Source organism: Triticum aestivum, chromosome 4A (assembly GCF_018294505.1).
Source record: "Triticum aestivum cultivar Chinese Spring chromosome 4A, IWGSC CS RefSeq v2.1, whole genome shotgun sequence".
NCBI classification, from domain to species: domain Eukaryota; kingdom Viridiplantae; phylum Streptophyta; class Magnoliopsida; order Poales; family Poaceae; genus Triticum; species Triticum aestivum.
In genome coordinates, this window is record NC_057803.1 from 747,632,989 (window position 1) to 747,776,158 (window position 143,170).

The window sequence follows — 143,170 nt, forward strand, 5'->3', positions numbered from 1 at the left end:
GTGCTTCCCGCCGCTTGGCCTGGCCAAAACAGACCTTTAGTACCGGTTGGTGGCTCCAACCGGTACTAAAGGTGCCTTCTATATAAGAAAACACTTCAAAATTTCATCAGTTTCTCATCTCTCCCTCTGCTTCTTCTCCTCTGCACCGTCGCCCGCCGCCCCCGCCATCTCCATATCCCTCGATGCCGCCCCGGCCCGTCGCCGCCCCGTCCCCGTCGTCGCCGCCCCCGTCGCCGCCCCGTCCCCGTCGTCGCCGCCCCGTCGCCGCCCCGGCCCGTACGTCCCCGTCCCCGTCGTCGCCGCCCCGTCGTCGCCGCGCCCGTCGCCGTCCCCGTCGCCGCGCGCCCCCCGTCGCCTCTCGCCTAGCCGGCCGGTGAGCGCGAACACACACACACATACATTTTTAGTTATAGATTTTTCTGTTTTTAAGAAATTGTTAGACATTTTTCTGTTTTTTAGAAATAGTTAGAAATGTTAGAATTGTTAGAATTGTTAGAAATGTTTGAAATTGTTAGAAATTTTTCTGTTTTTTAGTTATAGAAATAGTTATAAAAAAGTTAGAATTGTTAGAAATTTTTCTGTTTTTTAGTTATAGAAATAGTTATAAAAATGTTAGTTATATATATAGAAATGTTATAATTTTTTTCTGTTTTTTAGTTATAGAAATATTAGAAATGTTATAGAAATGTTAGTTATATATAGCATTGTTAGAAATGTTATAGAAATGTTAGTTATATAGAAATGTTAGAAATTTTAGTTATCAAAATCCAATCATTAAAAAAATGTTACTTTTTGCGGGCATATAGCTAGTATTTGTTCTCGATGATGCCCGGCCCGCATCCTCGCCGTCGACCCGTCCGCGACGCTGTCCAGCCGACCCATGTCCGGGACTGGGCTCCGCCGGGCTGGCACTGGGAGGTGCTGCTTGGAGGGGCGCGCCGCTTGACGAGGAACCCGGCCGCGGGTCCAGTCATCGACCCTGATCTCGTTTGGTGGCGTTCGCGTGGGCCAGTTTCGGTGCGGAGGGACCCAGCCCCGCCGGAGGTGGTACGTCGCCGTGTCAGGGAGGAGGACGAGCACGTCCATCGCTACATGGTTGCGTTAGAGGGCGGCAGGTTCTCCAATACGTGGCAGTATCTTCGGGGATCTCACTTCAGCTATGATCCTGTGAGGGTTCCTTCTCTTTGGGTGTCCACTGCCCGCGCCGGAGGAACCGCGAGTGTCCTAGATTCTTCTGTAGTATTCGATCTTTATTAGCTAATAGCCAGTGATGTACTATTCAATATTATATATTATTCGAGACGATGTATTCGAGATTATATCTATTATTCTGGACGATGTATTCGAGATTATATCTATTATTCGAGATTTGAATACTAAATTGTTTTATATTTCTTTTGGATTAGTTAAACAAAAGCTATGGCAGACAATACCGACAGAGAGGGAGAACAGGCCATGTTCGATATGATACGCGGGGCAGATGACAATCAAAATGAAGAAGATTATGACGGCTCCGAATTTCTAAACAACACCGGAGAGGGTGATATGATATTCGATCACGACGAAGTCATGAATGATTATAACGATGACGAAGAACATGATCCTGAAACAACAAACACCGACGAGGTATATATATTTATATAAGTAGGCATCTGGTGATCATCACATGTTTTAAATGACTTGAAGATATATTAGTGAATCGATCTTTGTTCTTTCAGCCATCCGGATCGAGCAAATCTTCAGGCAAAAGGACGAAACGAGGCCCGAACAAAAAGTTGAAGCCGGGCGTAAAGTACAATATCGAGGCATGCGGCCCTACTGGCAAACCAGTAGCGCCTAAGAAGATTGCGGACAAGTTCGTTCGTCAGTGCGGAGTTCTTGTGAAGGACCAACTCCCGATCAAACTTCAAGAATGGAGAGCGCCAGCAAAGCCACGTCCAGATGTTACTTATGTCGACAAGAATCAAAAAGATCTGCTTTGGGACACTCTCATGGAACATTTCACCCTACCAGATCATTTCACAGAAGCAGATGTGCAGAAAGTCAAAGAGGCTGCTCTTAAGATGATGGCGACTGCATTCAAGAACTACAAGAATGGTGAATGGAACAAGTACGTCAACGGAGGAAGGAAGACTCCAGTATTCAAGGGAACACTGGAGAACCAACGTGATCATTGGGACGATTTCGTGAAATTCAAGGATTCGGAATTAGCTAAGGAACGGTCGAGAATAAACAAGAAGAATGCTGAAAAAAAGGATAAGTTCCATAAGCTGGGGCCAGGTGGCTATGCGGTGGCAATGCCTAAGTGGGATAAGTCTGAGAAAGAGATGGAGGATGCAGGTGTCACTCCGTCTACTAAGAGCTGGCCCCCCAGGGTCAGGACTTGGTTCTATGCGCATGGGGGGGAGTTGGACCGGGAGACAGGCAATGTTTCGACGAGGGCAAGTCTGAAGGGAGCCGACGATGCGATACTTGTTGCAATAGAAGAGGCACGAGCGGGGGTGTTCTAGCCCAACAGAGAGAACGACGAGCTTACGCGTGCCCTGGGAAATCCTGAACACCCGGGAAGAACACGAGGCAAGGGCGCTCTGCCGTGGTATGAGGGGTTTTCAGAATGGAACAACGACTACAGAACCCGTGCGAGAAAGAAGATTGCGGAGGAGAAGAAGAGGAAGATGGAGGAGGAGCAGAGGAAGCGGGACTATGAACGCCTTCAAGGCCTAGAAGCAAGTCAAGCGGAATTGGCAGTCAAATTCCAGCGGCAGCAGGAGCAGATCGACTCACTTACCCATCAAAGGGGGTCTCAGCAGCTGCAGCAGCTAGCGGATGATCCAGCATTGGATAGCACCGGCCCATCCATGCCGAGAAGCAGCATGGGTTCCGTCCCGGACGACCCAATGCTGGGTAGATACCCCGTGGATGACATCACGGAGAACACTAACTGCGAGCTACACGTCAAAATGAAGAACATATCCATGAAGGTGGCGGACGGCTGTGCTTTCACAAATCCCCCCGAGGCAACCTTCCATTGCAACCCGATTCCAGCGGGCTTTGCTTGTGTCATGGTTGATGAGGTGGACCCACCATATTCGGGGCTACAGCTTGACATTGCTGGAGGTGACAGCGAGCGCTTTCTCGGAGAGGCCAAACATCGTATCATCCTATGGAAAAAGGATTGCATCATCTTTCCAAGGCCACCGCCACCGCCGCCAAGGGAGAAAGTGCCTGAGGAAACGATTGACCACTTCATTCGTATGGCTCAACCACCAGCTTCCAAGCCTGTTGACACAGACTATGAGCGCCACATCAGGAAGTTAAATCGAGCACGTCTACAAAGGGAGGCGAGCACGTCTACATCGGGATCGAGCAAACAAGAAGCAGCTGCCAAAAAATGCGGGAAAACCATTCCCCAGCTGGGAGAACAGGCGGCGCAATCGATCCCCTCGCTTGTTGTGCCAACAACAGGTGACAGTACGCGCCCCCAATATTATTGTGGACAAACAGTGCATGTTCCCGAGGTGGGCAATGTGGTAATAACGGAGGAGCATATAATGCAGGCTGAAGTTCTCAACATCACTGTTGGACAACTCCTCGAGATTGAGCCCATGCCTTTGCTTAGAGAGGATGAAGTAAAACGGAAATATGTCCGCGGCCAACCTTTGGTCGTGCCAGACAAGGTCAAGAAGCTCCCAACGAGAATGTATGAATTGCATCAATGGTACATGAACATTACCAAGATTTCAGATCGAGTGTCCCTCATGGTGAATGTCAAGAAGGACCATTACTACCATGAGAAAGCTGGGTCTGTTGAGTATTTAGAACTGTTTCAGTTATACAATCAGGACGCACTCGACAAATCTATCGTCAGTTGTTATTGTCTGTAAGTGATCTCTTTCTATAATTTAAGTCTCAAGCTAGCTGTAGTGATCCTTTTGATCAATCATTACCTGTAATTATCCTCACTATATTCTTCTCTGTGGTATTATGCAGGATGAAGATATATGAAATGAGAAAAGGTGGACGCTATGGCATTGGGTTCATTGACCCAAACACCGTTAATGAATTCGCATGGAAGATAAATGAACATCATGCAAAGGAAGTAGAGGACAGCATGCTAGAGTTCTTGAAGCGCCTCAAATACAATGAAGATATACTACTTCCTTACCACTTTGGGTGAGTCACACTGTCTTGTACTACAAATTCTCTGTTTTTGCCTACTAGCTAGCTACATGTTTTTACTTACATATGCCTGCTTAATTAAGACATGTAAACGTGTGTGCATGCAGATTTCACTGGGTCTTGTGTATCATTAAAGTTGACGACGGAACAGTTGAAATACTGGACTCATTAATCTCAAAAAACACTGACTTTAACATCTTGTATCGGATAGTCAACAGGTAATTTCAATCATTATTAACTATATATCTCGGCCTATTTAGTTCATCATTTCATGATATGAACTATTTAATAACCCCTTTATTCATTTTCTTTATCGCCGGGCAGGGCTTGGGCAAGATTCATCAGCGTCACGGAAGGTGAATGGAAACAAAAGCTTCAATGGTTTCGACCCAAGGTAATTAGTAATTAAGTAGTACTAGCTAGCTAGCTAGCTGCCATCTCTTTAATTATCATGCTTGATTAATTTTTATCTGATCAAATTCCATTCTTGTAAAGGCCCTGAAGCAGGCGCAGGGGACTGATCTGTGTGCATTCTGCGTTTGCGAGAACATTCGTATGATGGCATCCGAAAGGAGCAGATCTCAAAGACAACAATGGGTACGCTTGTCAGAACACTATTCACAATTTTTACACCATTATCGATATCTAGTCACACAACTAATACACATGCATATTGATCTCCTTCTTAACAGTTCAAAGAGGTGCGGGAGAAGCTCATAGAAACGGAGCGCGTAGAAGCACTTCAAGAGGAAATAGCGGGATTTTTGCTCGACCAGGTCATAAATCCGAATGGAGAATTCTATTACCCGCTACCGCCCCCATGAAAACCACTTTCAATTGTCATCGTGCTCCGAAGGCACCAATTAGACTGGCTCCGAAGGCAACATTCATATGTAGGAGAAATTGTATATAGCTATACATGTGTGTATGTGTGAATTAATTAATATGGTGGTTTAATTTGTGAGACATTGATGTGATATATATATGCATGATTGGTTCTACTAGAAATTATATATATATATATATATATATATATGCATGACGTGTACAATGTGTAGTATCGTAAAATACCAGCAAACGAAAAAGAATTAAAATGGAAACACAAAATTAAATGAAAAAGAAATCATAAAACTAAAAACCCTCCAAACCTTATAGTACCGGTTGGTCTTACAAACCGGTACTAAAGGGCTCCAGGTCCACGGAGCTGGCTCGTGCCACGTGGTTGCCCTTTAGCACCGGTTCGTGCTGAACCGGTACTAAGGGGGGGGGGCTTTAGTGACCACAAATTAGTGCCGGTTATGTAACCGGCACTATAGGGCCTTACGAACCGGTGCTAATGCCCGGTTCTGCACTAGTGACATTGGTTCCTACATATTCTACGAAGATCTTTATCGTTCGAACCGTTATGACAACATACGTAATTCCCTTTTTCTGATGGTATGTTACTTGCCCGAGATTCGATCTTCGATATCTCCATACCTAGTTCAATCTCATTACCGGCAAGTCTCTTTACTCGTTCCGTAATACATCATCTCGTAACTAACTCTTTAGTCATTTTGCTTGCAAGCTTCTTGTGATGTGTATTACCGAGAGGGCCTAGAGATACCTCTCCGATACACAGAGTGACAAATCATAATCTCGATCCATGCCAACTCAACAGATACCTTCGGAGATATCTGTAGAGCATCTTTATGATCACTCAGTTCGTTGTGACGTTTGATAGCACACAAGGTATTCTCTCGGTTTCCGGGAGTTGCATGATCTCATAGTCAAAGGAATATGTATTTGACATTAAGAAAGCAGTAGCAATAAACTGAACGATCATATGCTAAGCTAACGAATGGGTCTTGTCCATCATATCATTCTCCTAATGATGTGATCATGTTATCAAATAACAACACATGTCTATGGTTAGGAAACCTTAACCATCTTTGATCAACGAGCTAGTCTAGCAGAGGCTCACCAGGTACACGGTATTTATTTATTTATCCACACATGTATTTAAGTTTCCGATCAGTACAATTCTAGCATGAATAATAAATCTTTATTATGAATAAGAAAATTTAATAATAATAATAATAACTTTATTATTGCCTCTAGGGCATATTTCCATCAAATAGGTGCACATATAGCTACTCAGTGATCTCGTGGAGCATATGTGGACCTACAATGAAAACGAAAGAGCTAATTTCTCGCCAAAAAAAAGAACCAATGAGCTAATGTTTGAATTATGCACTTCAAATAAATTTTATGTTCTAACTATATATTTTTGCTACCAACAAATATTTATTTACATGTGATATTTCACATGTATAATTAACGTGTATAGATTTGCATGAATTTGATGGTTTGCATTTGATCGAGATCCAGATCGAGACGACCCTGACCGAAACCCCGCCACCAGCGCCGCCGCGGGGACGCACCACCACCTCCCAGCCCTGCAGCCACCGGGAGCCCCGCCAGACCTGGGTAGGGTACGAGGGGGAGAATATCAGGTGCCCCCGGAGCACCTAACCTTAGGTGCTCCGATGCAACCTCGGCCGCTGGATTGTGATCCAGTCGGCAGCATCATGGGGATGTGGACCAAAGCATCATTTCAGGAATGTTCGGGGCGTTTTCTGCAAGATATTCATGCTAGATTTGTCTTTTTTGTTTCTCAATGTGTATTTTGAATTTCGATTCGAATTTTTTATAGATTGTACACTCATGTGATGTAAATATCCACAAATTTTTTTGAATTTTTTTAAAACATTTGGATGCGCATTTTGAAATTTTGAATCATGAGAGCCCTAGATATTCTCCCGGGTACGAGAGACTTGGGTTGCCTGATACTATAACTAGATCCATAGAATGAAACTTGGCCGGTAAGGAATCACACCACGCGCGCGCGGCGTGCTAATTGCTAAACGGCGAGAGAATTGCGTAGCACGACGGTTCTCGGCTCCAAACTGGGCGAGGTGGCTAGCTGCTCCCTCCCGTTTGATTATGTTGAACGCGGAGCCGGAAGGAAAGTCGCGGGAAGCTTCCACTTGATTATGTCCACGTCAATTTAGTGATATGTACGCGGATTCGACGCTTACCAAACTTTTTTTTCCGAAACATAGTACTCCGCGCGCGGATTCGACGCTTACTTTCAGAATTCAGAAAGAACAAGAAAATAACAGAAATAGTACTAATAATATAGGTAAGCGTCGAATTCTTTCTGAATTCTGAAAGTAAGCGCACTGCACAATTGGTATTGAACAGTGCTGAGTGCTGACACTATTCATAGCCGGTTCGTCTTTTATTTTCGTTTCATGAAATGTGGATTGTGTTCGACGCCAAATTCACAGTCGTTATTTTCCGCCTCGCCGGTGCTGCACCCTGCAAACTCGCCGCTCAATTTCTGCCAGAGTTGCGCCGGCCGACGGCAGAGATGCTGTAGGAAGGTCGAGCCCAAGCCATACCCGGCGGACGTCGCCGAAATCGGAGAAGTAGCTGGTCGTTCCAGTCGTCGTCGTTGCCTTCCTTCCCGGCGTCATTCGCCCCGCCCACGAACCGCGGCAGGACCGCAGCACCGGTGCTCTACTCTGTCGACTCTAATCCAGGTGGGTGTGCGTGCGAGGGACCAATATCGCCGATATTCCTTTGCTTTCGTTCGCGGCTATATAAGTACGTTCTTTTCGTTTAAGTGCTCCCTCACACAATCAATCACATTGTACCAACTCTCTTCTTCAGGCTAGGGCCCCAGTGTACTGCCCACCTGGATACTACTGTCCGTCTGGAGCTTCTTCTTTTTTCTGATCCTACTAATCCAGGTACGCAGCCTGCATGCCTCGTTCGTTCCATTTATGTACGTGTAAGAAGAAGAGTATACTTTGCATCAGTTTTGTGGTTCAATCGTTTGATATGGTGCCCTTTTTTTGTGCGGGGCTCGTCACCAAGATCATCTCGTAAAAAATAAAGAACATTCGTCTTCTTTTTCCTCATCCTCATCCATATGATGACTAGTCAGCCCTCCTCCTCCTCCTCCAACTCAGATCTTAAGTCCGCGTCCGGTCCTCCATACACCCGTCTCTCTCTCTCTCTCTCTCTCTCTCTCTCTTCCATTCCCCAATCTCGACTGTCCCTGTTTCGATCCGGAGATGACGATCAGGGGACGCCGGCGACCTGGCCGTGCTCCAGGCCCAAGGCCGCGCCTCCCAAACAGCACCACGACGCGCTCACGCGATACCAAGTGGGTCGCCCACGGACCGCCAGGAAATTCGGCTTCTCAACGTCGACGTCGACCCCAAGGCGCACCGCAGATCGACGTTTAGAAGCCGAATTCCTCAACGCCGCCGCCGTCACTCCACCACCATAGCTGGTGATCCACCGTCAAACCTCTTTCCAATCACTAGCTCTTGTCTGTGCACAGGATCCTCTCCTCCCCTCTACGTTTCCCCTCAACCAATTTGATTGATGATGCCGCAGACGCAGACGCAGACGCCGCCGCTCGATCTACACCGCCGACCCCGCCTGCCTTGTGCCCTTCCCCTTACGAGCGGGCAAACTCGTCTATGCTCTATAACCACTCAACTGAGCAGCAGCAGCAGCAGCAGCAGCAGGTGAGAATGAGATACATGCATGCAGCTGGGTTATGAATGTTATCATCTCACTTGCACTAGGAACTTGCTGGATCCTATGCAAAATAAACTGCAATGATGCAGGCTGGCTAACATGTGTTGTATATATATACAACTATATATATCAGTAAAAGTTATATATCATCATCTCAGTTGTTTCGCCCTTCTATCATGTTGATGTATGAAGAACCATGCAAAATAAACTCTGCACCACCAAAATTAGCATATTCTGTTGGTCTTAACTGAAAGTGCATCCTCAACTATTTCAAAAGCCACAACAATTCTTCAGATTCACCATTCCCTTGTCGTTTGCTGTCAACATCTGTCGCAAACTATATTACAAACATGTATCTCTCTGTATCTTTCCAAAGTTATTGTACTGAATACTACTCATAAACAGAGCATCTGCAGGTTGATACACACACACTCCTGACACGGACGCGCCGAGAGAATGCAGTTCTGGAGCCGTGTTGCGGCCATGCTGCCCATTGAGCTCAACAATCAAGGCATAGTCGACAACCTCACCGAAAATAATAAGACCAGGGTGTGGGTTAGCAGACGGATAGGGGAGGACCAACTCTACTTGGTGCATGTTCAGCGCACTCCAGGCATTGGTCTCCCGACCTCACTGGTCGTCAAGTATTTCCAGAACATGAACCCAACACCGCTACTGGATGACAGTGTTAAGAATCGATGCAAGTCAGAGATGATCCTGTTAGCTAGCATCTCACACAACAACATCATCAACGTCCTAGATGTCATCGAGAGGGATGAGGCCGTCATGCTAGCCTACAAGTATGAGGTGAATGGCAACCTTGGCTACTGGCTGCACCAGCCCAAGGATGCCGGTCGTCCATTGTCCTGGCCGGAGAGGAGGACCATCGCCATCGGCGTCGCCAAAGGGCTCTGCCACTTGCACCATGGATGCAACAAGCCGATTGTCCACCACAACATCAGCTCCCACAACATCTTGCTTGATCAGAATTTCAAGGCCGTGATAGCCAGTTTTGGCGCTGCACAGATGAACATGGTCGGCCTCAACCAACCGTTGCCGATCGCGGAGATTCCGGTTGGTAACTTTGGGTATGCAGCTCCAGGTATGGCAGGGGATCGTTGCACACAATGGTTTTTGTTTCTTAACTAGCTTGGTCTTTTAACGACTTATTACTTATAGGCAATTGATTATTTGCAGAATATGGTACAGCGCCAGGCCAGCTGACGGAGAAAGTAGACATTTACAGTTTTGGTGTGGTGCTGCTAGAGCTCGTCACAGGGCGGGTGGCGAACGGAGCTGGAGCGGATGGTCATTTGGCGATTTGGGCACAGGATAATTGCAATGAGCTGATGGCAAATCATCGGGAAATGTTCATGATGGTCGTCGACAGAGAGATCCCAGATCGTGCACGATACATGGAGGAGATGGTGATGGTGTTCAGGCTGGGTGTGGATTGCACCGCCAGGGGTCCGCATCTAAGGCCGTCCATGCAGATGGTTCTCAAACGTCTCCGCCGGGGCCGATTCCGTGCCCCCCTCAGCTGCTACCTACTGTGAAGCCACCGGCCAAACAAACAATTTTGCTATTCCACAATCACCTGAAATCTTGCAATGTTTCAGTTGATCTTTTTCCCTTGGATTGTGGTTGTGATCATCTGTTGTGTTTTGTGTGGACTCCTGGTTGGGGAAAACACTACCAGAGAGAGAGAGAGAGAAGCGAAGTCCTAATTGACCACAGCTTCTGCAGCCCTGTTTGTTTTGTTTCAGCAGCTGCTAGCCGGAGCCTAGTAAGCTTAAGCAGATGATAGCTGGAGTACGTAGTATGTCGGTTTGGTATTGAGTCTAGTGAATTCAGTGAATTCAGTACTTATGTCGGTTCCAGCATGTAGCCTATATAAAGGCAGGTCTTTATAATACTTCAGCAAGCAATGAATTTTCTACTTCCTACATGTGCTTCTCTTCTGCACCTTTGATTATCTAATCTTACCCCACTTCTCTCCCACTGAACCATGGCGTCTGGCAAGTATCCCACCCCACAACATGTTTATTATCTTTATTATGTGATATTGCCCAGTACATAATTGTCTTTATTATGTGATACTGCCAAGTACTTACTACCTTTATTATGTGATATGAACTGATGATTTGAAACTATATTTAAAAAAATGCAAGTGCGATAATGTGTTTTGTGATTTCTAAAATCTTGCCAACAATGAAATCTAGTATTGCGTAGGTGTCTATGCTTTATCTGGTTCCCTCTGGTTTCATTCATCCTGTCTTGTTAATATTCTCCCTAACAAATTTACTACATGTTTTGTTCCCTTCCCTAATATTTTATAAGAATTTAACATTACACTTATTAAATTTAACTTAACAATTATTAGAAAGTTCTAAACACTGTTATATTATGTTGAACCGACACTTAGCCTTACATTGTGTTGGAGAGAGTAGGAAAAGAAATAAGGGCAACTTTTTTTTTTGCAGAGAGATGTAAAAGATGTTACTCCACACATTCAATGTCATACAATTACAGAGATGTTACTCCAACACACATAACAGCACCACATTCAGTGTCATACAATTACAGAGATGTAGAGTTGTCAGTATTAAATCATTCAATTTTTCCTGAATAGACTTTTAAGCTCAGGCAGTAGCTCTAGGCAACACTATAATACATAATTTGGCAGGCCTCAAGTAAGAACTGCAGAATTATTTTGTCACCAAACTTAAATAAAATTTGGCTCCATATAAAATTTAAATAAAAGAACACTTTGGCTCCATATGATAGGAGTATGTAGTCCAAATAATCATCTTCTTAGTTGAAAGTCTTTAATTCACATAGTCCTAAAATTTCTAACTTGACACATAAATTAAATTTGACATCAATAAAATTTAGACAGTGAATACAGTTTGGACAGTACTCCACTGTCAAATTTTCAGTGAGCGAAATTCAGTTTTGACAGTTTGGAGACAGATGGAGTAAAATTCAGTCTTGACAGTTTTGACAGTGATTAGGCCACAATGGCAGGCACCAACTTTGAAGCACCACCGCCTGATCATTCCTCGTCAGCAGCTAGCTAGACGCTGAAATTACATATTCTAACCTCAGCATCAGCAGCAGCTACACACTAGATCGAAATGCACTAAGCTAACTGCTGAACCCTCATGTACCAGAGAAAATATTAATTCGTCACATGGGCATCCCAAAGCCCCCAGAGATCTAAAAGGTCTCAAATTTTTAAATCCTAGAAACAGTTTCAGTTAACTGTTTTTCAGTTTTCAGTTAATTGCAAATTTAGAGTACACCACATCCTGCAGGTTTGAGGTTTGAGGTTTTACAGTAACAAATCTTACTAAAGTTTCCTTTACTCCAAAAAGAAGCTACACTACTGTAACTTGGGTAATTTCAGATTCAGCAATCTACAGCACACGCAAATTCAGATTCAGTAATCAAGAGCAATCTACAGCACAAGCAAATTCAGATCCAGTAATCAAGAGCAATCTACTGTAATCCACAGATTATTTTGTTAAAGATCAACAACATCTACACCATTTCACCCTAGAGCAATCTAGAGCCTACACGGTGAAACAGGAGAGCAAGTAGGAGAAAAACTGGCGTACATGGTGCGAACAGGGCGGCCGATGCCGACGGTGAAGACGTGGTCGGCGAAGTGGCTGGAGGCGAGCGGCGGCGTGCGCTTGCAGAAGTCCCCGGCGGCGCGCGCTTGGAGAAGTCCCCGGTGGCGCACGCTTGAAGAAGGCTGAGTTTAGCCAAGACCGATTCTTGGTGTGACTGTGGAGTCGATCTGAGCAGATGTAGTCGGGACCGGCTTCGTAGTCGACGCCGTCCAGCCAGCGAGGAGGTTGTCGATGACGCGCAGGGCCAGCTCCGGCTTGCCGCCCTCGGGGAAGGATGCCGCCGTTAGAGAGCAGATCGAAAAAAAAATCAAGCCTCTCCTAGCCGTGGTCTGCCATGGGGAACGAGGAGAGGAGCGAGGAGGGGGAAGCAACGCGGCGGCGGTGTGGGGCGGGGGCGCTCCGGCGAGACACGGGAGAGCTGCGCGGGGGAGCAGAGGATGGGAGCTCCGGCGTGGGGGAGACGAGCAGGGGAGCTCGAGCTCGGGGGTGACGAACGGGGAGTGCGGGTTGTGTCGGGACTTTGCGGAGGTTTTTTTTTGTAAAATGATCACAACTTTTTCCGAACGGAGGGAATAGTAAGGTTGTGCTCTCTCCGTTCCATAATTCTTGTCGTGGTCTTGTCATGGATTTAGTTCAAATTATAGAAGGGAGGGAGTACATGATTGATTGATGTGAACTGAAACTGGATCTGAAGAATTATCTGAAGCCCAGCCCTGCCCTGTACATAGCTAGCTGCAGTACCCTTAATCTCCCTGTATTTGTGCCGCATGCAGTGCTGAGCAGCTAACCGCGAGCTGATACTTAATGGTGAAATCGTTTGCATTTGAGTTCGGTTTCTAGAAACTAGAGATGCACTAGCTAGTAAGTAGTATCGAGATCGAGAAGCGCGTGTCAGAAGAGGCTCATGGCAGCTTGTGATTTGACACTCTGAACCAGTTCCCTGTTTCTTCTGTCTTCAGTAAGCAAAATGCACTGTTGTTGTAGAATAATGCTACACCCACGAAAAATTACGTGGAAATTTTACATAACGGCTGACGTGGAAATAATACATTATACTAGTATAAGAAACCAGACACCCGAGATTTCTCCACTTTGTTTTCTAATCCAAATATTAATCAGCAATTGCACCATGTCAAAGATGAGGTGCCCAACTGACGACTGAAAGTTCAGTCTCTGAAAATGGGACCCACACGGTCCAGTGCATACTCGTATTTCCTTTTTGTACTGGCCTTGACCTCTCCCCTTGACTGAGCCACTCTCCCCTGTCAAGAAGCAGAGCTTCCATTCTTTTAAGAGACGGCATCACTACAATTTAAGCTGAGTGGCCAAGCACCAGGAAGCTCCATTAGTTTAAGAAAACCACACGAGTACTAGTAGGAACCAGATGATTTCTCCACTTAGTTTTCTAATCCCAGGATTAAGCAGGGTTAGACTATGCCAAAGATGAGGTGCCCAGCTGGCTGAACACAATATCACACGTACATGTCAAATACAGTATAATAAATAGTTCCAAATCATAAGTTTATATCACATGATAAGACAGTAAATACTTGAGAGAATTAGACATCTCAATTTCTTTCAATTCAAATTTGACAAATGCTATTGTTCATAGAAGCCTGGGATTACGAAAATATAAAAATTTGACAATGCCTTGGTTCGTTACATGTTCTCCTGATTGCTTTGGTCGTCTAGCAGGAGAAGGGAAGCGCAAATATAAAAAGTGATCCTGCAGAATGTAACAATCCCCAGAATGATGTTATTTCAAATACCAGTTGCTCAACTCGCAACAAGAATTCTGCATACAGAGAAGAAAAACAAGCAGCAGAATTCTGCAGAGGTGATATACCACAACTAGCAGCCGTCAATAGGACAACAAAAATGTCCAGGGAAAGAAAGACAGAGCGGCCCGCAATGTTACTTGTACTTGAGATTTATCTAAAAAGTTTACCATGTCATCATATGGACCATTCGTGAGTGACGTGATCCTTCCAAAAAATATAACGAGCACCAGCCCAAAACAATTGTGCAAACTCCTAGATCAATTTATATGGGTTGCAGTTAAGGTTGCAGATCTGGGGCATAAACTGTACACAATCTTCCTAATGAGCTATTCCTAACATGAATGAAATCATAGCAAAATGACAGTCAAAAGCTCAACATGAGAGAAACTAGGTTGGGAAAAAGGGACTGAAGTTCCAATGCACTGCAAATATTTAAAGTCCCTGGTAACTAGGCTTGGTTGCTGATAGCGCAGGCTGTGACTTGTGGATTGCAAGAAATGGAACCCAATTAACCTGAATTATGCTAATACAGTTGCAGCCCTACCTCTCTTACAGCAGATCAACGTATCAATCTAACCAATTTCAAATACAGACAGAGAGGATCTGCCCTGGCCTATGTCAATGTCTACCTACTCTTACTTAATTTATATTGCCTTCTTTTTCTAAGTATCTCCCTTTTTACATTTCTAAGTATTGCCCTGGCCTACGATTTTCTTAGTCATTTATAATATTTGGTCATAAAACAGATAGACCCACAAACTGGCCAAATATTTGCCCTTTCTGCAGATTTGATCCCAAGTTGAGAGAGTGAAAGGTAAAAAAAAAAATGACTAGCACAAATATTGAATTTAAGTACTTCGGCCCTTAGCCCTCTATGCTTGTATTCCTGGGAGGAATAGCTCTCTCCTATACCTCCCCCGCTCCAGCCATCCCATCGGGCATACCCTCCCCCTACCCCTGCCCCACTGTCCAGCGGGGCATTGCCCCCCACACCCCGCCCTCCATATTGCCCCCCGCCGCGGGCTCGGTCCGTGCGCTTCATCGCTTCGACGTGTCGCCGGTCGTCGGCAACAACTCCCCTGCGAGCTTCGTCCTTCTCTGCTGCTGGTGGCTTTGGAAACGCCGCAATGCATGTGTCTTCCGGGGAGACGAGATGTCCCTGGTCGCTACGCTCAAGGCCTGTCGAGATGACGCGGTGCTCCGGCGTGGCCGGATGAAGGCCGATGATCAGTCCCACATCGACGTTTGGTTGTCTGTCCTTAGCTGAGCCGCGTGACTCGCGAACTATGAGAGTTGCGCTACGCTCTCGCCCCCTCTTGTACTGAATATACTATCGGGTGGTTTTGCCCTTTTACGCAATATATACAGGTGGTGGAAGGGCTCCCCTTCCCCCCCGGTGAAAATTCAAAAAAAAGAAGTACAATACAATAGCAACAATCCTAGAGGCATCCATCATCTGTTCCTTTTGTGTGAAAACAAGAGCTTTTCTTTTGGAGTGAAGGAGCCAACCAGTTCCCAATTTCATCAAGAAATCAGTGTGTTTAGAACACTAAACCCAGACCCCAGCATAGGCCAGACACTGAAACCAAGAACTACAACTTCACCTTTTAAGGCACGCAGTTTTAGCTTCAAGCAAGAAGGGAACATTAATAGAATAACTGTCTAAATGTTATTCCTCCAAAGACAAAGCTAGGCTGAGTATTGGTACAGTACCACACTTCAAACAATATGCTAGTTTTGAGGCGAGGAAATAGCGACAGACCAATAAGCCATGTAACCAATAAAATTTGCTAACCTTGATGATGTCTGTTCACTTCAAGTACAACCTCATTGGTGATGTATCTGAAAGAAAAAGGACACACGCCCAATAAGAATTCACTAAAAGAAATGGAGATTAACACAACAGATAAATTATTCAGGCACAAACAACATGATGTTTCATATAATCACCAATTTACAATCAGTATGTGCACATATAGCCCTGCTCCCAGCCATTCCGTGGGGCATAGCTCCCCTTATCCTGCTACACTCAAGATTCATCAATCCTGCTGCCCCCCCCCCCCCCCCCCCTCCCCATCAATAACAACACATAGATCTCACTACTTTCAGATACAGAGGGAGAGGAGTTCCCCCAGTTGTGCTTTTCTGAAATTACACCTTGTGGAAATTGCACAACAGCGCATAATTTCAAACCAATACAATCACGAAATAAATACACACATGAAGAGAAGAAATGGTCTCCACTTCTCCTTTGAGAACAAACCAACAAACGCGTGATACAACTAGAACAACAAACATGGCTCAAACACAGCAAACATCGACAACAACTATCCAAGGAAAAAAATTGACTGAAACTTTGCAAGATTTCAGGTGACCTCACATTAGATATCAGGTGAGAAGGCCACGGAATGGGCCACGCCCACAGCTGTGGCGGAGTCGTTTGAGAGCCATCCGCATCGATGGTCTTTTCTTCGGATCCACAACGGTGCAATCCACGCCCAGCCTAAACACAATTGCCATCTCCTCCATGTACCGCGCTTGATCTGGGATGCCCTTCTCCATGGCACTCTGGAACATTTCCTGTTGGTTTGCCATCAGTTCAGTGAAGTTGCTCCGTGCCCAGGTCGCCAAATGACCATCCGCTCCAGCTTCATTGGCCACCCGCCCTGTGACGAGCTCCAGCATCAGCACACCAAAGCTATAAGTGTCTACCTTCTCTGTCAGTTGGCTTGCTGCGGTCGCATATTCTGCAGTTAATCATTTGTTGGCACTAGTTAACAGATAAAGCTAGTTAAGACAAGAGTTTCCAGTAATTAAGAAAAAGGTAAGACATAATTGCATTGCATACATAAACCGCCCAACATACCTGGAGCTGCGTACCCAAAGTTACCAAGAGGCAGGTTCGCGATTGGCAACGGTTGGTCGAGCCCGGCCAGGTTCATCTGTGCAGCATCAAAACTAGCTATCACAGCTTTGAAATTTTGATCAAGCAAGATGTTCTTAGAGTTGATGTTGTGGTGGACAATCGGCTTATTGCCTCCATGGTGCAAGTGGCAGAGCCCTTTGGCCACGCCCATGGCAATGGCCCTCCTCTGCGGCCAGCTCAGCAGCCGATCGGCCCCCTCCCGTTGGTGCAGCCAGTAGTCAAGGCTGCCATTCACCGGGTACTTGTAGACGAGCATGATCGCTTCGCTTCATCCCTCTCAATGACCATCTATGATCCCGATGATGTTATCGTGACGGTCTCTGGCTAACAGGATCACCTCTGACTTGCAGCGGTCCTTGACATTGTCATCCACCTGTAGTGCTTGGTTCACATTCCGAAATTTCTTGACGACCAGCGTAGCAGGGAGACCAATGCCAGCAGCACGCTGAACGTGTATTAAGTACAGTTCGTCCGCCCCTATCATTCTGCTAACCCACACATCTTTCTTGTTGCTTTCAGTAAGTTTGTCGACTATGTCTTGACCATTGTACTCAACCAGCAGCGGCGCTGCAGGATGGGTCCAGAGCTGCATTTCCTTAGCAGCGGGGTAGCCCCTGAAGAGGTATCAGCCTGCAAACATATTATATATTAGTATTCAAGTATTAGTGTCTCCTTCTCCAAAGATGTAAGCATGTACATGTAATTACTAAATAAAGAAATGTAAAGAGAGGTGTATGTCTGTAATCATTAAGTTTGACAGCAGGATGTTGATAGGAAACACCACGGTTACCATACGTGGAACACGTAAGGGTCAAACTACTGAAATTATAATCTACTCCCTCCGTCCCATAATACTTTGTGCGGAGAAATTATAATCTACTCCAAATATTAAGATATAAATAAAAATATTAAGATATACAATACCAAATCAACAACATTAGATTTATTATTGAATGTACTTTCACATCATATAGATTTATTATGATAAATGTCTATATTTTTTTCTACAAACTTGGTCAAACTTCACGAAGTTTGACTTCAGTCAACTCTAATATGCTGAGTAAATAAAAACGAAGGGAGTAGTAGAGTACAGTAGATATCCTGAGGTTACGTACAGACCTAGGATTTCGCGTTGACGTGGAACCGTGGACCGTATAAACATCCGGTTGTATCCTGAGAAAGTGACGTTCATGTTAACTGTTTTCTTCTACTTTGTCAATGAAAATCAGCAATCTGCTGTTTTTTCGTCAAAAAAAAATTAATGCTTCTCTCGTGAGTGCCGCCAGTTGGTCACGTACAGAGGCGTGGACTGAACCAACCCGGATCCGAGTAGTAGGTAGTACGTTTTCACGGGAGCTCCAGAAAACTAAGAGCATCTCTAGCAGACCCCGCAAAATTCATGCATTTAACAAAAAAAAAGAATGAAAAGTGGGTAATTAATCACATCAAATTGGGGTGGCTGAGTGGTTACTGCAGCATGTTTTGAATCAGGAAGTCCTTGGTTTGAATCCTCCACCACACTCCCAGTTCAAAAAACCCACAATTTCGTTTTCGTTTTTCGCGGGTTAAATATCAGAAGAAAAACAAAAGGATACATGGGCCTACCCAACTCGCAGCGGGTAGGTGAACGATGGGCCAGCCCAATTATATGTGCACAAGTGGTTTTGCCAAGGTTCTGCGTCGGTTCGTGCAATCTTTCATCAGTTTTGGAAAGGTTTGACGTATTTATTTATTTATTTTTATATTTTTTTCTCACAGATTTATTTATCTTTTCGAGTTTTTTCGCTTCATTTTTTCAAATACATGTCGACTTTTCAATACACGTTGTGTGTTTTCCGTATAAGCACCCAGCATTTTTAATATGCATTGAATAATTATCAAATGCACCGTCCATTGATATCTACTACTTTCGTCCTTGTTTATTGGTCCCAATTGTCATATGTGCCAAATTTTGACCATAAATTTAATTAACAAAATATTTATACATGTCACAAAAAAATATATTATTGCAAACTATGTTTAAATACGAATCGAACGGTATAATTTTTGTTGACATGCACCAATATTTTGTCAGCTAAATTTTTATCAAAATTTAGCAGAAATTACAAATGAAACTAATAAACAAGGACAGAGGTAGTACGTCGTACCTCGGTTCAGACGTTGACTTTTGAGATTTATAACCGCACCCGATTGTAATATGTGCCGGTTAGCCCGGACGTTCGAGACCTGTTCGAGGCGTCCGCCTGGGTCAAAATATTGTGACCGATTAGTGATCGGACGGGCCGTCTAAAGCGTTTGAGGGCGGTTTGGGACGTCCGGGTGTAGATGCTCTGAATTCACCGCATGACCATCCAACGAGGTAGTGTGATCGAATTCTTTATCCACCAAGTTTTTTGTTCTTTTAACTGTGAACGGGCCACGGAGCAGAGACAAACAAATATCATGGGCGAGTGAGAGATTTCGACCTCACAATGTGTTGAGGCGCAGGTTAAAAAAAGGGCACCGGCGCAACAATTCGGCCTGTTCACCTAGGGCCCTATGATTCCACGTGTGCGAGCGCACAAGATCTGCTTTGCGTGTTGATTCCTCGTGTCGTCTAGCATCGTCTCCACAGACGGAAAATCCCCCCTCCCCATCCCTTCCACACCTCCTGCGCGCCGCCATGGCTCGCCATAAACAAGCTGCTACCCCCCGGCGTCCTTCATGTCCATTGTCGAACGCAGCTCGCTGCACCCCTCGCTGCAGCTCGCCGCAGCCGTTGGCGTCGCCGGATGCCCTGCCAATCACGCAGCTGATTTCCAGCGCCACCCACTTGTTGGATGCAACTCAATCGAGTCTAATGCAGCTTGCGATTAATTCGGTTCCAACATACTCACGCACCCATCGAACCACGGCGTCGTCGTCCTCCCGGCCGGCTCAACGTCGTCAACAAATCGTAGCACTGCGTTCCAGCAGAAAAACAAATCTGTGCACTAAGAAATTTGAGAAAAAACAGTTGAAGCAAAAACATAAGCAGGTTCCAGCAAAAACATGGATCTTCGTCTTCAGGTCGTAGCAAAATTTCTGGCCGGTCGTAGCAAAACCAAAAGTCGGTTCCAGCAAATGGCCACCATGGTTGCAGCAGCCTCAGATGCATGGTTCATCGTTGGCAGCTGCGGGCTTCCAGCATCTTGCCGCCAAGGTTCCAGCATCTGACACCATGGTTTCAGCTTCCAGCAATTACGGTTGCAACACCCGCAGCGCGAGTTCACTGATAGATGATTCTGATGAGTGAGTCGCAATAAAAATCATGGGATGCCGGTTCCAGCATCAAGACGTGCTGGTTCCAACATCTTTCATTTGCTGGTTCCAGCTCCTTCTACCGTTCTACGGGAGGTTCCGGCTTTTCCTCTTGTTGGTCGCAGCTTTGATGCTGATGGGTTGCAGCTCCTTGTGCATCGCCGGTTGGGAGGTGACGGTTGCTGGCGGTGTATCATGATGGCGGTGGTCCTCTGCGCAACAGGGGTCAGGTGTGGAGGAAAACAGAGGATGAAGGAGGACGAGCTCGAGCAGAAAAAGACCCGCGGAATAGGATAAGGAAGAGGGAGTGGGCTGTGTGGGCCAACAACTCTGCACGTTGTACGTGGGTGAAGGGAGGAGCGATCGCCTCAGATCGAACGAGTCGCGTGCAGCCGGCCGAAGTTTCGGCCGGTGCGCTGGTTCTAAACGTTTCCATTGCAGGTTGGATGAAACACGCGTTAGATTGAGTCAGGATCACGTCTTTCTCTAGTTTTCTTTCTTTTCGTATCGGCACAGTAGATAAATCGTCAAGTTGAGGTGGGCCAGAGAAAAGCTACTGGTTGTTGGCCTGGGACGAAGTTACGTGCAGGTGCATAATTGCTGGAAAATTCGGGCTCCATCGATCCCGTACTCGGTTAGAACGAGATCGAGGTATTTCAGTTGGGACGCGTCTAGCGGCCGGCTGGCTGCCCGCTAGCGCTCCTGGGCGGCCGGCTTTGTTGTCAAATAGTATGCGTAATTATCCTTGTGGTTAAAATGACATTGTTAATTAATCATTTTATATATGGTCTGTTCTTACGTGATGGGTGTCTGCATGCTGCTACATTAATGTTCCTCATGTTCAGTTGTGCATTAATTTTTAGTTTTTCAAAACTATAAAAAACATATATTCTAAACCGTGTGTCGAAATTCAGATCCGCTTTCACCGTTGAAACCCTCGCGACGTGCTCTTCAAAAGCAGATCCTGCATGGAGATGTTTCGACCAACTAATCTTCCTGCCAACTAAACATCAGTTTGTGTGCAACTAGACTAGATTGCCGCGCCAACTGAGCATATGTATGTGCCAAATAGTCCTGTCAAACTAAACATCAATGTGTGTGCAACTAGATTACATTGTCGCGCCAACTGAGTATATGTGTGTGCAACTAGTGTCCTGCCAACTAAACATCAATATGTGTGCAACTAGACTAAATTACAAGCCAACTGAGCATATGTGTGTATAACTAGTCTTTCTGCCAACTAAACATCAATGTGTGTGCAGCTAGACTACATTACAAGCCAACTAAACATATGTGCAACTAGACTATATTACAAGAGGAGGTTGCACATCAACTTTCATCAAGGCAATAGACTATTTGCACATCAAAGTTGTCGTGGTTGCTAGGTTGCAACCTCATATGAAGGTGCAGCTCCAAACACTAGTTTTCGAAAAAAGTTGCACGGTGAAGACGGATCTGAATTCCGACACGTGGTTTGAAAAATATGACTTTTTAAAAATTGAAGAACCGGAATAAATGCACGTGAATCTGCTTTGTTGTCCATCGGATATAATAAGTTTGAGTGCATTTAATGATCAATCACATGCACTAGCAGACAAATCCTACGCATGCATGTGTGTAGTAGAGCCGGCCACTCGTTCTCTCCGTTTAGGGCGCGTGCACTTTGGAGGTTTTAGGTTTCAGTTGTGGTAGAAAAAAGCGGGCGCGTCATTAAAGGAGGAGCGGGGAATGGCAGTTCATGAACTTGGCGAGGCGCAGAATGGACGCGATGCGGAGCCTGGACGCTGGCACCAGGCGCATATGCCCATCATTAAAATTGAGCTCCTCGAGTTGATCTAGGGTGAAGGATCGAAACCACTCGTCAAGCTTGGCTCGGTCCTAACCCGGTAGTACATTGTGGCTCAGTATGTTGTGGCTCACGTTTCTCGGTAGTACGGTAGTACAAGTTACAACGATGGGTTCTGCACCATGCATGACATGCATGGCCGGGCGCGCAATGCTGCACGCACGAAGCTTCGTCCCGACAGAGACCGATCGACTGCCGGGCGCGCAATGCGCAACCGTGCAAGTTGCCGACCGCCCGCTGCTTCTGCAAATCCTGCACGTCACCATACGGGCGGCCAGGTAGCTTTCCTTGGCGATTCCGTGGCTCATGCCGACACTGATCCGCCGCGCCGGACCTGAGGTCAGCGCGATACTGGGACCTTTTCGTTTTCTTTCCTTGATTGATTTCTTCTACTCCGTGTGGAATCAATCCTTCCATCCAAAGCCAAATCGAAAAAAAAATCGGCTACTGGTTCATTGAACTTGGACGAGGTCCTTGTAAAATACTCCCTCCGTCTCAAAATTTTTGTCTTAGATTTGTCTAAATACGGATGTATCAAATCACATTTTAGTATTAGATACGTCTGTATCTAGACAAATTTAAGACAAAAATTTTGGGACGGAGTATTTATTTTTCTTTTTGAGCTAGCTGTTGTAAAATACTATTAGTACTGATGTGATGTGATCAATGAAGCGTGTTCAAATTACTACTCTTTGCAAAACTATTACTCCGTCTGTAAATTAATATAAGAGTGTTTACATCACTAAAATAGTTATCTAAATGCTCTTACGTTAGCTTACGGAGGGAGTATAAGCTAAATACCACTCGTTTCGTGCCGCGAAAACAGAATTAATATAACTCAGGTACCGTGTTCTTATTGGAGTGAATTCCAATTTTTCTTTACCTTTTAGATAGCTAGCTAGATTGACCTTGGTAACATCTTTTACCTCATTTAGCAGAAACTCAATTCTTACTTAATATCTTGAAGAGCCCAGCTTCCGGGGTCAAACTCCTAATCTCGCCATGCATTCTAGCAATGTTAGCCAGCCGAGCTAACGACTGAGCACGGCTTAAAGTATTAATTAAAGCGGCATATCCTTCTTTTCACTTTTCAATATTTCTTCGAGAAAATGTGAACAAAGTTATTTGAAAAGGTTATTTATTAAAAATGTTTCAAAATCAAAAACAAATTTCTAATACTCTTTTCTTAAATGTGAACAAATTTTGACATATGAACAATCTTTAAAAGGGGAATTTAAAATACACACTAAACATTTTCTTAGTATACAGTCAACTTTATTCAAATACACACTGAACACTTTTTATAATATACATCAAACTTTTGTTGAACAAAATTTCTATACACAATGAACATTTATGTCAATGACGCTAAACATTTTTCGTGAATACGGGTGATTTCTGGGCATTCGTTGGAAATATTAAAATTCTGGGCATTCGTTGGAAATATTGAATTTATGGAAAATAAAAAGCTCAAAAAAACAAGTAAATCTTTTTTAACAATTTTTAAAAATGAAATGAAAGTTTGCACTAAACATTTTCTTTGCACTAAACAATTTTTAAAATATAAGGCGAACTTTTGCTGAATTAAGCTCTATACACAATTAATATTTTTTATACACAGTGAACATTTTTGTCAATGTACAGTGAACATGTTTCTTCAATACGATGGTTTTCTTTGAACATGAATTTTTTTTGAAAACTGAACAAAAGTAGAATTTCAAACTTTTATTAGAATCTGGAATTCCGAACTTTTTTTGAAACATGAATATTTTTCGAAAATGTGAACAAAATTTGGAATTTTCAAACATTTTTCAAAAATTCAAACAAAATTTGAAAATTCTGAACATTTATGGAAATCTTAAATTTATGGATAAAAAGGAAACGAAATAAGGGAAAAAATAAAGAAACAAAAGAAAAAATGAAGAAATAAGCAAAAAAAATAAATACTAAAACAAAAATAAAAACATGAAAAAAAAAAGGAAAAACCTAAGAAAGAAAGCAAATCAATAGAAGAACTCAGGGAAGCTTCTAAAATGTTCCCAAAACCGGTTGCTCACTTGAAGTGGGACGGCCCTTGTTACGTCTATCGCTCGCTTCACTTTAGCAAAGCCGCGACGGTTTGACACTTAGGGCAACTCCAACGCACGACCTCAAATGGACGGTCGTTTTGTCCGGATTTTGTCCATTTGCATCGGCAAAATAAAGGTGCGTGTCCGGTTTTCGCTGCCCGCCTATGGGTGCACCCAACGGGCTGGCGCATCGCAAACATGTGCCCGTTTCGAACTTAAATAAAAATGAAAAAAGGGCTCCTAGTGGGGGGCGCCCAAGTGTGTGTGTGTGGGTGGGGGGGGGGGGGACCGACTAGGACTCCTAGTCCTAGTCGGGCCCCCTTCCTTTCTTTCGGAGGAGAAAAATGGAAGGAAAGGGAGAGGGAAAGGGAAAGGGGGCCGCGCCCCTCCCCTTGTCCAATTCGGACTCCAATGAGGGGGGAGGGGGTGTACGCCACTCCTTGTGGGCTGCCCTCTCTTCTCCCCTATGGCCCATGTTGGCCCATAACTTTCCCCGGGGGGTTCCGGTAACCCCTCGGTACTCCGATAAATATCCGGACCACTCCGAAACCATTCTGGTGTCTGAATACTATCGTCCAATATATCAATCTTTATCTCTTCATGATTTTGAAACTCCTCGTTATGTCCGTGATCTCATCCGGGACTCCGAACAATCTTTGGTCACCAAAAACACATGACTCATAATACAAATCGTCATCGAACGTTAAGCGTGCGGACCCTATGGGTTCGAGAACTATGTAGACATGACCGAGACACATCTCCAGTCAATAACCAACAGCGGAACATGGATGCTCATATTGGTTCCTACATATTCTATGAAGATCTTTATCGGTCAAACCGTAATGACAACTTACGTCATTCCCATACTCTAGATTCCGACAGGGAAAGCCAATATCCGCCTAGAACTTGTTAGCCAGCTCCTCATCATTCTTCTTCTGGCGAGCCATGTGCGCATCACGAGAAAACCGTCGAGCGGAGACTCCATCGCAATGGCCTCCGACGCTGCACCCAGGGATGGCACTACCGCCGGTGAACCCGCACAAAGTCGTCATCCGCAAGGCAAGGCATAGAAAATGAGACCCATTGGACAGAGGCGCCGGCGATCAGCATGGTCCCAAGGTTAGCCGTGTCGCCTAGGAGCGACCCTTGTGTTTTGGAAAGCGTATTTGGATAGGTTACTGATTCGCAAAAAACAAAAAAGAGAAGCTTTTGTTTGACATGACTGTTATTTGTCGGCGTGATTTTTATGTGTGTGTTGGTGTTAACTGTGTGCATTATAAGTATGCAAAGGCCAGATGTATACTTGTTGTGTTTGTATTTTTTTATGCTTTATTTTGATCTAATAAATTCACCTTTATCGCAAACCAACATGTGGTTGGATGGTTACGAGGACAGTGGTTACCCCAACCCACTAAAGTTTGAATCCTAGATTTGACATTGCTGCTTGCATTATTCCTGGATTTATTTCACGCTTTCGGCGATGTTCGTTTAGTGGGAGGAGACGTTCATGTCGACTGCAAAGCGCCATGGTGACTTCATTAAATCACAAGATGCAATGGCAGCTCCTTCTCTCGGAGGCGCGCCGATAAGGGTAGGGTATCACGTGCATGCGTTCATAGATTCTTGTGTGTGTGAGCAACTTTGATTGTACTGTTTTGAGAGGAAAAGATCACCTTTGTCAAAAAATAATTTCCCTGGTCCTATCAGTTTCTTAATGAAATGGCAAACGGAGAGCGACAGAGGGAAGAGATAAGCTTTGGGTGGGTCCATGTGAAGTAATGGTGGGATGGCAAGGGAAAACAACAGCGTGGGCGGTCACCTCTCAGCGTTGGATTGGTTTCTCATTTGAGGTTGGATACAATTAGTGCCGCGGGACCGCGGGGCCATGACTAATTAGAGCATGTACAATGGTTGAAAGATAATGTTATCTTAAGTCTTGCATGTAATTTAAAGATAACAAAAAAATATGTTTATAATGGATCATCTTTTAGCCTTTATTTTTAATAACTAGTTGTTCCAAAAAACATGATGAGACATACTCCCTCCGTCCCGATTTACTCGTCGTGGTTTTAGTTCAAATTTGAACTAAAACCACAACGAGTAAATCGGAACGGAGGGAGTATATTGTACATCATCTTTTGTCTTCTCTTATGATTTCTCTCTTCTCGATATCATCATTTATCCTACGTGACATTACTAAAATAGAACCATTCTACCTACCCTTAGCGCTCGCCTATCAAATATCAATGCGGACAGTGATACACTATCTGTTGACAGCTTCACAGAAACAGCTAGGACTTGGCACTGCTGCTCCAGGAAAAATCAACAACGCGGTCTTTTAAAATTTGGGTTGACTCTTCTCCTTTTCCGTCGGGAAAGACGATGTTTCGAGGAAACGCTCATCCCGTTCTGTCTCCGGCTGCTCATATATAGTAGAGCTTTGCAGCTTGGTGAGCTCAGAATTCTCTCCATTTCTCCAACACCAAGTCTCTCTCTCTCTCCTCCGCCCCCTCCATCAACAATTGTGCTTCCTGTGCTCCAGCTCCCGCTGGGCTCACAGTCGGGCGCGCTTTGTGTGCTCGAGCTCCACCGTACAAGGTCAGCACCTTCTTCCCCGAAGCACAGATTGTCCATCCCAACTACGGCTGAATTTACAACTTGTCATCTATCTTTCCTACCAACTTTCATCCTCTATTTTTTTTAAGTTCTCATTGGCAAATAGAAAACTTTTTAAAAGTTCTCAAATTATTTCAAAGATTCCCCACAAAAAATTGGTTCACAAAAATATTGTTTTTGGAAAAGAAATGCTCCACATGTCACAAAGACTGAAAAAACAACTATGACATGTACATGTCATACATTTATGCACATATGTAATTCTCATGTAAAATATATGTATTTATGCAACCTATGGGGAAAAAATATCTTCTCATACTTACTATCTGGTCACACATGAAATCATTTTAAATATTAGCTATCACAATGATTAACTCTCACATGTATGGGTAATAATTGTTTCCAATTTTCTTGAAAATTTCACACGACAAATTTTCAGTGTTTCTACATATCAATAAACCTTTACTCACAATATGTCCAATTCTCAACAGAAATATGAAAACTAACCATGTTTTACACTTACATATGGGAGAATATTATTCCGCTGAAAGTTACTCATAATCAAAATAGGTTTGCTCTTAGTCTTGCTAATGTGGGGAGATCTGGAGGTAGCACCGGTTGTTGGTTGCACCAAGCTCCAGACTGTGCAAAAAGTTTTGTATTAGCAGACTGTAACACTATTTCTAAGGAATAAAATACCCACTATTTTACCGCAAAAATAACATATGGGGGAATATTATTATCTAGAGTTTGTTTTCTTAGAGAGAATAATATCGTGGGTGATATGTATCAATAACAGAATGAGAGAGGATGATTTTTTTTCTTTTTTACTTGGCCTGTAGAAGTATATATTTTTTTTGAATGCAGATGTGCATAAAAATACAACATGCACATAATTTCTTTTTTTTTCAAATGCGTAAAATCTATATTTGTTTCTTGAAAACAGTTTCTAGTAATTTGAGGGACGAAATCTGCATGCTCTTATAAGTTGAGCGATGTAAGTTAGTATAAAATTGAGGGACAGAAGTTGCATTTCAGAAATAGTTGTGACAAAAAGCACTTTTTCATATTTGCATACTAACAAAATTGGCACATTTGATTTATATAACTGAAATTTCTATATCTGGATTACCTTTGTTGCTCACTAGCTCCTACTTCCGGCCTGGTTTATTAGCCCCACTCATATTTAGGGTCATATTTTGACCATGAATTTAACTAATAAAATATATATTTTCCATATCAAATATAATATGAAGGGGACCAATAAACCATGACGGTGGTAGTAGTTTTCATGGAAGAAATATTTCTTACTTTTATACCTTGCTTGCTCTCTTTTTTGCGAATGACCTTGCTTGCTCTTATTACCATTTGATATATGTCAATGAAAACATGCCAACGAATACTGGAGGAACGATATTCAGAGACTAATCTCCAACTATCCCGTCTGTAAAGCTTCTGCAAGACTGCAACCCTGTAGCTCCATCGACTGGATTGTTTCACAAGATCCGACTCAATTTAGAAAGAGTTGCCACCCATACTCTAAAGCCAATGGATAAATAATCATACAAAGCATGTGACTACAATGTACCACATGCAGCAATAAATCTTTAGTTTCGATGTGTCATTTGCTTTACCTGCAGTTGGACCGCTTTTCTTATGTGTCGATATTCTAAAGAAATTACAGGGAGGATATTCTTAAATATTGTTTGGGAAAATTTTGTTGTACTCATGAAGTCCCAAAATATACAATGTATTTCATCATTAAGATAAACCTCTTTAATCAGCAATTACTTTATTATTAATATGGAATTTACATAATATAAGATCATATAAATCATAGGTACTTTTGAATGTAATAAAAGTAAATAAAATACTAAAAAATTAATATTATTTCAAAAAACTAAATATTAATAGAAATGAAATGAGGAAACCTCACAATTTATATTGCTAGTCTAGTTTGGTCCGACCATTCTATATCTTTATGTGTTACGGGTGGTCAAACTGTCAATGATCTCTTCTTGTATATAGGCACGGTGAAAAAATGGTCGCTGGTGAGAAGCTGCCTGCTTCTAATTTTATTTCAATAATCTCCCTCAGTTCTTGTTGTTTTTCTGATATGAAAATATTTCTGAAGTCTTAAGAGAGGTACAAAGTCGACGTTCTTCAGAGACAAATTGACATGGCGAACAATTTACATCATGTTGTAAGTGCAATGCCAGAGGCCATTTCGTATACATTGTTAAAAGAAATTACAAAGAACTTTTCAGATGAGCTAAAAATTGGTGAAGGTGGCTTTGGAAAAGTCTACAAGGTATGCGCAATAATTAGATTTTCTTTTCTATTTTTCCTTCTTCTCTGGTGCAACACTATCTGCTGATGGTTGCGCTGCCCTTCCCTTTGCCTCTTTGACATACAGCTACTCTATGTACCCTGATATGCTTTATTAACAAAACTCCCCCACCGTTGTTGTTTGAAAAGATTTTCTGTTTTTCAGATGATAACACTACAAGAAACACAATTAATAGAATTTTTGTTTTGACAGGCAATATATAATGAAGAAGAAATTGCTGTGAAAAGGCTTTTTCTGATATCGGGCCTTGTTGATGAGACAAAATTTAACAATGAACTTCTTAATCTTGTGTGTGTCCAACATCAAAATATTGTCAAGTTAGTTGGCTACTGTTATGCAATACAACGTCAAGTTACTGAATACAATGGAAAACAAACTTTTGCTGATGTGGATGAGAGAGTTCTTTGCTTTGAGTAATTTCCCAGTGGGAGCCTCAAGAAGCATCTCTCTGGTATGATCGTGCTTTACACAGAGTAAATATTTCCAAAGTCTAAATACACATCTTGGTAATACAGCTTTATGTTAACCTCTTCAGATGAATCACGTGAACTTAATTGGTACAGACGTTACAAAATAATTGTCGGGATTTGTGAGGGTCTAAATTTCCTTCACAATGGATCTGAAAGAGAAATTTACCATCTTGATTTAAAGCCTGCAAACATATTGTTGGATGAGAACTGGATGCCGAAAATTTGTGACTTTGGTCTGTCAAGACTCATTAATGATTCAATAAGAAGCTTTAACACAGAACATCTTTGTGGATCACAGTAAGTTCATACCTCATGACTCATGTGATCAGCTTCTTTCATCAATACTGTTAAGAAAATATATAACATTTTTGTACCTTGCAGTCCCTTCATGCCACCAGAATACATAGAGACTGGCGGAATCTCTAAGAAGCATGATGTATTCAGCTTAGGCGTCACAATCATACAAATAATTGCAGGACCTAACGGCTATGGCGAATATGTAGACATGCCTTTCAATAGATTTGCAGAACTTGTACGGACATAATCATCTTATCAAGAATAATGTAGTTGCTTCAATTAGTAATAACATCCTCAGTTGTGTCGTGTTTAAATCCAATTTTGTAGGCACTCTTGAACTGGAGGGGAAGGATAGAGGGAACATCAAAGCACGTGGAAGAATACTGCCAGCAAGTCAAGAAATGTATCACAATTGCATCAGCTTGCGTGGGACATGACAAAGACAAAAGGCCAACTATAGGGTCTACGTTGGAACAACTACAAGCCATAACTCATAGAACAGTAGAAGAAGAAGAAAGAGAAGGAGAACAGGAGCAGTTGGAACAGATAGAAACCACGATTGACAGAACAATAGAAGAAGAAGAAAGAGAAGGAGAACAGGAGCAAAAGAATGTAATTACTATTCTTAGTCTCTTAATTATTTATTCTTCATTCTTTTCACCTTCCAATTTATTTCTTGATTGGTTTACAGTTTCAAGTTGTTAAGTATGGGCCTTGGGGTGGAAATGGCGGAACTGCCCATGACATCGGGGCAGCATCTTCCCTCCGTCTCAAAAGTGTGACAATTCGTTATGGCGATATCATTGATTCACTTACGTTTTCATATAGCGATCACAGTGGGTATGTGCACACCGTTGGCCCATGGGGTGGTACTGGTGGTGCGAACAAATATACGGTGAGTGAGCAAAACTTTTGTTTTAAAAAATTGTATGCACTCAAACTAATAACGAAAACTGAATGTGCATGATTTATTTTTCCTGAGTTATGCAATACATGACTCTTTTAAGTTATACATTGCTGCTTATATATATATATAAAGTAGCTGACTTGGTACTGTTTTCTATTCTCTTATAGATCAATCTTGATCCAACAGATTTTGTGAAAGAAATTTCTGGCAAATTTGGTCCATATCCCTTATCACATTCCAATGTCATAACATCTCTCAAGCTGGTAACCCATGAGGATACATATGGCCCTTTTGGATTTGTAGAAGGAACTCCTTTTTGCGGCACATTGGAAAGCGGATGGGCTATAGTTGGCTTCTTTGCACGTGCGGAGAGGTATGTTCATAAAATTGGTGTGTATGCCAGACCTTTGACGCTTGATGCAGAAGGACTGACAGTGGCCACAACACCCGGCACCTCCGGTGCAACCACAAGTAAATTATTCTCTCCATTATTGCATATTGTCAGCCGTTCACAACTTCATAGAACCCCACCAATGCATGCATCATTTTTTTTCTAGAACTACCCCTACATGACACATAGTTTTTATTCAAGTAGCTATTTTTTGGCACATACCCAATAGTACTTTTTTTTATTTTGTTTCAGAAGAAGAAAATGGTCAAGAAGGTGATTCAACAGTGTATGTTCCAAGGCATTTCTCCATTTTCGATAAAGCGTGTTTTTATTGAATCATAATGTAGCATTAAGGCAATACATTCATGATAATGCACAATCTACGATATGTTAGTACTAACTTCTTCACAGTGATACAACCTATTAGTTCATCATCATCAATCTCCTTGCTAATCTAAATTATGCTCAATCTAATTTCATTGGAGATATATTCCTAAAAAAACACATTCCTTTATGCAAAGAATCTTAGCAATACATACCAATCTCGACTATCTTGCTAGATCCACCCATTATATGATCCACCTATTATAGATCTATGACTCTGACATTCACCATGTACAATGGCCATATGCTTGAGTGTTTCCATCGTGAAATTTCATTTTATATAATAAACTTGCTATATTTTCCAAGTTGATGCATATGATGTTTATTTTACGCACATGTTTTGAGGTGGTTTAATCTGTCCCTTGAAGCAGAGACTGTGACATGGCTAGCAAATTGCAAAATATAACAAGTCTAACGCTCCGAGTATTACAAGAAATCACAGATAATTTCTCCGAGAAGAGGAAAATTGGTCAAGGCACGTATGGAAAGGTCTATGTGGTAAGATTCGGAATACACATTATGCTTACACTAGTAGAAAAAGGACCTAATGTGAGACACATTAGTCCCGGTTCGATTTTGGCCCGGTACTAATGGTACCATTAGTGCCGGTTCAAACGGCTATGCATTAATGCCGGTTCGTTTTGAACCTTTAGTACCAGTTCGTGCCACGAACCGGTACTAAAGGGGTGGTGGCAGGCTGCCGTCAGGTCGGGGCCCCGCGATCACCTTTAGTATCGGTTCGTGGCACAAACCGGTACTAAAGGGCTAACCTTTAGTATCGGTTCATGCCACGAACCGGTACTAAAGGGGTTTGACCTATAGTCCCGGTTGGAGACACAAACCGGGACTATAGGGCAATTTTCAAACTCTACCCCCTCGTATATCGTCATTTCAGTTTTGAAAAATACAAAAGAAAATGATAAAAAAAATTCAAAAAATAAAATTCTTTGAGATGTAGTTATATTACTACATCTACTAGTTAGGAAAATGTAAAACGGCTATAACTTTTGCATACGATGTCGGAAAAAAACGTATAATATATCAAAAAATTCAGCACGAAAATGCGCATCCAATTTTGACAGCCTATGTCTTGTTTGCAATTTTTTAGAATCCTCAAATTCCAAAAGGAAAAAAGATATGCTCAAATTTTAGTTTTTTTTTGAATTTTCATTAAATCTGGTCAAACTATAGTCAAACTACTTATTCAAGAAGTACTAATGTTGCTACATAATTATTCAAGAATTAGTGTTACTCAATAATTATTTCAATTTTTTGAATTTTGGTCAATTTTGGTCAAACTATGGTCAAACTGTGGTCAAACTTATTCAAGAAATATTAGTGTTACTAACTGTTTTTTAGAATAATAGTTCCAAACTCAAACGGTGAAATGTGTGACCTAATGCTCAAGCTAAACTGCTGAGGGTTAATAGGATTGACAGCTTACATTTGTTAGGAAAACAACAAGTGCAGACTTGGAAAGTAGGGGCAATAGAACTCCGAAGTTAAGTGTGCTCAGGCTAGGGGAGTGAGAGGATGGGTGACCGGCCAGGAAGTTAGACGATTTGGAATGAGTGATCCACACTTGAGCAGTTAAGATGGGTGATTAGAGATTAAATCATCAAATAATTCAGAAAATTGAAAATTGAAAAAAAATCAAATATTTTTTACAAAATTTAAAAATAAATCAAAAAATACCTTTAGTACCGATTACACCAACCGGTACTAAAGGTCCCCCATACCACGGCGCGAGCTCAGGCCACGTGGTGGGCCTTTAGTGGCGGTTCATGCCGAACCGGTACTAAAGGGGGGGAGCTTTAGTCTCCACCCTTTAGTGCCGGTTGCAGAACCGGCACTAAAGGCCCTTACGAACCGGTTTTAAAGCTCCGGTTTCTACTAGTGTTAGTTGATTTGTATCTCGTCAATATGTGCGTATATATATGGAAGATAGTTTCGAGTACTTTGTTAAACAATAGGAATGGAAGCACCAACTTAACTGCTTGATTTTACATGAGTTCCATAACCACACTCAATCTAGACTTCACTTGCTTCAATAAATTGGCCCAATCCACATGGTGGTTTAGACCTCCTAGTACTTGGAAAAGGCCAAGATAGCATCCAGGACTTTTGACTACTCTGCAAGAGTGGTGCATGTTCACACCTAGACTAAACAGGCTTCCTCCAAGTTAGACGCATTGCAGAGGAAACTAACTTATTCGTGATCTTAAGAACTACAAGCATTCTCTTTGTTGTGATGTTCTTTATAAAGTTTTTGTATGGGTTGGTTGTTTGTATGTGGGACCGATTGTGTCTTTGTTATTGTGGTTTTTGTGGGGGTGGCCGTAGTGCAACATCCATCTGATTGCTAGTTGATTATATAAAGTTAAAGAAGAAAGTATTAAAAACCCTAAACTATAAAAACAAATATAATTAGAATGACAAAATACAATAGTGGATCTCAATTGCATAGAGAAGAAACAAATCACAAAAGAAATAAAGCTTATTGATTGAATTATATGGTTTGGAGTTAAACTTACTTGCCATTTTATCGTACTACTGTTTGTGGTCCAGCCATCGACAAATAACTCAAACAAGAGTGAATCACTCCTTGGAATGGGTAAATCATAGTAATTGATTTCCCAACTGCAATACCTTAAATAAAATCCTATCCATAAAGTCTAGGGAGCAAGAATTAGACAAGATAGATACATACATTTGAGAGATTAGCGACCTGCCGTACTTCGGCAACTGGCCGAGAAGACGAGGCCGACGCCACAATGAACAAGTGCAGGAGGCGAGGATGCAACTATCAGATCGAGCAATCAATTCATGTGCTTACACGTCACTAGCCTCATGGGCCAAACCCGCTACCCGCGTGCGTGGACGTTGTGAAGTAGCTAACTATGTGACTCACCTCAGGCAACATTGTGTATCCGTGAGAACATTAGTAGTATGGGGTCAGGAACTGAGGAACTACCTTCTTTATTTCTGTGTTATGTTATTCAGAATAAGTAAAGTTTAATTGTGTGCAACTTGTTGATGACTGTGAATAAAGGTGCTTATAATAGATTTTTAACAGGCAGAGCTTGAAAATGGAAAAGAAATTGCTGTGAAGGTGCTTTACAATAACATGCCAAAGATTGATGATGAACAATTCCAAAGTGAGTTCGAAAACCTTATGAGGCTCGAGCATCACAACATTGTAAGGTTAGTTGCCTATTGCTATGAAACACAACATCAACCTATGCAGTACGGGGGAAGAACAGTTTTTGCTGAAAGGACATACAGAGCGCTCTGCTTTGAGTATATGCAAAATGGAAGCCTTGAAAAACACCTTTCTGGTATGATCTTGCTCTATTCTTCTCCTCTTTTTTCTTCAAGAATATGGTGCTCTACTTGCTTTTTGCTGCTTACCGTGTGAATAAAAATGATTTTGTATATTTGTATTTCATACATGTGTTCTTTCCTAAATTGCAGACGAAGGTGATAGACTTGACTGGCATACATGTTACAAAATTATCAAGGGTACATGGAAGGGTTTAAAGCACCTTCATGAAGGATTCGATCAACCAATTTACCATTTGGACCTAAAACCAAGTAACATATTGTTAGACAAGAACATGGTGCCAAAGCTTGCGGATTTTGGTTTGTCCAGGCTCTTCGGTGATAAACAAACCATAATCACACAAACTCCTATAGGAACAATGTAACTTAATTATTGCGCCTTTTTTTAATAAATTTCTTTCATAATATGCATAACATGTTCAATTACTAGATATTAATATTGTATATATTTGGCCATGCAGTGGATATGTGCCGATGGAATTCTTACATGGAAACATCGTGTCGAACAAGTTTGACATATTCAGCTTGGGTGTTGTAATGATAAAAATAATTGCAGGCAATGGAGGCCATTCTAGAAGTGTCGAAATGCCTCTCCGTGAGTCTTTTGATATGGTAAGAAATGCTATCTTTTCACTTGGAAAAGTTGATGTTATTTTTTATTACTTGTTTTTCACTACTCACTCATATTGGAAAAATATAGGTTTTTTTACCCAACACTATAGAACAATTGTTCTATGGTAAATATATTAAAATAAATATAGTACAAAATAATACACACACCCAAAGGGATGAACTTCAGCTAAGGAGCTAGCCAATGCCTGCTCTGGGAATGAAACTCATGTTTACAGATTATGATCTATCCACTGAGAGAACCGAACTTCAAACTTTTGCTTGATCTTGTGTCTGAGGAGCTTTAAGTCTTGCTTAAGGTGGAATCTCCAAGATTGGATCGAATGTGGAATTGCTCTGAAAACTTTACCATTCCTCTACATCCATATGTTCCAACAACCGAGAATGATGATCTCAACTGCAAACTGATTTGGCAAGAGCTTTATGGCCAGGGTGGTATCCTCATAAACTGATGTGCCTCTATTTCTATTTGGAATCAAGAGTTCCAACATTCCTGCAAAGTTGCAGTCCCATAATAAGTGCATAGTTCTCTCTTCTACCTGTTGGTTACAATTAGGGCAATAAATGTCATCTAGTTTCATGCCTTTTCTGAGTAGGAGAGCCCTAGTGTTGATTCTACAATGAGCCACTAGCCAAAAGAATATTTTGTGCTTGAGTCTGCTTGAACTGTTCCAAATAATGATTAAAAGGGGATGCTCTTCATGCTGTTCCAGAATCTGATTATAGATGTGGATTGTTGATGGCCTGCCAGCAGCCCCAACGATGCTCCATTTATCCTCTCGTTTGGATGTATAGTGGGTGCCAGGGCTTAAAGTTGATTAAATTCCTCATATGCTTCAATAGAGAGAGGCATGTGAAAGTGCTCAGTCCAATCATGCTCTCCATAAAAATCTAGAAAATATTGTTCATCATTCACTGCAAAGGAGTGAAGATGTGGAAGGGTAGATTGTAGGTTATGACCAGTCCAATTATCTTTCCAAAAGAGCACAGTTTGTCCAGATCCAATGGTGCACCTGCTAATCTGCTTAAACCTGTCTAGGAGGCATATGTGAGATTTCCACCAGAAAGAACCTTCAGCTTTTCCTTTTGGTGCTTCTGTATGATAATATTTCTCTCAGATCAGCTTAATCCAAGGTATATCTTCTTTGTTAAGGAATTTGAAGAGGTTTTTCATGAGGAGAGCCTTATTGTGGAGAGCAATATCAATTATACCAAGGCCCCCTTGCTTCTTTGGTAGACATACCTTGGACCAAGCAATTAGAGTTGTCCCTCTATCTTCCATGCCAAATTTTCTCCAGAGGAAATTTCTCAAGTACTTGTTGAGTTGTATCCATTGAATCACTACTTAAGTGTGTTACTTTCCTCTGTGCTTTAATCAGTTTCCAACTAATGTACTTTGTACATCACCGTGGGCTTGCATTGAGTACTCAATTAATGCATTTTTATCGATGTGTAAACTATGTATTATAGTCTCATGTGGAGTGTAAAATCCTTCCAAATTCATGTTTCAATTACATAGGTACGAGAAAAGTGGAGGGGTAGGATGCTGGAAACATGTCTAGCTTCAAAGCCACTGGAAGCATATTGCAAACAAGTTAATGTATGCACTGAGATTGCACTAAGTTGCATGGATATTGATAGACACAAAAGGCCAAATATATCGGATATAATCAATCAACTGAATGGCACCGAAGATGTGGTCAACAAGGTAATTAAGATCATTACTGTCATATTTGCTTCCTTTCCCCCCCCCCCCAAAAAAAATCAGTGGTGGATCCAAGAGTATATAATATAAGGGTACTACATTTTACATGCAACATTCAGTTTTCACCACGAATATCTCAAATTTAACACATGAATTCAGAATATTTCAGAAGTGCAATAGAAATGGTTTAAAGTGCTCTCTACATCATCGTAGTTCAAATTATCCTTTAAGTAGTTAGACACATGGGTGTAGTGTGACATATTCATTCATAGTTAAAGACGCATAATAGAACATTTGGTCAGTAAAGGGACTCACTATGATGTTACATGTGCAAGAGGTACACAATTTTATATTGAAACAAAGTTTGAATTTGAGAAGCATTCTTTCTTTTCATCCTACCAGTTATCAGTTATCATGCGCGTGCTCCCTAAATGGAACTAAATATAGTATATCATACACCTGCATCGTGCAATGTAATGTACATTCTGCATCAACATATCACACATAACCTTAATTAGCCACCAACTAGATGATCTATAAACGATATACTATTGATACAAATGTTGTTCCTTGGCAGGCATTTTCGTCGAGCATTCCCACAAGCATGTCATGACTGTGGTCATGAACAAGCCTGGCCCAAACTTCATTGTTAAGCTCAAACTCGTTGAGGGCACGAGGATGCTTGTCACCATCGGCGGCCAATACCATATGCGGCATATCAACAAACCTAGACCTTGATGAGGATTACTTTGTCAACCAAATATCAAACAAGGATCATGGGTTTGTTAGATTGAACTACTACCCTCCATGCCCGAGACCTGGCCTAGTTTCGGGCATGAGGCCTCACTCAGATGGTGGTCTCCTTACCATGCATCCTTTTTGTCGACCACGATGTCGGTGGCTTACAAGTTGAGAGAGATGGGAAATGGTACAGTGTTCAAACCAAGCCTTATTAGTTCGTGATTAACTCAGCTGAATGCATGGAGGTAAGAAGCTAAGCACTTGGTCTCTTGAATAATCTACAATCATCGGTGTACATATATATATATATATATATATATATATATATATATATATATATATATATATATATATATATATATATAGGGTAACGCTATTCTAAGCGTGAGTGTAGAATAGCTTATTCTACACCCCCTAGTAACGCTATGTACAAAATCTAGTAAAACGGTGTACAAAATGTAGTAATTCGGAATTTTTTTTTTATCATCTATGTTTGTAATTTACTACATTTTTATGAAAATTACTATATTTTACATGGTGTGTTACTATATTTTGTATGTACCGTTACTGGGGTGTAGAATAAGCTATTCTACACTCACGCTTAGTTTAGCGTTACTATATATATATATATATATATATATATATATATATATATATATATATATATATATATATATCCTATTTCCTGAATCCTAATGCTTTGTTGACTTGTATGCAAATATTTGGGGCAAGCAGACAATGTTTAACGGAATCTCCTGGAGCCCAGTCCACATGTGGTGACGAATGCCGTGAAGGAGTGGCTTTCCATGACCGTGTTCTATGCCATGGATGGGGAAACGGTGCTGGAGCCAGCGCCTGGTATGTTGGATGACAACCAAACCACCAAGATATGGGAAATTCAAGGCCAAGGATTTCGGTCTTTCTTTCGACTGGACGTTTCTGTCAAGGGATTCAGTGGTCATTATTTTTTTTATTTTATTTTTTTGTGTTGAATTCAGTGGTCATTATATGTGGAATTACTCTTTGCTTCAAAACACATACAGTTGTTTGTATAAATATGATGCTTGGATGTTACGGAAGATCAATGTCAACTGTGATGTAATGCATGGCAATGGCAGTTCCCTGGTTTTTTGTGTTAAAAAAAAGGCTATGTCAGGGGCGTTGTAACGAAGAGAAATTAGCCCTGTTTGCTCATGTTTCATGTAAACAAAGGCATGTTTCATGTTTCCATTTTGGAAGATAGAATCGTGGTTCAGCATTCAGCTTCACCTGTTGATTGTGCTCTCAGGGTGTTGTTTAAAACTAATTGCTGGCACGTCCTTAGCATATCTCTACATTATTGACTGTCTAGATTATTCTGTTTTTTTAAACATGGAAATCAGAGATTCTGAATGTCTGAAACTTTTAGTCATCGAGAGTCGGGCACATTTGGCTCCTGATTCTTGCACGGGACGGGAGCAAGCGCAGTTCAGCAACAAATTAGCTTACAATCCATAGGTAGCTTTTCTAATGCCATAAACTTAGCTCATCGATTCTCTTCAATGGCAGCATCTGAATGTTCAAACAGAGGAGCTGCTCTCTGTTTTTCCTGGACCTCTGCAAGGGACAACAGCAAGCATCTACTACTATGTTTTCCAACTAGTCTGGAACTGCATTCGTCCATTGGTACCCAAGCAACATGTAGTACAATTTTGCAGCACGCAACAAAGAACAGCAAAGGTCGAAAAACAGATCCTCCAAAGTTAAGAAATTGTGCAGCGAAAGATAATAGTAGTAGCAGTTTTCCATGGAAAGTTTGCAGCAGATGAAAACCCAATCGTCCATACAAGTCATTAGCTCCAGAACCGTACCAATAGTTGCAAAGCATCTAAAGGTTTCTATGGCAATAACGATTACTTAAGATACAAGGAAATCATCTTCCGGTTTTCAATGCCAGCTACAGAATATTTTGCATCAACTAATAATTGTTAGCTCATACCCACAAATTTCCATTCAATTTCCTCGTATCACAAACAACTGCAGACTTCAGTGAGAAGCTTCAACTTCATGCCCTATGCTCCCATCATCACCAACCAAACAAGGAGGCCAGGCCATGTTATAAGGATGCGCACAGCCATTAAATTTCCCCTCCACGAGCAACTCAAGCACCAAGGTGTCCAATGACAGGGAGAAGAACCAGCAGTGGAGCGTGCCGGCAGGGGTCGTGCATGTCGTGGACAAGTAGACGTATCCAAACCTGACCTGCACAACTTTGAGGTCACCCTGCAACTCCAGAGCGAACCCCTGAGTGATCTCGTCGATTTCTTCACTCAAAGGTATCATGTTATGCAGCACCCAGTTATCAAGTCCATAACCGTCCACACCACGGATCCAAACATGCAGGAAGAAACCAGATTCATAGACAATGCATAACTGTCCATCCTTAGTCTCCCCGGCCATGAAATTGTACCCCTCCACCATCACCTGCAAGGGTAGCTCCACAGTGGTGATAACCATGGTCGCTACGTTGATCTTTATCATTCGTCCTTGGCCATGGTAAGGCCAGTAAACAGAACCATCCACCACCATTCCAGCACCAAACTTTAGGCTGCAGTCACCACCAGTGTGTACCCACGGGTGGACGACCCACTCCCACGTCTCCGACGAGAAGATGGCGACGCGGATCCTTCGCTGATCCGAGCAGACGCAGACCACACGGAACGACCAGGGGTTCTCATCAGAACACAGCAGGTGGAAGCCAAGGTAGGCAAAATTGCGGCGTCTCCCGGCCTTGACACCGTCGGGCAACGGGATGATGTCCACAGCCCAGGTCATGGGGTTCACGGCGGCGACGGACGGCTTATCGAGCATGTTCCATAGGAGGATGTATCCATCACGGCAGTCGGTGATACTCCAAGCCGAGGATGCGCCAGCCTTGAGTAGGGAAGTGAGGTAGAAGTCCCCGCGGCGGAGGGCAGCGGTGACGTCGGGATCTGACCGGCGCAGAGGGACGAAGGAGGGGGTGGTAGCATCGTCAATTTCAAGAAAGAGCCCAATGAGGGGCGCCGGGTGGAGGGCGCGGAACAGGCGGCGGAAGGATGAGGAAGAGCGGATGGCTCCGAGCCAGGAGCGGCAGGTGAGCGCCGCACGGATGAGAGCCGGGAGGTTCGGGAGGCGGAGGAAGATCTCGCGAAGGTCATCATCACAGAGGGATGATATGGTTGTGGCGTTGGAGGTGGTTGTGATGGTTGTTGTTGTTGTGGTGGTGGTGGTGGTTGTGGTGGTGGTGGTAGTGGTGCCATCGGCGGCAGAGGAGGAGCATGTGGTGGTGGTGATTGTTGTGATGGTTCTGGTGGTGGTTCCGTTGCCGGTGGTAGTGGTGGTAGTGGTCGTGGATGGGATCAACGGAGGCTCCACCGGTGCCGCAAGCGTTGCTGTGAGCAGTTCACTGCCCATTGCTTGAGACTTGAGGTGATGCTGCTTCTAGATCCCTGGTTGGCCAGCTTTTCTGAAGACAGTTCTTTAGGAGCACAGCGTTCTCTGCTTGCGGCCAGCTGAATAAAACGAATGCATGCTCCCAGTTAGTTTATAAACTAGTTGTTGAAAGTAACAGAACTGGAATGCAAAACTCATGAGGAAATAAATAGCAGCAGTTACAATAGCCCCTTATATGACAAAAGTAGCAACTAGGGGGACTTACAATCCAGTGATGCCTCCGTGGCTCTGTTTAGCTGCATAGCATAATTTTGTACTGAACTTGCAAATGCTGGAATCTGCTCATGACATCCACATTAACCTCACCTATCGAAACGCCATCAACTAGGCACTTCAGTGGAACATACATATACTTGTGAATATATATCATGACAATGTGACTGTTTAAAAAAATGTATAGAGTCTGCATTTTGAACAGAAAATCAGGTGCACTATCATCATCACTTACAAAAAGCATGTACCAGTCGACCTTACATGCCCAGCAAATTCTGTGAGGCACAAGGACTTGACTTAATGCTGTAAATACCACTACACATAGGCACCCCTTCTTAATGCTGCAAACACCACTTACTAACCACACTGCCAAAGAAAATGCAACTTCCTCAACAGCTTCTCGATACTTACTATACACATGAGACAGTCCAACCATGTAAAAAAGTTGGGCAGGTGTCGCAGCAGCAGGGAGCTAGCCATCAGTTGCGCTTTCCGCTATCCAAGTTTGTTCTACCATCTAGTTTCAGGAGTAGGCTAAACTAGGGGTGGGAGATAAAGGAACGGCGGGAGTATATAGATATGACCCCTTGTTAATGCTATAAACACCACTCCACAATGCCAAAAGAAAATATAAATTCCTTGATTAATGCTTCTCCCTTCCATACTTACTATATGCATCAGAAATTCCAATCCTGTATAAAAACTCACCCTTTTATTATGGGATTGGACTGCTCTTGGATTACCTAGAGTGGGCTACTAAGATAAAAATCTACCCTTTGAAGAAGAATTATCTAGAGCTTCAAGCTGTGGGACAACCTGAGTCTCTCTAGTTGGTGGCAACCTTGGTGAGGAAGGGAGACAATACGCCTATAAATAAATCCGTGGAGTTGGACTGAAATAGTTAGCTCTACAGGCGCGCACTTACCACCGGCCGGCGCTCGGCCGCCGCCGCCGAGGATGGAGATGAAACCTGGAGGGAGGACCCCGCCGGCCGGATCTGGGTGGGGATGGATCCAATCCAATCCACGGAGCAGCAGAGCACACTCCCTCGTTGTCAGCTCTGCTCTGCTCTACTTTTTTTTTACGCTAGTTAGTAGCTAGCTGCTACGGCCCATTAACTCGCGGCCCAAGCAATTCAATCAGGAGGAGCTGGATTCTACAGGCTACAAGTTCACGGCCTTCTATCAAGCCATGCCATGCATTGCGTGCCTCCAACAACAACTTGTTACCCCCCCAAAAAAAAGCAACAGCTTCTTACAAGTTTCGCTCCAAAAAAAAAGCACTTGTTACAAGTAGTTTAGACATGCCAACATTTTTCTAGGAATGCTCTTTTTTCTAAAACCACATTAAAACTTTATGGGCATCATAAACAATTTCACAAAGGCACGCGAACATGTGTTTTCTACCAGTGTGCCGTGAACATTTTTTAAACACCGTAAACACTTTTCTAAACACCGTAAGCGGACATTTCTTTTTTGAATGGCGTAAACATTTTTAGTTAAAGTATGTGTACATTTGATATGAATAGCGCGAACATTTTATTGGATGTACCGATCAGTTTTAAGAAAGGACGTGAGAACTTATTTATTTTTCCAAAAAAACATGTACACTTTTTGAACCGGGTGAACTTTTTACTTAGTAAAAATAGTTTAATATGATGTTCACACGGTGCGACCATTTTGTTGTTGAAAAGATGAACAAATTTATGGAAAAGGAGTGATTTTGCATATTTGGGCTGGGCCAGAATGCCCAATGAATCGATGGATGCGCACAGTGCTCTCAGCCTCCCACGTCGTCGTCTTCTTCTAGTAGTAGGAAAAAAGAAAAGAAAAGAAAAAAGTCTCTCTCCTCCTTTCCCCCAAATCGATCGACGGACGGACGGAAGAAGAAGAAACTCCTTCCATGGCGATTTGGTTCTAGCCTTCCTTCCCGATTATTCCCCTTCCTTCCTTCTCGCCCGCCCGGCCGGCTGCTCGCAGTCCCAACCGCCGGCGGCTTCCGCGCATCCAATTCCAATCTGCACGCCACCGCCCAGCTGCCGCCGTGCCCAAGGAGGAGGAGGACCCAAGGAGCAAGAACCACCGGGGCTCCTGGTCCGGGGAGCAACCAAGGTATGTATGCTTCGCCTCTTTCAATCAGATCAGAGGATTCGCCGCTACTGATTCTTACTAGCACACGCACAAAGCAAACATGTCCAGTAAAAACACATGTCGCCGCTACTGATTCTTGTCTCGCTAGATAACCAACCGACCCCTCACCTGCAGTTTCTGCATCATCTGCACTTTGTTTACCTCATTCACGACCATCGGGAGGGCAAAGCAGATGACAGATTGATACTAGATACTACTCCTATATTCATAGTCATAGGTAAGTTTTACTCATCTCCTGATGATCCATCCATCACTAAATACCAACTCAACTGGAATCATAAATAAAATAAAATAGCCTGCACATATAAAGTAGTACGTAGTATTGGGCAGTCAGATTCAGAGAATAAGTTGCAATGGTTGTTGGATTTTCGTTCGTTTCAGATAACAATCAATGGCTGTTTGTCATGATTAGTAAATGGTGAATCGGATTGGTCGCATCGCATGCAGGAAGGAGATAGATCGATAGATGGCGGAAATGGTCGGGCCGCGCGTGTACAGCTGCTGCCACTGCCGCAACCACGTCTGCCTCCACGACGACATCATCTCCAAGGCCTTCCAGGTGAAGAAGAAGAACAGGATTAATTCATTTGCTTCTCTTACTTGCTGACTTACTTTGGGCCCTGCGTCAGGGGGGATCAAGATTGGACAGACACAGCTTAATCAATACCAAATGTTGGACTGGTTGGGCTGTCATGCTAAAATTACTAGTATTAACTACTCACTTTAAATAGGTTCATCAACTCTGGTGGAGAGGTCCAACAATCTGGAAACGAAACGTTTCTGTAGCTGAGTCTAGCTAGCATTTGTGTTTCTATGAAGGTGCATATACTCACATAGTGAAGTTCCAGTTAACCATAGATACTCTGATCTGTACCAGCAGACCTCGATATGCTATGATAGTATATCTCAATTTTGATTGTGCTTGGAGGATAAATTCTAATGCTCTGCTCTTTTGGCTGCTCTTCTAGGGGAGGAATGGCCGCGCGTTCCTCTTCTCCCACGCCATGAACGTCACCACGGGGGCCAAGGAGGACCGGCAGCTCATGACGGGGCTCCACACCGTCGCCGACATCCACTGCCGTGACTGCCGCGAGGTGCTCGGGTGGAAGTACGAGCGCGCCTACGAGGAGTCCCAGAAGTACAAGGAAGGCAAGTTCATATTCGAAAAGGCCAAGATCGTGCAGGAGAATTGCTAGGCAAATAAATGAAACAAAAAGATAAGATTCAACACAAACACATGTGTGCTCCCAGGAGAATGCTATGCTCTCTCTTCTTTGTACATAGCAGCAGTCAGTTTTCTTCTTGTTTCTAAAACTACTACTACCAGTCTGTTGGTGTTATTTCCATGCCATTTGTGATTTCTTCTTTCAAATGGTTTGTGATTTCTTGTGTGGGGAGACAAGCTTGTTATCTTCATTTGTGTGGGAACCATTTTCTCATTGGTCATAAATAAAATGGATGGTTTAACAATGTGTGATTGTATTTCCTTGCTCAGATTAGTTGCATTTCCTCATTGATCACAAACAGATGGCTCATGACAAGCAACACAACACAACAAATTCATTTGATTTGGGATGAAAATTCAGTTACATCCAAGAAAAATACTATCAGGCATTCATCATTCTCGGCATATCAATTCAGGTACATCTCTACTTCAATTCTCTCTCTGTATAGGGAAGAAGAAAAATGGTACAGGTTTGAGTCCTTGGACCAAAACCCTAATCAATTCAATCACGACTTACTGCTTCTACAACCTACAAAATTGTATCCCCGCCATGGCGACAACACGCCGCTCCGTGTTACAGCAAACCAGTCAAGGCAGCTCGACCGTGTCCATGTCGATGGCGCTGGACAAGAACAGCAGACAATGATAACCTCTCTATCCCCGCACATGAGTTCCTGTGATGGGACCAAACCACGCAGGAGATGTCACAAGTACAGCGACGCGGCGAACACGATATCCCTCTTAATCTTGCTGACCGCCTCCTCGAGCTTGGCTTCGAGCTGGGTCTCGCCGATCGACTGGGACGCCAGGATCAGCTGCTGCAGGACCTCCTCCAGCCGCCTGATGGCCCTGATCAGGCTGCCTTCGAACACCTGTGTCATCTCCATGATCTGGTGGAACTTGGACCCTCTGGCCCACGAGTACACAGCCTCCATCACGTCGGGTCGGAAGGAGTTCACGAATGACTCGACGTCGATCTGGATCTGTCATCAGCAAGGCCATAACATAAACAAGTTTCAGCAATTGGGATGCAATTCTGAAGCATCAAAACAGCACAAGTGATATGGTATCATTGTCTGGTACTAGCATCATTACTGAGTACCTTGCATTCAAGTTGGAGGTTTGCGACCCTTCGTGCCGTCTCTTGCAACTGGTAGAAGAGCAAGTCGAGCTCCTCCCTTGGCTTTGGGGCATCCTGAAGCTTTTCCTGCCAGACAAAGCAAGAAAGCAGAGCCACCATCTGCTCCACGGTAGCATCCTTCAAAGTACCACTGAACATAAGCTCAGTCAATGTCAGTTCGTCGGCTGAGCTGATCTCACATGCCACTTTGCCCTTTATTTCGACCACATCCTCACTGGTGATGTATCTGAAATCAACAGGACACCACAATAAGGTTTATGAAAAACAAGAAAATGAAGATTGACGCAACAGATGGGTAATTTCTATTCACACAAGAAACAAATAACATGAACTTCCATATAATCTCGATACAACCAACTTGCACTAATGCATATCTACGAGTTACATCCCTAATTTTCAAACAATGAGGTTAATTATTTAACTCTTAACAGTCAATGATTGTTCAGTTTAGCAAAATAGTTGTGTTTTGTTGTTTACATCAGGTGCCCAAGCAGAAAGATCATAAATTTGTTCTCCAAATATTTACTAAGAATCCAACATATGCAGTGCACAACAGCAAGGATTTTTGTCACAAACATGAGAATGTTATGTTGCCTAGTCCATTCAATATTCGGTAACAAGAAAGTTCATTTTGCAAGTTTCTAGATGCAAGCACTCCAAGGACTAACAAAAATTTGGGCATTGAAGGATGTATTTTTTACCCCAGCCTACGAAGAACTCGTTTTCGTGCCTTGAGCTCATCCTTAAAGGCTAGAGCAGTCGAAGCCCGCATTGTTTTCTTTATGGACTTTATTTTGGCTTTTATTTCTTGCTTAGCATGTAAGACCTTCAGCTTGTGTTGGATATGGGGAGCATTACGGATGTCATGCTTCTCAAATAAGCTCTCGAGAGCTTCTATTCTTCTGGCAGCTTTCCGGTAGGAGCTAGATTTTACCTGAAAGGAACAAAATTATTAGGGCTAAAATGAGTAGAGGAAGCCTAAGGCATATGAATGCATTAGTTTCCTTACTTCCATATCTTCTTCTGGATCCAAGAGAGGAACCCCATCTTTAGCAAACCTTGAAAGCACTTCTTCAACTTTCCTCAAGGTGTTTTCTCGAGCTTCTACAGGCAAAAGATCCTTGGGTATGTACATCCGGACGCTGCTTAGTCCATCAATCTGATTATTCAGTTCAATTTAGGATTATTAGACTTAGAAAACAAACAGCTTTGTAATGTGATAAAATTGGTAAGAAGTGGAACATAACAGGTTAACTGGTGAAATGGGAGAAGTAAATTACCTGAGAAAGTGGCAACGAAATAACAACCGGTTCTCCACGGGATTTGATAGGAATAACCTTCATTGTCTTCTTTCCACTTATATCCTTGATTACAGAACATCTGGTGAGGACATCAACAGTGTAATCACAATCCTCGGGCCTTCTTTCTGCAAGAACAAAAACCAGAAGTCAGCAGAGTTAAAATAGCTACAGACAGTACCTCCCCCCTATTAAATGTTGTAAGCAATGACCATAAATCGTCAGAGATAGGATCACATTGTAAGGCAACTGTTTCATGAATTAAAACATAAGAGGGTAGGAACGAGAACAAAATGTGGTAGTATGAAACAAACAAGCTTAAGCCATTGTGTGAGTTGATGGATCAAAGAAAGAAACCCGTGAAGGAGTCATTCCTTCATTTGACACAACAAAACAGGTTAATGTAGGTGAGCTTACTGACCATTCACACAGAGATTGCTGCCATGATGGCTGCAGTGTGTAACTGGCTAATTAGCCACCAAACCATACAGGCTTGAGATTTCCACAAAGGGAATGTCATATAGTTTCTTATAAAGGGAGATTAATCTCCACTTGGCAATGACAGGTCAATTCCATAAACTGAAGCTGCACAATCTTTATATTGCTAACTAGCTGGAAAAAAGTTGCAAAATTATGGTCACAACTGAATGGTGGTAAGTGGTAACTGAAGAGTGAACCCCATGAATAAAATAGCAAAACTAACAGAGAAGAGTGTACGTATGTTACCTTCAGCATTGGTTTTCACCTTCTCAAAATTTATAATAATTCCCCACGACACATTTTCGTCAATAGAGAAGGTGGACTCATCTGTACTGTATTGAACACGAACAAGCCTTCCGGATTGCAAGAAAGGCAGAACATATTTTGGCGAAAGTACAATATCACGGACATCCTTCTTTAAAGTTGTGTACTGCTGTAAGAGATCATAGTAGTCCTTCACGCTCTCCTCGTCTTCAATAACCATGGAACTTCTTTCTATTTCCAGTTCCCTGACTTGCTTCTGCACAAAGTTCAAACAGAGGAATGTCAGGATAAGTTCCTTGCAACAATGCTTTAGTGGCTGGGGTTTTTGATGTATAAGTTTTTAGACCAAAAGGCACTGCTATGGTAGTTCACACCAGCCAATTTATCAACATAAAATACTATTCTAACTGGTATATACAGGCTAGTTAGTGTCATCTCGACACATGCAACGTATGCATACATGAAAACTCAGGAAAACAACCAACACTGTTTGGGTACAATTCTAAAAAGCCTTCTTCTTCGTAAACATGCAACCATATCATAAATGGCAAAAGGCAAGTAATAAACATTGTTGTGGCAGGAGCATCTTATTACATCTTAACGGGAACAGTGGGGAATACCCCTAGGAAATAATTATATTACAACATATATAGTACAGCAACCTTACATGAGTATCCATGGGATTCAAAGAACATGCATGTATGCCAAAGCTAACTAACAGGGTCATGGGCGAAAGGACGAGAGGCAGGTTGCAAATGTTAGAAGTTTATAAGAAGAAAATACTTGAAAAATATCAACAAACCTCAAGATCAGGGAGAGCTCTATCTGCTTGAAATTGGTAGAATGAATGTCTAAGAAGCTTTTCTGGATCACCATCCTCCGAGCGCAGTTGATTCAACAACATGTTGTAGCTCAAATGAAAGGCACTAATAAAGAAGATAGTAATATCAGAGCCAGCAAAATAGAAGAAAAATGTGACTTAAACAACTGGAAGAAACATAAAAAATACAGAAACAGTAAATGAGAACTTAAGCGATGCTAACTCAAGATTCCAAGATGCAATTAACTGGTATAGCATGAATTGACGAAACTACTTAGTTATCACAATAGATATGAAGAACAGTTTTAAGCATAATGTAAACCAAGTGAACATCCAATCCCAGTCTCGGTTCTCGTCACAATACTCAGCTGGAATGTATGTATGTTATTGTTAGATAAAAGTAGGAGCAAAGAATACATGATACAGACCTGTTCAAACTATCGGCACCTCCTTTCAGCATCATTTTGGCAGTTGAGGGTTCCATTTTCTCATCTACCATCAATATGCAGATACCACGCTGATCAATACCTCGACGACCAGCACGGCCGCTCATCTGGATGTACTCTCCACTTGACAACCATCGGAATCGATCTCCGTCAAACTTACGTACATTGGTAAACACAACAGTCTTTGCAGGCATGTTCAATCCAATACTGAATGTCTCTGTGGCAAACAGACACTACAACACCAGATTTCAATATCAGTGAGAAATTATTAGTCACAAAACAAAATTATCACTTACGATCCAAATAAAATAAACACTCGCAAATCATCAGTTCATAACACAGAATAAGAACAGTAAGTACTCAAAAATATTTAGACCTCACTTTCTTGCAATCAAATTTCCTAGTGCTAGTGTTCATATAAGAGCAGAGCTACAAAAAAATCTAACATACACATCTTGCATTGCAAGTTCAAGAACAATGCCCCATGTTCACTACAAAACTGCAATACAACAGCAACCATCCAAATGACCTAAATCCATCATCTGTTCCTTTGATGTGGACGACTGAAAAAAGAACTATAACCTCAGCTTTTAAAGGCATGCAGTTTTAGCTCAAGAGAGAAGACAAAGTAATAGGCTACTAGGCTGAGTATTGGTACACTACCACACTTCCAACAATATGCTAGTTTGGAGGCAACAGCCCAAGAAGTCATGAGAGATCAGTAATATTTGCTAACCTTGATGAGGCCCTCTTGGAAAAGTATCTCAATCACTTCCTTTAAAATGGGCAACAGACCAGAATGATGTACTCCAATGCCGCGTTTCAATAACGGAAGCATATTCGAAACCTGGGGAAGCTTTTTGTCATCATCTGAAAGCAAATCCATGGCACTCCAAAAAATGGTTTCAATGTTCACTTTCTCATCATCCCCATTCAAGTCCATCTTGGCCATCTACAACACAAGCAGCGCAGTCAAAATCAACTAAGACATTTACTTCCTTGAGCCAATATCTTGTAGATCGACTAGCGATATAGAAAAGAACTTACCTGCATAGCAAGAAATTCACACTCTCTTTTGCTAAAGCTGAAAAGTATCACAGGGTCATATTGACGCTGAATTATCATTTTCACCATCTTGAATATGTCGCTTTCTTCATTAGTTTTGCCTGCCGAGACAAGGCCCTTTTGCCGCTTCCCGTTTTCCCTCTTCTTGTCACTGCCAGTAGCAGGGGCAAGGACATTCAGAGATTTCTGAAAACTGTCCTCTCTGAACTTACCATTTTCATCAACGACCAGGTATAAGCCATCACCTCCAGCAGGAAATACATAGTGCTGGAGGGGTGTAGGTCGATAGTCGGTGTATACTATATGACAAGGTTGCTTATGTACCTGAGAAACAAAAATCGTACTACCTTAATTATGCAGAACTCGCATACGCTGAAAATATAGATGAATGATTGACCATATATGGAAACAAATGCATTGAGGCAAATAGACATTTATGTGCATGTCCCTTTACTATACTGAGCAGATAACTTCCTTTTGATTTCTTATTATGAACTATCAAAGGCAAGGCGGCAACATAAAAACGGAGGAAAATTCAGACAAACCTTGGCAACCCAATCAGCAAACTCCTTGGCATTAGGCACAGTTGCCGAGAGGAACACGAACCGCGAGTTTTTGGGAGCCATCACAATACTCTCCTCCCACACCACTCCCCTCTCCCTGTCACGCATGTAATGCACCTCATCGAAGATAACCCAGGCGACTTCCCTCATCACCTCGGACCCTTTGTACTGCATGCTGCGCCAAATCTCCGTGGTCATGACCTGCATTTCAGAGTACAGACACTTGCTTTAAGTACCAAACAGGCATACCCACACAGGGAGAGTGAAAAATTCAATGTGGTCGGCGATCGATCTGGTACCAAGCAGGAGGCGTTTGGCTCGATGGTGACGTCCCCGGTCATGAGGCCGACGTCGGAGAACTCCTCCTTGAACTCCCTGTACTTCTGGTTGCTGAGGGCCTTGATGGGGGACGTGTAGATGACCCGCTGCTGGTTGCGCAGGGACATGGCTATCGCGTACAGCGCCACCACCGTCTTCCCCGCCGACGTGTGCGCCGACACCTGGTGAATGAAACACGCATGAGAGGCGGAGCAACTAGCACTGAATTCCTGTGGGGGGAACTTGGCGGCTGGACCAATTGATCGGTCCAGCAGGCGGAAGCAAGTAAAGGCCAATTTTTTACAGTGGAATTACATTGACCAGGAGAAGCTGGGCCAAGAGCGGCGTGGTTGGGGTGATGGGGGGATTGGATTTGCTGCTCACCATGACGGACTCGCCGTTGTCGAGGCAGCGGATGGCCTCGGACTGGAAGGGGTCGAGCGGGAAGGGGAACGTCTTGGCCGGGGCCGCGCCCTCGCCGCCGCCCGCGACGACGCGCGGGCCGGAGGCGGACGCGTCGTAGCCCTCGGGGTAGGAGACGTCGTGCAGGCAGGCGACGCGCTCGGCGGCGGCCGGCGGCGGGGGAGCGGCGTCCGCGCGCGGCGCCTTGAGCGGGGGGTCGGGCCCGTCGGCGGGGGCTTCCGCGGCCTTGCGCTTGAGGGCGGCCTCCATGGCGCGGCGGACGGCGGCGGCGGCGGGCTAGGGTTTATGGAGGGGAGTGGTGTCGATTGGTCGCCCGCGGGGAACTTGTCTGGCTGTTTCGCCTCTGCGTTTGGGCCCCGCCTGTCAGCGTCCGGGATTATGACAGGCGTTTTCTGTGGCCGAAAACGGGTTTTGAGGATTGTGCATCTTGAGGCTCATGCACGCTAACAAACCAATGGAAATGGAGATTTTAAAACGTTTACTTTGATACGTATTTAGGATTAGGAATGGCTATAAGACGTGTGTTAGTTGAACTAAGCGGTGAATAGTAACCGGCATAGTGTTACAAAATTTACCATGGCTTTTCCTGCATCTGTGTGCTTGACCTACGGAAACAGTCTTTCTTTTCTTGCGGGGAAGATGGTAGACAAGTTGAAGGCACGACACAAATAGGTTCCAAGTGTTTGAATTCAAGCTCAAGGTTTAAATTAAATTAAATATTCGCAACAAGTGTGCGTTGGTCCTATGATCACGTATGTAAAACCATGGCACTCGGAGCTTTGCACTGATACGATTACAAAAGAGTGCGCACGTCTCACACACACTGTGAGCTTGTGCGCGAGCTTATTTGCAGAATGAAACACACTTGCTAGTGAAGACAGTATAGATACAACTCACAAGCTTTATTTATCTGGCACTCGCTAGCTAGTGAAGCGGGGGGTGTCTTGGAGCTCAAACATCTTGGTGACCATGGCCGTAGTGGTAGCTAATTAAGCATCTGGCGGTGGTAGAAAAGGGCCTAGTAACTTCATGAGCAGAAGGACATGCGTCACGAACTCCCCACCGGTACCTAGATGTTGGGCATGGAAAGCCGACCCACATCGAGGTGCGATGTAGAAAAGCATCTCTAGCCATACCTCCGCGATGAGGTCCCAGCGGTCATCTGCAGACATGCCACCCATCTCGCCCACCACTGTACATGCACGAGGCAACACCGGACAAGTAAGAGCCTTTATATTGTTTTTCAAAAGTTGCACTTGAGTTATCGGCTCATTGTTGTTGCTGCTACTAGGAATGTCCACGCAGATTGTTGTAGCAGCTTGTTGACGCCTTTCTAGGTTACGTTCAAATATTTCAAATGGAAAAGATCCAGCTTCATTGATTTCCTTGCAGGTGTTGCTATGTATGAGCTTGGAGCTGCTTGTAAGCATCACATCACACTTGAAGACAAGGTACATGATATAGTTTGACAACTCTCTGCTCACCTTCATCTTGTTAGTTTGATGATAATTATTGCTCCTATCGTATCCGTAGTACCATAACTCTGTTGCAGTGTGCCAGATCATCACACTTGTTGGCAAGTCAGCACTATCAATGATCGTGCACATAGCAGTCCACCTCCGGAGCGCTATCTGTCCCCGGAAGCTAGCAAAGTTCCAACATTTTTTATCCCCCATTCCCAAGTCTATCAACTTGCCAAGGACAAGCTCCTCCAGATCTTCACTGACAGCGATTCTTGAATATGTCTTGTCAATCCATTGTGATAGTAATGACTTATTGCATAACTCCATGCATAAATCCATGCATGTAGCATTTTGTCTGGCACACCATTCCATGATGTTATACTGTGAGAGCATTTTGGACCAGTGTTTTCTATGTCCGCCTGCGGGGTGAATATAGCTAGCTAAACAAGCTACAGGCGGACAAGATATTGCTTCTTCAGATGCAAAGTAGGAAAGAATGGATAAGAAGAGAGATGACATCTCGAGGATTGTGGCTCCTATGAGTAATATGTAGGAGATTGTGACATCAGTCTGGGTGTAGAGTTGGGCCTTTTCGGCATTCATGAAGAGCTTTAATGTCACCAAGGCCGAGATAAGTGGGAAGAGTAATAGGAATGAAAAAATATGAAGAAATATTGTGGCTAATGTTTTTTTATTATAATCCTGGGACGTTACTGCTTTGAAAGTCACAAACCACGCAAAATGAAGGAAAGCCTTGGTGTAGATTGCTTCATAAGAACGAACTAGCCGTTTGCTTACATAAACATAGGCTCCGGAGCGGTTGGGACTGGATTTGAGCTCATGTAGCAAGTCTGGTATGATATGTGCAGCTTCAATAGTAGCCATATCATTTAGAGGACTATCCAACATTATACTTGAACGGCCAAGGGGCGGTAGCCTCACTTTGTTAAGCATCATATCATATACTCTTTGCACTAGTATTTGCTCGCAGGAATACCTCCCATCAATATATGGTGTATTGTATATGCCATGAACATATCTATCCAAATTAAGCACCATAGAACCCCGGAGAGACTCTGGTCTAGACATGTAAAGGCAAAGGGTACGCCCGATGTACTTGAAAATCCCAGACAGGAACATGAGCACTGTGGCAGCTAGGAGTAGTCTGTCTTGCCAAGATGATATTGAGATGACGTAGCCAGCCACAGATGCTTGTGTGACCAGTCCTAACAAGTGGCGTCGCCAGAGCTCGTTATCATGCGTGGAGAAGGCAGTGATAGTGTCTTGCCCTCCCAAGTGGAGGAGGAGGAATGGCGCCCAGAAGATAAGAAGATGGTGTGAGCCGCTTGCATGGACCGCGAGATGTCCAAGAACAAAAATGGCCACAGAGTCGGCCGATAAGTAGGCTAACCATATAAGGAAGTTGAGGACGCGGGACACACTATGCCTCCGCATGCCTGCTGCAAAGAAGAGGAATACTTGTAGGCTAAAGCTTGCAAGTATGAGGCAATGGATTTCCCATTCGTTCCAGAGCTCTTGGACAGTCTGTAAGCTGCGGATGGCCAAACCCAAAATAAAAGAAGTGTCACTCACTAGATCATCAAATATTGTATTGTTACTAACATGCATTTTGCTGTTTTCTTCCTTTTTGTATATCCAACATAATAATTTATAATAACATTTTTTAATCCTTAATTTCTTGAGATTTTTGCACCTAAAATCACACATCATTTGAAATAAAAATGCAGCATTAACAGAGTGTCATTTTAGAAAAATGTAACCATGACTTAGTCTATATCTAGGTTATATACGAGTAAGATAGGTATGATGGTGGTTGGACATCAACAAAAAGGATTTAGGAGGTGACTGAGCTTAAACCATATTTGAGGGAAATATAATATTCTCTCCTTCCTAAAAATAGATCCTCTAGGGTTTATCCATGCAAAACATATAGGCTCTATTTATGTGTGTGTATAGCTCAGGAAGAAAGCTATGGAAAAAGACAAAAGCAATGAAACTAAGGGATGAATTACATGGGCCTGCACACACGAACACACCCTTTCCTTTTGAGGTTTGAAATTACTAGTCTCGTATGCATTGTAGAGTTAGTCCGGCGCGGAGTTTCTGCTCCCGGGCTCATCTGCACCCGCGCTCAGAAAAAATATTCAAAACAAATACGAGAAAAATTCAAAAAAAAATCAATTTTTTGTGGTAGATAATTTGATGCGTGAGCTCCACTTCAAATTTCAACTCATTTAGACATCTGATCAGCTCTCAGCATAATAGGCCCTGAATTTTTCTTTTTTGCTGAGAGCTGACCAGATGTCCAAATGAGTTGAAATTTGGAGCGGACCTCACGCATCAAATTATCTACCACACACAAAAAATGGATTTTTTTTGAAATTTTCTAGTATCTGTTTAGAATTTTTTTCCTGAGCGGGAGCAGATGAGTCTGGGCACCGAGTTGGATTTCCGTAGTCCATATGACTATATACACTCTCTACACTTTGGTAATGTCTTGTGAAAGTTGTCTAGTACAAAAAAAATCCCGCAAAAAATAAAATGAGTTTTTAAAAATTTGTAAGAAAATGAAAGCAAGGAGTTGCATATGCATTGTTTACCTTTGTGTTTGGATGGCATTGTCCCCTCCAACTTGCGCGGTATCCCTTAGTGGCCTCATTCCCAATCAGGTGGGTAGGCAAGCAAACCGAATTGATGGTGCTACTGTTTGCTGCATGCACATGAAATGCATAGTAGAGTATTAATTTATACACATATGCACGAGTGGAGCAAATCTCAAGTCTTCGGGGAGATGCTTTGCTTCCACGAAGAGCAAGTGAGCACGTGAGCTTTAGCATCGGCTGTGTGTGTGTGTGTGTGTGTGTGTGTGTGTGTGTGTGTGTGTGTGTGCATGATGCATTGGCTTTATAGCATTATGATTCAAAACATGTCTGTTGCTACGTTCTTTCCCCTTCTGAAATTACTTGTCCAATCCGCAATCCATTTTCCTCCGTAGCCGGTGAATACGAAGTTCCTTTAAAAACAAAAAAAAAAGTGAACAAAATCCCTGTGCTGATGTTGCGCAAGAAGGCAAGAACTGTATTCTAATCCCTTTGCTTGTCTTGGAATTCTAGTATAGCGAATAAAGCTCCTCCAGAAAATTCTTCTTGTCTGTAATGGAATGGTCCTGCTGATAGCTTTCCAGCGTCCGGCCGGGAAAGCCAAATTAAACTCCGGCACCCGATCCGATCCACGGGGAAGAGAGATGGAGCTTTGCGTACATCATCGGAATGCATGCATGAGAGGACTGTGCTGTAATCAATGATTCGATTTTTCTTCTTTGAATACTTGTCAACTCTAGAGCGGATACTTTTTTTCCCAACGTAGGATTACTTGAGTTTTTCGGGCTAATCTTGACATGGCAATTATTTATTGGATTAAGAGGAGGAAGGGGCCCCAGCCCGGTGAAAATCAGGGGGGCGGAGAGAATTGTATGGAAAATCCCGTCTGTTTGTAGAGAGCGGTTAGCGGCAGAACTCGTCTGTTTGTAGAGCCTCTGCATATGGGCCCCACCTGTCCGTGCCCGGGCTTGAGACAGGCGTTTTGTTTTTGTTTTTCATCGGTAGAAGAGAGGTAGGCGTTTCCGTGGGCCGAAAGCGGGTTTACAAGAACGTGCCTCTTGCAGTTCATGCAAATGCAAAAGCTTGAAACCGAGGGAAGTTTTTGCTAGTTTTCTTTTTGTGTAACCGACTACAATGTGGAAGCTCACACACGCACATGCACTTGTCTGCGGCGTGACGTGCGCGAAGCTCGATTCCGGCTTTAGACCTATGAAACGCCATCGACGCTAGGGAAATGTCGTTGACGCACGAGCTGGGAAGTCGCCCGTCAGAGCCATAAGATGTTGGTGGCACCCCTTTGGAAAACGGGTTATCGTCCCGGAGAAGAAGGTTGCACGACCATCCCAGATCCGACTAGGAGGAACCGGGAGAAATAGCCTCACAAGTTCCCCAACGACGCCGAAGCTAGCCAAGCGACGTTGGTCGGAGAAGGAGCAGAGGACCAACGGATGAAGTAGGACCGCCCACTCCGCCGAAATACACCTTCAAAGATAATCTGCATAACCCACAGACACAATAATAACCACCACCTTACAAGAGCAATCCCTTGCCCCTCCTCTACACATCCGATGAGGTGAACCAAAAATCAGGAAAACATTATTCTTGATCTACACGTTGTCGCCATCACCGCCACCGGAAAAAAAACTCTAATCCTATAAGACGTGAATATAGCGATGCAACTTGGATCCATGGTATGATATAAAGCTGAACTATAACAAAGTTCAAATATATGTTAACCATGTGCATGCACTGAAGTACACAATGTGGGAAGGGAAAACACTTTCAAATGAAAAACGGTGAAGTGATCGCTTCTAGTGCGCATGGATCCCATGACCACACGAACCATGCATGGCACTTGGAGCTGGCATTAGCTAGCAAGACACAATACAAATCATTTGTACATGTGCACGTCTCACACATGTCATGAGCTTGTGCGCTAGCTTATTTTGCAAAAGGGAACACACTTGCTATTTACAAAAATATTAAAGATATCATCCGCAAAAGAAAAAAATATTAAAGATACAATGCACAATGTTTCTTTAGTTGACGCTCGTCGGTGAAGCCGGGGCAGACGATGTTGTCTTGGAGCTCGACATCTTGGTGATCATGCCGGTGGTAGTGGTAGCTAAGCATCTGGCGGTGGTAGAAAAGGGCCTAGTAAACGCATGAGTTGGAGGACATGCGTCACGAACTCCCCGCCGGTACTGAGATGATGAGCATGGAAATCACCCCCACAGCGAGGCGCGATGTAGAAAAACATCTCCAGCCATACATCTCCAATGAGGCCCCAGCGGCCATCTCTAGGCATGGTATTCAGCTCGTCGGCCACTTTACATGCACGAGGCACCACTGGAGAACGAATAGCCTTTATATTGTCTTTAAGAAGTTGCATCTGAGTTGCCGGTTGGCGGCTGCTGCCGCCCATATCGTCTGCATCGGCTGATTGTGGCTTTTCTCTGTTATTAGCTTGAAGCACCATCCTAATAGCTCGACCCCTACTGGCTACATCAGCATATGGTCCAATAGCTTCCCTGATTTCCTTATGGGCGAGCAAAGGTACGAGTTTGGAGCTTCCTGTAGGCATCACACCACACGTGAAGACAAGGTACATGATATAGTTTGATAGATCCCTGCTCACCCTTGTCTTCTTAGGTCATTGTTGTTTTCTTCAGTCAAGTAGCATATCTCCGTTGCAATGTGCCAGATCAGCACACTTGTTTGCAGGTCTGTGCTATCGATGGTCGTGCGCATAGCGGTCCACCTATCAAGCGCTAGCTGTCCACGAAAGCTAGCAAAGTTCCAGCCTGCTTGCTCCCCTGTTCCCAACTCTAACAATTTGTCCAGAACAAACTCCTCAAGATCTTTACTTACGTGGATTCTTGAAAACTCCTTGAGATATTTACTGTTGGGAATTACTGAAAATGTCATTTTAATCCACCGTGATACAACTGACATGATGCCTGTGGAAGCTCGCTCCATGTGGTATTCGAACATGTTATACTGTCCAAGCATTTTGGACCAGTGTTTTCTATGTCGGCCTGCGGGGTGAACATAGTTGGCTACACACAAGGCTATAGGTGCAAGTGGAAAAGATGTTGGTGCTTCACTTGATGCGAAGTAGGAAAGAAGGGACATCAAGAGAGATGCCACCTCAAGGGTTATGGCCCCTAGGAGTAATATGTAGGAGATCGTGACATCGGTATGGCTGTAGAGTTGGGCCTTTTCGGCAACTATGAAGAGTTCCAATGTTACCAAGGCCGAGATAACTGGGAAGAGCAAGAGCAATGCCATAATGTGAAGAAATGCTATGCGTAGTTTTTTGTGCTCAAAATATTTGGACACTGTTATGCTGAAACAGTTAATCCACGCAAAATGAAGCACAGCCTTGGTGTAGACACGTTCATATGAACGAACAAGCATTATACCAACATAAATGTAGGCATTGGAGCGGTCTGCGCTATACTTCGAGTCTGGTATGATAATCTGGTATGATAGTCGCGCACTCAATAGTAGCCCTATCATTGAGTGGAGTATCCAACAATATATGTGATGAACTGGTAGGGGGCATTAGCTTCAAGTTGATGTCGCTACACATCATATAATGTACTCTCCGCCTTAGTGTATCCTCAAATGATTCCTTTTGAACAATGCCCGGTATATAGTACATATCGTGTACATATTTATCCAAATTAGACACGCTAAAATCCTCGAGGAGCCTTGGACTAGATGTGTAAAGACAAAAGATACGCCCGATGTATTTAAAAACCCCAGACAAGAACATGAGCACTGTGGCGCCCAGGAGTCGGCTATCTTGCCAAGACGATATCAAGATGACATAGCCGGCCATCGATGCCTGGGTGACCAACCCTAGAAGCTGGTGCTGCCAGAGGTTGTTGTCTTGCATGGAGAAGGCAGTGATAGTGTCCTGCCCTCCCATGTGGAGGAGCAGGAAAGGCGCCCAGAAGATAAGAAGATGGTGTGAGCCACTTGCATGGACCGCGAGATGTCCAAGAATAGTGGCGGCTCCAGGAATTTGCAATCAGGTATTCATGTGTATTCATTTTGTCAAAATCATTGCTGTTTTTCAAAAATTATCACTCTTTTGCCAAAATCAACACTGTTTTGTAAAAATCATGGGTATTCACATGAAGACCTAAGAATACCCCTAGCGCCGCCCCTGTCCAAGAACGAAAATGGCCATAGAGTCGGCTGATAAGTAGGCCAACCATATAAGGGAATTGAGTATGCGGGATACGCTATGCCTTCGCATCCCTGATGCAAAGAAGAGGAATACTTGTAGGGAAAAGATTGCAAGTATGAGACAATGGATCTCCCATTCGTTCCAGAGAACTTGGATGTCCTGCAAACTGCCGATTGCAAAACCCAAAGGAAAAAAACGTCACTCACTAGATCGACGAATACTTTGTTCTTTGCATGTGTATTAATATGTGCTATTTAAAAAAAATATCCAACATAACTTATATTAAAAAAATCTAATTCTCATTTATTTGAGATTTTTGCAGATGTCAAACACACCCAAAACTACATATATTTATAATAAATCGTATCATTGACATAGTGTAAATTTAGCAACATGTAACTACTATTTAGTCTATCTCTAGGGTTTATACAGAGTAAGATTTCTATCATGATGGTTGGATGTTGGTCAAAAAGATGTAAAAGGTGACTGGGATCCAACCATGTTCAGGCAGATATAGTAATTTGACCTTCCTAAAAAAAGTGAACCTCTTTGTTTTGTCCTATAACTCAGAAAAATATCATCATCTACAATATCAAATCAATGTTCATAAATTTATTATGAAGCATGTAAAGATAGTATATTTATTCGGTATGAATTGTTAACATTTCTGTTAAACTAACACAAATTACGAATTCCCCTTTTCCTTTTGAGGATTCAAATTCCTAGTTTGGCGTGCGTTGCAGAGTTAGTCCATATACTCTATATAATTACTCCATTTCCTTTTACTACACACATTAGGTTTTTCAAGTCAAATTTTCTAAAGTTTGTAGAAAAAATATTAACAATCACAATAGTAAATCACATCAAGAAATATGTTTTCATACTGACTTTTTTTTGGTATCATAGACGTTGATATTTTCCAATACAAAACAGATGGAGTGCTTTGGGAATGTCTGGCATAAGTCGTGACTTAAAAGAAGATATAAGAAAACGAAAGCAGGGAGTTGCATGTACTGTTACCTTTGTTTTTGGATTGCATTGCCCCCTCCAACTTCCTTAAAACTTATTGGCCTCATTCAATCAGGTGGATATGATAGACAAGAAAACCAAGTGAATGGTGCGAGATGTCATGTTGCTGTACGAATGCATATTAATTTATACATGTGTGTACGAATGGAGTAAAACCCAAGTCACGGGGAGGATGCTTGCTTCCACGAAGAGCAAGTATGCACGTGAGCTTTGAGCATGCATATTGGTTGTATGAAAAAAGTAAGTTCCCAAGTTACTAAGATATAAGTAATATAAGATATATTTTCATACACTTATAATGATATATTTTCATACACTTCCACGAAGAGCAAATATCACTCTTAACATGCATGAAAAATGATATCATCCAAAAATATTGCAACCAATCCCCGCAGCACCCCGCGGGGCATGTTATCAAAGAGCGAATCCAAATGACGAGGTGGACCAAGAATCCCTCGCTCTCTTCTATACATTTGACGAGGTGGACCAAGAATCAGGAAAACCATATTCTTGATCGACACGTTGCCGCCATCACCACCACCGGAAAAAAAACACTCTAGTCCTCAAAGACGTGATTATATCGATGCAACGTGGATCCATGGTATGATGCAAGGTGAATTATAGCATGCATGAGAAAGAATGCTACACAGTTCAAATATATGTTAACCATGCACACTGAAGTACACAATGTGGGGGAAGGAAAACACTCCGGACTTTTTCCGCATGAAAAACGGTGAAGGACCGCTTCTAGTGCGCATGGATCCCATAACCACACAAACCATGGCACTTGGAGCTGTCATTAGCTATCTAGACACAATACAAATATTTTGTACATGCGCACGTCTCACACATGTCGTGAGCTTGTGCGCTAGCTTATTTGGAAAAGGGAACACACTTGCCATTAAAAATATTAAAGATACAATGCACAATTTTTATTTAGTTGACGCACGTCGGCGAAACCGGGGCTAAGGATGATATCTTGGAGCTTGACATCAGGGTGACCCCTGGCGGTAGTGGTAGCTAAGCATCTGGCAGTGGTAGAAAAGGGCCTAGTAAATGCATGAGTTGGAGGACATGCGTCACGAACTCACCGCCAGTACTGAGATGATGAGCATGGAAAGCACCCCCGCAGCGAGGCGCGATGTAGAAGAGCATCTCCAACCATACCTCTGTGATGAGGTCCCAACGGTCGTCTCGAGGCATGCCATTCAACTCAGTATACATTGTAAATGCACGAGGGTACACCCGAGAATCAAGAGCCTTCATATTGTTTTTCAGAAGTTGCACTTGATTTACCGGATGGCTGCCAATATTGTCCGTACCAGCTGATTGTTGCCCTTCTCTGATAACTTCATGCAGTATGCTGGTAGCTTCTAAAACAACTAGAATAGGATTTCCTCCAAAAAGTTTCTTGAATTCAGTGTGAGTTTTGGTAAGTACGTGCTTGGAGCTTCTTGTAAGCATCACACCGCACGTAAAGACAAGGTACATCATATAGTTTGATAGCTCTCTGCTCACCCTTATCTTTTCAGTTTGATGAGGACCAGTGATGCTTTCTTCTTCGGAGTAGCATATCTCTGTTGCAATGTGCCAAATTAGCACACTTGTTGGCAGGTCAGCATTGTCAATGATCGTGCGCATACCAGTCCACCTCTGAAGCGCTAGTTGTCCACGAAAACTAGCAAAGTTCCAGCCTCCTTGCTCCCCTGTTCCCAAGTCTAACAACTTATCAAGGACAAGCTCCTCGAGATCATTACCTATGGCGATTCTTGAAAATGTCTTATGCTTGTCAGTCATCATGCTATATTGTGCAAGCATTTTGGACCACTGTTTTCTATGTCGGCCTGCAGGGTGAATATAGTTGGCTGCACGCAGGACTACACGAGGTGGTGTACAAGATTTAGGTGCATCACTCGATGCGAAGTAGGAAAGAATGGACATGAAGAGAGATGCCAACTCGAGGAGTATGGCCCCTATGAGTAATATGTAGGAGACTGTGACATCTGTCTGGTTGTAGAGTTGGGCCTTGGCGACGACCATGAAGAGCTCCAATGTTATCAAGGCCGAAATAAGTGGGAAGAGCACGAGAAATGATAAAATGAGAGAAACTACCGTGCTTATTAGCACTTTTCCAACATCAGATGGATCTCGGAACATTATTCTGGAACAGTCCATCCACAAAGAATGAAGCCTGAACTTGGTGTAGACGAGTTCATACTCACGAACAAGCAGTGCGCTGACATAAACGTAAGCCCTGGAGCGGTCTGCACTAGACTTGAGCACATTGAGCAACTCTGGTATGATATCTGCACCTTCAATAGTATCCCTATCATTGAGTGGGCTATCCAGCAGTATATCTGAGATATAGGTGGGAGGGGGCGGCAGCTTCACATTGTCGTCATTAAGCATCATATCATGTACTCTTTGCTTTAGTATATCCTCAGAAGATTCCCTCCCCGAACTACCACCGCGTACATAATCCTTAAAATCAAGCGCGCTATTAAATCCGAGGAAATCTGGGCTAGATGCGAAAAGGCAAAGGGTACGCCCAATGTACTTGAAAACCCCAGACAAGAACATGAGCACCGTGGCAGCTAGTAATCGGCTGTCTTGCCAAGATGATATGGAGATGACATAGCAGGCTGTTAATGCTTGGGTGACCAATCCTAGTAGGTGGCGCCGCCAGAGCTCGTTGTCTTGCATGGAGAAGGCAGTGATTGTGTCCTGCCCTCCCAGGTGGAGGAGTAGGAACGGTGCCCAGAAGATAAGAAGATGGTGTGAGCTGCTTGCATGGACCGCGAGATGTCCAAGAATAAAAATGGCCACAAAGTCAGCTGATAAGTAGGCCAGCCATATAAGGGAGTTGAGGATGCGGGACACGCTGTGCCTCCGCATGCCTGCTGTGAAGAAGAGGAATACTTGTAGACCAAAGCTTGCAAGTATGAGGCAATGGATCTCCCATTCGTTCCAGAGCCCTTCGACAGCCTGCAGGCTGCTAATTGACAAACCCAAATAAAAGAATCGTCACTTAGTGGAGCAGGCTGCTAACATGTATTAATTTAAATGATTTCTTCTTTTTTTATATCCAACATGATAATTTATATAAAAAATGTAGTGCTCAATTTTTTGAGGTTTTTGCGCCTAAAACTGCACATAATTCAAAATAAAATTGCTGCATTGATAGAGTGTATTTTTAGCAACATGTAACCACATTTGGTCTATTTCTAGGTCATGTACGGATTAAGATAGGTATAGTGGTGGTTGGATGTTGCTCAAAAAGGATTGAAAAGGTGACTGGAATTGCCCTAAAAAAGGTGACTCAGATTAAAGTTTATTTGAAATATAGTTTTTTAGATTCTATTTGAAAATATACTACTTTCTTGTTCCTAAATAAATAGATCGTCTAATTTTTGTCCATGCAAAACTTTAGGACCTATGTGTGTATTAGGATAAAGAGAGCAACTTGATATATAGAAATTGTCTGAGTGTATAGCTGAGGGAGAAAGCTATGGAAAATAAGGAATTCATTGCATGGGCTGCACTTAATCTACAGGCATGGACATCACAAATTACTAGTTTCCGTTTTCCTATTGAGGTTTGAATTACTAGTATCGTGTGCATTGAAGGGTTGGTCCATATAGTACTATATATAGTCAATAACACTGGGAGTCATAGAACATGCTCTAGATGTTTAGTTGATGCTAAAACTTTGAAAGTATGGATTTGTGGTCACCTAGCTTGATATCGCGTGCGAATACGGCACCTCCTCCCTTGTGACATGCTCATCGTGGCACTTGCCAACCGGTCAGTGGGTGGGAGTGTGGAGGCGTTGGGTGCCATGCCCTTTGGTTCTTTTGCAGAATGATCCCTAGCATTTTATTGAATTATGTAGAAAAGCCCTCAAATTAAGAAAATACGTGTGTAGTTTTTTAGCAGAAACCACCCTTGATTTTTATTTAATTACGCATGAAGCCCCTCCATCGATTGGATGTAACATCTATCCCCAAATCTTCCCGTTGAGAGAAAATAGCACCAAAAATGACGCACCAAGGATTCAAACCAGGGACCTCACTCAAGCTAGCTCTCATATGCACTAACCCCTCCACCAGAGACCATTTTGTTGCAAGCGCAGCAGATAAATATTTCTTTAATCCTATTCTTACCTGGACATCAGCTCAACAAAAATAATAGTAAAAGGAAATTCAAAATGGCAACGCCAAAATTAGATTAAATAAACAGAAACTAAAAGGCTATAGACCCTATGATCGGGTCCCGTTAAAAAATCAAGTTGTGCTTGTGTGGCAGCATGCATATAGCATTTTCAACAATTCCATTATGCATGTGTCTATGTAATCTCGCGTGTGCTTTTAAGGGAAAAATCGGTTAAATTTTGACAATATGGTTGAAATTTTTGCAGGGTGCCATTCTTGAAAACTTTATGTTGTGAACTTCGAAAATTTTAAAATAAGATAGAATGGGCTGATTTACATCTTGGGACATTGTATGGACCTGGAATTTTTTACTCAAGAGTGTGTTCGTGTGTAAAGAAAAGATAAATAAAAGTACTCAATTTTTACAGCACATAAATGAAAGTAATTGGGGTTCAAAGTTCTAGATAGAAAGGATGTTCCGAGTTCACAAAATGTATTCTTTCTTAAGTATGATTGGCGTAATTTATGCACATGTAAACTAAGTAGCCTTTACATAGTCGAACCAGTGTCCCGTCAAGACTTATGTCTTGTTTGTTTGGGCTTTTTCTTAGCTTTTCCACTTCGGCTTTTTGTGGGCAAATGAAGAAAAGATGAGGGGGGTTTGCGCAAAAATATGTTGTACCCATGTCTACAATAAGATTAAGGGAGGGCTTTTGTGCGCAAATAAAGAAAAGACGAGATGGTTTTTTGCAAAAATATGTTGCACCCAGCACCATCACTGGCCGGCAGTGGGCCGTACAAACGTGGCACGGCACGCAAGTGGCTCATACGCCTGCATATGCGTTTTGTGACCGTATTTGCATGCGATGCCAAGTTAGGTGACCACAAATCCGTATTTTTATAAAGCTTTAGCATCAAAACATCTAGAGCAAGTTCTGCGACTCTCGGTGATATTGACTCTACTAGATACTACTAAAATAGTGACCTAATACTCCCTCCGTTCCATAATAGATGACCCAACTTTCTACTAACTTTAGTATAAAGTTAGTACAAAGTTGAGTCATCTATTTTGGAACGGAGGTAGTACGTCTTATAAAAGTTTACAGAGGCAGCACTATATACTTTCGAAATGTCCTAAGTAGTCAAGTAGGAATACAAGAGAATATGTAAGAAAATGAAAGCAAGGAGTTGCATGCATTGCTACCTTTGTTTTTGGGTCGGATTGCCCCCTCCAACTTCCGCAGCAATATCTCTTAGTGGCCTCATTATTTCGGAACAGGGGTCGTGGAGATGGATAGCAAGCAAACCTAATGGATGGTGCGAGATGTTATACTGCTTGCTGCACGAATGCGTATTAATTTATACACGCATGTCCGAATAGAGTAGATCCCAAGTCTTGCGGGTGATGCTTGCTTCCATGAAGAGCAAGTGTGCATGTGAGCTTTAGCATAGACATTCGTTGTAAGAAGAAAAAAAAAATAGATTCCCAAGTTACTAATACATGAGAAATACAAGACATATTTCCATACGGTTATAACAATCTAATTATTATTATGTTTAATTCTCATTTTTTATTAGTATTTAAGAAACACCGTGAATGATCTATTTTAATGAGACACACAGCTCTGATTTTTGTTTTGAAAAAAGGTTCATAAAAAGTACACGACACCATAAACATAATAAAAATTAGGAGTACAACCCTATTGTCATTTTTCTTATTTTGCAGAAGGTTTCTCTAAAATCAATTATCCAAATCCGCAATCCATGCAATCTTCCTCCATGGCTAGCCGGTGATATGATCTTCCACTTTAGAAAAGCGAACAAAATTCCTCCGCTGGTGTCGTGGAAGAAGGCAGGAACTATATTCTAATCGCTTTGCTTTGTCTCGGAATTCCAGCATCCCGTATGAAGTTTCTCTAGGAAAAGAGAATAAGATTCCTCCGTGTTCATCCTTGCTCGACAGCGTCAGCGAAATTCCAGCGTCCGGAAAAATCAAACTAAACTCCGGCGACGATCGATGGGGCTTTAAGCATCGATTCAATTTTCCCTTCCTTTTGTCTTGTCTGGAACTCTGGAGCGGATACATGTTTTTTTTAAGGGCTGTTTCCTTTTTCTTTTTTGAGACAAACGTGTTCCTGTTTTTTTCGAAAATGTTCATGTTTTCAAGAAAATGTTAAAACATTCACATTTTCAAATTTTCAAATTTTGTTCCGAGTTTCAAATAATGTTCATGTTTTCAAATATTGTTCGTAATCTCAAAAAATCTTCATATATAGATTAAAAAAATGTTCGTGTTTTCCTAGTTCTGCTTGGAGTTTCGGAAAAAATGTTCCTATTTTCAAAAATTGCTCGGGATTTAGAAAAATGCTTGACTTTTCAAAACAAATCTCAAGTTATTTGAAAAAATGTTCTCGTTTCAGAAAACATGCATTTTTTTCAAAAGAATGGCATTTGAAATTTCAAAAATAGAAGATTGAATCTGCCGCCGATGTTTGTTCTTATTGTTTCGCGCTGCTTGTAGTTAGTAACGGCCGTCATCTCTAGTGGCTAGCAACATGCTACGCCAGCAGGAGGTCTCTAGTTCTAGGTACATCCATTTTATCCATTTCTCCGACAAGTATTTTCGGGCAGAGGGAGTATATTCATTGACTTATACTGGAGGTTTGGTACAAAACACTGGGTGTTACAGAAGACTTGCTATCACTAGCTTGCAACATGTAGTTCAACTCTAAGCCTCAGCCAAGACATGCACACATCCTAACTCACTACACATGCCACCTCATCAGTCACACTAATTATATCACTCTTAACATGCATGAAAAATGATACCATCCAAACACATTGCGACCAATCCCCGCAGCAACGCGCATGGTATGTTATCAAAGACCGAATCAAAATATGATGAAAGAATTTTTACCAACAAGCCAAAACATGTTACACACGCTACTCATGTTGACACCCCGTGTAAGGCGTGGCATCCGCTCTACTCTGTTCCGATGTTGAGAATGGCCAGTGGCGAGAAGGGTAGTGGCGCTAGTGTAAGGCCGTGCCACTCCATTGGAAGGGAGCTGTTGCCACCATGGACTTGACAAGGCAATACAAGTCCAGGAGTGCCACCACTATTGTGAATTGAGAGATCTTGCTCCTAGAAGCTAATACTTCATAGTTGATTATGGCCGCATTCATTTTGCAATGCATTTAACATCTTTTGTTGATATGTTAAGAATGAAACCCAAGCTTCACAAGGCAGACATGCTTAGACATAATGTTCCACTAAAAATATAAACCCAGTCAAAGTGGGGAAAAAGAAATAAATTCTAGTATCCTATTAAACTTATTGCTTAAACTTAATTAGAACCTCAGTGTTTCTTTATAGCCAAACGATACAATGTTGGGCAGAGTACTACTGACGAAGGTATATCATAAAGATCACCGGAATAAGAAAAAATATTAGCCATGAGCTTATGATTCATTAGCTTCTCAGGCACTTGCGCGTATTATTCAGCTTCATATGCCTCCTTAGCCTGCATAACACACATTTTCAATAACTTTCTTGTATGAGCCCTAAAACCGTAAACTTGCAGCATTTGTCTAGAGACTTTCAAGCAAGCATCCTTATCCAGCTTAACTTCATATTTGTCTGCATCACTGACCAACCTTGATACTTCGTCCTCTGAAATCTGACATAATTAGGAAATTTATTTGAGAGTGATTTTTTCCCCCAAGAATGCACCGCATGCAGCTGAGAACACATTCACAAAATAGTACTCCCTTCGTTTTTATTTAGTTCGCATATTAGCTTTGGTCAAAGTCAAGCTTTACAAACTTTGACCAAGTTTATAAACAAAAATATTAAGATATACAATAACAAATCAACAAAATTAGATTTATTATTGAATGTAGTTTCACATCGTATAGATTTATTATGATAAATGTGTATATTGTTTTCTATAAACTTAGTCAAACTTTACGAAGTTTGATTTCAGTCAACTCTAATATGCAGAGTACATACATACAGTAACTTACCTTGCAGGATTTGGCAACTCTTTCAATGCGCCACATCTTATTCAGAGCTGTTGCAATCTTCCGTAAGCTCCAATCATCGGTGTCGATGCCGGATACATCCTTAATGAGAGCAGCTGCGTGATGCAACTCTCCAGACTTGTCATTCTCAAAAGAGTGACACTTAAACAAGACGTGAGCCAACATGACAATCCGCTCATTGACCTGGATACAAAGAGTATTTCTTCATCATCAGTTAAGCAAATGATATATTCTTTTGTACTCCAAAACGTTGCATCATCATTAGGGCATGCAAGCTAATTGCTGTTGGGATTAACCCCGATTGGTTTCCCTGTCCGGCACGGACTAGTAGAAGTTATCGAATAGGTTTAGTAGTAGGCTAGCTATTGATGCTATACGTAATAAAAGTATAAAAAAAATGATAAATGACACACGTGTGGCACGAAGCAATTCCGCACTGACGTTTCACGACAGCAGCTAGTTAACTCACCATCTCCGGGTTGACATAGTTACAGCCATAACGAGTCAAGACATTTTGCAGCCCTTGACAAACCGGGATCAGGTCATCACCTGTCAGACACCAATCCGCGCTAGGCACAAAACTTGCAAAGCAAATCTGTATGCCCCACATTAACTCCATCACAGTTGGATCATACAGGCAGGTTATTTCCTGAAAGAAGGAGTCACAACAACAAAAGAAATGGTGATAGAAGTTGCTCAAAAGAAAGGAAAAGAACAGGCAAACGAGGAGCTAGCTAGCCTATCACTCACCAATCTCTCTTCAATGATTTTTTTTTGTATCCAGGCTTTGCAACAGCCACCCTCTGCCCAGGGCAGTGGTACTTGATGATCATCTGAGTAAGACTTTGGTTAACACCAGTGTCTTGGTTAATGGCGCTGAAATTGTCCTCCAAAGTTCGATACTCTCTCAGCCAAACAACCTGACAATGATGAGCATTATGCATGTTCAGGGGCAAAAAGGAAACAATGAATCAAAGTACTAGTGAACTGTGTGTGTTTCTGTTACGTTCCTCCCTCAATGCAAGAAAATGAGATTAGCATGCAACCGGAAGAAGGAAATAATTATGGGGGGCACTAAGCCACCTTCTTCACCTCGGCGCCGCAAGTGAAGTGGGTCCATATTTTCTGGAGGGAGGAGACAAGATCAGTAAGAAGCAAGCAGAAGGAAGAAGAAGGTACTGACCTCCATGGCATTAGGTTGTTCGATGAGCATCGCATGAAAATTGAAAAGCGCGAAGCCGAAGGACGTCTCAGCTGCAAATTAGCCCACAAGCTTAACAAAATATACATGATTCTCTTACCAATAAAGGAAGAAAGTATAGAATTCAGATAGATATCAAAAGACCAGTAATATTTGATCTAGGGTTTCCTTTGATCCTTTCTCATCCTGCAAGACGAAGACGATGGCAGCTCACCTATCCTCCTCGGCGTAGGACGTTGTTGGCCCGTCCCCGCCGGAGGAGGAGCAGGCCCGCGCCGCCTCTTCATCGCCGGAGAAGGCTCCATCACTGGAGGAGCTAGCCCTATAGTCTTTTTTTTAGGTAAACGTTTCGAGCCGGGGCACCGGCCGAACACTCCGCCGGCCTCGCGTGCGTCGTTGGTTTCTTTTGCGATCCAGCGCTCCCACTAGCGCCACATCATATATGTGGCCCCGCAAACCGCTTTAATCTCCCCCTTATCATCTTCACGGCTCCTCCACTCGATCCAATCGATTCCCTTCCTCTCGCGCCATTCTCAGACCACCCTCACCTGGATTTCTTTCCAGCGAATCCTTCCCTCCCTCCCTCCCCCCCCCCAGTCGCGGTTCTACTGCTACGGTGGGATGGCGCATCGGCCGCAGGCTGTTGCTATGGTGGGGAGCTGACGGAGGTGATGCGACCTCGTGGAAAGGGCGGCGGTGTGGACATAAAAGAGCTGCTAGCGGCGACCCGTGGCCGCAATGTCTTCCCAGGAGCACCATGAGGTGCTGCGAGCAGCGTCGGCATTAGGCGCGCGGGGTGACCAGGGAGCGACTACGTGCTATCGGTGATGGAACCGACCACCGTGTGATGCTGGAACCAGTCACCGCTAGTGCTGGAACCGTTGGGTGAGGAAATGCAACCAGGTGTGGACCGGCAACGCTCGGGTTGCGCCCGTCGAGTGAGAAGCTGCAACCAGGAAGGGATGTTGGAATCGGCAATCTCGGATGCTGGAACCAGCGACTTGTTTTGCTGGCACCGGCGAGAACTTTGCTCCAACCGGCGATGAGGAATCATTTTTTTTGCTGGAACCGTGTGTTTGTTTTGCTGGGACCGGCCAAAATTTTTGTTGCGATCCGACCATTGTTTTTTGCTGGAACTAGATGATTTTTTTTGCTGGAATCATACTTCTGTTTTGCTGGAACCATGATTTTTTTGGTTGCTTTGACTTGGTGCAATTTGTGTAATGCGGAACCATGTGTTTTAATTTTTGCTGGAACCACGGGTGTTTTTTGCTACAACCAAGCGACAGCGGGATTGTTGGGCTGTCACCGACGAGTTGACCGGAGATGCAGCAGAAGTACGCGGGGGATAACGGAGTAGGCGGGGAGGAGCAGGGGTTGTGAGCATGGTGGGCGATGGAGCGGAGTCGTCATTTTTTACCAAGTTGCGTGTGTGGACTTTTCTAATCGAGGGGCCTAATCATGCGGCTCGTGCGTACTAAATCACGTGGCTGCTGGGCGACCGGGCCAAAAGTTGGGCCGGTGCGCCGGCGCCTAATGCTAAAGCTAGCCCTATACTCTGACAGGAATTGGTGCTTCTGGAACCTCTCTCTCATGGGCTCCCGGCGGACCTCCTACACGCGGCCCATTAAGGGCCAGTAACCCCAGCAAATAATAATTTAATTTTTGTTTCATTTTATACACTGTATAAATGCAAACACTTACACACATACACGTATGGTATAAAATACCTGGCTCAATAGTTCTGAAGTACCAATCCGGCATTTTTATTTAAAATATTTGGAAAAGTTGTCCACATTTAAAAGACCACAACAGTCAACAGTTTTGAAATAATATTTCAGTATTTTGTATAAACAAAGGTTGAAGTGGTAAATCTACGACCGCGTGCTATTGCTGATGGAATCGGCCACCGCGTGATGCCGGAACCAGCTACCATCGATGCTGAAACCAGTCACCGCTAGTGCTGGAACTGTTGGGTGAGGAGTTGCAACCCGGTAGATCCATGCCGGGGATGTCGACCGCGACGGGCACACCGCGAACCCGCCCGACGGCGGCTAGGGTTAGCGTCGGAGTCGTCCGCGGGGGAGGGGCGACACGGTCTCGTTTAGGAGTAGTAGGAGTGATAGTATTCCCTCCGTCCAGAAACACTTGTCATCAAAATGAATAAAAAAATGTATCTAGATGTATTTTTGCTCCAGATACATTTCGTTTTGTTCATTTTGATGAGTATTTTCGGACAGAGGAAGTAGTTGGCGAGCACGAGGCGGCCCGCAGCGGCGCAATCGTCCAAGTGAAATGCATAGACCAGGTGCGTCGTGCGTCCCATGTGAATGCTGAGTGTGCTGTCGTCTTAATCTGCGTGGCCGGAAAAGAAAAGTTGCCGGCCGGCAGCTGTTCTCATCGTGTCGTCGAGCTAATCAGTGTGCGATCCACCCACCGTCACCGTGCGGCGGCACACCCATCCCCACCCACACTCCACAGTCCACACTCCAGATCAGATCCCTCTCCTCCTCCCCCCCTGCCCAGCTGACAGCGACCAGTCATCCGGCCGGACAGCGACACTCCCTCCCACTCCCGTCGCCACCGTCGCCCTCCGCCGCCGCCGGCCGCCATGGGCTCCTCCCACCGCCACCTCATGCGCCTGCTCGACGACCCCTTCTTCCCCTTCCCCCCGCCACCACCCACCTCCTCCCTCTCCCTCACCTCCTGCCCCTTCCTCCCACCCCCACCCCCATCCCCCTTCGCCTTCCCCCACCACCCCGACCTCCTCGACCTCTACCTCCCCGCCGACCCCTTCTTCGCCCCTCCCTCCCCGCACGCCTTCCTCCTCCACGACCTCACGGACCGCGTGGCGGCCCTGGAGCTCGCGGCCCGCGCGGCGGCCCCGCAGCCGGCGCGCCGCAAGTACACCTACGCGGCCACGGAGCCCGGCGGCCGCAAGGTGAAGTGGACGGCGGAGGAGAAGCCGCGGGGCGGGGGCCGCGCGCTCAAGTGGGAGGCGGAGCTCGCCTCCCCCAACGACGACGGCTTCGACCGCAAGTGGCGGTGGGAGGCCAAGTCCAAGCCCGGCGGCAAGGCCAAGACCAAGTGGGGCACCGAGATCAAGGGCAAGGGCTCGCTCCAGCCATGGTCGCACGCCTACACCTGGGAGGAGGACTTCGCCGCCTCCGACGACGACGACGATGATGTGCTGGAGATCGAGGAGCGCAAGCCGGAGAAGAAGAAGAAGGAGGACAAGCCCAAGAAGATCAAGGAGAATGACGACAAGAAGAAGAAGAAGCCGGCCAGGACGTGCGTCCAGATCGAGGAGATCCCCGAGGACAACTCCGCCGGCTGCGACGCCATCCGCAAGGTACCCACCACGATTGGTTACGATGGGGAAAAGAAAAGTTGAGATTTTTGTGGGATTTGGGTTCTGTGGCCCGATCTGAACGAAATGTGTGATTCATTCCCAGTAGATTTCCGACAGATCCATGGGTACCTCTCGCTAGATTTATGAGAAAGATTGGAATTTTAGAGGATGCTAGTGTTCACACTCTAGATCAGCTTGAGGATTCTGCTCCCTTGCAATGTAGTACTACTGTCATATGTGTGTACTGATCGCCTGACATTTGTTTCCCTTCTGTTCTGATGATGCAGGCGTTTGCCATGGGGAACGGCAAGGGGAAGGCCAAGGAGCTGTCGCCGCAGGACGCCGCGCTGCTCATCCAGATGAACTACAGGGCGCACCTCGCCCACCGCTCCCAGGTGCTCCGCTGCCTGCGCGACCTCGCCGTCGCCAAGGCCAAGCTCAAGGAGCTCAGGTCCCTCTTCTACAACCTCTCCTACAGGCGCCGCCTCTCGCATGACCACGAGGAGCGCCAGAGGTTCTCCGAGAAGATCATTGTCCTGCTGCTCACTGTCGATGCGCTCGAGGTGAGCTTTGCCATGACCTGTTTATCATTGCTGATTGACGTGGCTGTGTTGTGGATTTGAAATTCAGTTACTGCATACACTCGTTAACACTATATTACTAGTGAGACAACAGAAAATCAAAGCACACCGGGATGATTACCATGCTATTTAGCTGAGCATCTGTCCAACATAATGCACCTGAGATGATATCCATCATCACCTGTTCGTCATTGCCATGGCTGTGTTGTGAATTTAAATTTATTTGCTGGTTAGTACGTACATTGTTGGTTTGAGGATGGTCTATCAGGGTTCTGTACATAAGTATGGTTTTCTAGCAGTGCTTTAGTGTCTGAATGTATTGGTTAGCGATGCGTCATCATTGAAAAATAAATCAAAGCACACTACAAAGATTAACATGCTATTGAACATCTGTTCTTGTCACTGATGAGTGTGCATGTATATGTGCTCAACCAAGTATGTAGTTCCTGTTAACGCATATTTATTTATTTATATATGTGCTAGAATGGGTGTCAGCACTTCTCAGTATAGAGATAAATATCATATTGACGAGTAATGTTTGATCTCTGTTCTCAGTAGTATCTTCGGTGCTTCGATAGGTCCAAGCATGATAATATTCTTACGTTCGGTGCCGTTGCATGTTTCCCAGTTATATTTTCATTCAAATGATGTCCCTGGTAATGGTATATCAAGTGCAGGTGCCTCTGCGCATTTAAGCTTTTGTTTCAGCTTATGATTTCTAAGGCCATGTTTTTATTGAGTGTAGTGAAGGAGAATGCAGTCTTGGAATTTCTTGTGATAACTGAATAGTTTTCTGTCATCCCGCCTTTGCTCCTGGAGGAGCTTGTGAACTGAAATGATGCTCCTACGTGCCAATTCATCTGTTGCTGTGTTCATAACTCTCATAATTTCCGAACTCGAAATAGCCAGCATATTCTTCTGTTATCTTTCAGTCCTTTATGGGTTGCTTCCTATCATTGTATTATCTTCCAGTAACCTTATTCCTTGGCAACTAATCTTATTCCCTCTCTGCCCAGGGACCTGACTTCATGGTGAGGACGGCGAAGAAATCTATGCTGGAGGAACTGGAGAGCATGCTGGAGATCGTGGACCCGCAGCCTCCAGGGAAGCAGAGGTCGTTCAGCCGCCGCAAGTTTGATCTTCCTGAGGGCGGAGCGATCCCGAACGAGAAAACTGCAGGCGTGAACAATGCTGTCAGGGTCATCAACACTGGCAAGAGCAAGCAGTAGGCACTAGCGCCTAGTTTAGTGGCTGGTACCATGGTCGATCGATGGAGCTTGTAGCGCCGCCGCGTTGTCTGTGAGATAGTCCGGTTCATCTTAGATTTCCAGTGTCTTTGAGATTTGAGAAGGATTGAACTTGTCGTGCACCATTGTTCGGGATGTCGTAGCGTGTATGATCCGTATCGTTTTGTTTGGACTTGTTGTACTGTATGGTGTTGTTGAACTACCAGTAGAAGAGTTTGGTGCTTTAAGTATCAGCTTCTCTTCTGGCTGCCGCCCTCATGTTTTGAGCTCCATGGAAGTTCAGTCCTGGTTATTTTTAGGGGTGGCAACACATTATTCCTAACTTGTAGGGATATGCACAGTTTTTCATTTTTGCACAGTTTTTCTTGGGTTTTCTTGTTTGCCTTTTCTTTTCGGCTTTTAGTTTCTTTCTTTAGTTTTCTTTGTTAGTTTCAACGGTTTCTTTGTTTTTCTTTGTATCCTTCTTGGTTTTCACTCTTTTGCATTGGTTTTCTTTGTTTTTTTACTTCTTACAGGGTTTCTTTGTTTTTCTTTGTTTCTATGTCGATTTCATCGGTTTTCTTTTTGTAATACACATGTCAACTTTTTTCAGTACACATTATATATTTTCCATATTCGTCAGAAACATATTTTATATACATGTTTAACATTTTTTGAAAAACAATTTATTATTTCTAATTTTGTCTATGCACATTGTATATTTTTGGTATATATGTAATACAATTTTATATACACATTTTACATTTAAAAATACAGGATTATCATTTTTTCAATACATGGTTAAAAAATTCAAAAGACAGAAAATATTTTTTCAATGGCAAAAAATATTTTTTCGCATACAATGTACATTTTTGTACTCACCAGGAGCATTTTTATACACAGTTAATTTTTTTAAATACATTATAAACAATTTTTCATGCACATTGTTTTTTTATATATTTGTCGTGTACATGACAAACATTATTTCAATAAACATTTAACATTTTTCAAATGTTTGATGATTTTTTTAAGTGATTAATTAACATTTTTTTAAATACATGATTAACCTTTTCCATACACATTGTAGTTTTTTGCATACATTTTCCTTATACATGAGAAAATTTTCTCCATTCACATTAAATTTTCCAAATGCTTTGTTAAGATTTTTTCAAATGTTTTATGTAATGTTTATTGTATTATAAATATTTACAATATTTGGAATTATAAAAAAACTACAATAGAAAGCAATAAATAAATAAATAATGTTTTATGTAATGTTTTATTTAGTGGATGAGCTCAGTTCTTACATGGGTCTCACATCTCCTTCTCTGTTAAAAATAAGTAGGGGCTTCTTCCCCCTACCGGTCTAGTTATTTTAATAAATAAATAAGCAGGAGCAAAATAGAGAAAAAAAAAACGAGGCAGTGGCCTGTGGCCACCCTCACTGGGCCGGGCCATTTAAGGAGCCGCTTGCCGTGAGCGCAACTTAGGTGTCGCTATAAGCCAAACATTTTTTTAGTCTAAACATACTTTGCTCTTTTAAGTAATCAAGTGATACAATGTAAGTCCGGAGGATTTATGAGCCAAACATGGCGCCCGACATCCAAACCAAAAGCAAGTTTAGCGAGACTATGTGCCTCGAAGTTTGACTCTCTCCCTTCGAAGATGAAGGTTCATTATTGAAAATTCTTCGATCTTTCCAAAATCTCCTTGATGATGTTTGTATAAACGCCTCCAGTGTTGTTCTTGATGTCATGAACTACACCTTGGCAGTCTGATGCCACTAGCACATGTGATAGCGCAAGATCTGTAGACATGGCGCACCCCATAGGAGTGGCTTCGCTGAAGCCTACGCGAATGGGCTAGCCAACTTTGGGCACAAACTGTTTGTTTATATTTTCCTCTTCGTTTTTGTCTTCGGTTTTTCACTGAAAAAATAGCTATTATTTTATAGAAATATTTTTGTAACCTATTAAAAATACAAAATTATATTTTAAAAATTATTTGGTATATGTTTTATGAAAGTTCTGCGTATATTAAAAAATCACCATTTATTCAGAAAATATTTGCTGTGTATTAAAAAATGCTCATTATATATTAAAAAATTAATTGATATAAAGTAAATATTCATCATGTATAAAAAAAGTTCAGTGTGTGTTTTGAAAAATGTTCACTTAATACTAAAAAAAGTTATTGTCTATTTGAAAAACTCACCGTATGCTGAACACAAGTGCATTTGAAATTTTTTCACCGTATAGTACAAACCTATAAAATTAGAAAAAATTGAAAACCCGAAATAACAGTGAACCCAAGATCTCCAAAAGAAAAAAAACGGAAAGAGAAGAGAAAAAAAACAAAGTAAAAAATGAAACAGAAACAGCTAGGTAAGTGGGCCGGTCCATCTAGAGGTTTTCTTCAGTGAAGGCTCCCCTGTATGATGCACACGGGTGGTGAGCGCCGCTTTGCATCCCTACTAGCTTATTTTCTTAGAATTATTGGATTATCGCATAACAAGGAGAGAGAGGAATGCATGAATAATGTTGTACGTCTAGTATTTATGGTTACTTTAGATTTGTGGTTAGTTTTGAATAACACATAATAACTTACATCTCTTTGCCCCAATATATTTCCAAATTCACTATCATTTTATTGTAAAAATGGGTAGGCGCGACAACCCGCGCCATCATCGTCTAATAAATAATCTAAACCAAAACAATTGATTCAGCCATTGAATAAATCTACCGAACATTGGTCAACCACCCCATTACTCTTATCAGAGGAGGATCTAACTAACTTAAAGTCTCCTCCGATCAAAGTATGGCTAAACCAGTAGTTCATCACATTATGTAGTCCCTTGACAAAATCTAGTTCATGTTCCTCATATGTGGGAGACATGAATATAAATGAACCTCTTGTCAGCTTTGCCATCTCTTAGATTTATTGGATTATTTTATCTTAACAAGCAGACTGCATATCAAGAACATAAAACAGAAATCAAACTTTATTCAACTGCGCAATTAAGCGGAATTATGAAATTGAAAAAATTGAGGAAAGCTAGCAGCATCTCTTTGGGATGGTGAGGTGGCCGGCCATGTGCCAGCCCTCTCCTCCGTCAGGGTACATGTAAGGGCACGCCGGCCTGAATGGGGTGCTGCCCTTGGCGGCGAGCATGTTCCACTGCTCATTGGGGTCGTCGGTGGCGAACTTGGTCCACGTCGGAGTGGAGTACTCGTAGCGACTGTGCGTGATGCGGTGGAACTCCTGGATGTCCTTGTTCTTGGTGATGTCATCAGTGTCGCGGAGGTCGACCGAAAGGATGTCGCCGTAGGGCCTAACGGAGTGCAGGAAGACGGGCATCGAGATCGGCTCGTTGGAGACGGCGGCGAGGTCGGAGGCGAAGACAATGCTCCTCATGTCGGGGCTGAAAATAGGGTGGTTAACGTGTCCCGCGAGGGTAGCCGAGCTCTGCACCACGCGCACCACCACCGTGGGGTCGCTGACCTTCACCAGGTACACGGCGAAGTAGCCCGCGTCGAGGAAGGCCATCTCCGGCGCGCTGGCCGGCATCTCGCGCGTGGAGGAGAAGACGACCCAGTCCCCCTTGGGCGACCAGCTGCAGTGGGTGTCGGTCCACGGCCCGTCGGTGAGCCGTGTCACCGTGCCCTGGCCGAACTCCCCCTCCTCCGCGTCCTCCATGATGTAGAGGTTCTTGTGGAACTTCTCTTTGCCGCCGTCCCTCGTGGACCGAAACACAAACTTGTCCCCCTGCGCGTTGCTCGACGGGAAGGCGTTGTTGAAGTTCCCGGCGGTGAGGCGCTGCACCTTCCGGCCGGCGGACGGCCCGGACACGTTGGAGATGGCGTAGATCTCCAATGGCTTGGCGGCGGAGAAGGACGGGCCCACGCAGACGTACAACGTGTCCTTGTCCGGGTTCTGGTTCCACGCCGTTGAGAAGACGCTGTTGGAGCCCCGCTTCTGCAAGTTTTTGTTGGGTGAGAATTGGTATTGATTCTTTCTACTTCTTGAGGGACAATGGTGGATAGATAGATACGATACCTCATAGACGACGCGCAGGCCTTGGGTGTCGGCAAGCCACACGGCCTTGAACTCGTTGTCGACGAAGGCGAGCTTGGCGCCATCCTTGGAAATGGTTGGGAACACACCCGACACCCGGAACAGCCCCACATCTGTGTGAGGGGAGTGCATCTTGTCGAAGCTCTTGTTAGGGGCAGAAAGATTATTCTGCATCCATGTCATGCCATGTTCATCGGTAAGTAATCATGATGATCGATTGTTTAAATATAATACTCCCTCTGTTCACTTACATAAGACGTTTTAGCAAATTCAGACAGTGTACTAAACAGTTCAAACCCAGCTGTCTGAAACGCCTTATAAAAGCGAATGGAGGGAGTAGTATTATTATCCAACACTTGTCATAATTTTATCTTGTATGTGCATATATACATATAATTATGATTAATCAAATAAGATAAAAGGTAGCGAAATATGTCTAATTCTATAGGCATAAATAGTTGATGCTCACTACTTCTATTTCTTTCAGCATATACACACACATGCCACCTCACATCCCACTAATTATATTTCTCTCACCATATATGAGAAATGCTATTTATTTTGTTTCTCAATATGCATATATCGCAACTCACCACACATGTCATCTTATCAATCTCACTACATATTTTTTTGCGGGGTAATCCCTGCTTATATTTCTCTCTACATGCATGAGAAATACTCCTACTAACAACCATATGATGATTAAATATAATAAATCATGTGTATTTCCATTTTCTATTTTCGTATCCAAATCTCATCAATATATGTTGCAACAAATTTTCATAGCAACACGCGGGGCATCATTTATTTATCTGTCTCAGCTACATTTCTAAGTGTTCGGATCAACATCCAACCATCCAGATATAAAATCACTATATTAAAATTAACATGAAAACCAAAAGTTGCACAAAATGTTTAACTGAAGTTGCACGCTTGAGAGTGTGTAATTTTAGTTGGTTGAAATTTATAAGTAAATTGAGAATTAGCAAAAGGGAAGACATGCGTACCCCAATGACGAGATCGTCGGTTCTGACCCGATGGTAGCCGATGCGGCTGCCGCCGTCGGCCACGAAAGGGTTGTAGTGGTCGCCTTTCGGCCTGATCTTCTGGCTGATCTGCACGGCGGGGCGGTCCGGCGACGCGACGTCGAAGATCTCGATGTGGCGGTACTGCGCCTCCTCTCGCGGCGTGGTCATGGCGGCCTGCCTAGACTTCTGGCGGATGGCGGCCACGGCGACCCTGGTCTCGCTGATGGCCGCGGGGGTCATGGCGTCGATGGCCTCGGGCGTCACCCGGACGGTCTCCTTGGTGGCCATGTCGTAGCGGAACACGGCCCAGTTCGTCGGGGACTCGCCGGTCCCTCGGTGGAAGAAGATGACGTTGTCGCTGCCCCACGTCGGCCACCCGCCGTCCCGGATGAGGATCCTGCGGCGCAGGCCGCCCTGCGCCGTCCTGTCCACGTTCATGACGGCGATGTCGGTGTTGAGGCGCTCGATCTCGCCCGTCCACTTGTTCCCGCGGAAGTTGGCCACGGCCACCATCTTGCCGGAGGGCGACACGGCCGGGCTGACGTCGTACTGGCCTGGCGGGGTGAGGCGCTCGGTCTTGCCGTCGGCGAGGTTGGTCCGGTACACCACGGTCCAGGGCGTGCGGCGCCTCGTCACCGGCTCCTTGGTGGAGACGTAGACGAGGGAGTGGCCGACGGCGCGAGCGCCCACCTTGAAGCCGCCGGCGACGCAGCCGCTGTCCTCCATCCGCGAGCCGCCGAAGGTGCCGGCGCCATAGACGTCGCCCAGGCTCAGCACCTTCACCGCACCACCTTCGCCTTTGGGGCGCACAAGGGCCACGTGCAGCGTCTCGAGCCCCTTGTCCCTCTCGGAGACGAAGACGAGGCCGGCGACGCGGCCCTGCTCGGCGTCGTCCGGCGTGGCGCCGCACTCGGCGGCGAGCGCGGGGTTCTTCTTGCCAAGGAACGTGAGGAGCTCCTTGAGCGCGGCCGCCGGGATGGCCCGGCCGTTCTGGTTGTAGGACACGCCGTCGGTGAGGTGGTGCTCGTCCTCCCGCGAGGACGGCGGCGGGTCGGCCGGGCAGGAGTAGATGTCCAGTGGCACTGGCGGGCGGTAGGTGCCGAAGAAGGCGATGCTGCCACGGCCGCTGTCGTCGCTCCCCATGGCCGGCCGGCGCGGAGTCGATCGAGCAAGAATGAAACGAGTTTCTGTTGGTTTGCTCACGCCGGAAGCTGCTTGATTTATAATGACACGCAAGCAGGACTTCAATACCTTAAATTAAAAAAAGAACTTATAGCTGCTGATAATATTTTTTTTTGCACATAAGCTGATAATAATTTCTATCCGGTTATTTTATAGTACGTACTAATCAATGACTAATGTGTGGTGTGGATTTTTGGAACCTGGGTGTAGGCGCACCTGATTAACCAAAAAGAAATGAAAAAAAAAGTAAAAGAAATCAAAAGAAAATGTGAAACTTGTTCGGAACAAGCATTGTCTAGTGTATTACTCAAGTGAAAAGTTTCGGGATAAAATGATTTCTATGGTAGTGTTGGCAAAAAAGTGCCGCACCGCACATTAGTCATTGTCTAGTGTATTACTCATGTGTAAAATTTTGGGACAAAATGGCTTCTGCATTTTGTTGGCAAAAAAATTTAAAAATTGCAAGTATAAACTGTGTGTATACCAAGTTTAATATACTGCCAGTTTTGTTTTTATTCGTTCAGAATGCCACGGAAGTCATTTTGTCGCGAAACTTTACATGTGAGTAAACCACTAGACAATGCTTGTTCGGAACAATTTTCAATTTTTTTAATCATTTTTTTGATTTTTATTTCAATTTGGGTGCATCTAGTCCGAGGTTCCGTTGTGTATTTTCAATGACTAATGCCTCATTATTAATCCACTGATGAGTAAACTAATAAGTCCCTTGAGTGGTACATATAGAGTAAATGATTGGTGTTGATTGTAGTTTGCATTTAGTCATAATTGAAGCCACAAAGTTTCAGTTTTTTTGATTTTATTTGCAACTTCTTTTTACTGTTCATTGTGAATACAATGCAGCCAGTTTTCGAAAAACCACACTATCGCAAACAGTAATATCTCTTGTGCTATCTTAAAACTGTTATGATAAGTAGATGTGAGTAAACCATCTTAAGAGTTCTGTCTAGAAAGTCTTTAGTTTAGTGGCTGTTTGGGAGAGCTGTGTTCCCGGTCCCAGGGCTGATGCTTGATGTGGTTTTGCCTTTTTGCTCTTCTCCTTTTGTGGGTTGCTTGTAAAAATTGGCGGTTCTATAATGAAAACCATCCAGCGACCTTAGATTTTGAAAGCCTCACAGTTCTTTTTCTCTCTCACTTCATTCTCTAGGTTATGAAAGGTTTTTTGGTGATATCGAGGAATAAAAAATGCATGAATTTCGCAGGAAGAAAAATGCCTAAAATTGCCATTGCAAAACAATAAATAGAAGAAAGGCAAAAACCACATAAATTTGCAAGGCCAAAATGTAAACATTTCCATGGACCCCCCCCCCCCCACTACTAGGGAAAAGCCTAGCAGCAGCGCGGGTTTTAGGCCTATCAGTAGCGCGGGAAGGAGCGCTACTGATAAGGCGCTACAGCTAAACCTTAGCAATAGCGCGCCTAGATCCACGCTACTACTAAATTGACTTAGTAGTAGCGGTTCTTCGGAACCGTGCTACTGGTAATTAGTAGTAGCGCTTCTCCTTTCCCGCGCTACTACTATTATTTAGTATTTTATTTCTTTTTTATTTCATGTTGTATTCATACACCTTTACACAAGTTTTCATACAACAGGAATTTAGAGATTGTTTTTACATCATAATGAGTTATTACATTGCGGGGTGAAAGAACCGTCGACTAGTTTCAAGTGGATGTCCATCCACTAGAAACTAATCCATGGTTCTTTCACCCAATGATATAATAATATCATCATCATCATCATCATATCATTAACAACTTATCATCATAATACATCATTGTCATATAACACCTCCTCAAGATCATCGTTTTCATCAATGACATCACATAGCAAATTGGTCACTAGTCGTAATCACAAGTACTCCTCATTATCAACTCTAACACATTACCACATAATAAACATATTATACCTCATAGGACCTACTACATTCGATTAAGACCTACTACATTTTCTAAGGTAAAATAGCAAAAAACAAGATAGCCCCTGACTCTCCATTATGGAGAATGGAGATTAGCCTGTCTCCAATTCTTGCCTTTCGCTGAATGTTACTTCCAAGAACCTCCTTGCGAATGTCCATACATTTCTTCCATTCTTTGATGATCATGTGTTCACCGGTTTTAGAAATCCGATATGCACAGGTGAGCTCCCTAGATTTACCTGGCAGTATGTTCAGAACTGAGAGGCGACCATTCAGAGACATCAGATGAGGCACACAATCCATCGGGAGTTTCTGTTGAAAAACATAATAATAACTTCGTAGTTAGCAATGATGTACTAGTTTTAGAAGTATGCAAAAGATGCACGGATGTCGTAATAGTAAAAAATCTTACCAGGGTATCTCCAGAGAAGTTACCGTGGTTCAACACATGCACTAGTGGCACGTATTCACCATAATTTGGAGGAGTTCGATAATAGTTATTGTAATTCTCAAGAAGAGTACAAAATGCGATCAGATGATTTTTCTCCTTATACGTTAATTCGGTGCCATCGGTGTAGTGGGTTTTATCTACCATCTTCCGCACAGTCTTTGAAGAATCAAAATAAGCTGTCAATGGAAATAAGCTATCAACTATTTTGAAATAAACAATATAAATTAGTTAATAACTATGTTTGAGAAACTCACATAGCGGTACAACCGGAAGCGTATCAACAAGGACCCAAATGTCCATATTGTCTTGCTCGATGTCAGGATCACCAAGATCCATGGTGACAATCATACCCTCATAAAAACCATACATTTTGCAAAGTGCTTCCCAATTTTGGCAACCAAAATGGGTTACGCTCTGAGCATTGCACAGATTTACTTCAAAATCCATATCATGATGGATCCTTAGGTGTATATTCTTTGTTTCAAAATTTTCATGGTCTTCAAAACCCATCCTCTCCAAGACAAAGCGTCTTGCATGGCATGGAATAAGCTAGTCGAATTGTAAAATATGAAAATTAGACGTTGAAATAGTTGAAGTCATGCTTAATTACGAAAAAACACTTGTCGTTGTTGCGTACCGTTTCAACATCGAAGGTCTCCTCGAGCTTAATGCTGAAGCGCCGATCTTCGTCCAGCTCAACGAACCTGTCGCACATACCTCGATCGTCGTGGCACCAGCTGCACTCCCCCGGGAGACTGTCGTCGTCCGAGTACGACATTTCCTACGTTCATAATTCAAAGATTAAACGTGTACATATTCTAGCACAAGTCATGCCAGAATTCACGAAAAAATCCGGCATGACCTTTGCTAAAAAAGGACATATCGAGCGCCTGAAATTTGCCGGAACAGAAATTAATCAACACTCCGGCAAAACATAGGCCACTCGGAGATGTAAAATGAACATGAACGGCCACTTGGGCAACCACATATCCTATTTGAGCAACAACACAAGATATACAAGGATATTTGGCTGGTCTCACCTCGATGTCGGAGGGGGTCGGTGACTGGGATGACGGCGGGGATGTCGGAGGGGGTCGGTGACGGGGACGACGATGGTCACCTGAAACCGTATAAGTTATCACTAATACATCCCGAATAATTGCTTAAACTAAAAAAATAACAACAAATATGACATGTTCAACTAGTTTTATTAATTCAACTAGTTCTTACTAAATAAAAACTTGCTATAAATAGAAAAAAAACTAGTTCTTTCTAAAAATAAAGTAGTTCAACTAGTTATATTAATTATCTTACTAAAAATACGTTAGTTCTATTAATTCAACTAGTTTATTAATTTACTTGGTAAACTAGTTCAACTACAACTAAAGTAGTTCAACTACAACTACTATTAATCATACTGCCCTAGTTAACTAGTACCATCACTACTAGTAATTAACATCTACTACTAAAAATCTAGTACTAATGTGAACCCTAAATTAACACCTACTACTACTAAAAATCTAGTACTAACTAAGCAACTCTAGTACTAGCTATGAACCCTAAATTAACATCTACTACTACTAAATCTAGTACTAACTAGTGGCAGGGGGTGGGGGCGACGGAGAGGTAGCTAGGGGCGGCGAGGGCGGGATCGGGATCGGGAGGCGGCGGTGCTGGGTGGGCTCGGGTGGCGGCGGTGAGGTCGAGGGCGGTGGGAGGAGGGCTGCCGGCGGCGGAGGGAGGAGGGACGGCCGCAGGCGGAGGCGGAGGAGGGAGGGACGGCCGCAGGCGGAGGGAGGATGTGCGAGGAGGAGGGAGGAGGGACGGAAGGAGGGGAGTACCTCGGCGGCGGACGGACGAAGGCGGCGGCGGCGGCGACGCACGACGACGGTTATCGGCATGCGGGCGAGAGTGAGAGTGTGAGTGAGAGAGAGGGTCGGTCGTGCGCGTGGGGATAAGGTAGGGATAGTTGTAGCGCGTTTGCTGAAATGCGCTACAGCTAATCTGAATAGCAGTAGCGCGGTTCATTATAGGGCGCTGCTGCTATAACTAGCGGGGGGGGGGGGCGAGGTCATGGCAATTAGAGCAGTAGCGCGTTTTGCGGTGGACGCGCTACTGCTATTTTCCTTTCAGCAGCGCGTTTTGCTATCACGCGCTACTGCTAAGTAGCAGTAGCGTTGTATTTTGAGCAGCGCTGCTGGTAAGTTTCTGTGTATAGGCTTTTCCCTAGTAGTGCCCCCTCCCCCTAAATTGCTATCTCAAACAATCTTAATAAAAATTTATAAATTTGCCAGGACAAAAAAATGTTGTCATCATGTTTTTCGAAGAGTTGCCCTCACTACCCCATATTTCCATTCTGAACAGTAAAACAAAATTGCCACACCCCTAGATGAGTATACCATGTGCAAATGTGTGTGAAAAAATGTGGAGTGGCTACCATGGGTATTGCAATGGCGCAAAAAGACCACAAGTTTTCAAAAAGATTTCATACACACAAAAAAAAAGAAAAGGTTGCCATGATCTTTAAAAAGTGCCAGCGGCAGATAGTTGCGAGTTGTTGATAATAAATTTGCCATGATGTATGTAACACAAAAAAGAAAAGGTTGCCATGATATTTAAAAAGAACTAGGGGCGGGGGGCATGTTGTGGATAGTAAATTTGCCATGTCCTAGATAGTAAATTTGCCATGATGTATGTAATACAGAAAAAAAGTTGTCATGATCTGTAAAAAGAACTGGAGCGAGATAGTTGCCATGTTGTAGACAACAAAATTTGCCACATATCTAGGATTTGTATAAAATATGCCATATATCTAGGATTTGAATATAGATAACACAAAAGAAAGGTTGCCATGATTTATGGAGAAAAAAATCCTAAAATTTGGCATGTGACTAGTATATTTTTTTTAACAATTGCCATGATTTTTTTGTAAGAAATGCCATGATGTTTGTGCTTTTCCTAATGTATGAATAATTGCATTCCATGACAAGAAAATTTGGCATGATGTAAAAAAAGATTTGACGGACACAAGAAATATCAAAAATTGACAAGATTTTAGAAAACAAATTCCTGAATATTTTAGCCATGTAACCATTAGACATTTGCAAAAAGATACCATGTATGAGAACAAAATTCCAAAAAATTCCATGACACTGTTACATATTTGCAAAAAACTTACTATGTACAATAGAACGAAAGTTCCTAGACTTTCCATGTGGCCATCATAAACAACTATAAAATATCTCTTCTTTGTTTCCTTGGAGTGCAGGTACTTTTCACCAATATTTTCGCCACTGTAAGGGCTTCTTTGTGTTTCTCCGAGAAATTTGGGATCCTTCACTATTTTGGCAGTGTTTTGTGGAAAAAGGGCCACCACCCTCATTTTGGGTCGTATAAGGCCCGGGGGCACAATGAGAGCTGGGGTTGTAGAAAAACATTGTAAGTTTAACCTATAGGAAAATATCAGCAACCACAATACCAAATCAATATCTATGATGAATACATTTTCATAATGTATTTAATGGTACTATATAGACTGGTATTTTCTGGGACACCTGGTATTTTAACAGTTTTGACTTGAGACTAGATGAATATGCCTTGTAATCCAGAATGAAGGGCATAGTTGTTGTAGTATTTAGTTTGGCCAGCCAATTTTGATAAAGATAGTGTTGGGGAACATAGCAGAAATTCAAAATTTTCCTACGTGTCACCAAGATCTATCTATGGAGAGACTAGCAACGAGGGGAAGGAGAGTGCATCTACATACCCTTGTAGATCGCTAAGCGGAAGCGTTCAAGTGAACGGGGTTGATGGAGTCGTACTCGTCGTGATTCAGATCACCGATGATCCTAGTGCCGAACGGACGGCACCTCCGCGTTCAACACACGTACGGAACGGAGACGTCTCCCACGCCTTGATCCAGCAAGGAGGAGGGAGAGGTTGATGGAGATCCAGCAGCACGACGGCGTGGTGGAAGTAGCGGGATTCCAACAGGGCTTCGCTAAGCGCTGCGGGAGGAGGGAGATGTATCACGGGAGGGAGAGGGAGGCGCCAGGCCTTAGGTCTGATTGCTCCTCCTTTTCCCCACTATATATAGGGCCAAGGGAGAGGGGAAGGGCGCAGCCTTGCCCCTTCCTCCAAGGAAGGGTGCGGCCAAGGGTGGGGAGGAGTCCATCCTCCCCAAGGCACCTCGGAGGTGCCTTCCCCCTTTAGGACTCTCCCCTCTTTTTCCTCTCTTGGCGCATGTGCCTCTTGGGGCTGGTGCCCTTGGCCCATGTAGGCCAAGGCGCACCCCCTACAGCCCATGTGGCCCCCCGGGGCAGGTGGCCCCACCCGGTGGGCCCCCGGGACCCTTCTGTGGTCCCGGTACAATACCGATGACCCCGAAACTTGTCCCGATGGCCGAAACAGGACTTCCTATATATAAATCTTTACCTCCGGACCATTCCGGAACTCCTCGTGACGTCCGGGATCTCATCCGGGACTCCGAACAACATTCGGTAACCACATACAAACTTCCTTTATAACCCTAGCGTCATCGAACCTTAAGTGTGTAGACCCTACGGGTTCGGGAGACATGTAGACATGACCGAGATGTTCTCCGGTCAATAACCAACAGCGGGATCTGGATACCCATGTTGGCTCCCACATGTTCCACGATGATCTCATCGGATGAACCACGATGTCAAGGACTCAATCAATCCCGTATACAATTCCCTTTGTCTAGCGGTATGGTACTTGCCCGAGATTCGATCGTCGGTATACCGATACCTTGTTCAATCTCGTTACCGGCAAGTCTCTTTACTCGTTCCGTAACACATCATCCCGTGATCAACCCCTTGGTCACATTGTGCACATTATGATGATGTCCTACCGAGTGGGCCCAGAGATACCTCTCCGTTTACACGGAGTGACAAAATCCCAATCTCGATTCGTGCCAACCCAACAGACACTTTCAGAGATACCCGTAGTGTACCTTTATAGCCACCCAGTTACGTTGTGACGTTTGGCACACCCAAAGCACTCCTACGGTATCCGGGAGTTGCACAATCTCATGGTCTAAGGAAATGATACTTGACATTAGAAAAGCTTTAGCATACGAACTACATGATCTTGTGCTAGGCTTAGGATTGGGTCTTGTCCATCACATCATTCTCCTAATGATGTGATCCCGTTATCAACGACATCCAATGTCCATGGTCAGGAAACCGTAACCATCTATTGATTAACGAGCTAGTCAACTAGAGGCTTACTAGGGACATGGTGTTGTCTATGTATCCACACATGTATCTGAGTTTCCTATCAATACAATTCTAGCATGGATAATAAACGATTATCATGAACAAGGAAATATAATAATAATCAATTTATTATTGCCTCTAGGGCATATTTCCAACAGTCTCCCACTTGCACTAGAGTCAATAATCTAGTTCACATCGATATGTGATTAACACTCAAGGTCACATCCCCATGTGACTAACACCCAAAGAGTTTACTAGAGTCAATAATCTAGTTCACATTTACCATGTGATTAACACTCGATGAGTTCTGGGTTTGATCATGTTATGCTTGTGAGAGAGGTTATAGTCAACGGGTCTGAACCTTTCAGATCCGTGTGTGCTTTACAAATCTCTATGTCATCTCCTAGATGCAGCTACCACGTTCTATTTGGAGCTATTCCAAATAACTGTTCTACTTGGAGCTATTCTAAATTGTTGCTCCATTATACGTATCCGGTATCTCTACTCAGAGCTATCCGGATAGGTGTTAAGCTTGCATCGACGTAACCCTTTACGACGAACTCTTTTACCACCTCCATAATTGAGAAAATTCCTTAGTCCACTAGTTACTAAGGATAACTTTGACCGCTGTCCTGTGATCCATTCTTGGATCACTCTTGTACCCCTTGACTGACTCATGGTAAAGCACACTTCAGGTGCGGTACACAGCATAGCATACTGTAGAGCCTATGTCTTAAGCATAGGGGACGACCTTCGTTCCTTTCTCTCTATTCTGCCATGGTCGAGCTTTAAGTCTTAACTTCATACCTTACAACTCAGGCAAGAACTCCTTCTTTGACTGATCCATCTTGAACACCTTCAAGATCACGTCAAGGCATGTGCTCATTTGAAAGTACTATTAAGCGTTTTGATCTATCCTTATAGATCTTGATGCTCAATGTTCAAGTAGCTTAATCCAGGTTTTCCATTGAAAACACTTTCCAAATAACCCTATATGCTTTCCAGAAATTCTACGTCATTTCTGATCATTAATATGTCAACAACATATACTCATCAGAAATTCTATAGTGCTCCCACTCACTTCTTTGGAAATACAAGTTTCTCATAAACTTTGTATACACCCAAAATCTTTGATCATCATCAAAGCATACATTCCAACTCCGAGATGCTCACTCCAGTCCTCAGAAGGATTGCTGGAGCTTTGCATACTTATTAGCATATTTCAGGATAGACAAAACCTTCCGGTTGTATCACATACAACCTTTCCTCAAGAATCGTCGAGGAAACAATGTTTTGACATCCTATCTGCAAGATTTCATAAATAATGCAGTAATTGCTAATATAATTCCAACAGACTCTTAGCATCGCTACGAGTGAGAAAGTCTCATCGTAGTCAACTCCTTGAACTTGTCGAAAAACATCTTAACGACAAGTCGAGCTTTCTCAATGGTGACACTTACCATCATTGTCTGTCTTCCTTTCAAAATCCATATGTACCTAACAGCCTTACGACCATCAAGTAGTTCTTCCAAAGTCTACACTTTGTTTTCATACATGGATCCTCTCTCGGATTTATGGCCTTGAGCCATTTATCGGAATCCGGGCCCACCATCGCTTCTCCATAGCTCGTAGGTTCATTGTTGTCTAGCAACATGACTTCCAAGACAGGATTACGTACCACTCTGAAGTAGTACGCATCCTTGTCATCCCACGAGGTTTGGTAGTGACTCGATCCGAAGTTTCATGATCACTATCATAAGCTTCCACTTCAGTTGGTGTACGTGCCACAGGAACAACTTCCTGTGCCCTGCTACACACTTGTTGAAGTGACGGTTCAATAACCTCATCAAGTCTCCACCATCCTCCCACTCAACTTTTCGAGAGAAACCTTTCCTCGAAAAAGGACCCGATTCAAGAAACAATCCCTATTGCTTTCGGATCTGAATTAGGAGGTATACCCAACTGTTTTTGGGTGTCCTATGAAGATGCATTTTATCTGCTTTGGGTTCGAGCTTATCAACCTGAAACCTTTTCACATAAGCGTCGCAGCCCCAAACTTTCAAGAAACGGCAACTTAGGTTTCTCCAAACCATAGTTCATACGGTGTCGTCTCAACGAAATTATGTGGTGCCCTATTTAAAGTGAATGTGGTTGTCTCTAATGCCTAACCCATGAACGATAGTGGTAACTCGATAAGAGACATCATGGTATGCACCATATCCAATAGGGTGCAACTATGACGTTTGGACACACCATCACACTATGGTGTTCCAGGCTGTATCAGTTGTGAAACAATTTCCACAATGTCTTAATTCTGTGCCAAACTCGTGATTCAGATATTCATCTCTATGATCATATCATAGATCTTTTATCCTCTTGTCACGACGATCTTTCAACTTCACACTGAAATTACTTGAACCTTTCAATAATTCAGACTCGTGATTCATCAAGTAAATATACTCAACATCTACTCGAATCATCTGTGAAGTAAGAACATAACGATATTCACTGCATGCCTCAGCACTCATTGGACTGCACACATCAAAATGTGTTACTTCCAACAAGTTGCTATCTTGTTCCATCTTACTGAAAACGAGGCTTTTCAGTCATCTTGCCCATGTGGTATGATTTGCATGTCCCAAGTGATTCAAAATCAAGTGAGTCAAAACGGTCCATTTGCATGGAGTTTCTTCATGCATATACACCAATAGACATGGTTCGCATGTCTCAAACTTTTCAAAAACGAGTGAGCCCAAAGATCCATCAATATGGAGCTTCTTCATGCGTTTTATACCGATATGACTTACGTGGCAGTGCCACAAGTAGGTGGTACTATCATTACTATCTTTTGGCATGAACATGTGTATCACTACGATCGAGATTTAATAAACCATTCATTTTAGGTGTAAGACCATTGAAGGTATTATTCAAATAAACAGAGTAACCATTATTCTCCTTAAATGAATAACCGTATTGCGATAGACGTAATCCAATCATGTCTATGCTCAACGCAAACACCAAATAACAATTATTTAGGTTTAACACCAATCTCTTTGGTAGAGGGAGCGTGCGATGCTTGATCATATCAAGCTTGGAAAAACTTCCAACACATATCGTCAGCTCACCTTTAGCTAGTCTCCGTTTATTCCGTAGCCTTTTGTTTCGAGTTACTAACACTTAGCAACCGAACCGGTATCTAATACCCTGGTGCTACTAGGAGTACTAGCAAAGTACACATTAACACAATGTATATCCAATATACTTCTATCGACCTTGCCAGCCTTCTTATCTACCAAGTATCTAGGGTAATTCTGCTCTAGTGGTTGTTCCCCTTATTACAGAAGCACTTAGTCTCGGGTTTGGGTTTTACCTTGGGTTTCTTCACTAGAGCAGCAGCTGATTTGCCGTTTCATGAAGTATCCCTTCTTGCCCTTGCCCTTCTTGAAACTAGTGGTTTCACCAACCATCAACAATTGATGCTCCTTCTTGATTTCTACTTTCGCGGTGTCAAACATCGCGAATACCTCAAGGATCATCATATCTATCCCTGATATGTTATAGTTCATCACGAAGCTCTAACAGCTTGGTGGCAATGACTTTGGAGAACCATCACTGTCTTATCTGGAAGATCAACTCCCACTCGATTCAAATGATTGTTGTACTCAGACAATCTGAGCACAAGCTCAACAATTGAGCTTTTCTCCTTAGTTTGCAGGTTAAGAAAGTCATCGGAGGTCTTATACCTCTTGACATGGGCACGAGCCTGAAATCCCAATTTCAGCCCTCAAAACATCTCATATGTTTCGCGATGTTTCAAAAACGTCTTTGGTGCCTCAACTCTAAACCGTTTAACTGAACTATCACGTAGTTATCAAAACGTGTATGTCAGATGTTCGCAACAACCACAGACAACGTTCGAGGTTCAGCACACTGAGCGGTGCATTAAGGACATAAGCCTTCTATGAAGCAATGAGGACAATCCTCAGTTTACGGACCTAGTCCGCATAATTGCTACTATCAACTTTCAACTAATTTTTCTCTAGGAACATATCTAAACAGTAGAACTATAGCGTGAGCTACGACATAATTTGCAAAAACCTTTTGACTATGTTCAGGATAATTAAGTTCATCTTATGAACTCCCACTCAGATAGACATCCCTCTAGTCATCTAAGTGATTACATGATCCGAGTCAAACTAGGCCGTGTCCGATCATCACGTGAGACGGACTAGTCATCATCGGTGAACATCTTCATGTTGATCGTATCTTCTATACGACTCATGTTCGACCTTTCGGTCTCCGTGTTCCGAGGCCATGTCTGTACATGCTAGGCTCATCAAGTTAACCCTAAGTGTTTCGCGTGTGTAAATCTGTCTTACACCCGTTGTATGTGAACGTTAGAATCTAACACCCGATCATCACGTGGTGCTTCGAAACACGAACTGTCGCAACGGTGCACAGTTAGGGGAGAACACTTCTTGAAATTGTTGTAAGGGATCATCTTATTTACTACCGTCGTTCTAAGCAAATAAGATGTATAAACATGATAAACATCACATGCAATCAAATAGTGACATGATATGGCCATCATCACTTTGCTCCTTTTGATCTCCATCTTCGGGGCTCCTTGATCATCATCGTCACCGGACATGACACCATGATCTCCATCATCATGATCTCCATCATCGTGTCTTCATGAAGTTGCCTCGCCAACTATTACTTCTACTACTATGGCTAACGGTTAGCAATAAAGTAAAGTAATTACATGACGTTTAAGTTGACACGCAGGTCACAAATAAATAAACACAACTCCTATGGCTCCTGCCGGTTGTCATACTCATCGACATGCAAGTCGTGATTCCTATTACAAGAACATGATCAATCTCATACATCACATATATCATTCATCACATCCTTTTTGGCCATATCACATCACATAGCATACCCTGCAAAAACAAGTTAGACGTCCTCTAATTGTTGTTTGCATGTTTTACGTGGCTGCTATGGGTTTCTAGCAAGAACGTTTCTTACCTACGCATGAACCACAACGTGATATGCCAATTGCTATTTACCCTTCATAAGGACCCTTTTCATCGAATCCGATCCGACTAAAGTGGGAGAGACAGACACCCGCCAGCCACCTTATGCAACTAGTGCATGTTTGTCGGTGGAACCGGTCTCACGTAAGCGTACGTGTAAGGTTGGTCCGGGCAGCTTCATCCCACGATGCCGCCGAATCAAGATAAGACTAGTAACGGCAAGCATATTGAACAATATCGACGCCCACAACTACTTTGTGTTCTACTCGTGCAAAGAATCTACGCAATAGACCTAGCTCATGATGCCACTGTTGGGGAACGTAGCAGAAATTCAAAATTTTCCTACGTGTCACCAAGATCTATCTATGGAGAGACTAGCAACGAGGGGAAGGAGAGTGCATCTACATACCCTTGTAGATCGCTAAGCGGAAGCGTTCAAGTGAACGGGGTTGATGGAGTCGTACTCGTCGTGATTCAGATCACCGATGATCCTAGTGCCGAACGGACGGCACCTCCGCGTTCAACACACGTACGGAACGGAGACGTCTCCCACGCCTTGATCCAGCAAGGAGGAGGGAGAGGTTGATGGAGATCCAGCAGCACGACGGCGTGGTGGAAGTAGCGGGATTCCAACAGGGCTTCGCTAAGCGCTGCGGGAGGAGGGAGATGTATCACGGGAGGGAGAGGGAGGCGCCAGGCCTTAGGTCTGATTGCTCCTCCTTTTCCCCACTATATATAGGGCCAAGGGAGAGGGGAAGGGCGCAGCCTTGCCCCTTCCTCCAAGGAAGGGTGCGGCCAAGGGTGGGGAGGAGTCCATCCTCCCCAAGGCACCTCGGAGGTGCCTTCCCCCTTTAGGACTCTCCCCTCTTTTTCCTCTCTTGGCGCATGGGCCTCTTGGGGCTGGTGCCCTTGGCCCATGTAGGCCAAGGCGCACCCCTACAGCCCATGTGGCCCCCCGGGGCAGGTGGCCCCACCCGGAACCCTTCCGGTGGTCCCGGTACAATACCGATGACCCCGAAACTTGTCCCGATGGCCGAAACAGGACTTCCTATATATAAATCTTTACCTCCGGACCATTCCGGAACTCCTCGTGACGTCCGGGATCTCATCCGGGACTCCGAACAACTTTCGGGTTACCGCATACTAATATCTCTATAACCCTAGCGTCACCGAACCTTAAGTGTGTAGACCCTACGGGTTCGGGAGACATGTAGACATGACCGAGACGTTCTCCGGTCTATAACCAACAGCGGGATGTGGATACCCATGTTGGCTCCCACATGTTCCACGATGATCTCATCGGATGAACCACGATGTCAAGGACTCAATCAATCCCGTATACAATTCCCTTTGTCTAGCGGTATGGTACTTGCCTGAGATTCGATCGTCGGTATACCGATACCTTGTTCAATCTCGTTACCGGCAAGTCTCTTTACTTGTTCCGTAACACATCATCCCGTGATCAACCCCTTGGTCACATTGTGCACATTATGATGATGTCCTACCGAGTGGGCCCAGAGATACCTCTCCGTTTACACAGAGTGACAAAATCCCAATCTCGATTCGTGCCAACCCAACAGACACTTTCAGAGATACCCGTAGTGTACCTTTATAGCCACCCAGTTACGTTGTGACGTTTGGCACACCCAAAGCACTCCTACGGTATCCGGGAGTTGCACAATCTCATGGTCTAAGGAAATGATACTTGACATTAGAAAAGCTTTAGCATACGAACTACATGATCTTGTGCTAGGCTTAGGATTGGGTCTTGTCCATCACATCATTCTCCTAATGATGTGATCCCGTTATCAACGACATCCAATGTCCATGGTCAGGAAACCGTAACCATCTATTGATTAACGAGCTAGTCAACTAGAGGCTTACTAGGGACATGGTGTTGTCTATGTATCCACAAATGTATCTGAGTTTCCTATCAATACAATTCTAGCATGGATAATAAACGATTATCATGAACAAGGAAATATAATAATAATCAATTTATTATTGCCTCTAGGGCATATTTCCAACAGATAGTACATCTTACTGTGAATTACTAAGAGAAGTGTGCCTTCATGATCATGAATAGCCATTAAGATGCTTAGGGCACTCCAATTGCATTGGCTTTTTGTGCGTTCATAGGTGGTGAACAAAATATTAGAGACCATGATCTGGTGTATGTACTATATTTAAGTGATGTTGCACATTGATTTAGGGATTAGGATTGCAGCTAAAAATTGTGGTTTGGTTACAAATATGAGGAAGTGAGAGAATGATAGGAAGAGAAGCCACACAAGATCTGAGTATTATTACATTGCAAAATGAAACGAGCTAAGACCTGTATCTGCACTAACATATAACTCCCTATTATCTCTTCATAATTATTATGGCTTGTCAGCATTTACTTATGAAAATGTGCTAAAGAACAAGCACTAGGAGTGCCCTGATAAACAACTATTCTATCCCATGTAAAATGTGAGACCTCCATGCATGTATTCAAGTATTTAGAGTTTAAGTAATAATTATAGCAATATCATATGGATTATGTGGTGCGAAACTAGTATCGATAATTTTTTTATGAATCGGATGATACTTTTTTTGTAATGTAACTACATTAGTGTAAAATTAATAATTAAAGTTGAATGTCAGGATACGTAGGAGTCTTACATTATAAGAAAAAAGGTGCTACTGTGTATATTTATAGAGCTAGACCTCGCTCCGCTCTGTACCTATTTAGGGTTCTATTTTCTCATTCGCACATTTTCCAGTTTAATTTCAACTGTCCCATGACTATAGGGTCTCGAAAATAATGATTGCTCTAGATAAAACTAAGCAATAATGCATTGTGTAACATGTTTTATTGTCTTCTCTAAATAATTACTTTGACCTTTAATTTCTAAGAATCTTCTCAATATAACAGATGAAAGGAACACAGAATTTTGAAGATTAGTCAATGAGTGAATCGGAAAGAAAGGAGTGTAAAACTTCGATCAACTAGCTTTCAAACAAAAAAGCCTTTGATCAACTCATGGTTGTCATGTTGCTGTAAGTAATATTAACATATAAGAGTGTCATATCAACTACTCCCTCCATTCCAAAATTACTCGTCATCATTTTAGTTCAAATTTGAATTAAAACTATGATGAGTAATTTGGAACGGAGGGAGTACTGTACATGCTCTAATTTTTTTCTTTTAAATATGCATTTCTAATATACGGTGTAGAAACAGTTTCATGCATTACGCATCCCTGCATTTCTAATGTATGATGTTGAAGAATAGTTTCCATGCATTACGCATCCCTGCATCTCTGTATCTTAATTACCAATTAAATAGGACCACGGAATGGACGAAATAGAGAGGAACGGCGAGTCAGGTCGTATACAGCCGGGTAGAAGATAAGATTTGCGGTCCTGGATCTGGATGTGATAAGATTTGCCATGATGTATGTAACACAAAAAAAGAAAACGTTGCCATGATATTTAAGAAGAACTAGGGGTGGGGGGCATGTTGTGGATAGTAAATTTGCCATGTCCTAGATAGTAAATTTGCCATGATGTATGTAATACAGAAAAAAAAAGTTGTCATGATCTGTAAAAAGAACTGGAGCGAGATAGTTGCCATGTTGTAGACAACAAAATTTGCCACATATCTAGGATTTGTATAAAATATGCCATATATCTAGGATTTGAATATAGATAACACAAAAGAAAGGTTGCCATGATTTATGGAGAACAAAAATCCTAAAATTTGGCATGTGACTAGTATATTTTTTTTTAACAATTGCCATGATTTTTTTGTAAGAAATGCCATGATGTTTGTGCTTTTCCTAATGTATGAATAATTGCATTCCATGACAAGAAAATTTGGCATGATGTAAAAAAAGATTTGACGGACACAAGAAATAACAAAAATTGACATGATTTTAGAAAACAAATTCCTGAATATTTTAGCCATGTAACCATTAGACATTTGCAAAAAGATACCATGTATGAGAACAAAATTCCAAAAAATTCCATGACACTGTTACATATTTGCAAAAAACTTACTATGTACAAGAGAACGAAAGTTCATAGACTTTCCATGTGGCCATTATAAACAACTATAAAATATCTCTTCTTTGTTTCCTTGGAGTGCAGGTACTTTTCACCAATATTTTCACCACTGTAAGGGCTTCTTTGTGTTTCTCCGAGAAATTTGGGATCCTTCAATATTTTGGTAGTGTTTTGTGGAAAAAGGGCCACCACCCTCATTTTTGGGTCGTATAAGGCCCGGGGGCACAATGAGAGCTGGGGTTGTGGAAAAACATTGTAAGTTTAACCTATAGGAAAATATCAGCAACCACAATACCAAATCAATATCTATGATGAATACATTTTCATAATGTATTTAATGGCACTATATAGACTGGTATTTTCTGGGACACCTGGTATTTTAACAGTTTTGACTTGAGACTAGATGAATATGCCTTGTAATCCAGAATGAAGAGCATAGTTGTTGTAGTATTTAGTTTGGCCAGCCAATTTTGATAAAGATAGTACATCTTACTGTGAATTACTAAGAGAAGTGTGCCTTCATGATCATGAATAGCCATTAAGATGCTTAGGGCACTCCAATTGCAATGGCTTTTTGTGCGTTCATAGGTGGTGAACAAAATATTAGAGACCATGATCTGGTGTATGTACTATATTTAAGTGATGTTGCATTTCATTGATTTAGGGATTAGGATTGCCGCTAAAAATTGTGGTCTGGTTACAAATATGAGGAAGTGAGAGAATGATAGGAAGAGAAGCCACACAAGATCTGAGTATTATTACACTACAAAATGAAACGAGCTAAGACCTGTATCTGCACTAACATATAACTCCCTATTATCTCTTCATAATTATTATGGCTTGTCAGCATTTACTTATGAAAATGTGCTAAAGAACAAGCACTAGGAGTGCCCTGATAAACAACTATTCTATCCCATGTAAAATGTGAGACCTCCATGCATGTATTCAAGTATTTAGAGTTTAAGTAATAATTATAGCAATATCATATGGATTATGTGGTGCGAAACTGGTATCGATAATTTTTTTATGAATCGGATGATACTTTTTTTGTAATGTAACTACATTAGTGTAATATTAATAATTAAAGTTGAATGTCAGGATACGTAGGAGTCTTACATTATAAGAAAAAAGGTGCTACTGTGTATATTTATAGAGCTAGACCTCGCTCCACTCTGTACCCATTTAGTGTTCTATTTTCTCATTCACACATTTTCTAGTTTAATTTCAACTGCCCCATGACTGTAGGGTCTCGAAAATAATGATTGCTCTAGATAAAACTAAGCAATAATGCATTGTGTAACATGTTTTATTGTCTTATCTAAATAATTACTTTGACCTTTAATTTGTAAGAATCTTCTCAATATAACAGATGAAAGGAGCACAGAATTTTGAAGATTAGTCAATGAGTGAATCGGAAAGAAAGGAGTGTAAAACTTCGATCAACTAGCTGTCAAACAAAAAAAACTTTGATCAACTCATGGTCGTCATGTTACTATAAGTAATATTAACATATAAGAGTGTCATATCAACTACTCCCTCTGTTCCAAAATTACTAGTCGTCGTTTTAGTTCAAATTTGAACTAAAACCATGACGAGTAATTTGGAACAGAGGGAGTACTGTACATGCTCTAATTTTTTTCAATATACGGTGTAGAAATAGTTTCATGCATTACGCATCCCTGCATTTCTAATGTATGATGTTGTAGAATAGTTTCCATGCATTACGCATCCCTGCATCTCTGTATCTTAATTACCAATTAAATAGGAGCACAAAATGGACGAAATAGAGAGGAACGGCGAGTCAGGTCGTATACGGCCGGGTAGAAGATAACATTTGTGGTCCTGGATCTGGATGTGATAAGATTTGCCATGATGTATGTAACACACAAAAAAGAAAATGTTGCCATGATATTTAAAAAGAACTAGGGGCGGGGGGCATGTTGTGGATATTAAATTTGCCATGTCCTAGATAGTAAATTTGCCATGATGTATGTAACATAGAAAAAAAAGTTGTCATGATCTGTAAAAAGAACTGGAGCGAGATAGTTGCCATGTTGTAGACAACAAAATTTGCCACATATCTAGGATTTGTATAAAATATGCCATATATCTAGGATTTGAATATAGATAACACAAAAGAAAGGTTGCCATGATTTATGGAGAACAAAAATCCTAAAATTTGGCATGTGACTAGTATATTTTTTTAACAATTGCAATGATTTTTAGATTTTTTGTAAGAAATGCCACGATGTTTGTGCTTTTCCTAATGTATGAATAATTGCATTCCATGACAAGAAAATTTGGCATGATGTAAAAAAAGATTTGACGGACACAAGAAATATCAAAAATTGACATGATTTTAGAAAAAAAATTCTGAATATTTTAGCCATGTAACCATTACACATTTGCAAAAAGATACCATGTATGAGAACAAAATTCCAAAAAAATCCATGACACTGTTACATATTTGCAAAAAACTTACTATGTACAAGAGAATGAAAATTCATAGACTTTCCATGTGGCCATTATAAACAGCTATAAAATATCTCTTCTTTGTTTCCTTGGAGTGCAGGTACTTTTCACCAATATTTTCGCCACTATAAGGGCTTCTTTGTGTTTCTCCGAGAAATTTGGGCTCCTTCACCATTTTGGCAGTGTTTTGTGGAAAAAGGGCCACCACCCTCATTTTGGGTCGTATTAGGCCCGGGGGCACAATGAGAGCTGGGATTGTGGAAAAACATTGTAAGTTTAACCTATAGGAAAATATCAGCAACCACACTACCAAATCAAAATCTATGATGAATACATTTTCATAATGTATTTAATGGTACTATATAGACTGGTATTTTCTGGGACACCTGGTCTTTTAACAATTTAGACTTGAGACTAGATGAATATGCCTTAATCCAGAATGAAGGGCATAGTTGTTGTAGTATTTAGTTTGGCCACCCAATTTTGATAAAGATAGTACATCTTACTGTGAATTACTAAGAGAAGTGTGCCTTCATGATCATGAATAGCCATTAAGATGCTTAGGGCACTCCAATTGCATTGGCTTTTTGTGCGTTCATAGGTGGTGAACAAAATATTAGAGACCATGATCTGCTGTATGTACTATATTTAAGTGATGTTGCATTTCATTGATTTAGGGATTAGGATTGTAGCTAAAAATTATGGTCTGGTTACAAATATGAGGAAATGAGAGAAAGATAGGAAGAGAAGCCACACAAGATCTGAGTATTATTACACTGCAAAATGAAACGAGCTAAGACCTGTATCTGCACTAACATATAACTCCCTATTATCTCTTCATAATTATTATGGCTTGTCAGCATTTACTTATGAAAATGTGCTAAAGAACAAGCACCAGGAGTGCCCTGATAAACAACTATTCTATCCCATGTAAAATGTGAGACCTCCATGCATGTATTCAAGTATTTAGAGTTTAAGTAATAACTATAGCAATATCATATGGATTATGTGGTGCAAAACTGGTATCGATATTCTTTTATGAATTGGATGATACTTTTTTTGTAATGTAACTACATTAGTGTAAAATTAATAATTAAAGTTGAATGTCAGGATACGTAGGAGTCTTACATTATAAGAAAAAAGGTGCTACTGTGTATATTTATAGATCCAGACCTCGCTCCGCTCTGTACCTATTTAGGGTTCTATTTTCTCATTCACACATTTTCCAGTTTAATTTCAACTGCCCCATGACTGTAGGGTCTCGAAAATAATGATTGCTCTAGATAAAACTAAGCAATAATGCATTGTGTAACATGTTTTATTGTCTTCTCTAAATAATTACTTTGACCTTTAATTTCTAAGAATCTTCTCAATGTAACAGATGAAAGGAACACAGAATTTTGAAGATTAGTCAATGAGTGAATCGGAAAGAAAGGAGTGTAAAACTTCAATCAACTAGCTTTCAAACAAAAAAACTTTGATCAACTCATGGTTGTCATGTTGCTCTAAGTAATATTAACATATAAGAGTGTCATATCAACTACTCCCTCCGTTCCAAATTACTCGTCGTCCTTTTAGTTCAAATTTGAACTAAAACCATGACGAGTAATTTGAAACAGAGAGAGTACTGTACATGCTCTAATTTTTTTCTTTTAAATATGCATTTCTAATATACGGTGTAGAAACGGTTTCATGCATTACGCATCCCTGCATTTCTAATCTATGATGTTGAAGAATAGTTTCCATGCATTACGCATCCCTGCATCTCTGTATCTTAATTACCAATTAAATAGGACCACGGAATGGACGGAATAGAGAGGAACGGCGAGTCAGGTCGTATACGGCCGGGTAGAAGATAAGATTTGCGGTCCTGGATCTGGATGTGATAAGATTTTCTTCGTGCTGGATCAGATCAGATTTTTCTGGAGTTGGATGTGACCATATTGTACAATGCGTATGGCATGCATGCATCTCACTAAGCTAGCCATAGTGTGGTATCATGCACTCGAGAATAGTAAGCACACTGATGTGGCAGAGAATTAAAGAAGAGAGAGGATGAGAGTAACCTAGATAGATATCATATCATAATAAATGTTATGCCATTTTGTGTCGTACATTGTCCTAAATAAATCATCTATGATACTACCTCCGTCCTGGTTTATTGATCCACATCGTATTTCATGCCAAATTTTTCCATAAATTTAACTAACAAAACGTCCACGCATGCCATTAAAATTATATCATTAAAAACTATATTTAAATACGAATTCAGCGATATAATTTTTGTTGACATGCATTAACATTTTTTAACTTATTTTTTAGTCAAAAATTTGACACAAGTTACAAAGGGGACTAATAAACCTAAATGGAGGTAGTAATACTCTATGATACCATGAACTATGAACTATAAAAGTAGTATCATTTACTAGTACTCCCTCCGTCCCAAAATTCTTGTCTTAAATTTGTCTAGATACAGATGTATGTAAGACAAGAATTTTAGGACGAAGGGAGTATATCATACTATAGATGATACTAATATATGATACTTCCCACTATAAGTAGCCTAATATTAATATGTAATACTACTCCTTTTTTTTGAGGATATGTAATACTACTCCTAATCAGACGAGTGACAGTGTGGGCCGCCTAACAGCAGCAAGCATGTATGCGTGAACGGTCACGGACAGCCACGGTGGTGACCACGAGGACGTGATGCCAAACATGCATAATGGTGGGTCACCAACAACAAACACACATGTGTACATCTCAGTGAGTGTACGTACACAATAATGGTGGCCACGATCGACAACCAGTGGCCACCATTAAATCAGGACGTGGTGCGAAATAGTACGATACTGTAGAGATCTGCACATACGTCCATGCATGTGCACCATCGTTATCTATCTATCTATCTAGCGAACCAAGCGCATGCATGTCCCGGAGAAGCTACTACTGTACTATAGAGCACAGCTGTGCTCTCCTGCCATGGCTCGTAGTGACACAATCCTGTTCGTCGGCATGGGCATTAGGGCATCTCCAGCCTGTTGGCCCCCCACGAGGGGCAAAAAATCGCCCGCTGGGGGCGCACCGGCGCTAAACCACGCACGGGGGGCGTGATGCCCCCCAGTCGCGGCGCCCACGGTTAGTCGAAAAAGTTAAATACGGCGCAAAAACGACTCAAATTTAACGCAAACATCGGCGAGTTCGTTCAAACTTAAACATATTTTACAAAAAAGAAAAAAAACTACCCCCGCCGTCTCGCTCGTCGCCCGGCCACGTGGTTCTACATGCCGAGGAGGCTGTAGAACCACGTGTAGTCACCGCCGTCGTCGTCATCGTCGTCCTCGTCGTCGCCGCCCCTGCCTCCGCCTCCGCCGTCCCTGTTGCATCCCTCCCCCGGTTGGCGCGGCGGGTTGGACGGTCCGGGGGCGTCGTCGTCGTCGCTGTCGAGGACCACGACGTCGTGCTCGTCCTCGCGCCCACGCTTGCGGGCGGCGATCTCCTCCAGGGCGACCATCTCGTCGCGGAGATAGTCGTCCCGCTCCCACCGCATGGCGTCCTCGTCGGAGAAGCCGCGCCGGGCTATCTCCTTGTACTCTGCGGGGAGGCCGGGCTCCGGCTTGGGCTCGACGAGGACGAAGCGGCCGGTGGGTGGAGAGGCGTTGGCGCCGATGCGGACGCCGGAGCTGCGGGTGCGTGCACTGACCGGTGTGTCCTGGGGCTCCGGCTTGACGGGGCGGAGGCAGGGCGAGCCGCCGGACGAGGAGGAGGACCCCCCGGTCTCCATGCGCCTCGGGGTCCAGGAGCTTCCCCGGCGGCGTGACAAGGAAGGGGGGGCGGGGTACTCGAGGCGCGGCGTGTTGCCGCCCTCGATGTACTCGAGGACGGCCTCCAACGTGCGCCCGGGCACGCCCCACCACAGACGCCGGCCGGCGGTGTTGAGCCTGCCGGAGGGCACGACGCCGTTGGTGGCCTCGAGTTGCTGGGCATGACGGCGGCGGAAGTAGGTTCCCAGAGCGGGCTGTCGGGGACGTACCGTGGCCCCTCCCTCGCCGCACGCGGCAGGTTCGAGCGGATGCATGCGATCTCCGCACGCCGCGCCGCGCCGGTGGGTACCGGGGGCACCGGCACGCCGCCCGCGCTGATCCTCCACGCCCCGGGCACCCGCATGTCCGGCGGGACCGGGTACTCGGCCTCGTAAAGGAGGCGAGCCTCGTCTTCATGAAGATGGCGGCGGCCGAAGCCGTTCGCCGCCGCGCCGTCGCCTGGGAAGCGCTCGGCCATGGGTGTGAACTGGAGACGGCGAAAGAGAGGAGAGGAGAGGGAGGAACGACGGCGGCGGGAGAGTGTGAGTCGCCGAGTGCGCCGGGGCGCTTCATATATAGGCCGAGGCGCGTGTGCCACCGTGCGTACGCGTGGCGGGCGAGGGAGGGCGAGGGACGCGCGTCGTCCGGTCTTCACTGCGCCGCCCGTGAGGCATCAATGGTGCAGGCTGACCGGCGCGGCAGCGCGGCAGCTTTGGCATTGATTCGTCACGGGAAACGAGGCGATGAGGACGACGAAGGGCCGAGAAGAGAGCCATGTCGCTGACGCGGCGGGCCCGCAGCTTTTTCGCGCCAAAACAGTTCGCCCGGCGCCCCCGGGCGCCCCCCAGCGCGCCGGGTTCGGGCTGGGTCCGCCGGCGCTGTTTTCGGCCCAAGCCGGCGAAAATCGGGCTCCTGGGACGCGATTGGGCCATTTTTTTGGTGCCGGCACGAAAAAAACGTCTGAGGAGGCCTTTCTGGAGGCGCGGCTGGAGATGCCTTTATAGGTGCATGTGCATGCATCCAAGTCTCGAAGTCGTGACTCTCTCAACAACTTCCTTAAATTCCATCCGTGGTTGCTGGCAAGAGCTCTGCTTAGATCGGATCTAAACAGTGAAACAATTGACACGTCCCACTGTCACGAAATTAATAGGATAGACAATGCATCAGAAGGCATGATGTCTCTATTTCCAAATTAAAAGAATAACAATTGTTGTTATTTTCTTCTATATATGTATTAGGTGAAAAAAACTTTTTGACTGAATTGATCTACATGCTGATATGATTAATATGTATACTCTCTCCATTTCTAAATATAGAGTCTTTTAGAGATTCCAAAGCAAACTACATACAAAGTAAAATGACTGAATCTATACTATAAAATATACTCTCTTCGTTTTTATTTACTCTGCATATTAGAATTAACTGAAGTCAAACTTCTTAAAGTTTGACCAAATTTATAGAAAAGAATATAAATAGATATCATAACAAAATATATGATGTGAAAGTACATTCAATAATGAATCTAATGGTATTGAGTTGTTATTGTATATGTTAATATTTTTGTCTATAAATTTAGTCAAAGTTACAAAGCTTGAATTTGACCAAAGCTAATACGTGCAGTAAATTAAAACGAAGGAAATATCTATATACATCTACATGTAATCTATATTAAAATCTCTAAAAGATCTAATATTTATATTTAGAAACGGAGGCAGGGAGTATGAAGCATCCATTCAGTGTGAGTTCATGAGGCGAGGGGCTGGCTCGTTCTTACTGTTGACAATTCTCTAGTGGATATACATCCACACAGACGCATGTACTCCATTCAGGCATAGTACTCCCTCCGTTTCATAATGTAGTGCCTATAGATTTTTTGAAAAGTCAAACTTTACAAACTTTGACCAAGTTTATGAAGAAAAACATTTACATTTAAAATGCTAAACATATATTATTAGATTCATCTTAAGATGTATTTTTATATTTTATATATTTGACATTGTATATATATATAAATAGTTTTTTTTATAAACTTGACCAAAGTTTGACTTTATAAAAAAATCTATAGATACTACATTATGGAACGGAGGGAGTATTGGGCAGCCCAGCCTGGTTTTCCCAATTGTTAGACTGAAATCAGCTCCGTGGGATGGGCGCCCACTTTTTAGATATTTCGAAGCGTATGAGTAGTTTGCCATAATTTAGAAAAATGGTAGCATGTCGCATCAAGAGATTGCTCATTGGATACAAGATAAGACCTGCATGCCGAGTCATGGTGAGTCAGATCGGGTCCAATCTAATCGTCCTTACTTGCAAGGCATGGGCATGCATATCAATGAATGTGGTAGCTGTGCGTGCACGTACACGTACTACTCCATTATTGATCCCACTTTGAATTATTGATTGCCATATGTCATCCATTAAGGCGCGACATCGAACCGCAGTACTTTCTCAGTCCGAGTTTAATAGGCATAAAGACAATTTCTTTTGGATCAAGACACATAGTAATTTGCTCATGTTAGTTCTTTTATTTCACTCCTAATGCACTCTCACATTCATGCAGCTAATTAAAAAGAATGCATGCAGCGTATTAATTTCCCAATCATGGCACCAAACAATAATGGCTTTCAATGCAACCAATGAAGTGATTGCATGTATGCACCTTTTCAAAGCGATGCCTTATAAAAAGGGACATGCTTGTTTTGCTGTGAGGCCCAATAAACCCGGACGGAGGAAGTACATAGGTCAGTCCTGGTTTTTATGTCCCTATTATATTTTGTGCCAAATTTTGACCATAGATTTAACTAATAAAATGTTCATGTATGTCATAAAAAATTATATAATTAGAAACTATATTTAAGTACAAATTCAACGATATATTTTTGTTGACATGCATTAACATTTTATAAATTAAATATTTGATCAAAATTTGGCATAAATTATAAAAGGGACCACTAAATCAGGACGGAGGCAGTAAAACCTTAAAGATTAAAAGGGCTTATATTTCTTTATAGAGGAAGTAGCAAATTACTCTACACAAAATAATGGTATATCTGCCGAAAACCGGAGCAGTAGTATACGTTCTAGAAGGGACTATGTGTGTGGGGACTGGGGACTGGGGTCAAGTATAACTATTGTCATTATCAGCCGAAAGCATGTGTTTTATTAGGAAACTCTAAGTTAAAAGCGTACACACAGCCGCGTTTCCGCGGATCCCGCTTGCGTCTCTGTGGTGCTACGGTATTATCGCTACAGGAGGCTACAAGACAAATGCATGGATCACATCATGTGCTGCTGGTTTATACCCAGCTTCGTGCGATAAATGACCGCTCACGTGGGATGCATGCATGAAAAGGAAAAGAAGAACCGAGCAACCCGCTGCATGCGCTAATCTGGTTGGATACATGTCAGAGCATCTACAACCGGACGCCCTCAAATAATGATCACTCATATACCCGTGGACACGCCAGGTTAGTGACCGGACAGGAGAGAAGAAAAAAGGGACGACTCCACGTATCGTCCCATATGTTCGGGCTGTCCGCGAACCGCATATTGCGGCCAAATGTCGGGAGGATATGAGGGCTGATGGAGGCGCCCCTGTGTGCTCGGTCGATCCGCCACGTAGGTCGCGACCGCACCCCGAACCACATTTTTTCTTTCTTTATTCATTCTTTTCATTCTCTTTCTTCATCTCCATCAATCACAGGCAAGTGATCAAACATACAAGGGAAAAAAAAGAGAAGTGTGACCGCACGGACGAACAAATAGGGTTCAAAACGGACATGTCCGACCACTGGCCGGGTGCGTTCGCGGGCTTTTGAGAGGTTAAATTTGGGCAGTCCGGCTGTAGATTCTCTTAGCAGCGTTAATATCTCGTGTTGATCCTTAGTTTTGGCTAAGGGTGTGGTGAGGTCCAGTCTACTATTATTTAATTAATTCTTGGTCAGTGTTATAAGATAATTAAAAACACTAAAAATCAAATTTTGCACGGTTAATGTAAGATATCACGAATAGAGCATTGACTGAGACTTCGTTAAGTTTGGTCCGACTAAGATTTAACTAAGTCTCGGTCAAGTGACATAACATGTAAGAAAATAAAAGAAAAAAACGAAAATAAAGTTTTGCATGGTTAATATAAGATCTCATGAATATAGCATCGACTGACACTTGAACAAGTTGGTACGTAAGATAAGTTTTGCCGAGCTAGATCTGGTATGTTTTGTATGCATCTTAGTAAGTGAACTACAGTCCTCATGCTGACGTAGCACTCACGTAGGCTAGCTGAATGATGCGGTGTTTTCATTGTGGACCATCAACATGGGCATAGGTTCATCTGCCACCCGATGGACAGTATACTTGAAACCAAAAATTCTAAAAAATTAATTTTTTCTGTGGCACCGAAAATAACCGTGTGCTGGGTGCGAGTAAACTTTTAAGGACAAACGACATCCAAAAAGCTTCGGAAGTATGTATTATGGAGAGCTGATTTTTATTCTAGAGGTCCCGGGATGCCATTTCTTGACAAAATTTTGAATGCACGAAGAAAACTTGACCATCTTGGATGTTAAAAGAAAATCAGACATTTTAATTTTATTTTCTACTCTGTTTTCTGGTCTAGATGTTGTTTTTCTGTATTTTTAGAACAAGCATGACAGCCAAACTTACACTTGGTGCATCTACCCAAATCCCGATGGACCACTCCACAGAGATGGATAGGGAGGGGTTCTCCATAGGATAAGAAGTCCTGCCGAGCGAGATCCAATCTATATATAATTCTCAATCACGTACGTGTACGTACGTGCAAGTCGGGGCCAGACGATTTATAGATGAGGTGTCGGTGTGTGAACGATGAGGAGCAGCCATGGATTCATTCATGACGACGTAGAAATCTTGTTCTCCAGCAGCAAGCATACTACTACGTGTTCCACGAGGCTGTGATTCCAATCGATGCATGCATGTGCGTGCATGCACCTACTCCACGACCACGATAAGACGGGCGTGCATTCATGGCTCTGAACAGAACAGCCATCGGGGTGACTAAGGATGGATGGAGTCATGGAGGAGACGTGTATTCACGTGGGCTGTCTAGCTAGTACTACCACACCATGCAAGCACATATGGAGGGGACGGCTACGATGGAAACAACCTTTATGATGAAATACTAAAACTTGGCCGGGTTAGAGTTGCACCACCTCAATCGTTGGATTAGAGTTGGATGGCACATACTACTACACAAGTTACAAACTTACACCAACTAGTTCTAAAACTTACACAGGCATGTTTCTAAAACTAACAAAAGTTACAAACTTACACCAATCTTGTTCTCCAACATGCTAACACTGTGGGAACACAGCCGGTCACCGGACATGGCCACGGTGACCGGTCACCGGACATGGCCACGGTGACCGGACAAACTCCGCTTAAAGATCCCTACCTTGCATGTAATAATAAGGATTTGAGATTTCTAATTTGAGGTATTCGGATGTGGCTTGCATTATTTGAGGCGTGACAGCTCAGTGTCCCCGGACGCGTCCGCGGGCGTTTGAGGAACCGGATTTGCAAAGTCCGGTTGCTCTTAGCAGCGTTAATATCTTGTCTTGGTCAATTGATATTTTTGTGTTACTATTAAAATTGCCTTTTCACGGGGACAACCAAACTTACTTCCTCCGTCCGCGAATAAGTGTACATCTAGTTTTTGTCTTAAATTAAAGTTTTAAAACTTTGACCACCTTTCTAGGAAAACGTAAAAGCGTTTACGTCACCAAATTAGAATCACTATATTTGTTTTGAAATATACTTTGATAATATATCAATTTGATATTATATATGTTACTACTATTTTCAATAAAGTTGATCAAAATTAAAAAACTTTGACTTAGAACAAAAGCTAGATGTCCATTTATTCGCGGACGGAGGGAGTACACTTGGCGCAAGTGGGGAGCCAGGATTCGAGTATCGCTGGGCAAGCTAACTTAAAAGAAAATGGCACCGGCAGACGGTAGGTCCCGAAGAAGGCGATGCTGCCACGGCCACTGTCGTCGCTCCCCATGGCCGACCGACGCGCGGTCGATCGAGCAAGAATGAAACAACTTCTTTCGATGGGTTCCTCTTTCTCTGGTTTGTGTTGCCTTGCTATGCTTGATTTATAATGACATGCAAGCAGGACTTCAGTAGCTTCAATTAAAACAAACTCCCGCAATTTTTCTTCTAAAGCAAAGACTTATCTCTGCTGACAATTTTTATCCAGTTATTTTATATTCAGTGATTCATTAATCCACTGATGAGTAGACTACAAGTACCTCCGTTCTAGTTTACAAGTCTCCTTTATATTTTGTGTCAAATCTTAACTAGAGATTTAATTAACAAATTATTAGTGCATGTCATAAAAAATTATACCATTGAATTCGTATTTGAACATAGTTTTTCATTATATTATTTTTATGACATGCATTAACATTTTATTACTTAAATTTAAGGACAAAAATTGACACAAAATACAAAGAGGACTGATAAACGAGGACGGAGGTAGTAAATTCCTTGAGTGTTGTACTCCCTCCGTCCCATAATATAAGAATGTTTTTTACACTAGTGTAGTGTCAAAACCGTTCTTATATTATGGGACGGAGAGAGTAGTATATAGTAATAGTAATAGTAAAAAAATATACAAAAATTGGAGTTGGTAGTGAGTTCATTTGTGGGGTCAACAACCTTCACAATAAACAAATACACTCCTCTTTCTCTTCACATGTGGAAGTAGCAAACTTCCAGGAGACTTATAAACAAATGCACTAGAGCTACTTTAACGGAAAGCCAACAGTCATTTAGAAGACACGGATAACAATTGCAAATAACATGACTCGAACTCAAAATTATGATTTTGGTTTTAGTTTCTCTTCCCAACAAAATTTCAAGTTTTATATCATACCATAGGAGAGTGAACAAATTGTAATGCCCATTCTCCCATGTTTTCAAATTCAAAATGTTGTCTCACTATACATTTTTCAAAGGACCTACTACAGTCACATCAAAGAAAAAAAATGAATTAGTGACATTGGTATTACTCTTTACAAAGAAAGCAAATGAAATAGGAACTAAACCAGAATCATAATAGTGATGTTTTTTAAGAAAGAATAAATAAGTGGCATTGATACTACCCTTCGAGAAAAGGGAAAATTAAAAAACTAAAACAAACAACGACAAAAAATGTACACAATGTTCACAAAAATGCTCTTTTAAAAAATATGCATGAATAAACGTGTAATGGTGGAATTTTTGCATAAACAATTCCTAAAAAAGGAATGAATTAGTGGCAATGGTTTACCCTTGAAGAAGAGGGCAGCGAGGCTGCATGGGAGCGCCGGCGGCCACGGGTGATGGTGGCCGGGGTTCGGCCGGTGGCATATTTGATGGTTGGGGGAAGAAGAAAAAGAAGGTGGTCTGGAGGTTGAAGGAGCAATCTGCACCGCATGTTTTCCATCCAACGGTTGAAACGAAATCGGCCGACCTAAATTGAAATTTCAGTCGATTTATTACCGCTAGCCATTCCCTTAAAGTATGACCATAATTCATCATGGAAAATAGTTTCACAACGAAGAATCCTGCTAGCTAAGGTTAGGTCTTCTGTTTATGTATATATAGAAAGGTATGCATGCGCGTCTCCCCAATACACGTACGCCAGACACAGAAGCTCTGCTCCGCTAGCTTGTAAGCCATGGCGTTCAACGACGACGAGAAGCCTCCTGCTTCTAACGCAGGTAACACCAAGGGTCTGGTGACCATCACCGAGCCCAAGTTCAGCAAGGACGCGGCGGCCCTGTCGGCGGACGAGGTGACGGCGGTGGTAGAGCTGAAGGCCACCTCGTCGACGGCCGTCCGGGAAGGGCTGGACCTGGTGGCGGTGCTGGACGTGAGCGGCAGCATGCAGGGCGACAAGCTCCAGAGCATGAAGATGGCGATGCAGTTCGTCATCATGAAGCTCACCCCCGTCGACCGCCTCTCCGTCGTCTCCTTCTCCGGCTCCGCCACCAGGCACTGCCCGCTCCGCTCCGTCACGCAGCAAGCGCAGGCCGACCTCAAGGCCATCGTCGACGGCCTTGTCGCCAACGGCGGGACCAACATCAAGGCCGGCTTGGACACCGCCCTGGCCATCGTCGCCGGCCGGGCCACCACCAAAGCCCGCACGCCCAATGTCTTCCTCATGTCCGACGGCCAGCAGAGCGACGGCGACGCCAGGCAAGTCGATCCCGGGAACGTGGCGGTCTACACGTTCGGCTTCGGCAAGGACGCCGACCACGCCCTGCTCAGCGACGTCGCCAAGAAGTCCCCCGGCGGCACGTTCAACTCGGTGCCGGACGGCGGGAACGTGAGCGCGCCCTTCTCGCAGCTCCTCGGCGGGCTCCTCACCATCGTCGCGCAGGACGTGCAGCTCACGCTCACGCCCAAGGCGGAAGATCCCACTGCCCCGGACCTGGACACCATGACGGTGGCGCCAGGGACCGACTACACGCAGACCACCGACGGCGACACGGGCGTCATCACCATCAAGTTCGGCACCCTCTTCAGCGGCGAGACCCGCAAGGTCGCCATCAACTTCAAGCTCCTGGAGAGCACCTTGACGACGGCGTACGACGGATTGGTGGCGGAGGCCCAGCACAGCTACACCGTGCAGGGCAGCTTGCAGGGGCAGACCCCGCAGGACGTGGTGATACCCCGCTCCCCGGACGCGCCCGCCGACCCGCCCACCAGCGGCAAGGCGCAGGCGGTGCTGGCGGAGATGGCGCGTCGGCAGCACGCCGGCGCGATCGGCGAGGCGAGGCAGATGGCCGACGGGAAGAACCTGGAGGAGGCGCGGTACAAGCTGGCGGACGCGCAGAACGCGCTGGAGGACATCGTGCTGAACGACGGCGAGAAGCTGGTGGGCATGCTCCGCGCGGAGCTGCAGCAGCTGCTGGACCTGATGGAGACGCAGGAGCTGTACGAGGCGGAGGGGCGGCCGTACGCGCTGGCCTCCGAGACGTCGCACGGCCGGCAGCGGTACGCGGCCAGGGGCGGCGACATGGACGCCGTGCGGCTGTTCGCCACCCCGCGCATGGACACGTACCTGGAGCAGGCCAAGAAGTTCGAGGAGGACCCCACGGCGCCGCTGCCGTCCGCCGACGACGACGCCAAGGAGGAGATGGCCGCCAACCCGCTCGCCGCCATCTCCGCGCCCATCGCCTTCTACATCAAGGTGGCCATCCAGGCGCTGCAGGAGATCGAGAAGCTCGTCGCCCCGCCCACCAAATAGAAAACAAGCTACTCCATTTCATCACTCGGTCTACTGCTATGTTTGTTTCATCAATCCATTTACTGCTACGTTTTCCTTTCATTTTATCTTCATGGTTGTAAATTTACTTCATCGTGAGCTGAAATGAATAAAGGGGCATCTCATCCTCGCTCTTTCCACTCACTTACCACTCGCTAGAACAATGGTTATTGGTTGTGATCATCTACATGCCGCAGTGCTGTCAATCGCACATGGTCAGGGCCCGCACGGCGGCGACCATTTAGCTATTTTCGAAAGGTGTGGCTAGATCTCGGTCGACTGAGATCTCAATCAAGTGACATAACATGTTAAAAAAGAAAAAAAGAAAAAAACAAAGAAGAAAATTGCCCGGATCTTAATGTAAAATATCAAGAATATAGCATCGACCGAGACATAACAAAATCTCCCTCGATTGAGATTTGGCAAGAATAATTTCTATATCAAAAAATAACTATTCTTCAGGTTTTCTTGTTCGAATAAGGCCTCGGACCTATTGATCAAATCATCAAAAATTTATTTTACATCAAATATCAACATATACACACCACTTTATAAGATAAATAAATTACATCAAGGTCTTTGGTGTTCGGTCATCTTCTTCCTCCAGAACAGGTTCAAGTACCTCGCGATGATATCCAGGCTCTTCATCGCCCACACCACTACCGTGGGATCACTTCCCACGACCATGAAGATGACCAACGAGCCAGAGTTAAAGATGTCTGTCTTGGTCATGGCTGTCTCCTTGCCACGTGAGGAAGAGAAGATCCAGTTACTGCTGGAGACCTTGAGGCATGAACATATGTGTTCTGTCTGTTTGAAGCATAATATTTTTAAGACAACGGTATATAAACATATATAATATTCATTGTTTTTCGTCTTTCTGTCCCTATTTGTTCCTAGAAAATTATTACCGTTCATTTAAAAACTAAGCCTGATAAGAAAAAAAATCCCTCACACATTTAAAAACTAAGTCTTAATAGTCAATATACATTGTAGCAAACAATGAAAAAAAATGGTTGGACGCAAACTGTTTTAGGTCGACAAGGAATCTAATATAGCTAATAATAAAGGGGCTATTGCTTCTTGCGGTGCGTCATAGAAATTGCCCCCAGAGTTACAAAATATTACCCACCAATGTCACCTATAAGCGATAAAAAAAAGATCCACATAGGGGAATCCCTCTCCATGCCCGGGCCATGCACTAGGGACGTCCTATACCGCGCTTCGCGCGCTAGAAGAAACACAACACATCTGTTTGGGCCAACCCATGTCCAGGCGGCCTGTTTTAAAATTTCCTTTTTTATTTTCCTTTTTCGTTTTCTTTTTTGTACTTTACATAATTTGGGACGTCAAAAAAGTTCTGAAAATAAAAAATGATAATTCTAAATTAAAAACCTTTAGTAAATTAGAAAATAGTTTTGGATTCAAAAAAGTTCACGATTTAATAAAAAAAATGTTGTGCTTATTATACAAATGTTAGAAAATTTGAAAACAAATGTTCAGGAAACGATTTTTTAAAAAGTTTTCGTACTAAAAAGTGTTAATGAAATTGAACAAAATTTCGACTATTCCAAAAAAAATAATGAATGGAAAAATATTCTAAAAATTCGAAAACTGTTCATGACTTTCAAAATAGTTAATTCATTCATAAAATGTTCGCTGATTCAAAAAATGATCATGCATTTCAAAAATTGTTCATTAAATAAATAAAATGTTCATAAATTTCAAAAATTGTTCCACCAATTTCCAAAACAATGTTCGTCCATTCTAGAAATGATCGGGAATTCAAGAAAATTGTTAATATAGTGTTTACAATTTTGTAAAAATATTTGCGAAAGCATAAAATGTTCATGAATTCAAACATGTTTGATTTTAGAAAATGTTCGGAAATTTGTAAAAGTTTTCATGAATTTGAAAAACGTTCATGATTTCAAATGTGTTCACGAGTATCAAAAAAGTTCATGATTTCATGAAGTTGAGAGTGATAGTGTATCTCGGTGCAGCAAAATGTGATCATAGCCATTGGAGATTATTTTTTTGTTCTTCCGCTGCAACACTCGAGCCCTTTTGCTAGTATTACTAAAAGACTATATGGCAGCCTAGAATAGTAGCATCTCCTTGGATGGTGACATGTGTTCACCTAGATGAATTCAGCTTCACAATAGACAAGCATCTCATCTGCAAAATTATATTTGTCGAAGCATGCCATATGATCATTTTGAAAAAGTTGTGTTGGAGCTTTAGGCAACAGAAGTACTTGAGGATGACCATAATAATACCATCTGAAAATGACATGGTGAACCACTTCCACTATCTTCGACCATCAACATCTTTTTAGATTTTGTGAATATCATACATAAAAGTGTATCTCAAAAATTAATTTTATGAACTAATAATTTCACCAGGCATAGTAATTGTACAAGAATTAATGGTCAAACTTACGTTTGAAAGATGCGTTAAAGCATGACTCTCGGGGCTTGATCAGTTCCTAATCCCTGAATGATTTTGAAAAAATTGTAGGTTACCGAAAATACTTTTTGCAAACTGTCTCGGTGAGCCACTTCCAACATGTTTGACCATCAATATCTTCATAGACTAGATGTGTGAAGATCAAACATATGTGTTTGTCTTGGAAAATATCTTCATAATATACTAATTTAATTATTTATTATTTTGTATTTGTTAGTCATTAATAGTCAAAGTTACATCTCGAAGACCGTGCCAATATACAAATTCATCCGTTATAGATGGGGGGTGATAACTTATGATATTTGTTTTGACTTGGCTCAACTAGAAGAAAACCGTTTCCCCAACTTAGAACAACCAAGCCACTCATAAAAATAGTATATGCATTAGTGCATGCCTATTAGGACTTGCTAAATGATTAATCTCTAATTTCTTTGACAAAATCTCCAGCTGTGTTGTGTTGAATCTCTAAACGAACTCAAGTTTGACAATGAAAATGCGTTAAGAAACAAGTGTGGAGAGACACCCCCAACATATTTTACCATCAGTACTTTTTAGATGGACATGTGAACATTGTATGACTATATTGGTTCCAAAATTTATTTCAAGTATATTTCTAATAAGTTATCATTTTTTCCATTTTATTAGAATATTCTTATATATATATATATATATAATCTCTTTGACAAAATCTTCCCTTGTGTCATTTAGAAATGTACTTAATCTCTAATCTCTTTCAGAAAATTTCTGTGTCGTGTTGAATCTCTAAACGACACTCAAGGTTGACAATGAAAACGCGTTAAGAAACAAGTGTGGCAAGAAACATCCAATATATTTCACCATCAGTATTTTTTTACATCGGACATGTGAACATTGTATGACTATATTGGTTCCAATTGTTTTAAGTATATTTCTAATAAGTTATCATTTTTGCATGTGATAAGAATATAATGATTAAAAAGTTCTGGAGATTGTATTATATAGCTTTCTATATGGATTTTTTATTCAGAGTGTATTATATAGCTTTCTATATGAATTTTTATTTCATTGACCTGTCCATACTTGGAAACCAATGAATGGTCAGTTATATTATGAGCAGTCAATGTGGGACAGATGGACTTACAAAAAATTCTGGTTACATTTCATATTGCCTCCATGTGCTTACTACTATAATCTTATGGATATGATTAACTCATATCCCTGTGGCCCTCTTGCACCTGCACATTTTAATGAATAGAAGTTGGAATATTTTAAATTGGAATGTCAGGGGTATAAACTCTCAAACCAGATGGGATGATTTAAGAGCTAGAATTGAGGAAAGTAATTGTGGTGTTATTTGTATTCAAGAAACAAAAAGAGAAGCATTTGACCAGGCTTATCTCAGAAATTTTTCACCTAGAAGATTCAACCAATTTGCATATAATCCTGCAATTGGTCTGTCAGGTGGACTTATTACTATATGGAATGGCAGTTTATTCAGTGGAAATGCCATCAGTCAATCATCCTACCAAATCATTGTCAAGTTAACATGTAATCTTTCTGGTCATATTTTTTATATCAGTAATATATATGGGCCCTGTTAGAATGAAGACAGAGTGGATTTTTTTGAATGGCTAAACAATATTGATGCATCACAGATGGACCACTGGATGTTGGCTGGTGATTTTAATTTAATAAGAAGCCCTGATGACAGAAATAGACCTGGAGGAGACACAAATAATATGCTCATGTTTAACAGCCTACTCCAACAATTAGATCTTGTGGAGATCCCTCTTAAAGGTAGAAATTTCACTTTGAGCAATATGCAAGAGTACCCTTTATTGGAAAAACTGGATTGGATATTTACTTCTGCAAATTGGACACTATCTTTCCCTAACACCCTGGCTCATCCACTCACCAGAGTTACATCAAATCATGTTCCTATACACATTCGGATTGGAAGTGATGTTCCTAAATCCTCCATATTCAGGTTTGAAAACTATTGGTTTGAATTTGATGGCTTTTATTAAACTGTCATACAATGCTGGAATAAAAACCATCAGTTGATAAACTCTGCTCAAGATGTTGCTTCCAGATTCAAATGCCTTAGAATGAGACTCAAAAAATGGAGTAAGAACTTGTCCAAGCTCAACACTGACATCTCTGCTTGTAATTATGTTTTATCTATGCTGGATGGCATTGAAGATCAAAGAATACTCAGCACTATGGAAGCCAACTTTAGGATTATATTGAGGAGGCATATATCTAAATTATTGGAAGTGAAAAGAATTTATTGGAAAACAAGATTCAAAATGAGATGTGTGAAACTTGATGATGAAAATATTGATTTCTTCCATGCAATGGCTACCCAAAGTTACAGAAAAAACTTCATTACTTCTATCAATGATGATGATGGAAATCCTGTCCAAAACCATGATCACAAGGTTGCTATCATCTGGAAATCTTTCAAAGACAGATTGGGTAAATCAATTGATCCTCATATGCTCTTTAATCTGGAGGAACTTATCCAGCCTTCTGACCTTTCTGAACTGGAAGCCCCTTTCACTATGGAGGATATTGACCAGGTGATTAATGATATTCCATCTGATAGAGCACCTGGACCAGATGGATTCAATGGTGCTTTCCTAAAAAAAATGTTGGGATATTATTAAACAAGATATTTACACAATGATATGGGATTTTTTTGAAGGAAACTGTGACATTCAGAGTATCAACATTGCCTTCATTACTCTTATTCCAAAAATTACAAATCCCCTCAATATGAATGATTTTAGGCTATCTCCCTGGTCAGTCTTCCTTTGAAAATTATTACTAAGCTTATGGCTAACAGAGCTCAGAGAATTATTACATCAGTTATTCATCAGAACCAATATGGGTTTATCAAAGGTAGAAATATACAAGATTGTTTGGGATATGCCTTTGAATATCTCCATCTATGCCATCAATCTAAAAAACCTATCATCATTTTAAAGTTAGATTTTGAAAAGGCATTTGATAAGGTGGAATACAAAACCATTATTGCCATGCTCAGAGCTAAAGGTTTTGGACCTAGATGGATCAATTGGGTACACAATATTCTTCAATCTGCATCTACTTCTGTCTTACTTAATGGAGTGGCTGAGAAAAAATCATCTGTAAGAGAGGGGTCAGACAAGGGGATCCTCATTCCCCTTTATTATATGTTATTACTGCTGATCTTCTTCAAACAGTTATTAATGCAGCCTGGTCAAATGATGAATTATCTCTTCCTATAAATCATGCATATGGTCAAGATTATCCAATCATCCAGTATGCTGACGATACCCTGTTGATTATGCCTGCTAATGAAGATCAGATTATCCACCTCAAATACCTTCTGAATCTTTTCAGTGTGTCCACGGGTCTTTTTGTTAATTTTAATAAATCCTCCATGATTCCCATCAATGTAAATCATCAAGAGGTCACCAGACTTGCCACATCATTCGGATGCAAGGTGGAGAGCCTACCATTCACTTATCTAGGTTTACCCATGGGCACCACAAAACCATCAGTTCAGGATCTCATCCCTGTCATATCTAGAATTGAGAAAAGATTATCTGGGGTTGCTAGATTCATGAATTATTCTGGTAGACTTACCTATATAAATTCAGTGGTTGCTTCAATGCCAATATTTGCTATGTGCTCTCTCAAAGTACATATTGCCATCCTAGATCATGTTGGTAAAACAAGCAGAAACTTCTTATGGTATGGGAAGGATATTAATAAAGGAGGCAAATGTTTGGCAAGCTGGCAGATGATATGTAAGCCAAAAAATCAAGGGGGTCTTGGAGTTCTAAATTTGAGAGAACAAAACAAAGCTCTACTTATTAAGCATCTTTACAAATTTTACAACAAGATGGATGTACCTTGGATCAAATTAATTTGGGAGGCCCATTATCAGAATAATGAAGTCCCTCATTTCAACAGGAACAAAGGCTTTTTTGGTGGAGAGATTGCATGAAAATGTATGATTATTTCAGAGATATGACAACTTGTGATATTAAATCTGGTGACACCAATATGCTTTGGGAGGATAAATGGAATGGTGATATTATGAAGCTAAAGTTTCCTGAGCTACACTCCTTCACTTATAAGGAAAATATATCTATTAAAGATGCCAAGGACATGGATAATCTGTATGGTTTATTTCAACTACCCCTATCCATTCAAGCACATCAGCAATTTCATCAGCTTTCTGGTGAATTAAATGCCATCAGAGACAACCAGGATCATGACATTTGGAATTTCAATTGGAGCAACAATAAAAACATGACAAAGATGATATATCAATTTCTTATGAAGGGTGAATATGCTGATGATACTTTTAAATGGATATGGAAATCATGTTGCCTTCCTAAACACAAATTTTTCTGCTGGCTTATGCTTAATGACAGGATAAACACATGTGATCTCTTAACTAGGAAGAGCATGCATATTGATTCCACTACATGTGTGTTGTGTAATGCTGAAGACATGGAAGATAGAATGCACCTCCTCTTCACTTGTCCATTTAGTCAAGGTTTTTGGTGGGATATTGGATTTGAATGGAATTCAGACTTGGATATTCACAGAATGATCATGGATGCCAACCACAGATACAAAATCAAACATTTTATGGAAATTATGATAGTGGGTTGCTGGAGTATTTGGAACCAGATAAATGGGATGATATTTGAGGGGATACCATGCTCAATTAATGAATGCAAATATGATTTCATCAGATCTTTCAAGATTACCATTGATGAGAGCCAAGCCATCTCTGAATGATGGCATGTCATCCTGGATTGACAACATTTAAATTTAATAATTTAGATTTACCTTTTTCTTACCATTTACATTTATGTTGTAATCCTCTCATCTTTGGTTGTTTCCCCAACAACCACTGTAAGACATTACATTCTATTTCTCCTTCATTAATGAAAAATGACACACAGCAGGGTTGTTGCCCTACTGTTCTTTGTTCAAAAAAAAACTTGGAAACCAAACATGAACTAAATTTCAGTGAGTGAAATCGCCGGGAGATTTATTTTAGCAAAATATATGACATTGCCTGCTCATATAGTTCAGTAATTTAGTATTTGAGCCCACATGTTATGGATGTACATCATTTTGTTTTCGACTAATCGAGTAACTATAACTTTACAAAAAAAATATGTCATTAAATTTTAGTCTAAGGAATATTTTATAGGAATATTAATTTATTAGATAATAAAAAGTATTCTAAAACTTATAGTTCCCATGTTTGTTTCCATGCGACATGGACATTATTGATTATTCATGTATATTTCATATAAGAATCACATGTCATATAGAAGTTGACCAAAATCAAAGGAATTAAACAAAATATGCATTTTTCCTTCATATCATAAAATCATATGTCTATATGATAAAGCACATTACGATAAAAGAAATGATATGCTCGAATTCTCACAAAAAATGCAAATTATTGTCATGTGTGGTGTTGAAAAATTGCATAAAAAATTCCCAACTTAAAAAATATGGTTGTTAATATGGTTTCTTTTTCCACAATGATGTGACTCCATCCATTTCCTATGAGTTTATACTAAAAGAAGATGGAAGTCAAAAGGGGGAGAGAGACATAAGTTACAAATTCTCACAAAATAAAAATATTTGACCTTTAATTTGGTAAATCTTTTATTAAGTAAAGGCTGCAAACCCATAATTTTTCATATGTCAGTAACAATATGCAAACTCACAGTGCCAGCATTGTAATCATGCATAGTCTATTCAATGTTATGCAGTCAAATATATGTGTGTTTTATTAAAACAATGTTAGTTTCCCTTGACTTTCTATTTAGTTAGTTAGTATTCAGCCGTCATGTGGCTTCGGCATTGAATATGTACTCATAGTTTCACCTCAACAGATCAAATGGTAGATAAAGTGCTCAAAATCTAACAACATATACATCTTCAAGATTATACATAAAATATTTTCTATGAATATAAAAATAAACAAATTGAACATATTAAAAAAATGAAACTTCATTTTTGGGTCATAATATCTGAATTTTTTTCAACTAACTATTTTTAAGTGAAAGTACTAAAACTCACTGCATAATAAATTGTAGCGTGGTATGACATTAGGTTCAGATTGTTCATGTTTCAATGCAGATGTGGAAAGAGAACTATTGGATTTTTGTTTATAAAAAAATACATTATAATGCATCATGGCAAAAATGGCGCAAAATTTGGTACAAATACAGTTTGCGCAATGCAACTGGTCATAAAAATAGAGTTAGTACAACAAGCATAATAAGAAGGTAAAATATAAATTGATGACATATATAAATAAAAACCAAACACGCCTAAGACAAAATTATGTTCACGAAGTGTTGTATTTGCAAATCTCACTACATTTGGTTCCCATTTTTATCTAGAAAAAACAAATAATATATTATCACTATTAAACTTTTAAATTTCTAGCATGCGCATCAAGGTGGGCACTTTGCTAATTCTCTAAAAAAGAAAATACTGATCAATATTATTCATCCAGACATAAGCTACAAGAAAGATTACCAGGTACACTAACCAGGTTCATTTCTATAGTTCTTTTATATTCAGCATTCCTGACAACTAATTTCTTATCAGAACCACACAGCTCGGTGAGCCTCTTGGCTAGGTGATCGTCAATAGCTTTATTCCTGGTGTTAATGGGGAAAGGCATCGTCTCATTTTTTTTATAAAATCCTCCAGAATCCAAGAAATAAGTACAGAAGGGAATTAAAAGGCTTGTCAAATATAATGCAGGTGTCTAAATCAGGAAAGGAGTCCGGGAAATTTAATAGCCCTGCATCGAGCATAAAGCATAGTACTACCTAAGTGTCTATTTGTACGATTCTCTTAGTGGTGCTCCCAAAATATTCATGCCTAGAGATAGATGTTAGTATTTTCTATAATAGTCCATTGTGTTATTCTTGGTAGAGTACAATGTCACAGCTCATTCATCCCTACCTAAGATAATGTAACCACTCACCTGGTAGAAATTTGTGCATAGCAGTACGCAATTGGGTCCCAACCAGTGCTAGTTGATCTTTTAAGGGTCCATTAGAAGATGTTTAGCGACTGAAGAGAGTGCATAAAATGGCACTAAAACCATGGCGATGGGTATGCACATAGCTTGTAGAGAGACAATGTTGCATGCCTTATTGCCTAGATCAAGCGTGGAAGTTTCTTATTTTAGGATTTCAGGAGGTTATCACGCAGTAGATCAAGCGCGGCGTGGTGTTTCTCTAGGGCATGTGTTGTGCGCTGCTGTTGCAACTACTACTTTGGGCCTGTCCAGTACAGATCTCAGCACATACCTGCGGCCTCCTTGGTTTCGCCCCCCCTCAGGGCCGGGATTGTAGCTTTTGGAAGTTTCTATGGACACTGTCACTTCCATTGTGCATTCAAGTCACATGGTATATCAAGATTTTCCATGTTTTTAATAAGTTTTAGCAAGTTCTAATAGAAAAATTCAGAAGTTCCAACTAAACCAAGAACTATTTTAGGTCGTGTACCTTAATTAAGTAGATTGTTAGTTCTACAATGGTGGTAACCAATGCGGTTACCACCATGGAGAATGAAGGGATTATAGTGGTTGACTTCTAGCCTGCTTTTGATAGCGATTTGCACCGGTTGATAAGGTGTCATGACATCAAATATCTCGATGTGGCGATACTCTGCCACCACTCGATGTACACCTGTTTTCTTAGACTTCTGTCGAATGGTAACCATGACCACCTTGGTTTCCCTGATAGCTGCCGGAGTTACCGCGTTGATCTCCACCGGTGTCATCCGGACGATCTCCTTAGTGATGTCGCACCGGAAGACACCACAATCTGTTTGAACCATACCTGAGGGGAGGGTCATGTTGATATCTCTGTGGAAGAAGACGATGTTCTCGCTGCCCCACATGGGCCAAACACCATCCCTGATGAAGACCTTGCGCCGCAGGCCACCTTGTGCCCTTCTGTCCATGTTCATGACTACAGTGTCAGTCTTCAGGTGCTCAATCTCGCCGGTCCACGTGTTCCATCCAAATTTGACCACCGCCACCATCTTCACAGACGGTGACACCACGGGGCTCAGATCATATTGATCTGTAGGAATCACTAGTGCAGAACCATGCTATAGCACCGGTTTGTAATGGCCTTTAGTGCCAGTTCTGCAACCAGCACTAAAGGGTGGGGACTAAAGGTCCCCCCCCCCTTTAGTACCGGTTCGGCACGAACCGCCACCAAAGTGCCACCACGTGGCACGAGCCAGGGCCAGGTGAGGGGTGACCTTTAGTACCGGTTGGTAACACAACCTGTACTAAATGTTTGGGGGGTTTTGGTTTTATTTCCCTTTAGTTTTGTGTTTTCAATTTAATTTAGAGATTGTTTTTACATTATAATGAGTTGTTAAATCATTAGGTGAAAGTACCGTAGATTAGTTTCAACTGGATGCATGCATGGATCCTAGCTAAGTGATCAAAGTATATATGCCATATCCATATTACTTGATCACTTATATATTAGGTGAGCAAGTAATATGGATATGGCATATACTTGATCACTTAGCTAGCTAGGATCCATCCAGTTGAAACTAATATGCGGTTTCTTTCATAAATGATATAATAACTCATCATCATCATATTAATATAAAAACTATTGCATATTATATATATCATCACAAACAAGTTAACGGTATACTAGCTAGCTAAAAATTATTATAGTCGTCATTACCACTATTTAATCATCATAGTCATTACCGCTATCTAATCACCACCAATACCAGCTTAAAGAAGAAACATTCACTTGTACCAGAAGGAAAGATATCATCGAGTTCAACATGATCACTCTTTGAGATTAAGTTCAGGACGAAGAACACAGACATGAGAGGACAAGTACTAAGAGCATTGTAATCACTCATGTTGCTCTCTCTCAGGTAAAATAGCATAGAACATGTATAGCTCTCCTGATTCATCATATTGGAGCATGTAGATGAACCTGTCTCCTAATCATGGGCTACGATTCTGATTGATGCCCCCTAGTACTTCTCTGTGATCATGGACAATTTTGCTCCAGTCTTTCACTATTAAGCATTCCTTGCTATTAGAAATCATGAATGCACTAAAGTGCATTGTAGGATGTCTTGGCCGTAAGCTAACTATTCTCATGCGACCTTTAGTCTCGATCCACTGAGGCACAACATTCATCAGGAGTCCCTGTTGAAGAACATCGTATAGTAACATACTTAGCAATGAAGTTTAGCTTAAAAAATAATGTATGCAAAAGATGCACTGAGGAAAAATAGTAAAAATCTTACCATCTTTCCTAGATAGATGTGACCATAGTTCAATACGATCATTATTGGTCGCACGTTTTGAGTACTAAGATTTTCAAATTCAGGAAAATAATTTCTCTTGATAGCATCAAGATCCTCAAGCCATGAAACATAATGACTTATCTCCTCACAGTTTAGTTCAGCCCTGGGATAGTGGACGGTCCTGTCTACCAAGCGATGGACATGTTTGCTTGAATGGAAATAAGTTGTCAATAGAAATTAGTTGTCAACTATTTTTTGAAAAAAAACAATATCAAAGACATAAATATGCATGGTTGAGAAACTCACATAATGGTAGAACTGGAGGCGTCTGCACATCGACCCAAGTGTCTCTATTACCTTCAATATCATCTTTGGGACGAATATCAAAGGTGATAAACATATCAGGCTCAAATGTATAAGTCTTGCATAGTGCTTGCCAAGTTTTGCATTCAAAATGGGTGTAGGTGTCTTGATTGTATAATTTGAAGTTGAAGGTATAATCATGCTTGGTCTTCAAGTAAACTCTTTTTACCTCCATAGTTTTGTTTAGACTGAAACCTATCTTATCCAAGACAAAAATTCTTGCATGGCAGGGGATGCGCTAGTAGACTAGTGAAAATTAAAATAATAAGTTGAAGCAACTGAAGCATATATAAGTCATGCTTAATTACGAAAAAATACTTGTCGTTGTGACTTACTGTATCCACTTTGAAGGTCTCATCCAGCTTAATGCTAAAGCGTCTATCATCAACTAGGAAATTTTTGTCGCACAGGCCACGTTGGTCTTCATAGTCTTCGCACATAATGAAATCGTTTTCGTCGTCAGACAACATTTCCTATGTTCATAGGTGAAACATTAAACACTTATTAGTTATATTAATCCAATTAAACTAGTTCTATTAATTCAACTAGGTAGTTCAACTAATCAATTCAACTAAGCACTTACTAAAAATATACCTAAATAAAATATAGCTCCTAATTCAACTAATTCAGCTAACTAGTTCAACTAATTCAACTAAACTAGTTCTATTAATTTTCTTACTAAAAATAAAGTAGCTAGTTCTATATACTAAAATTTTAAATAGATGATCAAATCTCATATACCTAAATTTATTATATATTAATTCATCTAACACTAATATAAATTCATCTATAACTAAAAGTATAAAAAACTAACTCATCTAACATTATCTAATTCTTATATAATCTAACATTTTTACATTAAATATTTGTGTGTGTGTGTGCATGTGTGTGCGTGTGTGCATATGTGTGCACAGGATGCCGCCGGTGAGCGGTAGGGGGCCGGCCGGGGCACGCGATCGATCTTACAGTGGCGGGGGGGGGGGGGGGCGACGGTGAAGGAAATATGCCCTATAGGCAATAATAAAGTTATTATTTATTTCCTCATATAATGATAAATGTTTATTATTCATGCTAGAATTGTATTAACCGGAAACATAATACATGTGTGAATACATATACAAACTTAATGTCACTAGTATGCCTCTACTTGACTATCTCATTAATCAAAGATGGTTATGTTTCCTAACCATAGACATGTGTTGTCATTTGATTGAAGAGATCACATCATTAGGAGAATGATGTGATTGACTTGACCCATTCCGCTAGCCTAGCACTTGATCGTTTAGTATGTTGCTATTGCTTTCTTCATGACTTATATAAAGTTCCTACAACTATGAGATTATGCAACTCCCGTTTACCAGAGGAACACATTGTGTGCTACCAAACGTCACAACGTAACTGGGTGATTATAAAGGAGCTCTACAGGTGTCTCCAAAGGTAGATGTTGAGTTGGCGTATTTCGAGATTAGGTTTTGTCACTCCGATTGTCGGAGAGGTATCTCTGGGCCCTCTCGGTAATGCACATCACTATAAGCCTTGCAAGCAATGTGCCAATGAGTTGGTTATGGAATGATGCATTACGTAACGAGTAAAGAGACTTGCCGGTAACGAGATTGAACTAGGTATTGGATACCGACGATCGAATCTCGGGCAAGTAACATACCGATGACAAAAAGGAACAACATATGTTGTTATGCGGTTTGACCGATAAAGATCTTCGCAGAATATGTAGGAGCCCATATGAGCATCCATGTTCCGCTATTGGTTATTGACCGGAAACAGTTCTAGGTCATGTCTACATAGTTCTCGAACCCGCAAGGTCCGCACGCTTAACATTACGATGACAGTTTTATTATGAGTTTATAAGTTTTGATGTACTGAAGGTTGTTCGGAGTCCCGGATGTGATCACGGACATGACGAGGAGTCTCGAAATGGTCGAGACATAAAGATTGATATATTGGAAGCCTATATTTGGATATCGGAATCGTTCCGGGTGAAATCGGGATTTTACCGGAGTACCGGGGGGTTACCGGAACCCCCCCGGGGGTTAATGGGCCTACATGGGCCGTAAGGGAGAAGAGGAGGGCCGGCCAGGGCAGGCCGCGCACCCCCTCCCCCCCATAGTCTGAATAGGACAAGGAAGGGGGGGGGGCGCCCCCCTTTCCTCTTTCCCCCTTCCCCCTTCCTTCTCCAACAAGGCAAGAGGGGGAAGTCCTACTCCCGGGGAGTAGGACTTCTCCAGGCGCACTCCTAGGGGGCCGGCCGCACCTCCCCCTCCCTCCTTTATATACGGGGGCAGGGGGCACCTCTAGACACACAAGTTGATCTTCGTGATCGTTCCTTAGCCGTGTGCGGTGCCCCCCTCCACCATATTCCACCTCGATCATATCGTTGCGGTGCTTAGGCGAAGCCCTGCGTCGGTAGAACATCATCATCGTCACCACGCCGTCATGCTGATGGAACTCATCCCCGACACCCTGCTGGATCGGAGTCCGGGGATCGTCATCGAGCTGAACGTGTGCTAAACTCGGAGGTGCCGTACGTTCGGTGCTTGGATCGGTCGGATCGAGAATACGTACGACTACATCAACCGCGTTGTCATAATGCTTCCGCTTTCGGTCTACAAGGGTATGTGGACACACTCTTCCCTCTCGTTGCTATGCATCACCATGATCTTGCGTGTGCGTAGGAATTTTTTTGAAATTACTACGTTCCCCAACAGTGGCATCCGAGCCAGGTTTTATGCGTAGATGTTATATGCACGAGTAGAACACAAGTGAGTTGTGGGCAATACACGTCATACTGCTTACCAGCATATCATATTTTGGTTCAGCGGTATTGTTGGATGAAGCGGCCCGGACCGACATTACGCGTATGCTTACGCGAGACTGGTTTTACCGCCGTGCTTCGCACGCAGGTGACTAGCGGGTGTCTATTTCTCCAACTTTAGTTGAACCAAGTGTGGCTACGCCCGGTCCTTGAGAAGTTTAAAACAACACTAACTTGACGAACTATCGTTGTGGTTTTGATGCGTAGGTAAGAACGGTTCTTGCTCAGCCCATAGCAGCCACGTAAAATTTGCAACAACAAAGTAGAGGACGTCTAACTTGTTTTTGCAGGGCATGTTGTGATGTGATATGGTCAAGACGTGATGCTATATTTTATTGTATGAGATGATCATGTTTTGTAACCGAAGTTATCGGCAACTGGCAGGAGCCATATGGTTGTCGCTTTATTGTATGAAATGCAAACGCCCTGTAATTGCTTTACTTTATCACTAAGCGGTAGCGACAGTCGTAGAAGCAATAGATGGCATAACGACAACGATGCTACGATGGAGATCAAGGTGTCGCACCGGTGACGATGGTGATCACGACGGTGCTTCGGAGATGGAGATCACAAGCACAAGATGATGATGGCCATATCATATCACTTATATTGATTGCATGTGATGTTTATGCTTTATGCATCTTATCTTGCTTTGATTGACGGTAGCATTTTAAGATGATCTCTAAATTATCAAGAAGTGTTCTCCCTGAGTATGCACCGTTGCAAAAGTTCTTCGTGCTGAGACACCACGTGATGATCGGGTGTGATAGGCTCTACATTCAAATACAACAGGTGCAAAACAGTTGCACACGCGGAATACTCAGGTTAAACTTGACGAGCCTAGCATATACAGATATGGCCTCGGAACATGGAGACCGAAAGGTCGAACGTGAATCGTATAGTAGATATGATCAACATAGTGATGTTCACCATTGAAACTACTCCATCTCACGTGATGATCGGACATGGTTAGAGAGATGTCTGTCTAAGTGGGAGTTCTTAAGTAATATGATTAATTGAACTTAAATTTATCATGAACTTAGTACCTGATAGTATTTTGCTTGTCTATGTTTGTTGTAGATAGATGGCTCGTGTTGTTGTTCCGTTGAATTTTAATGCATTCCTTGAGAAAGCTAAGTTGAAAGATGATGGTAGCAATTACACGGACTGGGTCCATAACCTGAGGATTATCCTCATTGCTGCACAGAAAAATTACGTCCTGGAAGAACCACTGGGTGCCAGGCCTGCTACAGATGCAACTGACGACGTTAAGAACGTCTGGCAGAGCAAAGCTGATGACTACTCGATAGTTCAGTGTGCCATACTTTACGGCTTGGAACCAGGTCTTCAACGACGTTTCGAACGTCATGGAGCATATGAGATGTTCCAGGAGTTGAAGTTAATATTTCAAGCAAATGCCCGGATTGAGAGATATGAAGTCTCCAATAAGTTCTATAGCTGTAAGATGGAGGAGAATAGTTCTGTCAGTGAACACATACTCAAAATGTCTGGGTATAATAAACACTTGATTCAACTGGGAGTTAATCTTCCTGATGATAGTGTCATTGATAGAATTCTTCAATCACTGCCACCAAGCTACAAGAGCTTCGTGATGAACTATAATATGCAAGGGATGAACAAGACTACTCCCGAGCTCTTCGCAATGCTAAATGGTGCGGAGGTAGAAATCAAGAAGGAGCATCAAGTGTTGATGGTCAATAAGACCACCAGTTTCAAGAAAAAGGGCAAGGGGAAGAAGAAGGGGAACTTCAAGAAGAACAGCAAACAAGTTACTGCTCAAGAGAAGAAACCCAAGTCTAGACCTAAGACTGAGATTGAGTGCTTCTACTGCAAGCAGACTGGACACTGGAAGCGGAACTGCCCCAAGTATTTGGCGGATAAGAAGGATGGCAAAGTGAACAAAGGTATATGTGATATACATGTTATTGATGTGTACCTTACTAATGCTCACAGTAGTACCTGGGTATTTGATACTGGTTTCGTTGCTAATATTTGCAACTCGAAATAGGACTACGGATTAGGCGAAGATTGGCTAAGGACGAGATGATGATGCGCGTGAGAAATGGTTCCAAAGTCAATGTGATCGCGGTCGGCACGCTACCTCTACATCTACCATCGGGATTAGTTTTAGACCTAAATAATTGTTATTTGGTGCCAGCGTTGAGCATGAACATTATATCTCGATCATGTTTGATGTGACACGATTATTCATTTAAATCAGAGAATAATGGTTGTTCTATTTATATGAGTAATATCTTTTATGGTCATGCACACTTACAGAGTGGTCTATTTTTATTAAATCTCGATAGTAGTGATACACATATTCATAATGTTGAAGCCAAAAGATGCAGAGTTGATAATGATAGTGCAACTTATTTGTGGCACTGCCGTTTAGGTCATATCGATGTAAAGCGCATGAGGAAACTCCATACTGATGGACTTTTGGAATCACTTGATTATGAATCACTTGATACTTGCGAACCGTGCCTCATGGGCAAGATGACTAAAACACCGTTCTCCGGAACTATGGAGCGAGCAACTGATTTGTTGGAAATCATACATACTGATGTATATGGTCCAATGAATATTGAGGCTCGCGGCGGGTATCGTTATTTTCTCACCTTCACAGATGATTTGAGCAGATATGGGTATATCTACTTTATGAAACACAAATCTGAAACATTTGAAAAGTTCAAAGAATTTCAGAGTGAAGTAGAAAATCACCGTAACAAGAAAATAAAATTTCTATGATCTGATCGTGGAGGAGAATATTTGAGTTACGAGTTTGGTTTACATTTGAAACAATGTGGAATAGTTTCGCAACTCACGCCACGCGGAACACCACAACGAAATGGTGTGTCCGAACGTCGTAATCGTATTTTACTGGATATGGTGCGATCTATGATGTCTCTTACTGATTTACCGCTATCTTTTTGGGGTTATGCTTTAGAGACGGCCGCATTCACGTTAAATAGGGCACCATCAAAATCCGTTGAGACGACGCTTTATGAACTGTGGTTTGGCAAGAAACCAAAGTTGTCGTTTCTTAAAGTTTGGGGCTGCGATGCTTATGTGAAGAAACTTCAACCAGATAAGCTCGAACCCAAATCGGAGAAATGTGTCTTCATAGGATACCCAAAAGAGACTATTGGGTACACCTTCTATCACAGATCTGAGGGCAAGATTTCCATTGCTAAATTCGGATCCTTTCTAGAGAAGGAGTTTCTCTCGAAAGAAGTGAGTGGGAGGAAAGTAGAACTTGACGAGGTAACTATACCTGCTCCCTTATTGGAAAGTAGTTCATCACAAGAACCAGTTCCTATGACAACTGCACCAATTAGTGAGGAAGCTAATGATATTGATCATGAAACTTCAGATCAAGTTTCTATTGAACCTCGTAGGTCTACCAGAGTAAGATCCGCACCAGAGTGGTACGGTAATCCTATTCTGGAAGTGATGTTACTTGACCATGGCGAACCTACGAACTATGAGGAAGCGATGATGAGCCCAGATTCCGCAAAATGGCTTGAAGCCATGAAATCTGAGATAGGATCCATGTATGAGAACAAAGTATGGACTTTGGTTGACTTGCCCGATGATCGGCAAGCCATTGAGAATAAATGGATCTTCAAGAAGAAGACTGACGCTGATGATAATATAACTGTCTACAAAGCTTGACTTGTTGCAAAAGGTTTTCGACAAGTTCAAGGGGTTGACTACGATGAGACTTTCTCACCCGTAGCGATGCTTAAGTCTGTCCGAATCATGTTAGCAATTGCCGCATTTTATGATTATGAAATTTGGCAAATGGATGTAAAAACTGCATTCCTGAATGGATTTCTGGAAGAAGAGTTGTATATGATGCAACCGGAAGGTTTTGTCGATCCAGAAGGTGCTAACAAAGTGTGCAAGCTCCAGCGATCCATTTATGGACTGGTGCAAGCATCTTGGAGTTGGAATAAACGCTTTGATAGTGTGATCAAAGCATATGGTTTTATACAGACGTTTGGAGAAGCCTGTATTTACAAGAAAGTGAGTGGGAGCTCTGTAGCATTTCTGATATTATATGTAGATGACATATTGTTAATTGGAAATGATATAGAATTTCTGGATAGCATAAAGGGATACTTGAATAAAAGTTTTTCAATGAAGGACCTCGGTGAATCTGCTTACATATTGGGCATCAAGATCTATAGAGATAGATCAAGACGCTTAATTGGACTTTCACAAAGCACATACCTTGAGAAAGTTTTGAAAAAGTTCAAAATGGATCAGGCAAAGAAAGGGTTCTTGCCTGTATTGCAAGGTGTGAAGTTGAGTCAGACTCAATGCCCGACCACAGCAGAAGATAGAGAGAAAATGGAAGATGTTCCCTATGCTTCAGCCATAGGCTCTATCATGTATGCAATGCTGTGTACCAGACCTGATGTATGCTTAGCAATAAGTTTAGCAGGGAGGTACCAAAGTAATCCAGGAGTGGATCACTGGACAGCGGTCAAGAACATCCTGAAATACCTGAAAAGGACTAAGGATATGTTTCTCATTTATGGAGGTGACAAAGAGCTAGTCGTAAATGGTTACGTCGATGCAAGCTTTGACACTGATCCGGACGATTCTAAATCGCAAACCGGATACGTGTTTTTATTAAATGGTGGAGCTGTAAGTTGGTGCAGTTCTAAACAAAGCGTCGTGGCGGGATCTACATGTGAAGCGGAGTACATAGCTGCTTCGGAAGCAGCAAATGAAGGAGTTTGGATGAAGGAGTTCATTTCTGATCTAGGTGTCATACCTAGTGCATCGGGACCAATGAAGATCTTCTGTGACAATACTAGTGCAATTGCCTTGGCAAAGGAATCCAGATTTCACAAGAGGACCAAGCACATCAAGAGACGCTTCAATTCCATCCGAGACCAAGTCCAGGTGGGAGACATAGAGATTTGCAAGACCCATTGACTAAGCCTCTTACACGAGCAAAACATGATCAGCACCAAGACTCCATGGGTGTTAGAATCATTACTGTGTAATCTAGATTATTGACTCTAGTGCAAATGGGAGACTGAAGGAAATATGCCCTAGAGGCAATAATAAAGTTATTATTTATTTCCTCATATCATGATAAATGTTTATTATTCATGCTATAATTGTATTAACCGGAAACATAATACATGTGTGAATACATATACAAACTTAATGTCACTAGTATGCCTCTACTTGACTATCTCATTAATCAAAGATGGTTATGTTTCCTAACCATAGACATGTGTTGTCATTTGATTGAAGAGATCACATCATTAGGAGAATGATGTGATTGAGTTGACCCATTCCGCTAGCCTAGCACTTGATCGTTTAGTATGTTGCTATTGCTTTCTTCATGACTTATACAAAGTTCCTACAACTATGAGATTATGCAACTCCCGTTTACCGGAGGAACACTTTGTGTGCTACCAAACGTCACAACGTAACTGGGTGATTATAAAGGAACTCTACAGGTGTCTCCAGAGGTAGATGTTGAGCTGGCGTATTTTGAGATTAGGTTTTGTCACTTCGATTGTCGGAGAGGTATCTCTGGGCCCTCTCGGTAATGCACATCACTATAAGCCTTGCAAGCAATGTGACCAATGAGTTGGTTACAGAATGATGCATGATGTAACGAGTAAAGAGACTTGTCGGTAACGAGATTGAACTAGGTATTGGATACCGGCGATCGAATCTCGGGCAAGTAACATACCGATGACAAAAAGGAACAACGTATGTTGTTATGCGGTTTGACCGATAAAGATCTTCGTAAAATATGTAGGAGCCAATATGAGCATCCAGGTTCCGCTATTGGTTATTGACCGGAAACAGTTCTAGGTTATGTCTACATAGTTCTCGAACCCGTATGGTCCGCACGCTTAACGTTACGATGACAGTTTTATTATGAGTTTATAAGTTTTGATGTACCGAAGGTTGTTCGGAGTCCCGGATGTGATCACAGACATAACGAGGAGTCTCGAAATGGTCGAGACATAAAGATTGATATATTGGAAGCCTATATTTGGATATCGGAATCGTTCCGGGTGAAATCGGGATTTTATCGGAGTACCGGGGGGTTACCGGAACCCCCCCGGGGGTTAATGGGCCTACATGGGCCATAAGGGAGAAGAGGAGGGCCGGCCAGGGCAGGCCGCGCGCCCCCTCCCCCCCATAGTCCGAATAGGACAAGGAAGGGGGGGCGCCCCCCTTTCCTCTTTCCCCCTTCCCCTTCCTTCTCCAACAAGGCAAGAGGGGGAGTCCTACTCCCGGTGGGAGTAGGACTCCTCCAGGCGCACCCCTAGGGGGCTGGCCGCACCTCCCCTCCCTCCTTTATATACGGGGGCAGGGGGTACCTCTAGACACACAAGTTGATCTTCGTGATCGTTCCTTAGCCGTGTGCGGTGCCCCCTCCACCATATTCCACCTCGGTCATATCGTTGCGGTGCTTAGGCGAAGCCCTGTGTCGGTAGAACATCATCATCGTCACCACGCTGTCGTGCTGACAGAACTCATCCCCGACACCCTGCTGGATCGGAGTCCGGGGATCGTCATCGAGCTGAACGTGTGCTGAACTTGGAGGTGTCGTACGTTCGGTGCTTGGATTGGTCGGATCGTGAAGACGTACGACTACATCAACCGTGTTGTCATAATGCTTCCACTTTCGGTCTACGAGGGTATGTGGACACACTCTCCCCTCTCGTTGCTATGCATCACCATGATCTTGCGTGTGCATAGGAATTTTTTTTTAAATTACTACGTTCCCCAACAGACGGGGCCGGGGGCGGCGCGACGGGGGCGGCGATGACGGCGACGGCGATGGGGGTGACGCGACAACGGCGACGGGGGCGACGCGAGGGCGGCGACGACGGCGACAGGGGCGGCGCACGGACGGGGGCGGCGATGACATCGATGGGGGCGGCTCGACGGCGACGGGGGCGGCGCGGGGACGGGCGCGACGAAGATGAAGATGATAACTGAAAATTTTCGTAAGTGCTGGTTTTATAGGGGAGGCCTTTAGTACCGGTTGGAGACAGGAATCGGTACTAAAGGTTAAATTTGGCCAGGCGAAGCGGCGGGAAGCGAACTCCTTTAGTACCGGTTCGTGGCTCCACCCGGTACTAAAGACCCACCCTTTAGTACCGGTTTGGGCCACGAACCGGTAGTAAAGGGGGTGCGCTCCCGTTCCGCTATGCTCATTGTTTAGTCCCACCTCGCCGCGCGAAGGGCAGCCGCACTGGTTTATAAACCCAGCCGCGGCTGCTCCTTCGAGCTCGTATATAATGCAGGCCTCTGGGCCTAACTTTGCCGCGCTGCCCTGTGAGCCTGCTGGGCCTTATGGGCCTGCATATGCACGCCCAAGGCCGAGCAGGCCCACTGGGCAGCGCAGAAATAATTTTTTCCATATAGTTTTTTCTTTTGTGGTTTATATATTTTCTTCTATTTATTTGTGAGTAGTTTTTTTTCTGTATTTAGAGTTTCTTTTATTTAATATTAGTGTGTTTTATCATTATATTCATATTTGTAGTGATTTTTCAGTTCATTTTGTAGTGCTTTTCACTTTCACGGTGATTTAGCTCTGAAAACAAATCAGTAAATGCATCCAAAATAGCAAATTATGTCGGAAAGAGTTGAAAGTAGATGACGTGGATTTGAATTGTGCATCTGAACGCAAAAAAGTCCGGAGTTGTACTAAGTTATTAAAATATTGAATAGCCGGTGTAACAGATGAGTTTTCGTCCGAAACCCTGATACTTCCTAAAAGATTGTCCAGTTTGTACAAAAGGATCCAGTTTTTGCCGTAATCCTCTCTACTTTTTTGCGCATGCTATGCGGGTGAAATGATGATACCTTGCCAAGTTTCAACCTTTTCAGAGTTCATTTTGTACTGCTTTTCACTTTCACAATGATTTAGCTCTGAAAACAAATCAGTAAATGCATCGAAAATAGCAAATTATGTCAGAAAGGGTTGAAAGTTGATAGCGTGGATTTGTATTGTGCATCTGAACGCAAAAAAAGTCCGGAGTTGTACTAAGTTATTAAAATATTGAATAGCCGGTGTAACAGATGAGTTTTCATCTGATACCCTGATACTTCCTAGGAGATTGTCCAGTTTGTACACGAAGTGCATCCAGTTTTTGCCGTAACCCTCTCTACTTTTTTGCACATGATACGCGTGTGAAATGATGATACCTTGTCAAGTTTCAACCTTTTCAGAGTTCATTTTGTATTGCTTTTCACTTTCGCGGTGATTTAGCTCTGAAAACAAATCAGTAAATGCATCGAAAATAGCAAATTATGTTAGAAAGGGTTGAAAGTTGATGACGTGGATTTGAATTGTGCATCTGAACGCAAAAAAGTCTGGAATTGTACTAATTTATCAAAATATTGAATAGCCGGTGTAACAGATGAGTTTTCTTCCGAAACTGTGATACTTCCTAAAAGATTGTCTAGTTTGTACACGAAATGCATCCAGTTTTTTCCGTAACCCTCTCTACTTTTTTGCACATGCTATGCGGGTGAAATGATGATAACTTTCCAAGTTTCAACCTTTTCAGAGTTCATTTTGTACTGCTTTTCACTTTCACGGTGATTTAGCTGTGAAAACAAATCAGTAAATGCATCGGAAATAGCAAATTATGTCAGAAAGGGTTGAAAGTTGATGACGTGGATTTGAATTGTGCATCTGAACGCAAAAAAAATTCCGGAGTTGTACTAAGTTATTAAAATATTGAATAACCGGTGTAACAGATGAGTTTTCGTCCGAAACCCTGATACTTCCTAAGAGATTGTCCAGTTCGAACCGGCTCTTGTGTAAACATGTAAAAATATACATAAAATACATTGATCAGTACCGCCTTTCAGCCAAAATGCGCTACTGCTACAGAGAAATACATCAAAAATACATTGATCATCAATGATCTTTTTGTGTATAATCTAAATTGTCAATATGAGTCCTCTCCGGTAGGAACCGGAGAAGACTCATATTGCGGCCACAAATTCTACACATAGAGTTCAATGAAGACCAAGTGGTTGTGATAGTTTGAGAGGTAACATATTTAAGGTGGTAAAAACTCTGTTAGCGGAGCGAGATGGGACTAAAAAACCGTTGTCAACTAGGAACCTCTAGTACCGGTTTGTGGCATGAACCGGTACTAAAGGTGCCGGTGGGCCCCAGCCTGACCCCAGCCTGCAACAGCCACTTTAGTACCGGTTCGTGGCTCGAACTGGTACTAAAGGGTCGCCACGAACCGGTACTAATGATCTCCGCCCCCTAGCCATTTGGACCAGCACTAATGATCACATTAGTGCCGGTTTTGTTACAAACCGGGATTAATGTGCTTCACATTAGGCCCTTTTTCTACTAGTGAATAATGCATGCTTATATTTTATATCATCCGACACTACATGTGTAACATGGCAAGTTGCCAGTATAATTACTCCAATTATTTGGCAACTGTATGATCTGTAGAAGTGCATGCTCGGCTCCCTCAGGCCTAAACATGGACCAGAAATGGGTATTGAACTCAAAACCTCATGGTTCTGATATCATGCAGAAGTGCATGCTTCAGCCAATCCAACCAAAAGACCGATCTAACGGAAAAGACTAGACAATACATTTACAACTCAACATGATCCAGTACATGTTGGTAGCACCAATCTAGTTAAAACTAGAATACTTTGTTTTTTTTTCACTAAAACGGAAAATTGATTACTTGGGCACCCGAATTCGAGTTGAAAATGGCGCAAATTACCTCGTCTAGCTTAGTATATTACTCCTACGGATGAGGTGGTGTTCCAAACTTCTAATAAAATTTCAAATTACCTGGTAAAGTGAGCCGCTCGGTCTTGTCGTCGGCGGGTCTGGTCTTGTACACGACGGTCCACAGGGCGCGGCGTTTCTTCACGGGCTCCTTGGTGGAGACGTAGAGTCGTAGACCAGAGAATGGCCGATGTCATCGAAGCCGCCCGCGACGCAGGCAATGTCCTCCATGCGCTGGCCGGTACATCGTGAAGAAGGCGATGCTGCTGCAGCACTCCCCCATTTTTCTTCTTCTCTTCTACAATTGTCTTTGTCAGATCAACAACTGGGATGCCAGATTTACAGGGATAGTGATTGTCTACTCTTGTTTAATGGGAGGTGTTTAGGGAGATGCTTACAAAAATAAATCGGATTTTTCTGAAGCACTGGTGCCTATTTCTTAGTTAAGCGTCTATCTTGTACAAATAAGCAGTGGTACTTAAGAAAAGCCTGGTTTATTTCTCTAAGGCCTTGTACAATGGGAGGTGCTTAGAGAGATGCTTAGAAAAATAAACCGGGTTTTTCTGAAGCACTGGTGCCTATTTCTACAGGAGAGACGCTTAGTTAAGCATCTATCCTGTACAAATAAGCATCAGTGCTTAAGAAAAGTCTAGTTTATTTCTCTAAGCACCTCCCCTAAGCATCTCCCATTGTACAAGGCCTAAGCACCTTCCTTAAGCACCTCCCATTGTACAAGGCCTAAGTAGTAGTACTCTACTCCTTTATACTCCCTTCGTTTCAGAATAAGTGACCCAAGTTTATAATAGGATTACCAAAAATGTACAATGTGTTTAGATGTCTCAAGTTTATTTGGTAATACACGTTTATGTTTTTCATATATATGATTCACATGTTTTCCAAATATATGTTTAGATGTCTACTTTTCTTTGTATACATCATAAATATTTCCTATACACCAGATACTTTTTTAGTAGATGTTACCATTTTATATATACACATTTCAAATTTTAAAAATACATGACTAATATTTTCTAAGCATATATTTTTGGATATCTATTTTCTCCATCACATTGTATATTTTTCTATACTTAGAATATTTTATATACACATTTAATATTTTCGTAAACTTATATTTTTATGTTTAATTTTTCATGCACATTGTCTAAAAAACTTGTATACATTAAAAAAATTATATATGCATTAACATTTTTCAAATGACTGATCAACATTTTTTCCAAACTTTTAAGTAAAGTGTTTTTTGAAATATATATTATGAATATTTGTAAGCAAAAACAAAAAAAACAAAAAATAAAGCAAAAGAAACGTTATCTTAGGCAAGAAAAATAAAAAAAACATGAAAAAATACTCCCTCTATCCAGAAATACTTGTCCGAAAAATGAATGTATCTAGACATATTTTAGTTCTAGATATATCCATTTTTATTTATTTCTCCGACAAGTATTTTTAGACGGAGGGAGTAGAAAACAAAGGATGCAGTGGCCTCCCGCGCTGTCCTGCCCCATCTGTGAGCTCTCTTTAGGGCGAGAGCTGACTCTGTCTAGTAGGGGTGGGCATAAAAACCGACAAACTGAACACTGGACCGAAGCTGAAACCGAAAAAACTGAAAGTTCGGTTTTTGGTGTTCCTACAGAAAAATTCGGTTTTTCACTCTGCTAACCGAACTTGATTCCTTCGGTTCGGTAGTATCACGGTTAACCGAACAGGAAACCGAGCATCCGCGAGGGCACGTGAACCTACAACGAAAGGAGCTGGTATCGCACTATTTTTTTAGAATCTGCTCCCGCGCTAGGCAGGCTTGAGAGGTGGAGCGCTCGCGACAAAAAATATTCATGGGCTAAACCGAGGACCTACAAGCAAGGCCCAAGCTGACTAGCTGTTGTGGGCTTCTTTTTCAATTGTGAGGCAGTAGTATACTTGCACGAGGCTAATTGGTTCGCTGCCAAATTTTGACATTGCCAATATTTGGCAAGCCAACAATTGGCAACTTTTTGAGAGGTGGGCAAGAATCAATTGGTAGCCAACCAATTGAGAGCCAAATTTTTAGACTTGCCAACAATTGGCATGTCAATTATTGGCACCAAACCAATTAGGCTTGTAGTACTTACCAAAGCAGCGTCGGCGCTCCCGTGTTGTAGTTTAGTCCCACCTATGCCAGGAGCAAACAAGAATGTGGTTAGCTAGGCTATATAAGAGTGTTGATGAAGAGGATTAAGGCACGCGGCTCAATATTATGTACGTTCGGCAAATACGGTGTAAACCAATTACCGAACTGAAAAACTCGGTTAACCGAATTTTTGGTTAGCTAGTTTTGGATGTATTTTTCGGTTTTCATCTTTGCTGACTGATTTTATAAAAATACCGAATGGTAGAAACCGAATTTTCGGTTTATACCAAATGCCCAGGCCTACTGTCTAGCGTCAAGTGAGACATAGTCGCTCCCATATGAATCTGGTGCGAGTTATATAGCTCGCTTATAGAGATAGACCCTACCCACTGATACGTCTCCAACTTATCTATAATTTTTGATTGTTCCATGCTATTATATTACCTGTTTTGGATGTTTATGGGCTTTATTTTACACATTTATATCATTTTTGGGACTAACCTACTAACCGAGGCCCAGCCCGTATTGCTTTTTTTTTGCCTATTTTAGTATTTCGAAGAAAAAGAATATCAAACGGAGTCCAAACGGAATGAAACCTCCGGGAACGTGATTTTTGGAACAAACGTGATCCAAAGGACTTGGAATGCAAGCCAAGAAGCAGCCGAGGCGGCCACGAGGGTGGAGGGCGCGCCCACACCTATAGGGCGCCCCCCTGTCTCGTGGGCCCCTCGGGCTTCCACCGACGTACTTCTTCCTCCTATATATACCCACGTACCCTAAAAACATCCAGGGAGCCACCGAAAAACAATTTCCACCGCCGTAACCTTCTGTATCGGCGAGATCCCATCTTGGAGCCTTCGCCGGTGCTCCGTCGAAGGGGGAATCCACCACAGAGGGCTTCTACATCAACACCATAGCGCCTCCAATGAGTTGTGAGTAGTTTACCACAGACCTTCGGGTCCATAGTTATTAGGTAAATGTCTTCTTCTCTCTTTTTGGATCTCAATACCATGTTCTCCCCCTCTCTTGTGGATATCTATTTGATGTAACTCTTTTTGCGGTGTGTTTATCGAGATTCGATGAATTGTGGGTTTATGATCAAGTTTATCTATGAGAAATATTTGAATCTTCTCTGAATTCTTTTATGTGTTATTAAGTTATCTTTGCAAGTCTCTTCGAATTATCAGTTTGGTTTGGCCTACTAGATTGATCTTTCTTGCAATGGGAGAAGTGCTTAGCTTTGGGTTCAATCTTACGTTGTCCTTTCCCAGTGACAGCAGGGGCAGCAAGGCACGTATTGTATTGTTGCCATCGAGGATAAAAAGATGGGGTTTATATCATATTGCATGAGTTTATTCCTCTACATCATGTCATCTTTCTTAATGCGTTACTCTGTTCTTATGAACTTAATACCCTAGATGCATGCTGGATAGCGGTCGATGTATGGAATAATAGTAGTAGATGCAGGCAGGAGTCGTTCTACTTGTCGCGGACGTGATGCCTATATACATGATCATGCCTAGATAATCTCATAATTATTCGTTTTTCTATCAATTGCTCGACAGTAATTTGTTCACCCAGTAATACTATTTGTCAGATTCATTTTATGTTCATTTGCTTCATCTCGTTTTTCATTTTTCTGATTCTTTCCTTTTTTTACGCTTTGCAATATTATTAAGAAATAAAAAAATACATATATTTCACAAAGGATTACAACAGTTTTGACAAACAATAATGGTACAACTTTCAAAAAGTGTTGATACCATTTACCAATTTTTTCAACA

The 143,170-nt window shown here is 42.5% G+C and overlaps 10 protein-coding genes, 1 long non-coding RNA gene and 1 pseudogene across 21 annotated transcripts; 6 read left to right on the forward strand and 6 right to left on the reverse strand.

Moving 5' to 3' along the window:
• Positions 1–7,869: 7,869 nt before the first annotated feature.
• On the forward strand, positions 7,870–10,726 carry LOC123088569 (receptor-like protein kinase 7). 3 transcript variants are annotated; one of them, XM_044510780.1, is made up of 4 exons: positions 7,993–8,524; positions 8,632–8,765; positions 9,184–9,880; positions 9,976–10,726. In XM_044510780.1, the coding sequence occupies exons 3-4, from the start codon at positions 9,235–9,237 to the stop codon at positions 10,332–10,334; spliced, it is 1,005 nt and encodes a 334-aa protein (XP_044366715.1). In that variant the 5' UTR covers positions 7,993–8,524; positions 8,632–8,765; positions 9,184–9,234; the 3' UTR covers positions 10,335–10,726. The 3 variants fall into 3 exon arrangements, with proteins under 3 accessions (XP_044366717.1, XP_044366715.1, XP_044366714.1); XM_044510779.1 differs by having other exon boundaries at positions 9,195–9,880; XM_044510782.1 differs by lacking the exons at positions 7,993–8,524; positions 8,632–8,765 and adding an exon at positions 7,870–7,976 and having other exon boundaries at positions 9,195–9,880.
• A 5,847-nt stretch (positions 10,727–16,573) lies between these two features.
• LOC123083603 (MDIS1-interacting receptor like kinase 1-like) lies at positions 16,574–17,715 on the reverse strand (annotated as a pseudogene).
• Positions 17,716–26,656: 8,941 nt separating this feature from the next.
• On the forward strand, positions 26,657–39,235 carry LOC123088570 (leucine-rich repeat receptor protein kinase HPCA1). Of its 3 annotated transcripts, none has more exons than XM_044510783.1 (17): positions 26,690–26,915; positions 28,962–28,984; positions 29,068–29,244; positions 29,476–29,734; positions 29,819–30,050; positions 30,135–30,285; positions 30,378–30,662; positions 30,742–30,945; positions 31,125–31,428; positions 31,601–31,634; positions 32,101–32,230; positions 34,809–35,070; positions 35,207–35,435; positions 35,536–35,686; positions 37,224–37,412; positions 37,987–38,395; positions 38,886–39,235. In XM_044510783.1, the coding sequence occupies exons 5-16, from the start codon at positions 29,965–29,967 to the stop codon at positions 38,020–38,022; spliced, it is 2,061 nt and encodes a 686-aa protein (XP_044366718.1). In that variant the 5' UTR covers positions 26,690–26,915; positions 28,962–28,984; positions 29,068–29,244; positions 29,476–29,734; positions 29,819–29,964; the 3' UTR covers positions 38,023–38,395; positions 38,886–39,235. The 3 variants fall into 3 exon arrangements, with proteins under 3 accessions (XP_044366719.1, XP_044366718.1, XP_044366720.1); XM_044510785.1 differs by having other exon boundaries at positions 26,691–26,915; positions 32,104–32,230; XM_044510784.1 differs by lacking the exon at positions 28,962–28,984 and having other exon boundaries at positions 26,657–26,915.
• A 686-nt stretch (positions 39,236–39,921) lies between these two features.
• On the reverse strand, positions 39,922–42,908 carry LOC123088571 (uncharacterized). 3 transcript variants are annotated; one of them, XM_044510786.1, is made up of 3 exons: positions 42,763–42,908; positions 41,830–41,930; positions 39,922–41,683 (listed from the first exon to the last, which is right to left on the reverse strand). In XM_044510786.1, exon 3 carries the CDS (start codon positions 41,583–41,585, stop codon positions 40,176–40,178), a length of 1,410 nt encoding a protein of 469 aa, XP_044366721.1. In that variant the 5' UTR covers positions 41,586–41,683; positions 41,830–41,930; positions 42,763–42,908; the 3' UTR covers positions 39,922–40,175. The 3 variants fall into 3 exon arrangements, with proteins under 3 accessions (XP_044366721.1, XP_044366723.1, XP_044366722.1); XM_044510788.1 differs by having other exon boundaries at positions 41,830–41,955; positions 42,763–42,795; XM_044510787.1 differs by lacking the exon at positions 42,763–42,908 and having other exon boundaries at positions 41,830–42,743.
• Positions 42,909–43,658: 750 nt separating this feature from the next.
• LOC123088574 (protein yippee-like At4g27745) lies at positions 43,659–45,457 on the forward strand. Of its 5 annotated transcripts, none has more exons than XM_044510794.1 (4): positions 43,661–43,948; positions 44,102–44,204; positions 44,369–44,546; positions 44,956–45,457. In XM_044510794.1, the coding sequence occupies exons 3-4, from the start codon at positions 44,454–44,456 to the stop codon at positions 45,181–45,183; spliced, it is 321 nt and encodes a 106-aa protein (XP_044366729.1). In that variant the 5' UTR covers positions 43,661–43,948; positions 44,102–44,204; positions 44,369–44,453; the 3' UTR covers positions 45,184–45,457. The 5 variants fall into 5 exon arrangements, with proteins under 5 accessions (XP_044366727.1, XP_044366729.1, XP_044366728.1 ...); XM_044510793.1 differs by having other exon boundaries at positions 43,662–43,948; positions 44,435–44,546; XM_044510795.1 differs by having other exon boundaries at positions 43,664–43,948; positions 44,076–44,204; positions 44,435–44,546.
• A 65-nt stretch (positions 45,458–45,522) lies between these two features.
• LOC123088572 (DExH-box ATP-dependent RNA helicase DExH9) lies at positions 45,523–52,313 on the reverse strand. The gene is made up of 13 exons (XM_044510789.1): positions 51,992–52,313; positions 51,589–51,789; positions 51,272–51,490; positions 50,709–51,050; positions 50,398–50,613; positions 49,644–49,894; positions 49,198–49,321; positions 48,378–48,651; positions 47,634–47,779; positions 47,363–47,512; positions 47,055–47,287; positions 46,315–46,579; positions 45,523–46,195 (listed from the first exon to the last, which is right to left on the reverse strand). The coding sequence occupies exons 1-13, from the start codon at positions 52,277–52,279 to the stop codon at positions 45,917–45,919; spliced, it is 2,988 nt and encodes a 995-aa protein (XP_044366724.1). The 5' UTR covers positions 52,280–52,313; the 3' UTR covers positions 45,523–45,916.
• On the forward strand, positions 45,523–53,700 carry LOC123088575 (uncharacterized). Its single transcript, XR_006441959.1, has 3 exons — positions 45,523–45,628; positions 53,423–53,481; positions 53,583–53,700. It is a non-coding gene; the product is annotated as an uncharacterized lncRNA (long non-coding RNA).
• LOC123088573 (uncharacterized) lies at positions 52,794–56,226 on the reverse strand. Its single transcript, XM_044510791.1, has 2 exons — positions 56,115–56,226; positions 52,794–55,045 (listed from the first exon to the last, which is right to left on the reverse strand). Exons 1-2 carry the CDS (start codon positions 56,171–56,173, stop codon positions 53,020–53,022), a joined length of 2,085 nt encoding a protein of 694 aa, XP_044366726.1. The 5' UTR covers positions 56,174–56,226; the 3' UTR covers positions 52,794–53,019.
• Positions 56,227–62,038: 5,812 nt separating this feature from the next.
• LOC123083604 (uncharacterized) lies at positions 62,039–66,805 on the reverse strand. The gene is made up of 2 exons (XM_044505599.1): positions 66,700–66,805; positions 62,039–64,336 (listed from the first exon to the last, which is right to left on the reverse strand). The coding sequence occupies exons 1-2, from the start codon at positions 66,759–66,761 to the stop codon at positions 62,365–62,367; spliced, it is 2,034 nt and encodes a 677-aa protein (XP_044361534.1). The 5' UTR covers positions 66,762–66,805; the 3' UTR covers positions 62,039–62,364.
• Positions 66,806–73,130: 6,325 nt separating this feature from the next.
• Positions 73,131–76,150, forward strand: LOC123088576 (BAG family molecular chaperone regulator 7). The gene is made up of 3 exons (XM_044510797.1): positions 73,131–74,092; positions 74,380–74,655; positions 75,690–76,150. The coding sequence occupies exons 1-3, from the start codon at positions 73,352–73,354 to the stop codon at positions 75,900–75,902; spliced, it is 1,230 nt and encodes a 409-aa protein (XP_044366732.1). The 5' UTR covers positions 73,131–73,351; the 3' UTR covers positions 75,903–76,150.
• Positions 76,151–78,882: 2,732 nt separating this feature from the next.
• Positions 78,883–82,199, reverse strand: LOC123088577 (uncharacterized). Its single transcript, XM_044510798.1, has 3 exons — positions 80,981–82,199; positions 79,956–80,141; positions 78,883–79,874 (listed from the first exon to the last, which is right to left on the reverse strand). The coding sequence occupies exons 1-3, from the start codon at positions 82,142–82,144 to the stop codon at positions 78,954–78,956; spliced, it is 2,271 nt and encodes a 756-aa protein (XP_044366733.1). The 5' UTR covers positions 82,145–82,199; the 3' UTR covers positions 78,883–78,953.
• Positions 82,200–112,814: 30,615 nt separating this feature from the next.
• LOC123088579 (E3 ubiquitin-protein ligase WAV3-like) lies at positions 112,815–114,620 on the forward strand. The gene has a single exon (XM_044510799.1). It carries the CDS (start codon positions 112,884–112,886, stop codon positions 114,456–114,458), a length of 1,575 nt encoding a protein of 524 aa, XP_044366734.1. The 5' UTR covers positions 112,815–112,883; the 3' UTR covers positions 114,459–114,620.
• The last annotated feature ends 28,550 nt before the right edge of the window (positions 114,621–143,170 follow it).

Bases quoted from the DNA above. Each gene is read 5' to 3' on its own strand.
- LOC123088569 (XM_044510782.1), top strand. From the start codon at position 9,235: ATGCAGTTCTGGAGCCGTGTTGCGGCCATGCTGCCCATTGAGCTCAAC. The intron at 9,881-9,975 runs GTATGGCAGGGG...GATTATTTGCAG, and splicing joins CTTTGGGTATGCAGCTCCAG to AATATGGTACAGCGCCAGGC.
- LOC123088570 (XM_044510784.1), top strand. From the start codon at position 29,965: ATGCCGAAAATTTGTGACTTTGGTCTGTCAAGACTCATTAATGATTCA. The intron at 30,946-31,124 runs GTGAGTGAGCAA...ATTCTCTTATAG, and splicing joins GTGGTGCGAACAAATATACG to ATCAATCTTGATCCAACAGA. The intron at 37,413-37,986 runs GTAATTAAGATC...GTTCCTTGGCAG, and splicing joins CCGAAGATGTGGTCAACAAG to GCATTTTCGTCGAGCATTCC.
- LOC123088571 (XM_044510786.1), bottom strand. From the start codon at position 41,585: ATGGGCAGTGAACTGCTCACAGCAACGCTTGCGGCACCGGTGGAGCCT.
- LOC123088574 (XM_044510792.1), top strand. From the start codon at position 44,454: ATGGCGGAAATGGTCGGGCCGCGCGTGTACAGCTGCTGCCACTGCCGC. The intron at 44,547-44,955 runs GTGAAGAAGAAG...CTGCTCTTCTAG, and splicing joins TCATCTCCAAGGCCTTCCAG to GGGAGGAATGGCCGCGCGTT.
- LOC123088572 (XM_044510789.1), bottom strand. From the start codon at position 52,279: ATGGAGGCCGCCCTCAAGCGCAAGGCCGCGGAAGCCCCCGCCGACGGG. The intron at 51,790-51,991 runs GTGAGCAGCAAA...TTCATTCACCAG, and splicing joins ACAACGGCGAGTCCGTCATG to GTGTCGGCGCACACGTCGGC. The intron at 47,780-48,377 runs GTAACATACGTA...TTGTTCTTGCAG, and splicing joins GGTGAAAACCAATGCTGAAG to AAAGAAGGCCCGAGGATTGT.
- LOC123088573 (XM_044510791.1), bottom strand. From the start codon at position 56,173: ATGAGGCCACTAAGGGATACCGCGCAAGTTGGAGGGGACAATGCCATC. The intron at 55,046-56,114 runs GTAAACAATGCA...GGCCATCCGCAG, and splicing joins AATGCCATCCAAACACAAAG to CTTACAGACTGTCCAAGAGC.
- LOC123083604 (XM_044505599.1), bottom strand. From the start codon at position 66,761: ATGAGGCCACTAAGAGATATTGCTGCGGAAGTTGGAGGGGGCAATCCG. The intron at 64,337-66,699 runs GTAGCAATGCAT...GTCAATTAGCAG, and splicing joins AATCCGACCCAAAAACAAAG to CCTGCAGGCTGTCGAAGGGC.
- LOC123088576 (XM_044510797.1), top strand. From the start codon at position 73,352: ATGGGCTCCTCCCACCGCCACCTCATGCGCCTGCTCGACGACCCCTTC. The intron at 74,093-74,379 runs GTACCCACCACG...CTGATGATGCAG, and splicing joins GCTGCGACGCCATCCGCAAG to GCGTTTGCCATGGGGAACGG. The intron at 74,656-75,689 runs GTGAGCTTTGCC...CTCTCTGCCCAG, and splicing joins TCACTGTCGATGCGCTCGAG to GGACCTGACTTCATGGTGAG.
- LOC123088577 (XM_044510798.1), bottom strand. From the start codon at position 82,144: ATGGGGAGCGACGACAGCGGCCGTGGCAGCATCGCCTTCTTCGGCACC. The intron at 80,142-80,980 runs GTACGCATGTCT...ACATGGATGCAG, and splicing joins CCGACGATCTCGTCATTGGG to AATAATCTTTCTGCCCCTAA. The intron at 79,875-79,955 runs GTATCGTATCTA...AAAAACTTGCAG, and splicing joins GCCTGCGCGTCGTCTATGAG to AAGCGGGGCTCCAACAGCGT.
- LOC123088579 (XM_044510799.1), top strand. From the start codon at position 112,884: ATGGCGTTCAACGACGACGAGAAGCCTCCTGCTTCTAACGCAGGTAAC.